Source organism: Euleptes europaea, chromosome 3, assembly GCF_029931775.1.
Source record: "Euleptes europaea isolate rEulEur1 chromosome 3, rEulEur1.hap1, whole genome shotgun sequence".
NCBI classification, from domain to species: domain Eukaryota; kingdom Metazoa; phylum Chordata; class Lepidosauria; order Squamata; family Sphaerodactylidae; genus Euleptes; species Euleptes europaea.
The window spans coordinates 193293-333304 of record NC_079314.1 but is presented as its reverse complement, the minus strand read 5'-3'; the positions used below and the strand labels follow the sequence as shown (position 1 = coordinate 333304).

The 140012-nt window shown below is 50.4% G+C and overlaps 7 protein-coding genes across 7 annotated transcripts in view; 5 read left to right on the top strand and 2 right to left on the bottom strand.

Annotated features, from left to right (window-relative positions):
• CADM4 (cell adhesion molecule 4) overlaps positions 1 to 3582 on the top strand; it is a 28881-nt gene extending 25299 nt beyond the window's left edge. Inside the window, exons 8-9 of the mRNA XM_056847686.1 lie at positions 223 to 351; positions 3471 to 3582. Coding sequence (XP_056703664.1) covers positions 223 to 351; positions 3471 to 3580 — 239 coding nt within the window. The 3' untranslated portion in view covers positions 3581 to 3582. The remainder of the gene's footprint in view (positions 1 to 222; positions 352 to 3470) is intronic.
• Positions 3583 to 20398: 16816 nt separating this feature from the next.
• On the bottom strand, positions 20399 to 43546 carry LOC130475800 (carcinoembryonic antigen-related cell adhesion molecule 20-like). Its single transcript, XM_056847665.1, has 8 exons — positions 43516 to 43546; positions 38700 to 38906; positions 37452 to 37579; positions 26931 to 27132; positions 25584 to 25726; positions 23817 to 23982; positions 22259 to 22394; positions 20399 to 20506 (listed from the first exon to the last, which is right to left on the bottom strand). The coding sequence occupies exons 1-8, from the start codon at positions 43544 to 43546 to the stop codon at positions 20413 to 20415; spliced, it is 1107 nt and encodes a 368-aa protein (XP_056703643.1). The 3' UTR covers positions 20399 to 20412.
• Positions 43547 to 45854: 2308 nt separating this feature from the next.
• On the top strand, positions 45855 to 71526 carry ZNF428 (zinc finger protein 428). The gene is made up of 6 exons (XM_056847664.1): positions 45855 to 45881; positions 61966 to 62051; positions 64285 to 64405; positions 65343 to 65577; positions 69083 to 69178; positions 70870 to 71526. The coding sequence occupies exons 1-6, from the start codon at positions 45855 to 45857 to the stop codon at positions 71433 to 71435; spliced, it is 1131 nt and encodes a 376-aa protein (XP_056703642.1). The 3' UTR covers positions 71436 to 71526.
• A 4264-nt stretch (positions 71527 to 75790) lies between these two features.
• On the top strand, positions 75791 to 77495 carry LOC130474551 (zinc finger protein 576-like). The gene is made up of 2 exons (XM_056846217.1): positions 75791 to 76013; positions 76895 to 77495. The coding sequence occupies exons 1-2, from the start codon at positions 75791 to 75793 to the stop codon at positions 77410 to 77412; spliced, it is 741 nt and encodes a 246-aa protein (XP_056702195.1). The 3' UTR covers positions 77413 to 77495.
• A 9656-nt stretch (positions 77496 to 87151) lies between these two features.
• Positions 87152 to 89773, bottom strand: LOC130475798 (interferon-inducible GTPase 5-like). The gene is made up of 2 exons (XM_056847663.1): positions 89081 to 89773; positions 87152 to 88319 (listed from the first exon to the last, which is right to left on the bottom strand). Exons 1-2 carry the CDS (start codon positions 89770 to 89772, stop codon positions 87152 to 87154), a joined length of 1860 nt encoding a protein of 619 aa, XP_056703641.1. The 5' UTR covers position 89773.
• A 7861-nt stretch (positions 89774 to 97634) lies between these two features.
• Positions 97635 to 100850, top strand: LOC130474550 (interferon-inducible GTPase 5-like). Its single transcript, XM_056846216.1, has 2 exons — positions 97635 to 98257; positions 99638 to 100850. The coding sequence occupies exons 1-2, from the start codon at positions 97665 to 97667 to the stop codon at positions 100839 to 100841; spliced, it is 1797 nt and encodes a 598-aa protein (XP_056702194.1). The 5' UTR covers positions 97635 to 97664; the 3' UTR covers positions 100842 to 100850.
• A 3696-nt stretch (positions 100851 to 104546) lies between these two features.
• Positions 104547 to 126408, top strand: LOC130475794 (urokinase plasminogen activator surface receptor-like). The gene is made up of 7 exons (XM_056847657.1): positions 104547 to 104565; positions 111610 to 111729; positions 120083 to 120217; positions 122281 to 122421; positions 123336 to 123479; positions 124918 to 125055; positions 126206 to 126408. The coding sequence occupies exons 1-7, from the start codon at positions 104547 to 104549 to the stop codon at positions 126406 to 126408; spliced, it is 900 nt and encodes a 299-aa protein (XP_056703635.1).
• The last annotated feature ends 13604 nt before the right edge of the window (positions 126409 to 140012 follow it).

The following is a 140012-nucleotide window of genomic DNA, read 5'->3' as shown; positions in this document are numbered from 1 at the left end:
TCCAAGATGCCACAGGCTCTAAAAGCTTGTGGGGGCCTGACTTAGGGTCTCAGGCCACCCTCTGCTGTGTGGTAGTGGCTGCTAGCTAAAGCAGTCGATCACCCACCCCACTGGCCAGGAACGAGAGGCCGAACACTCTTTTGCCTTGCCCCTCGCAAAGAGGGCAGCTGATGGAATGGGCTCCTCTTCCCCCAGCCCTTAACCTTTTCCTGTCTTCTGCAGACCCTGGGGCTATTGTAGAAGCCCAGACTTCAGTGCCCTACGCCATCGTCGGGGGCATCTTGGCACTCCTCGTCTTCCTGGTCATCTGCGTCCTTATAGTCATGGTCTGGTGTTCTATCCGGCAGAAAGGTTAGCATAATTGTATTGATTTACTTCATTTATACCTTGCCTTTCTCCCCAATGGAGACAGAAAGCAGCTTACATTTTTTCCTCCTCCTCTCCATTTTATGCTCACAGCAACCCTGTGAGGTAGGTTGGGCTGAGAGTGTGTGACTGGCCCAAGGTCATCCAGCAAAGCTTCCATGGCAGAGTGGGGATTCGAACCTGGGTCTCCCAGATCCTACACCATGCTGGTAGATCCAGTAACCAGCAGGATGCAGATAGGGAGGGGGAAACCTAGAATAAGAAAAGGGTGGTAGATCCTGGTTATAAATAGGAAATAGGAGTGCCCGTTGACTGTGGGACTGTGGTCTCCCACCACCAATCATGAAAACCTGCCATACGGACACAGAATTCTTGTAGCTCCTCAAGAGCCTGTCTTTCTTTTTCTTTCTTTTTCTTTCTTTTTCTCCCTTTTGTTCTTTTTCCTTTTTTACCGTGCCTGCTTGTAGTCTTTAGGATCAGGGCAGGGAAGCTGGCAATGATAAAACCTCAGTGGAGGTATTTGAGGCAGAGCTTCTTTGGGGGAAGGACAGAAGCCTTATTTTCAATCCACATCTTTGGGAAAAGATGGAGGGAGAGAGGGAGATGCCTCTCCCCATCTTCTCTCTTCTTCCATTTGGAGAGGGCAAACATGATGTTTTCTCGGGTGGGAAAATGTTTTGGGTGGTTGTTCCTCCCCCGCCCCCCGCCCCAGTGATCCAGGGGCACCACTGTGTCCTAGCTGTACCTCGGTTGTGGAGACACAGGTCATTTATTCATGGATACTTGGACTCACTTTCGCCCCCCTATCTGACTCAGTTGCTCCTTGGAGTAATTTTCCGTCCCTTAGAGATGGCCTCGCTGCCAGCCCTCACAAACCTCGGGTCTTCCCATTCCTCTGTTAACCCGACTCTCCTTCCCTATCCCCTGACCTCAGGCTGGCTCAAAACTCTGTGCAGAAGGCAAAGCTTGGGCCACAGGAAGGTTGCTTTCTCTCACAGCCAATCACAAAGCAGCGGGGATTCAAACGCTTCCTGCTTCCTCGGGGCTCTTTCTGAGCAAAAGAAAGCCTTTTTGAAACCGAGGCTTGGATTTCTCTCCCCACCCTTTCTTTTAGATTGCTCCGTTTTTTGTTTTTTATTCTTAAAATGCTTTTTTATCCGGCAATTGGGCTTTGGGGTGGGGAATCTCTCACAGTGAGCACTGCAAAGTAAGCAAATTACAAAGCAGCATTTAAAGGGGCCGGACTTGATTTGAGCTTGGAGAGAGCTTGGTGCAGAGATTCCCAACTGGAAAGTGGGTCTAGCCAGCGGCGAACCTCAGGCAAAACTCCATGCATAAATGATCACAGCTGGTCACACCACAGTGCAAAATCAGATTTGCTCTGCCTTCCTAAACTCCTCTTACTTTGACTTTATTGGTATGTTTTCTTTATTGGTATGTTGGCAGTAACGGTGGGGAGTTATTTGTGCTCCTGCATGCATCTACGGAGCAATAGTCAACCTTTCCTGTGGCATATATTGAAGACTGCTTAATGTGGAAGTTACTTTTTAAACCCCCCCACCCGTACTGCATGCCATCAGGGTGCTTAAAGGGTGGATTTCTTTTCCCAGCCTTCCCGATGCACCTGCTGTAAGATGAAGCCAGGGATCCTGATCTTTGTCTGTGATGATGAACCAGCCGGTGTTTAATTTTTCTGGATTTGTGGTCCATGGAGCACAAGGGGGGGGAGGAAGGGTCATCCTATGTTTATTTATGGGTCTAGGATAAAATCCAAGGACTCCAGAACTGTTGGATGTAACGTATCAGCAAAAGTCTTTGTCAGATTTGATGGGTGGGAAACGGCTTCTGTCCCTTTCCCCCACTTCAGTCCTCTGCTTTTCCTTCCTTGTCCCCACCCTCCCATCCATCAATGAGGCCACTGAGTGGACTGAGCCAATTCCCCCCTTCTTACCAAACACTAGGACTCAAGGTCACCTGATGACATTGATTGACAGTTGATTCAGGAAAGACGATAGAAAGTACTTCTCCACACAACATGCAATTTAATTTGTGACGCTCACTTAGGGCAAAGATGTAGAAGGGAGCATTGATTGCACTTGTAAATGATAAGTCAACCCGCTACTGTTAGCCTTAATAGCTCAGTAGAGCCTTCATGTACATAGGTGGTGTACCACTGAGTACTAATTTAGACTTGGGATCTTCCCAGAGGCTACTGCTGGCCACTGTGGGGAATAGGATAGGCCTAGATGAATCTGGAGTCTGATCCAGTATGGTTCTTCTTATGTCATTCCCCTCTGTCATATCAAGGGCTATAAGGCCAGGTTTAGTTTTACCCAACTGCTTGGCATGCAGAGGGTCCCAGTTTCAACACCCACCATCTCCAGTTAAAAGGATCAGGTAGTAGGTGATGTGAAAGACCTCTCTCTCCCTGACACTTTGGAAGGCTGCTGCCAATCTAAGTAGACAGTACTGGCCTTGATGGACCAGTACTCTGATACAGCATAAGGCTGTGTGTTCTCCCTATAATAATGCTGGCCTCCTTTATTGGAAGGATTACAGCTAGGTAACATTTGTAAAGAATTTTGAGCATGGGAAGCGCTGTAAGAACATCAGAAAAGCCGTGCTGGATCAGACCAAGGTCCATCAAGTCCAGCAGTCTGTTCCCACAGTGGCCAACCAGGTGCCTCTAGGAAGCCCACAGACAAGACAACTGCAGCAGCGGCATCCTGCCTGTGTTCCACAGTACCTAAATATAATAGGGATGCTCCTCTGATACTCCTCTGATAACCATGCATAATTTTATAGACCTCTATCATGTCTCCCCTCAGCCGCCTTCTTTCCAAGCTAAACATCCCTAAGCGTCCTAACCGCTCCCCATAGGACAGTTGCTCCAGTCCCTTAATCACTCTGGTTGCTCTTCTCTGCACCTTCTCAAGCTCTGTAATATCCTTTTTTAGGTGTGGCGACCAGAACTGTTGACAGTATTCCAAGTGTGGTCTCACCACAGATTTGTACAGGGGCTGTATATAATAAGGGCTATATAAATGCTGATTGATATTATACTCACTCTTCTTCTTCTTCTTCTTCTTCTTCTTCAAAAACAGGCTCCTACCTGACCCACGAGGCAAGTGGTTTAGACGAGCACGGAGAAGCCCGTGAGGCGTTCCTCAATGGCGGAGATGGCCATAAGCGCAAGGAGGAATTCTTCATCTAAGCCGGGGAATGAGGGCGGGGGGGGGGGGGGGCAAGGGGGGTGTGGGGTTAGGGTTGCCAGGGACAGAAGGTTGGGGGGAGCAGCCAAAAAGGGGGATCTGGAAGCCAGAGGAAATCTGGGGAAGCGGCCTCTCTTGCCAGAGGATTTAGGGTTGGATTTAAAAAGAAATGGGGAGGGGGGGAAGAAACAAACAAACAAAATGCTTAAAAAAATTTATTGTGTAAAAAACACACACACACACGCTGCCACCACTTTTTCCGGTTTTATTTTTGAAACCGAGGACTTTAGCCCCACCCCCCAGCCATGAAGCTCCGCCTCCTTCTGCCATTGGCTGTCCCATCCGCTCTGACCAGGAAGTGACATCGCTTAATTCTGGGGAGAGGTGTGTGTGGCTCTGCCTTCCATAACAGAGAGCGTTTTTTGTGGGGGGAGAGACCCCCGGCACCCCCTTTTCCCCCAGGGAAGCAGACCTGTGTGGGGGGAGGGGCCCCTGTTCCTATGTAAATAGCTCAGAAGTGAATCCTGTGGACGGCAGGGAGATGGGAGGGGGTGCCGGGGGGGACCAGGGCTGCCAAGATTTTGAGCGGGGGTGGCAAGGGGGGGCATCATAACATGGACCCAGCCTCTGAGGGGGGGGGCTGTAGTTCATTAACTGTTTTTTTTTCCCCTCCAGATATTAGCACTGAGTTTCGAAATATCTTTTTGGGGGGGCTGGAGGTGAGGGGGGGTTATTAACATATTTGCTCTGGGGCACCTTCGGTAGCCCTGGGGGAGAACTTCTCTACCCTGGGGGAGAGCCTGATGTGTGAGTTAGGACCCTCAGGCCTATTTCCACGTGGAGGAGGGCAGCGGGGTCCGGGCGTTTGGAGAGCCCAGCGCCTGCAGGGGGAGCGCGGGCAGCTGGGGCAGGTCCTAAATTCTCTTTGGGGCCTCCAGCTTTGGGTTGTTCCCTTTGGCCACACACTTTCCCCTTTGAGGCCGGGCCCACGGTGGCCTTAAGAAGCAGGTTGGACTCCTTTTTTCCTTCAAAGCCATGATAGTTTAGGGAGGGGAGGGGAGGGGAGGGGGAGAGGAAAGGGGGGGTGTTCTCTGTCTGTCTCTGTCATCCTTGTTGTGTGACGTGCTCAGCCGGGGGGGGGCAGGGGATGGGACCCCAGAGGTGTATCGCGCGAAGGCCGCCTTATACCGGGCGAGACCTTCATTCCCTTTAAGCTCAGCATCATCTTCTTCTGGCAGCGCCCTTCCAAGATCCTGGGCTTGCAAAGGTCTTCCCGCAACACTTGCTATCAGAGACCCCTTGGGTGGAAATGCCGGGGATCAAAGCTGGGACCCCCTGCATGCAGCTCATCCGCCATGCCACTGAGCCACAGCCCCACCCCAAAGCGTTGGTGATGCACCGTGTCAGATGGCGAAAGGTGTTGCCGCCTGGATCTACGGGCCCAGCTTCGGTGGGGGGTGGGGGGGAGAGAGAAAGATTTTTTTAAAATTGCATTTAACAGCAATGGCATATGCAGGTTTATGGTGGCCGGTTTAAACCCCTCCCCCTTGGCCTGTAGTGTGGGTGGCAGCTCACAAGACCCTCTTGTCCCCAGACCCCATATGAAGTCCCCAGTGTAGCTCATGAGTCTCTCCCCTCCACCCTCTCTGCTCACTCTCCTCAAAAGCAGCTGGAACTGCAGTTCTGCAAAAAGAAGAGTGGGGAAATCAGCAATAGGCCCCTTCCCCCTCCTCCCTTGGTATCCATCTCGATCCCATTCTGATGATTTTGTCCACCCTCCAGACTCAACTCTGTATCGGTGTGGAAGGGACCACTTTTAGAAACAAGCTGCTCCAGCCACCCCAGAGGTGGCTGCAATTGACCGCTGGGGCGACAATACATGGGACGTCTATCGTTGGGGAGTAGGGTTGCCAACTGCCAGGTAGCAGCAGGAGATCTCCTGCTAATTCAATTGATCTCCAGCTGGTAGAGATCAGTTCACCTGGAGAAAAATGGCCGCTGTGGCAATTGGCCTCTATGGCATTGAAGTCTCTCCCCTCCCCAAACCCCGCCCTCTTCAGGCTCCGCCCCCAAAATCTCCCACTGGTTGAGAAGAGGGGCCTGGCAACCCTATTGGGGAAGTGCCCCTGTGGAGCTAGCTTTCTCCACCACTGGTCTAGAGGCAGTGGCTTAGCCCAGCCCCGGGCAGGGCCACGTTGTTACCGTGCTTTGCCACAAAAGGGGTTTGCCACAACCGGTCACCCTCCCCACCCCCCTTCTGGTGATTCCCCCCCCATTCTTTCCACCCTCTGTGATTTTTCTCATTTGTGCCAGTAGATGCCCACCCCCATGCCAGCCCACCCCTCCATGCCCTTCTCCCCTGAAATTCTCCCACCCTCTTTCCCTCTTGTCTTTTTGTCTGGGGGAGGGGGGGAAGAAGAAACTGGCGTGTGATTCTGTGTCTGTCTCTGGCTCGCAGTTTTTATTTTATATTGTTTGTGTCTTGGAAGGGGAGATTTAAAAAAAAAAGAATGGAAAAATATAATAATTAATATATAACTGGGGGTCGGGAGTGCGCGGGGGCTTGTTCCTCTGCAGCCCAAGACTGTTTCCCCCGTGCCCAAAAGTTAATATATATGTAAATATCTATGTCTGCCTTTTAACCACCTTTGATACTTCAATAAATCCCCCTGATTAATTCTTTTAACACCAGTGGTTGTGGGAATCCTTGTTCATGCGTGTGTGTTGGACCACAAGAGCAGGGTCCAGCACCAGGATTTGGGGGGCTACTTTCAGGGGGGCGGGAGGGTCACCTGGCCCTTGAAGACGGAAATTCTGTCACACCACCTCCAGCTTCTGCAGGGTGAGAACGGCATGACGGCATCGGAGCGGACTCTGGACAAATACCCAGCCTTGTATGGAAAAGCAAACCATCCAGCTCTTTATAATATTTTGCCTTTCACAACTACCCTGCAAGGCGGTGGCAAAACTGGGTGAAAGCAAATATGGGAACCAGACAGGTGCAGATTGCCAGCAAAGCACGATGGAGAACGGAGTTACAGCCTCACACGTGAGTTTGATCAAAACAGTGAATCCATTTTCAGCATTGGAGGTACATTGGTGCTGTTCCCATTTCGTGGACAGACAGCTGAGGCTGGGAAAGAGTGACGTGCCCTAAGGCCATATCGCAGAAGCTTTCAAAGGCTGGATTTGAATCCGTTTCCTAGAGCTTGGGGCAGGATGCTTCCCCCACCCCCCATTTTATCCTCATAACAATTCTGTGTGGTTAAGATGGACCCACGATCATTCAGGTATTATACTTGGTAGGGATTGGTACACAGAAAGAAGAAGAAGAGTTGGTTTTTATATGCCAGCTTTCTCTACGTTTTATGGAGAATCAAACCAGTTTACAATCTCCTTCCCTTCCTCTCCCCACAAAAGAAACCTTGTGAGGTAGGTGGGGCTGAGAGAGTTCAGCGAGAACTGTGACTAGCCCAGGGTCACCCAGCTGGCTTCATGTGTAGGAGTGGGGAATCAACCCTGTTCTCTAGATTAGAGTCCGCCACTCTTAATCACTTACTCCATGCTGGTCTCCTACATCCTTGTCCAACGTACACCAAATTGACTCTTGTACTAGCCGTCCACGCAGTTCCTAAAGTTACCCTCCAAATTGCTCCAAACGGATCACATCTCTGCCCACACTAATTCTTCCTGAACTGTCTTGCCCCTTACTCAGATGCCTAACTGTCCTCCTGCTTTCCCCACCACCCCATCCTCTGCAGAGTCTGTTTTCAGCCAGGGTCCCATTAAAAAACACATGAAGCCCCCATTTCAGTTGTAGGCAGAACTGACATACCACTGGCTGTACATTTGTTCATCCTTCCCTTCCATTTCTTTCTCTGTCTCTTTCTCGTTTTTATTACTCCATAGAGCTTCTCGACACCTCCCCCATCTGTCTTTCTGTATGAAACTCTCTTCTTGCAGAAAACATTTCAACAGGGAGCTACTGGAAAAAAATATTTTTAAACAATCGCAGGAGTGGGAAGAATTTAATGTTCAACAAAATGTCACAAATTCGGGCTTTGCTGCTTAAAAAAATATTCCCATAGTCCACACAGCTGGAGCTGTGATCCTGGGAAAAATAACAGAACTGGTATCTCTGGTCTTGGATCAGATTTGGCTGGGTTGGATTCTGTGGGTTTGTTACACTGACAGCAAAGGCTTTTCTCCAGCGCTTCTACTGCAGCAAGACCTCTTCTGCAAAATCCAGTGTTATCTGGATTGCCCCATAAACTTTGTTCTCCCTTCCCCCCTTCAGAAGCAGGCCAACGCACCCATCGAGTTGAGTGTTCTTTGTTGTGGTTTGCACACATCACTCCAGTTGTCTTTGGGATTCTAGTTCAAGATACCCGTGGACCCTTCGAGCTGGAAATCCTGTATTTGATATCATGGTTTGGAACGAAGACTGCATTCTAAAGGGTAGTGGAAGAGTATTGAACCCATATTCATTCATTCTGTTCCAAGCAATTTGTTTTTCTGAGCAAAGAAACAGTATGCAAATAGGGTTGCCAGCTCTGGGTTGGGTAATTCCTGGAGGTTAGGGGGTGGAGCCTAGGGAGGGCAGAGTTTGAGGATGGGAGGGACCTCAGCGGAGTAGAATGCCAGAGAGTCCACCCTCCAAAGCAGCCATTTTCTCCAGAGGAAGTGATCCCTGTATTCTGGTGATCAGTTTAATTCCGGGAGATCATCAGACTCCACTTTGAGGTTGGCAACCCTATATCCAAACCATTTCCATTGGAAATGTATCTTCCCTGTTTCGAACCTCAGTTGTTACCTTGCTCTAGAACAGTGATGGCGAACCTTTTAGAGACCGAGTGCCCAAACTGCAACCAAAAACCCACTTATTTATCGCCGAGTGCCAATGCGGCAATATAACCTGAATACCACCCCCAGAGGGGGCCCAGAGGGAGAGGCTAGGGTTGCCAAGTTCCTCTTCGCCATGAGTGGGAGGTTTTTGGGGTGGTGCCTGAGGAGGGCGGGGTTTGGGGAAGGACTTCAGTGCCATAGAGTCCAATTGCCAAAGTGGCAATTTTTTCCAGGGGAACTGATCTCTATTGGTTGGAGATCACTTGTAATAGCAGGAGATCTCCAGCTAGTACCTGGAGATTGGCAACCAGTTCCTTAGTGTTTTCTCTCTACATATCCAGACAAATGGAAAGGTGTTTGAAGGATGGCTTGTGGGCACTTCAAAGGTGGAATAGGACTGCACACCCCTCCGCCCGCACAGACCCAGAGGGCGCTGGAGAAGCCGCTGGAGGGAAAGAAGGAAGGAAGGAAAGAAGGGAAGGGAGAAGGAAAGGGAAGGAAGGGAGGGAGAGAAAGAAAGAAAAAGAGAGAGAAAGGGAGAAGGAAATGGAGCAAGGGAGAGAAAGAAAAGTAGGGAAAGAAAAGGACAGAGGGAGACAAAAAGAAAGAGGCCATTTATGCATGGGAGGTTTTGCCTTGGATTTGCCACTCAGTGGGGCGTGGCAGTGGCGGCAGGCTTGTGAGAGGCGAGCAGGGTAGGGCAGAGGACGCCTCCTTCGCACCCACCGGCCATCCACGCCCCTCCACCCGCACAGAGGGCGCCGGAGAAGCTGCCGGCCATGCCGAGTGTGGGCGCTCGGCTTCTGTTCCCCGCTCTCCCACCCACCTGGCCGGCCACGCATGCTCCAGTGGCAGCAATGGCGGCAGCTTCTGTGGGAGAGTCCGGGGGCCACCGCCAATGATGTCGGAGGTTCCCCACCCCTGGGCTACAGCCTCCCCCATCCGGGGCAGGGCAGAGCCGGAAAGGCCAGCGGCTTGGAGGAACCGCGCGTGCCGGCAGAGAGGGCTACGAGTGCCGGAAGTGGCACCCGTGCCATAGGTTCGCCAACACGGCTCTAGAACTTGCCCAAACTTCTTTTCACTCTGTCCCGGTTACATAGGGTCCCTGCTAGCTGGTATTGTGCCATCTGGATCACAGCCATATATCCATTTAAACTACCCCCACCCTGATCTGGATCAAGATGGCCGTGTGTATTCTCTATTTGTGGCACACATACCAGGATGGGGTCCTTTCGCTACTTTCCCTTTCCTGATTGCATCCATGAAGCCTGGTGTTCTCAGTTCTGGATCCTGTACCTAATCCCTTTCAGCCTGGAAACTCCCAATCTTGACTCCCCTGATGGGCAGTTCTACATGGGAGCCCATTTTTGACTAATCAAGTTGTTACCTAGAATGGTGATCATGCCCCCAAGAGCCTATTTTAGCCTGGTGCCTGGCCATTCTCGAACATACCAGTAGGCCTGTGTTCTACCATATCAGACCAACCATCCCAATCGCACAGTTTCCACAACCCACACAGTAGCAGAAAACTAGAGGAAGGGCCCATCTGCCCTGTAAAATTTGATTAGTCATTTTGTCCGCAGTTTATCAGCTGGTGCCGTCTCAACCTGCCCATTCCGAATCAGGCCCGCGGGTCCATCTGTCGCTGAATCCTGAGTATGATGGCAACTGGCAGATCAAAGATAGATAGTGCCTGCTCGTTGGGGCAGCAAGCTCATCTAGGAACCAAATTGCTCCTAACGAGCCTCATTCCGCTCATTAAGTGGTGAGTGTCATCCTAGCCTTCAGGTCCCGGGCTTCATTGGGCACCTAATATGATCAGTCGCCTCTTCGTGGCCCCAACCGTTGTCAGGGCATTAAGAGGACAGCAAGTTGAATGCAGAGGCGGATGTGAAAAGAGGGATCCTGAGAAGGTGGCCGTGGTGGGAAAAGGCTTGATTTCTGAAAAGAGCAACGGGTACGGGGCTCACCACTTAGAGGAGCAAAAGGGGGAATGCATGAATGTCACTGGTGTAGAGGGAGAAGAAGAAGAGTTGTTTTTTATATGCCATTTTCTCTACCTTTTAAGGAGTCTCAAACTAGTTTACAATCTCCTTCCCTTCCTCTCCCCACAACAGACACCCTGTGAGGTAGGTGAGGCTGAGGGAGTTCACAGAGAACTGTGACTAGCCCAAGGTCACCCAGCAGGCTTCATGTGGAGGAATGGGGAAACCAACCCAGTTCACCAGATTGGAGTCCGCCGCTCATGTGGAAAGGTGGGGAACTAAGCCCGGTTCTCCAAATTAGAGTCTGCTGCTCTTAACCAGTACACCACACTGGCTCACAGAGCTGAACAACCAAGTCATGAACCATAGAAAAACGAAGGGAAGTGTCTCATTGGAAGAGCAGCCAAGGTGGATGGATATAAGGACATCTGTGGCTCCCTTTTCTAGTATGTAGTAGGCTCCAGGTTTTGAATGTTGATTGGTTAGTGGGGTGTGTGTTTTTTTAAAAGTAGACAGTGTATGACAGTGTAGACAGGAGAGCCATCGTGGTGTAGTGGTTAAGAGCTGTGGTTTGGAGCGGTGAAGTCTGATCTGGAGAACCGGGTTTGATTCCCCACTCCTCCACATGAGTGGTGAAGGCTAATCTAGTGAACTGGATTTGTTTCCCCATTCCTACACATGAAGCCAGCTGGGTGATCTTGGGCTAGTCACACTCTCCCAGCCTCACCTACCTCACGGGGTATCTGTTGTGGGGTGCAAGCTCTAGCCCTGCGCTCCATCCCTCAAACAGAATTCAGCAGACGGCAAATCCACGAAAGCAGTTTTATTGGGTAGAATCGACAGGTTACAGAAGCTATATTCAGAAGGATTCTAGTAAGGTTCAGAGGCAAGATACACAGCATATATGGAAGAGCGAAAGTAGATAACGGGTTGCCTAGGCAACCCCCCTCCAAGACAGGAAGGAGTACTTGGCAATTCCCACACTACGGACTCCTTGAAGTCTAAACACGGGGCATGGCCCGACCTTGCGCAGAATCACACAACAGCACCTGCAAGCAGCACAATCGCATACCATCCTCATGACCTGCTCCTGACATGGGGAGGGGAAGGGGATTGTAAGCCGGTTTGATTCTTCCTTAAGTGGTAGCGAAAGTCGCCATATAAAAACCAACTTCTTCTTCTCCTTCCTTCCTTCCTTCCTTCCTTCCTTCCTTCCTTCCTTCCTTCCTTCCTTCCTTCCTTCCTTCCTTCCTTCTTTCTTCCTCCTCCTCGGAACTTACACTCTAAACACCGACCCAAGAGAGGCAGAATTAACAAGACAAGGAGCAGGTGGTATTTTTTATGTATCTTTGGCTTTGGTTTTGGTTGGGGGGAGATAAGGTGTTTGGCCAAAGCTATTGTGGAAGAAGCAGCTTCAGAGCTGGGCTTTGAAAGAAGAGTGGAGGGACTTCCGTACCATAGAGGCTGTCTTCCAAAGTGGCCATTTTCTCCAGTTGGGTACTGCAAGTGTAAGGGGGTAACGAGGGAGGACTCATTTAGCAGAATGGGAATTCAGGCAGCTGATGCTGGTAGAGGTTAATGTTACTGGCAAGGATGGGGAATTCTGGCTATTCTCTCCTCCTTTGGGGCGCAGGGGTTAGGTCACCATTACACTGGAACACACCATCAATCTGTATAACTCCTTTTATTCTCTTTATCTGCTGTAAAGCTGAGACAGGTGGGATTGTCACCAGCGCAACTCCCTGTTGAGTTTGCATTACATCTGAGGTGGCTTCGAGGGTTGTTTCCTTGACATTGGGAAGGCCCGTTCTGATGGATTGGGAGTCCCTGCTGGATTGATGATTTCCAGGCTCAAAGGAGTTGTTTTGGTTTCAGGTTTGCTAGACAAGGTGTTTTAGGGTTGCCAGGTCTCAGGTGGTGGCTGAAGATCTCCCGGAATTAGAACTGGTCTCCAGGTTACAGAGATCAGCTCCCCTGGAGGAAATGGCTGCTTTGGAAAGTGGACTCTGTGACATTATACCCCACTGAGGCCCCTCCCTTCCCCAAACCCAGCCCTCCCCTGGCTCCACCCCCCAAATCTCCAGGAATTTCCTCAGAGCAGGCAATCCCAAATGAACCCTGACTAAGGTTGCCGACTCTGGATTGGGAAATACCCTGAGGTTTGGGGGGTGGCACCTGGGGAGGGTGGGGTTTGGAGAGGAGAGGGACCTCAGTGGGGTGAAATTCCAAAGAGTTCACCCCTCAAAACAGCCATTTCCTCGAGGGGAACCATGTTGTCTGGAGATCAACTATAAAGCTATGACATCTCCAGGCGCCACCTGGAGGATGGCAACCCTAGCCTTGATCTGGATGGCCCAGGCTAGCTCAATTTCAATAGATCTTGGAAGCAAAGCAGGGTTGGCCCTGGTTAGTACTTGGATGGGAGACAACCAGGGAAGTCCAAGGTTGGTACACAGAGGTAGGAAAAGGGAAACCACCTTTGTTCTTCTCTCGCCTTGAAAACCCTACCCCGGGGTTGCCATAAGTTGGCTATGACTTGGCAGCACTTTCCACCACCACCAGACAAAGTGCAGATGAAAGATAAGGCAGAAGAGTTGCATAAAGATAGGAGACAGGCCTTTTATGCATGGCTGTTTCCCTTGCCGTCACCCTTCCGACAACTTTGGGTCTTTGTTTTGAATATGCCTGCTGTTTCTGACTGTCAGAGGTTGCCCCACACTCTCCCCCTGTATTTTGCCTGCGTTTTCAAATTCGTGATAAAACAGGTCTCTGAAAACACGGTCAAAATGCACAGAAATGAGCGGGGAGAGCAAGGCGACCTCTGACAGTCAGAAACTGCCATGCATAATCAAAACAAAGACTCGGGAGGGGTGACGGCGAAGGAAACGGCCACGCATAAAAGGACAGCTTCTGTTAGGCCAGAGCATTTCCTCCTCCAATCCGGTTCTCAGGCCCCCTCCCTTTCAACAGGAACCCAAACCAATTGTCCCCAGGTGGGGGAACGGAAGCGCCACCTGGTGGCCAAGGGGGCAGAGGTGCACTTTTTTTGCCCTGAGTGTGTGTGTGTGTGGGGGGGGGTTGAAACTAGGTCCAGCTGCTGGGGGTGTCGCTTCATCTGGGAGTGGAGAACAGCGCCTGGTGCTGAGAACTGAGACGGCTGACAAACCACCTGCATTTTCAATCTGGCCTCAGTACCATTTACGGTCGCCTAGATCTGGGTTGGGAAATTCCTGGAGATTTTGGGGGTGGAGTCTGAGGAGGGTGGGGTATATAATGGGGAGGGGAGGGACATCAGTGGGGTATATAATGCCACAGAGTCCATCTCCCACAGCAGCCGTTTTCTCCAGTTGTAATAGCAGGAGATCTCCAGCCACCACCTGGAGGTTGGCACCCCTAGTACCATTAGAAACCTGCTCTCTGCCAGCCATTCTTCAGTTTATTGGTGGGGGGCAGAGGACCCCCCATATTTGAGACTACATGTGGTTATTCTTTGGGAGCGTGCATATTTTATTATTAACGAAGAACCTGCAGCCCATGCTCTTTAAATTACGCAGAGCAGTTTCTGCCATCTCATCTTGTGTTGCTCCCAAGAGTAGGCCTTTGAGCCTTGCTATCAATCTCCCCCACCCCCCAACACACACACATACACACCTCTAGTTAGCTGAACTAATGCCCCTGGGGAGAGCGGGAGGGGGGAAGGAGAGAAGGAATTGGGCTGTATTGAATTTCAGAAAGGAAAGCTGTTCTTAAACATGCAAATACATCAGAGGAGAAAGCTGCCTGCTGAATTTCTGCCTAAGCCTATGAGCCTGGCTGGAGGGAGAGGGGTCAGCTGGGAACTCTAGCTGGAGGGCGCAAGTCCTTTCCAGTTTCTGCTGCATCTGAAGTGCTCTTCCTGCCCACCAAGCGCTTCCCTAGACTGCAGCCTAGATCTGCTCACGTGGGTAAGGGTGAGGCACTTAGCAGGAGCTCTGCTCAAAGACACACAGTTTCATGGCGGCTATCAAATTTTGGCAGCTCATAAGACCGCGCTGCTCGCATTATACCCCACATTAATTTTTAGTGCTCTCTCTGCAAACAGCTCCCCAACGAGGACTGTGGGTGGAGAAAGGAGGGTGCCCCCTCAGTAGTTCTAAGGGGGCTCCCACTGGCCCAGGCTCATCGTTTCTGGAAGGCGGAGGGCCGAGAAGCGAGCGCAGGTGTCTCTCCCCCCCCCCCCCGCTTTACTGGGTGGCTCGGGAGATGGGGGTGGTGCCCAGTGGATTGGAATCAGCATTGCGTAACTTTGGAAAGGGGCTAGGAGAACCTGGCCGTCGGAGGCAACAGATAAAACTTGGGCATCTTTTGGACTATCCCAGGAGAGTCAATGATTATCTATGGGTGTGTAAAGCATTGGTCCATCTAGCTCAGTATCACTTCCTCTGGCTGGTGACAGCTCTCTAGAGTCTTGGGTAAAGAAATGTCTTTCTCTTAACACTACTGTAACTGGAGCTGTCTGTGATTGAATCAAGGACGTTTTGCTTGCAAGGTAAGTGCCCTACTGCACCCAACAGGGTGCCCATGTTTTTCCGGGCACCCCACCTGCTTCTTCTGCAAGGCAAAGAGCCAGGACTTGCTTCCTTCCTTGCCTTCTGCAAGGCAAAGAGCCAGGACTTGACTGGAGTCAAAGGCATTGATGCGGGGAGGCATCACCTTTGGAAATGAGGGACCTCCCCTCCCCCGTTCGTAAACAGCTGTGCTAAGCCCCACAGACCCCCTTATAGTTGCATTCACTCCATTGAGTAAACCCTACTTTGAAGCTCTGTGCCGAACTGTGCTTTGGAGATGGGGACCCATTCACACTGACATCTGAAACAAATGGCTGTTCCTTTTTGACACTTCGAGCGAGCGGGTTTTTGCATTGGAGAAAACCAACGGATTAGACCCTGGGAGAGCTGCTAATCTGGCTGACAAAAAAGTAAAGGGGAATTCTGTGTCAGCCGGGACAAGGTTGCAAGCCCTCCTATCGCACCAACTCAGCAGAAACATTCAATACCCTCGGGAAAATGCCAACCACCCTGCACAAGGCCTTGCACAAATTTGTCGTGGTTGACTGGAGAAGGAGCAGTGGCAGGAACAGAAGTAGCAACACTAAGCACGGCCTTTTCCGTAGCAACAAGAACAGGAATTGCTCTCTCTGTGTGATGTGTCACGTGCCGTTGGTGTTAACTGAATGACCTTGGGAGTCTTTCTAAGTTTTCCATTCATTGCAGAGGGCATTCTTTTGTGGATGCAAGCAAGGCATCCTGGTACACAAAACAGCCTTTGCAATGGCACGGGACTTCTGTTCGTTTGGCCAGCCCTGATGTGAATCTGAGCCAGTGTGGTGTTGTGGTTAAGAGTGGTGGACTCTGATCTGGAGAACTGGGTTCAATTCCCTGCTCCTCCACATGAAGCTTGCTGGGTGACCTTGGGCCAGTCACAGTTCCCTCAGAACTGTCTCAGCCCACACAAAGGCAGGCAATGGCAAACCACCTCTGAACTTCTCTTGCCTTGAAAACCTTACGGGGTGGCCATGAGTCACCTGTCACTTGATGGCACACACACACACACAGGTGCCATTTATGCATAGCTGTCTCCTCATGGCCACCCCACTGACTACCTCAGGGCTTTTCTTTGATTATGCTCGCATTTTTCCGACCATCAAAGGTTGCCTCGCTCTCCCCGTGCATTTCTGTGTGTTTTCTGGACGCTGGCTAAACACAAATCCAGACAACGTGGGCAAAATGCACGGGGAGAGCAAGGTGAGCTCTGACAGTTGGAAAACTGCAAGCATAATCAAAGCAAAGCCCCGAAATAGTCAGCAGGGTGACCGTGAGGAAACGGCCATGCATAAATGGCACTAATGTGAATCCAGGCCTAAAAGGGGTGATTGTTCTGCTGGGGCAGCAAAAAAAATGTATCCCGCCCCCCAGCAGCAGTGCCATCCTGGCTAGGAAGGGCATCGTTGCAACCACAAAACATCAATGTTAACAGCAAAACCACAACTGCCACGTGCCAAAGCCGCAGGACAGCGGCTGCTAAGTAGTTTGCAACAACGAAGGGCCAGTAAGGGTAGCAGCAACCCACTGCAAGCGCCCACAGAACGATTATATGAGGTGCTGTGGAACTCAGGCAGGGTAATGCCGCTGCAGCCATCTTGCTTGTGGGCTTCCTAGAGGCACCTGGTTGGCCTCTCTGTGAACAGACTGCTGGACTTGATGGGTCTCCTGGGTCTGACGCAGCAAGGCTTCTCTTAAGTTTTTGTGTTCTAACTGCCTCCGGTCCTATAGCCGCTGCCCTGCCCAATTGGAGGAGGCAGGGCGTGGAGGCAGAGGCACGGCTCCTGAAGGTACGTTGAGAGCAGGAATGATGAGTTTTTATGAGGAGCTTAATTTCCTGGAGAGGCCTTTTACGGCTCCAGTTTCGGAGGAAATGGGGAGCACGCCTGCGTGCCTGTCGCAGGCTTGGGTTACTTTATAGCCCCCTTGGGTCCCTTGGAGAACAGCTGGTGATAAAAAAGAAAGAAATGTGCTCCAAACAGCCACCGTTGCAGGATTTTTGTTTTTTTTATTTTGATGAAAAGGAAGTGCCGGACGGAGGAAACATTTAAGCTCCAGTGCCGCAGAGACGGGCATGACGTACGCCCGCTCCTCCTGACGTCCCTTCCCCCACCAGCACACGCTGGCGTGCAACTAATGGTAAAGCAGAACTAGAATTCGAACCACATCCTTAGTTGCTGGCCTCGGAGTGAGCGCAGGGCTGTAGCAGGAGGGCTCTGAGGTACGGTGCAGGGCTGCAACGGGGACGAGGCCCGAGGAAGGTGCTCCGGACGAAAGGCAAGCGAGCTGGAGCAGGCTGCGCTTGTTTCGAAGCAGGGCATATGGATCCTGATGGTGGGAGAGTCCCCACTCCCCCTCGCCAGCCTGGCCACCCTCTGGAGAAACAAGCAGCTACTTCATCATTGACACCCCCGGCAGCTTTCCACACTAAGTTGGTGGCTTCGGGTCACGCCAGGATGAAATTCGGAGGCACAGGATAGTCCGAAGATGCCAGCATGAGCATGGTCGTGGAAGGAGATGAGGGAGAAGTTGCAAAGCCCGGGCAGAAAATTACTTTTGAATTCAGTACTTGGTACAGTTGGGGTGGCACAACAACCACTGCAGAACCCCAGGCTAAGATGCCCTCTGGCCCTCCCCCTCCAGAAAAACACACACGTGGTGCTTGGCTAGAACTAGTATATTGCTGGTATCCTTCTCCCCCCCCCCCCGGTGGCACATTGCTCACTTTCCAGAGTGGTTTAGGCCCCCAGAATATTGTATCTTTGGTTCCCTCACCACCACCACCCAGAAGCCCTGCACACGTAAGGTTTCCAGCTCTGGGTTGGGAAATCCCTGGAAATTTTGGGGGTGAAGCCTGAGGAGGGCAGGGTTTGGGGAGGGGAGGGACTTCAATGGGGTGTATAATGCCACAGAGTCCACCTTCCAAAGGGGCCATTTTCTCCAGATGATGTCTGTCGCCTGGAGATCAGTTGTAATCCCAGGAGATCTCCAGCCACCACCTGCTCCTTGGAGAGTTTCAAAGAAACCCTCCCCCCTGAGTAAAACAGGATGTTCCCCCACTGAAAAGAGGAAATTTTGGAGTGCTTTAACAATTTCCCTCTCACGCCAGCCAAATAAAAATACAGTAAGAATGCATTCCAGTGTGAAGATTTTACTTTTTTGGTAAAGCTCTCCTGAAGAGCTCGCTCTCCTTGAGTTTTTGGTTCTTTGCTGCAACGGTGCGTAAGTAAACACTAAAAATGTCGCACTGATCTGAACAGGAAAAGGTTAATACTTGTGAGGACAGGTCCCATCAAAAGGAAGTTCCGTGTGCAGAAAATATATTTTTCACCCTTGCAAAGTGAAGCTGCTAACTGCAGGCAAATAGCATCTAATCCCCCCCAATCTCACCCCCCCTCTTCCCATCATTGACCCTGAGAGCTCAGTGTTCTCTTTTAACCAAATTGCATGCACACTTGAAAAGAAGCAGTCACACTTCTGTATTGGTGACACTGTCATCCCAGAGTTTCAGAAGAACCTGGATCTTGAAAGTGATGCAAAGAGACAGAGAGAAAAAAATCTGTTCCACCCTAAGGGGGAAAGCAGAAAAAAGGAAAACAGGTTGTCAATATCGTCACAACAAGATGCTGTTCGTTCATTACAGGTTTTTACTCCATCCTTCCACGAAGGAACCAAGGGCAGGCATACACAGCTCGTCCTAATCCCCCACTGCACACACACACACCATCTCATCACAACAACCCCGAGGAAGGCTATACTAAGAGATGGAGATGGGCCCAAGGTCACCTGTGACCGCTATGTTGGCACAGCTGGCCCTCTGACTTTTGGGCCACTTTCAGCCTGACACCCAAAGAGTCAATCTCAACACATTTGGGCAGAGAACAAGACCAGACGTTGGCTGTAGACACAGGAAGGTCAGCTAGTTCACCTGCGGTTTGCTATAACCACACCATCTAACTGGAGAATTTCAAATGCGAGCAGGAAGTGGGGGCTACTCTCTAGCCTCCCCTGTCTCTATGGTATTATCCCTAATTTCTTCAGCAGTTCTTTATTAATAACCTTGTGATGTTCCTGGGATTTGCTGGGTCCAGACTTAATACTTCAACCAGAGGTGTACAGGTTGAGTTGAAAAAGTAGGGGAGGTATCCCAAGGAAATATTTAACCTGCACTTGGGATGGAGTAGACAAGGTACGCCACGGGCATCCCCCCCCCCTTGGGATTCGCCACCTGCATTCATCTTTGGGTTACTCCATCACAAAAGAAGAGCAGGCTTTGAGTACTTTTAATAACTGCACAGAAGAGGGAATTTTGGCCAGTGTAGCTCTCTGCAGGATTCAGACTGCCCTGGGATAAGATAACATGAAGCAGGAACCTCAGGTGACAGACCTGGGTGTACCATTAAGGACAGCAGGTGGAAAGAGGGGGGCTGATGTGCCCCCCACCCCACCTCAGGGCACAGTCTATTCTGCGCAAGACCTATTAAAATGAATGGAAGCTAGAGGCGGGTGCAACTGACTTTTACTTTGTTTAGAGCCGAATCGGCTGCATGAGCAGTAGCATCAGTGTCACACTAAGATTAAAACTAAAAGAAAGGGGGGAAATGTATCTATCTAGCTAGCTATATGGATAAACAATAGAGAATTAAGAATTTCTAATCTTAATGGACTGGGGAAAAACTTGGCAACTGCCAATGTAATATTAAAATCCACCTCTGCTACAAGAAACCTCAAATTATCCAATTCACATGTAGAGTCCCAGATAAAAGGTTTTATCCTGCTTCACTGAGCAGGTCACAGCTGAGCAGAGAATGTTGAAGGGTGCCTATTTGATCAGAACCACACAGATCCCCCCCCCCACTCGCTCAGCACAAGGACGGCCCTCGGCTTGGGCCGCACAGCCCACACCAGGAAGGGGATCAGATCAAGGCCCATCAAGTCCAGCAGTCTGTCCACACAGTGGCCAACCAGGTGCCTCTAGGAAGCCCACAAGCAAGACAACTGCAGCAGCATTATCCCGCCTGTGTTCCACAGCACCTAATATAATGGGGCATGCTCCTCTGATACTAGAGAGAATGGGTATGCATCATGACTAGTAGCCATGAATAGCCCTCTCCTCTATGAACATGTCCACTCCCCTATTAAAGCCTTCCAAGTCTGCTGCCATCACCACATCCTGGGGCAAGGAGTTCCACAATTTAACTATGCGTTGTGTAAAGAACTACTTCCCTTTATCAGTTTTGAATCTCTCCCCCTCCAGCTTCAGCAGATGTTCTAGTATTATGGGGGAGGGAGAAAAGCTTCTCCCTGTCCACTCTCTCTCTCCATACCATGCATAACCTTATAGACCTCTATCATGTCTCCTCTTAGCCGCCTTCTTTCCAAGCTAAACAGACCAAAGTGTTTCAACCTACCTGTGGACCCTGATTACATCACCAGAGGGTGGGTATCCCCTACCACCGCCGAAGGCACAGATTCCACGCTGCCTTTGTAGATGGGTGTACGCTGGCTAAAATCTTCCCTGTAGGAGACGTCGAATGGAGAGAGAGATGCATTAATGCCACACCAACAATACACAGATTTTGACTTTTCTCCAAAAGGTGATTTGTACATTCGTGGTTCATCACTTCAGTGGCTCAGCTGGATGTGTGAAGTGTCTCTTCTGAGAAAGAATCGTGTTTGAGAATACAATGCTGCCTTGGCACAGGAGATTCATCGGCCGTCCCTGCTTCACATGTCGTGTATCCAGCTGCTGGAAAGTGAATGTGTGAACTGAGCTCCACGGAGCTAATTAAGCCCCAAGGCCCAAGTCAGGCCTTGAACAAACAATAACTGGCTCACAGCTGGCATCGAGGAGAGAAAAATGCCTCATCTATCTCTCCCATTAAAAACAAACTCCTCTGCAGATTTTCATAGAATCATAGAGTTGGAAGGGACCTCCAGGGTCATTTAGTCCAATCCCCTGCACAATGCAGGAAATTCACAACTGCCTCCCCCCACACACTTCCAGTGACCCCCTACTCCATGCCCAGAGGAAGGCATAATACCTCCAGGATCCCTGGCCAAGCTGGCCTGGAGGAAAATTCCTTCCTTGCCCCAAAGCGGTAATCGGCATTACCCTGGGCATTTAACAAAAGGCCACGAGAGCCAAACACTTCCCGCCCTCCCTCTCACAATCTGCCTACATTCACAGTATCAGCCTTGCTGTCAGATGGCCATCTAGCCTCTGCTTTATAAATCTCCAGGGAAGGAGCACTTGCCACCTCCCGAGGAAGCCTGTTCCACTGAGGAATTGCTTTTAACTGTTAGAAAATTCTTCCTAATGTTTAGCCGGAAACACTTTTACTTTAAACCCACTGGTTCTGGTCCGACCTTCTGGGGCACAGAAGACAACTCTGCACCATCCTTTATATGACAGCCCTTCAAGCACTTGAAGATGGGCTAGCATACCACCTCTGTCGTCTCCTCTCCATGCTAAACACACCCAGCTCCCTCAGCCTTTCCTCATAGGTCTTGGTCTCCAGACCCCTTACCATCCTTTCCTTTATCCCTTAGAAGCTCCTTGATCCATTGATCTTGAGCAGCGTAATAACCCCTCACCATCGTCGTTGCCCTCCTCTGGACACATTCCAGCTTGTCTATAGCTTTTTTAAATTGTGGTGCCCAAAACTGAACACAGAACTCTAGGTGAGGTCTAACCCGAGAGGAGTAAAGCGATGCCGTCAGTTCGTGTGATCTGGACTCTGGATTTTGATTGTAGGGTTGAAATGAAATCCAACAGGCCACCCAGTTCAAGCCCAACTCTCCAAGTGGAAACAGAAAAGACGGACAGGGGGGAAAATGGCCCTGGAAAAGCCCCCCCCCCCACCAAGGGAAGTGAGAAGAGAGCGCCTGCCCAGCTAGGCAGGTTCATCTGTAGCCATGTAGGGCAAGGTCATGTGTCCTTCATGGGGTGTGGTGAGGGTGGCGGTGTATCATGTACCTGCTCTCTGTGAGGGCTGTCCCTCATTTTGGGCCACGGTGGCCCCACTGTGCGTGTGGGTGGCCCCCTAGGGTACCAGGACTTTCCCCAGTAGCCTTTAGTGGCCAATCCTCTCCTACAGAACACCAACCAGGGCTGGATCCAGCAGCTCCGTTCTGCCTGTGGGAGGTGCTTTCCTCTGATGAGAAGCACCTTTCCCATGAAGAAAGCACCTCTGCCAACAGAAACAGGGAGTTGTGGGCTCCAACCCGCTGCTTCGAAGGCCCACAGGGATCACAGCAATGTACTTACAGGGCTGCTTTCTTCTTGGCGGCTGCCCGATGGCGGGGGATCAGGATGGCAAACACCAGCACCACCAGGAGCAGCAGCATGGCCGGCACAGCCACCGCCAGGGCCAGCACCGGGGTGCTCTGCGTCAGCACGGACTCTGCAAGGAAGACGCCAGGAATGAAAGAGGCGGGAGACGGTCAGCGGGGCAAAGCCCAGCCTGCAAACTCCATTCCCTCCAGCAGAGGGCAGCAGGGGCCCCCCCATGCGCAGGCCACCCGGTACCTCCCCCCCCCCCCCCACTGGACCCAGAAGGGTCATCCTTAATCTAACTTTTTTTCTGCAAGGGTCGTGATTTGGGAGAAAGACGACTGTGGAAACAGGGCTTGAGAGGTTTGTGGACCAGGATAGGAATGATTCATTCTCTCTAAAAGCTGTGGAACTCAGAGGGCTCAACCCAACCAAGGGGAAACCCTAGAACCTGGGAAAGTCTTAGCTATGTGTTTTATTTTCTTCCCTTCAAGTTGTCTGCTGTGGATTTCTCCGTGTAGTTAAAAATGAACCATTGAGTTAGAAGAAGTCGGGGTTTTTGTTGCTAAGCGTACAATAGTTTCTGTTCTTTTTTAATGTTCACTGTGACAAGTGAGAATATTAGGCAGAAAGTTCTCGTAGGTTATCCGGGCTGTGTAACCGTGGTCTTGGTATTTTCTTTCCTGGAAAGAAAAGACCAAGACGAGAACCAATGAACTCTGACTGTGAAAGCCTTCGACAATATTAGGCAGAAAACTAGAGTGAGATTTATGCTTGTTTTGCGCTCCTCTGTTTGCAGTGGGAAGTCTGCCTCAGCAGTAGGGTGGCAGGAAGAGCAGAAAAAGGAAAAAGGACGAATTCCTCATTTCACTTTGCCTGATAATCTGGTTTTAATTATTAAATGAAAACCACCTTGCTGGAACTTGTCTGCGTGAAAGACTGTACGACTCTTGAGCATGTGCAGAATGCCTTTCACTCATTGGCTCCTGTCCCACATCAATTGGAGATGGGAGGCAGTAATTGGCATAAAAGCTCAATTAACATTAAGCACAGAGTTGATTTCTGTGCTGCTTTTATTTATTTTTTTCAGTCTGGTAAGTAGCCCAGCTTTTCAAAGCATGTGATTGTGACTACATACAGATACCTGGTACATGCCTAGTTACTACTAGTACTACAACTATTTGATTTGACACCAGGCCCTGCCTCATGACATCATCAGGCCCTACCCAATTAGTAGGGTTGCCAACCTCCAGGTACTAGCTGGAGATCTCCTGCTATTACAACTGATCTCCAGGAGACAGAGATCAGTTCCCCTGCAGAAAATGGCAGCTTTGGCCATTGGACTGTATGGCATTGAGGTCCCTTCCCAAACCCCACCCTCCTCATGCTCCGCCCCAAAAAACTCCTGCCAGTGGCGAAGAGGGACCTGGAAACCCTAGTGGGTGGGCACCCTAGTACCCACAGGAACCACATGGGGAACCCCTGGCCTAAGTTTTGACACCTCCCCCCCCCAACACATGGCATGCCAAGCAGAGGCCAGGAGGGTACTCACCAAGCGTGAATGCACGCTCACTGCCCTCTACAAATAGCTGCACTGACTTTCTTTTGGTCAGCTGGGGCAAGCTGGGATGCTGGGCTTGGCAGGTGTAGGTCCCTGCGTGCTCCCGGTTCACCTTGGGGAGAGTCAAGGAATTTGACACCACAACCCAGTCGTCCCCCTGCGGGAGGAAAGATCCATTAGAGCCGAGCATGAGATCCAGGCATGAGGGGATCCTGTTCCGATGTTGGGACTTGGGAGGTGGGGGACCGGCTAGCTGGGACAGTGCCAGTTCAAGGCGACACAACCAAAAACCCAGCTCCCAATAACTTCTGATGACTTCAGGCCTTCGTTTTGATTATGCATGCTGTTTCTGACCATCAGAGGTCGCCTCGCTCCCCCCCCCTCGCATTTCCCCGCGTTTCGCTCGTGTTTTCAGGGACCTGTTTTATCTCAAATGTGAAAACATGGGCAAAACGCTGGGAAACACAGAAGAGCGAGGCAACCTCTGACGGTCGGAAACAGTGAAGGAAACAGCCATGCATAAAAGACAGGGGTCTCCTGCTCTCAAGGAGCAGTTTGAGGGGGTTAATTTAGAGATCCAGTGGGAGAGGAAAGGCAAAGAACTCCTGTCCTGCAGACAGAAATGCCTTCTGTTAATGGAGATTTACCTCAAATTCCAAACCACTGGCTGGAATGTGAGGAGCCAGGGACATTTATTTACTGCTTACGAGCACCTGGAAAGAATTTAACTTTAATTTTTTTCCTTTTCTCCATGGAGAGTTTTTTTTAAATAAAATAAACGAATCAAAGCAGGCTGGAAATTCAGAGCAGTGGTTGAGACCCTAACCCTAAAGAAGCAGGCCTCAGCAGGTCTTTCTGGGCCCACAGTACTGGCTGAGGGGCTCAGAGAACCGTTAAGATGGTGTAATGTGGATGTTCTGCTGAGAGGAGAAGCCTTTTGGTCTGAGTTTGCATGAACCTGGAAATCCTTCCCTCAGTCCTTGCTGATACAGAACAGCCTCACCCTTATGAACTCTCACCTCCCGCTATATTGTGTTAGCCGTGTACCCCATGGCCCCTGCAGGTGGGGCTGTGTTTGATGAGGCAAACATGGAATTCTCTACAGCATCTGTGTTCAATTCTTCCCACCACCCCAGCTGATTCTCAGTTATAAATGCTACGTTTCCCCTTTCGATCATTTTTATTCTGTAGTTTTCTCAGCCAGGCTCTGAGTCTTGAGGTAAACTCATGTGGGAGTCTTGAAGTAAACCCATGTGGGGATAGGGAAGGGGAAGACAAGAAGATGACCCAGGGCTTTATTTATTTTTTTAAGTGTCAGGGAACAGGATTGCCAACCTCCAGGTGGAAACTGGAGTTCTCCTGGAATTTTACCTTATATCTAGACTAGAGAGGTTACTTCCCCTGGAGGAAAAGGCATCTTTGGAGGGCAGACTCTATAATATACCATAGAGTCTAGGAGAAATTGAAGTCCTAGAGCAACATCACATCCCTACTAAGCTTGTTCCCTTCCCTAAACTCCACCTTCTCTAGAGCCACTGCCCCAAACCTCCAGGAATTTCCCAAACCAGAACTGGCAACCATATCAGGGAAACAGTGGCAGGACACAGACAGTTGAATGAACAAGATGGGATTTTGAAGGACTATTCCCCCCCACCCCACCCGCACACATTTGAAAATTCTACTTCTGTTCCAAAACACCAGATAAATGAATATTCAGCACAGGCCTTGCTTAGGAGCAAAAATCTCTTTGGGTCTCACCTTCCGGCTCCACTCATAAATCGGGTCCTTTGAGGCGTCGGATGAACAGAGAAGCTCCAGGTTGGCCCCCTCGACCACTGTGACGCTCTCCCCAATGGTCCCACACCAAGTGTTGGAACGAGTCAGGAAGACGTTGTGGAGATCTGTGAGAGGGAAAAGCATTCAGGCCATTCTCAGATTCTTGATGCTGATATTCTGTTGCTGTCTGAGTAACCCAAAGTCAGGTCAATACTGTAAACGTATATAATGGTTTCATACCAGCCTCACTATCATGGCTTCCCTCCTGCTCCACCAGTAATGAATTCTGGGAAGTGATGTTTGCTTAGGGAACTAAATGTACTCTGTTAAGACATCCTGAGCCTCAAACTCAAAACTACAATTCCCGTGGATTCCTTGCAAAAAGGAAATTATTAAATCAGGTGTAGTGGTTAAGAGTGCTGCTCTAGGATCTGGGAGACCCAAGATCAAATCCCCACTCAGCCATGAGGTTCACTGAGTGGTGCTGGCAAGTCCCATTCTCTGAATCTAGCCTACCTCAGAGGGTCACTTTGAGAATAACAATGGAGGATGGAGAATGATATATGCCGCCCTGAATGCCTTGGAGGAAGGGCAGGATGAAAATGTACAAAATAAATAAATTTAAATCTGTAGTGCAGATATGCTTCCAATCACCTTGCCTTCCCCTCTCCACAACAGACACCCTGTGAGGTAAGTGGGACTGAGAGAGCTCTAAGAGAGCTGTGACTAGCCCAAGGTGGCCCAGCTGGCTTCAAGTGTAGGAGTGGGGAAACCAACCCGGTTCACCAGACTGGCATCCACCGTTCATGTGAGGAGTGGGGAATCAAACCCTGTCCTCCAGATTAAAGTCCACTGCTCCAAACCACCGCTCTTAACCACTACACCACACTGGTACAGTTGCCAGCTCCAGGTTGGGAAATACCTGGAGATTTTGGGAGTGGAGCCTAAGGAGGGCGAGGTTTGGGACTTCGATGCCATAGACACTCTCTAGCAATCACGATGTGGTCTAGCCATTGCTGCCGATGGTTTTCATAGAGTTTTGACAGAGACTGCAAGAGTATTCACGTCGAGCATCGCACGCCTTCCCCCCCCCCCCCCATCTGGCTCTCTTTTGCCAGCTGACCCTCAGCTGGCCGACGCGCAGCCTGGTGGATTGGAGGGCTTTTGCCTGTCCTCACTGGGCAATTGGCAAGCCCTAGATCACTGGGATAGGTTTTCTCTCTATTAAGGCAAGAGCAGTGATGTCACAAGCTCCTAGTCCTCAGTCTGTTCTTTACCACTTCTCTATTGCTCGCCAGTAGCTGGCAGGAAGAAAACCCTCACACGTACATTCCACTTGCAGGTCCTGTGCTTCGGAGACGGAAGCGTTGCCAGTGGCGTTGGAGCTGGCACAGCGGTAGGGCCCGGTGTGCCAAGACTGCAGGTTGCTGATGCTCAGGAGGAGGCGCCCGTCTTCGTGGCTCACTGTGACGTCGTAAAACCAGCAGCGCAACCCGCTCATGGCATCCAGAGTGACCCACGTGTGTAGCCACTGCAAAGGGGGAGGAAGAAGACCTCACTTATTGTCACTACCCCATGCAGGATACCCCGTGGCTAGGGCTGCCATCTCTGGGTTGGAAAATCCCTGGAGATTCCTGGGGATGGTGGGGTTTGGGAAGGGGAGGGGTATGTTTCCCTGGACTCCGCCCTCCAAAGCAGCCATTTTCTCCAGGGAAATTGATCTCTGACATCTGGAGATCAAGTGGAATTCCAGAAGAACTCCAGGCCCCACCTGGAGGTTGGCAACCCTACCTGTGGCCTTCTTATACTACTGACTGAAAACAACATCAGAAGCAAGAATCTCAGCACAGCCTTGCTCGTAGGAGTCCAGCCAGAGCATCACAGGCTCGAGTAGGCTTCAGGGCTGTTCTGCGACTGTTAATACGCATTTGAGTGAAGCCCTGGCAATTACCGCTAGCCCAGAACTGTCTCGGGGGTCTTTCCTTTACGACTCCAGAAAAGGTTCAAATAGCAATTAAGTGGCTCGAAATAACTTCTGCATAGGCGTTGATACTCGGGGAGGAAGTGGGATGTGCCACAGTAAGGATCCTTTAATTGGCACAGGTGTTCTGGTGCAGATTTCTGTACTGCGCCGGTCATAATATTCCAGCGCCACAATGCCCCAGGGGGGCACAAACGCCTGCTCGTTACTGCCCTTCAAAGGCTCTGGTTCTCCATTCTGCCGCCCGGTGCTCCTAAGTGGCCACTGGGAGGCGCTGAGTGATACTTTAGCCCGGACTGATTCCCATAAACCCCTCGATCTATTTATGTCCTTCATTATAAAGAGCTTCCTGTCTTGAGATCATTGGTCCACTTTGTCCCGCAATGTCTGCTCTGATGGAGCACAACTCACTAAAGCCTCAGGCAAGGGTGTCGAACTCATTTGGTATGAGGGCCGGATATGAAATATATGTCACTTGGTCGGGCCGGGCCATGTGTACCATAAAATTTAATGTCTGGTACTGGAGATACAAACTTTATAGAAGACACAGGTAAAGCCAATTAATTATATTGTTTTTTACTTAAAATACAAACATGCTTAAAATAATAACACTTTTACAGAATTTTCTGTTATTTATCAGTCTTTAATAATTGACACCTCGAGACTGGGGGAGGTGGTTGCCAAGATTATAGCTAGGGTTGCCAAATCCAGGTTGCGAAATACCTGGAGATTTTGGGGGCGGAGCCGGAGGAGGGCAAAGTTTGCGGAGGGGAGGGACTTCGATGCCAATTGCCAAAGGTGGCCATTTTCTCCAGATGAACTGATCTCTATCGGCTGGAGATCAGTTGTAATAGCAGGAAATCTCCAGCCACCACCTGGAGGTTGGCAACCCTACCCACAGTGGGCTTGCCAGCCCAGATTTGGAGTGGGGTTGGCTGCCCTGGCTGGCGCACAGGCCTGACAACAGCCCTCAAGGGTGTGAGGGTCTCTGTCTATGTGTCTCTGCTTCCCATCACCTGCTTTGTTATCAGTGAACTCGTAAAAGCAGTTCACACCTTCTGGTCTCAGGCGCCAGGCCTGATTGCCCCAAGTATCTTCCCCCCCCTGTTCTTCCTGTCAGTACTCCCTCAGGCCGATGCGGCCTTGGAAGTGTGATAGCTTCACCAGACTTCCTGGGACTCGTCTGATGTTTTGTATTATGCCAAGCTTGTAACTTCCCATAACAATAAGTGTGAACCCCAGTGCCCCAGTGCCCTGGAGTCAATATATTCTGTAAACCCGAATAGCCCCTCACTTGCGACTTTCTACCTGTGCCTGTCTCATCTCCTGATGTCTTCAATAAATCCTTTGTTTCTTTACCACCGTCTGAACATTTGATTTGGAGAAGCAAACTCAGAGAGAGGGGATCTCTCACATTAAGTTGCAAGTCCTTGCCTCTCGGACTGCTGCTGTACCTTTTGGGACAGAATGCAAGGCGACGAGGAAAACACCCCTACTACCCCTGTGGCACCGAAGGAACCGGTGGTGCCGGAGAAACCGGACCCCAAGGAGGAGGGTGCCAAGCCAAAGAAACCTAGGGATCCCATCCCCGACCAAGGCCGGGACGGACGTCCCCAAGGACTTTTCAACAATTGGCTGGACTCCCCCAAGGGTTGGTCTCTCTCTCGAACCGCGGCGAAGGATCGCCGATTAGCCTTCCCCAGCACGGGGCTCGAAGGGGACCCGGCACGCAAGGAGGCCCTGATGGAGGAAGAACGCAAGCAGTGGCAGGTGGATCGCCAAGCTATGCAGGAGCAGATGGAGACCATGCAGCGTGTGATGGGTGAGATGGCAGCGGCCCTTGACGCACTGAAAGTGCAACCGCCCGCCGGCAATCTCCCGGACGGGGCACCGGCAGCCCCTCCCGCACCTCCTAGCCTCCCGTCCCGTCGGGACCTGAAAGTCACGTATGACGGTTCAGGGGACCAGTTGACCTTTTTCATGGTCCAAGTGGACATTTTTATGCGAGAACAAGGCCGAACCTTCACTTCCGAGGAGTCCCGGGTGCAGTACGTGGCTTCCTTACTGCAAGGGGAGGCGGCCGCCTGGATGGTGTTGCAGTATGAACTCCGCTCGCCGGTGCTGCGAACCCTGGACGAGTTTATGGTAGCACTCCGAAACCGCTTTGAGGACCCGACTCTGGGTGAGCGGGCTAAAGCCTCCCTGATGCAACTGCGCCAAGGGACCAAGTCGGTGGCGCAGTATGCAAGTGAGTTCCAGTCACTGGCCAGCCGAATCCTGGACTGGAGTGAGGCCACTTTGGTACAGTGTTTCAGGGAGGGCCTCAACCCGGACCTCCAACATTGGGCCTTTATGCAAGGGAACCCCCCGGATGTGGAAGGTTGGGTTCGCCACGCTGCCGACATCGAGAATCGCAAACAACTTCTGACCTTGTCCAAACAACGCATTGGACGAGACCCGAGACCCCGGAGCGACCGGGGCCGAGACTTCCGACTGGGGGGCAGCGGGGGCCCCTCGGCCGCTGAACGCCGCAAGCGTTTTGAGACCGGTGTCTGCCTGACCTGCGGAGGTAAGGGACACTTTGCGTCGCAATGCCCCTCTCGTTCGGGCCGTCCCAACCCCCCACGCCAAGCCCCGACCGAACTACAGAAGGCGGCTGCCGAGGACCAGCCCCGCCGCAGGAGCGGACCACCGGGCCGACGTTCCGGCGCACCCTCCGCTCTCCATGCGCGCCCCCAGGACGGGGTCTCCACTTCTACTGGCCCAACGGGGTCCCGGATTACAAGTACTACTTTTGATTCGGACGGGTCCCCGACCGCCACCACTCCTTCCCCCTCTTCCAGCGAGGAGGAGGAGTGGGAACAGCCGGCAAAAAACGCCGTCGGTCTGCTGTAGAGGGGGCTCCGCAGCAGACCGCCCCTGTTGTTGTGCAAGGAGCTCCACCGATGGTAAGCGCCCAAGAGGACAATGTATATGTGCGTGTTCACCTTTCCCTACCAAAAGGGGGTCCCAGTTTAGAATTCCCCGCTTTGGTTGACTCGGGGTGTGCCCGCACCATGATTAGTGAGGACACTGCCAAGAAACTGGGAGTCCGGCGCAAGCGGCTTCCGGGACCCCTCCGCTTTTCCCAAATGGACGGGAGTGATTTTAAACGGGGCCCGGTGACCCACAGAACTGCAGCCGTGATTATGTCCGTGGGGGAGCATTGGGAACGCTTGTATTTTACCATCGCCCCTATAGTAACCCCTGTGGTGTTAGGGATGAACTGGCTACGGGGACACAACCCATCCATCGACTGGGTTGAACGGGTGCTATCGTTTCCCGAAAACCCCTGTAGGTTACATGACAAGGAACGGGTTGTCCGGTCTCCGGCCGCCGCTGCGGTAGGGTTCCCCCCCCCCAGCCACCGTTCCTCCTCAACTGCCCACTGTATACTCGCAGTTTGCGGACGTCTTTGATGTTAGGGAATGTGACGAACTACCCCCCCACAGAGAGACGGACTGCGCCATCGAAATTGTGGGGGAAGGCAAACTGTCTAAAGGGAAGATCTACCCCATGAGCCCTAGTGAAAAGGCGGTGTTACGGGACTATCTGGATGCCAACTTGGCGAGGGGTTTCATACTCCCTTCCAAGGCTCCTTATTCGGCCCCAGCCTTCTTTGTGAAGAAAAAGACGGGAGATTTAAGACTGTGCATTGACTTTCGTAGGCTAAATGCCGTCACCCAGTCTAACGCTTACCCTCTCCCTCTTATTCCCGACCTTCTAGCACAATTAAAGGAGGGCCGAATCTTCACCAAACTGGACTTAGTGGAAGCATACCACCGCATTCGCATTAAAGAAGGAGACGAGTCCAAAACAGCCTTTTCCAGCTGTTTTGGAATGTTTGAGTACCTAGTCATGCCTTTCGGACTTTCGGGGGCTCCCAGTGTGTTTATGCAATTAATTAATGAGGTTTTACATGATTTGCTGTTTCGGGGGGTGGTGGTATTTCTCGATGACATCCTTATTTACTCTGAAACCATGGAAGAACATGTGCGTCTAGTGCGAGAAGTGCTCCAGCGGCTGCGGGAGCACAAACTGTATGCTAAGGTATCCAAATGTGAATTCCACCAACCTTCCATTACATTTCTTGGGTACGTGATTTCCCACCAAGGGTTAGAAATGGACCCCGCAAAGGTCCAGGCGGTGCGGGATTGGGAACCACCCACTACCCGCCGCCAGCTTCAGCAGTTTTTGGGATTCGCTAACTTTTACCGAAACTTCATTCCCAACTTTGCCCAAGTTGCACTTCCTCTCACTGCCCTGTTGCGTACCAAGGACAAGGGGGCTAGCGCCGCGCTTCCCTCAGCCCGTTTGCAATGGTCCCCCCAGTGCCAGCAAGCTTTTGAACGTTTAAAGCTGCTTTTTTCATCCGAACCCGTTTTGGCTCACCCGGATTGCACCAAGCCTTTTGTGGTGCAAGTGGATGCCTCGGATGTGGCCATGGGCGGGGCCCTATTGCAGAGGGATGAAGGGGGGCGGTTGAGGCCATGCGCCTACTTCTCCAAGAAGTTTTCCCAGTCCGAAATCAACTGGGCTATTTGGGAGAAGGAGGCGGCGGCGGTCAAACATGCCCTCACCATATGGAGGCACTTTTTAGAAGGTGCCGAACTGCCGTTTGAAGTGTGTACCGATCACAAGAATCTCGAGGCTCTCAAGGGAGCTAGAAAGCTCAACGCCAAACAAATTCGGTGGGCCCAATTCTTCGCAAAATTCCGGTTCACCCTCAAGCATGTCCCTGGCAAAGAAAATGCCCTAGCCGACGCTTTGTCACGACTTCCCCAGTATCGCAACGATTTCGGTCGCCCAGTCGACTCCCTGTTCACTCCCGAGCAGCGAGGGGAGGTTCCTAGCTTAGCCGTCACTACCCGGTCCCAAGCCCAACAACCAGAGACCCCCCCTACGCTCAAAGGTATCCCGGAAGCCTTCCAACAGCGGCTCCGGGACGCCTCCTTACAGGAGGAGGAGCACCATCTCCTCCCCACTGGCTTGGAACGAACCAACACCTGGTGGGTGCAAGGGGGAAAACTGTATGTCCCATCCTCCCTTCGTAAAGAGGTATTGGGACTTGTACATGGTGCCAGGTTGGCGGGTCATTTTGGTTTCATAAAAACTCTTCACCTGGTACGGAGGCAGTTCTGGTGGCCCGGTATGAGATCCGATGTAGAGCTGTATGTGCGCAGCTGCCCCACTTGCGCCACAGCTAAAAGACGGATGGGAAAACCCCCAGGGCTTCTCAAACCGCTTGAGAACCCCTCCCGTCCCTGGGAAGTCATCGCCATGGACTTTATCACCGACCTACCTCCAAGTCGGGGAAAGACGGTTCTCTGGGTAATCACGGACCTCTTTTCCAAACAGGTCCATTTCGTTCCATGTGCAGGTCTTCCTTCAGCCCAGGGCTTGGCTAAACTGTTCGTCACACACGTCCTCAGGCTACACTCGATCCCGAGGAAGGTCCTCTCCGACCGGGGGGTCCAGTTTGTTGCCAAATTTTGGCGAGCCTTCCTAAAGCTAATGGGGGTGGAGGAACAGGGCCTTTCTTCCGCCTATCACCCCCAGACGGATGGTCAAACTGAACGAGTAAACGCGGTGGTAGAATGTTATTTGCGTTGCTATGTAAATTTCCACCAGGACGACTGGGTCGACCTGCTGCCATTTGCCGAATATGCGTACAACAATGCGCCTCATTCCTCTACCGGCTTTAGTCCCTTCCAAGTAATATACGGGACGGAATTCGGTCCTTTCGGTTCCGCTCCCGTCACGCCAGATCTCCAGTCCACCCCTGATCTTCAGGAGTGGATTCAGGTAGTCAAATCTACCTGGCCATGGCTGCTCAAGAATCTTGAGAGGGCAAAAAGCAAGTACAAGGAACAGGCAGACAAACACCGGTCTCCGGGATGGGAACTTAAGGTGGGGGAGCAAGTCTATCTGTCCACTAAAAACCTCCGCTCTCTTCGTCCCTGCAAAAAACTGAGCGACCGTTATGTGGGACCTTTCCCCATTACCAGAGTAATCAACGAGGTTACCGTGGAACTGGAACTCCCAAAGACCCTCAAGGGGGTCCATCCAGTCTTTCATATAAGCCTCCTCAAACCTTATGTGCCAGCTCCCCAGTTCCACCCCCCTCCCGCACACGAGATTCCTACCGTAGTAGGGGGGGATACCCATTTGGAAATATCCAAGGTTTTAGATTCCAAATGGAAGAAAGGGAAACTGTTTTACTTTGTTCGTTGGAAAAACCTTGGGTCCGCTCACGACGAGTGGGTGGCCGCACCCCACATGGCGGCCCCTCGCTTGATCCGAGAATTCCACCTCGCTTATCCCGATAAGCCTCGCCCTCTCGAGGACCCTGGAGGGGGCCTTAAGGGGGGCAGAATGTGAGGGTCTCTGTCTATGTGTCTCTGCTTCCCATCACCTGCTTTGTTATCAGTGAACTCGTAAAAGCAGTTCACACCTTCTGGTCTCAGGCGCCAGGCCTGATTGCCCCAAGTATCTTCCCCCCCGCTGTTCTTCCTGTCAGTACTCCCTCAGGCCGATGCGGCCTTGGAAGTGTGATAGCTTCACCAGACTTCCTGGGACTCGTCTGATGTTTTGTATTATGCCAAGCTTGTAACTTCCCATAACAATAAGTGTGAACCCCAGTGCCCCAGTGCCCTGGAGTCAATATATTCTGTAAACCCGAATAGCCCCTCACTTGCAACTTTCTACCTGTGCCTGTCTCATCTCCTGATGTCTTCAATAAATCCTTTGTTTCTTTACCACCGTCTGAACATTTGATTTGGAGAAGCAAACTCAGAGAGAGGGGATCTCTCACAAAGGGGCCGGATCCAGCCTCTGGGTCTTATGTTTGACAACCATGGACTAAGGAGCTCTTCTTTAAGCTAGCAAATCCCAACATGGTACCCAGGTGTTTCCTGTCACCTCTTGGGAATAAAATTCAAAAGGTCTTGAAGGGAATTGAGAAACACAAAACAGAGAGCTTCAGGACATGCCCTACAAGTGGGTGGATTAGCAAAGCTCTAGGGTTCCCAACTCTGGGTTGTGAAATTCCTGGAGATTTTGCTGGGCAGAGGGGGAGGGACCTCAGAGGGAGGGGGAGGGACCTCAGTGGGGCACGATGCCAGAGAGCCCCACCCTCCAAAGCAGCCATTTTCTCCAGGGGAACTGATCTCTGTAGTCTGGAGATGAGCTGTAATTCTGGGAGACCTCCAGGCCCCATTCGGAGGTTGGCAACCCTACAAAGCACTGAGCATTTCCCTGTCAGGTGCGTGCTGCTCAGTTTGGCTCTGGTTTGGGAACACAGTCTTCTTTGCATCTGACGCTTAGAAACATTTTTTTCTGTGGCCAAGCAGGGAGCATAGAAAGTGGAACCAAATGGCCTCTCTGTTTCCCCAAAGCAAAGAGCTGATCTCGGCTTCCCTCCCGCCATACTGGGGGGTGTTTAGACGGGCACTGGAGACGTCTGCAAGAAGCGCTCGTTCAGAAATGGTTTGGCTTTGAACGGCACTGGAAAGCCAGTGGTGTGTAGTGGTGTCCGATTAGTATCTCGAAGACCCAGGTTTGAATCCCCACTCATGCCATGGAAGCCTGCTGGTTGATCTTGGGCCAGTCACGCTTTCTCAACCTAATCTACCTCACAGGATTGTTGTGAGGATGAAAAGGAGGCGAGGAGAATGATGTAAGATGTTCTGGGCCCCCATTGGGGAGAAAGGTGGGATATAAGTGAATTAAATTTTAAAATCAATGTTTTGTGGAACCTAACATGTTGTTTTGTTTTGAAAATTTTATTGGTTTTTATAATATAAATTTTCCATGTTAACAAACAACAATAAAAGTAATATAAAAAACTAAATCATAAGTAATGTTGTTATTGGAACCTAACATGTTGTGATTGGCCCTGCCTGCGTAGCAGTCGCTTTGCGGTCGGCTCTACACCACAGCGGCTGTTTTATGGTGGCGCCCCTCACTCAAAATACAGGATCAAGGGTGTTGGTGAGCACCGCTTTCAGCAGAAATGCCAGAAACTGGGCTTGGAGCATTCCAAACGCAAAGAGTGTCCTGGACAACCAACCTGGACAAACAATCCTGCTTCCAGGCTCCTTCCAGACCATACCCAGAATGGTCTTCCACCCGCCCCCCTTCCCCATTCATCAATAGGGTTGCCAGCTCTGGGTTGGTAAATACCTGGAGAGTTTGGGGGTGAAGCCTGAGGAGGATGGAATTTGGAGAGGGGAGGGACTTCAATGGGGTATAATGCCAGAGAGACCACCTTCGAAAGCAGCCATTTTCTCCAGGTGAACTGATCTCTGTCGCCTAGAGATCAGTTGTAATCCCAGAAGATCTCCAGCTACCACATGGAGGCTGGCAACCGTATCCATCACCCTCTTCCATCCTTACCAGCAAGACCTTCCTTCCTCAATTCAAAAAGCCCTGATTTAGCTTCCCAGAGCCACCTTACTTCCCCAAAAGAGCATATCAGTGCTACATAGGGTTGCCAACCTCCAGGTAGTACAAAAAGTAGAATAGTGCTGTAACACTCCTTGCCCAACTTCCAGGTAGCAGATCTCCTGCTATTACAACTGATCTCCAGCCAATAGAGATCAGTTCACCTGGAGAAAATGGCCACTTTGGCAATTGGACTCTATGGCATTGAAGTCCCTCCCCTCCCCAAACCCCGCCCTCCTCAGGCTCTGCTCCCCAAACCTCCCGCCGGGGGTGAAGAAGGACATGGCAAGCCCTTGTGCTACAAATCTGCTCAACTGTCATAGCACCCAACCAAGGGACTCTGGGAACTGTAGTCCTGTGAGCCGTGTAGAATCTTTAGCAAAGGCTTCTCAGCAGCCTCACAAAAAAATACAACTCCCCACATTTTGTGAGGGAAGCCACTGAGGGTTGCCAACTTCCAGGAAAGCTCCGGGAATCACAACTGAGCCTAGACTATGGAGATCAGTTCTCCTGGAGGAAATGGCTGCTTTTGAGAGTTGATTCTGTGCCACTGCACCCACCTGAGGTCCCTCCCTTTCCCAAACCCCACCCTTCCCAGGATCGACCCCCAACTCTCCAGTGATTTTCCCAACCCAGATTTGGCAACCATAATGAGCCCCTACAGCTGAGTTTGTTTCAAACCAATTTACATCTTCCTGTCCCGTCACATGACTCTCCTCTCCAACTCTGATGTCTCCTGTTACACTTGTCCATCCGTACAACGTATCTGTATCGAGTATATACACCCCTTCAAATGTCATGGCTTTGCCCAAAGATTTCTGGGAACTGAGGATGCCCTGATAATTCTCTGCTGGTGATTTGTATCCCACCCAATCCTTTTGCAGAACTACAGTTCCCAGGATCCGTTGGGAACCATTGTAAAAGTGTATAGGTCCCAGGGGTTCTATGTCTTGCCTGCCCAGTGGGGTGCTGCCACTCAATAAGCAGTAGGCAACACAAAAACCGCCCCGTGTTGAGCAAGCAGCCTTCCTCGAAACTTCATTTAAACTCTCTGGGGTTGCCAACTCCAGGTTGGGAAATTCCAGGGGATTTAGGGGTAGAGCCTGGGGGACGTCCACCCTCCAAAGCAGCCATTTTCTCCAGGGGAATCGAGCTTGGTAGCCTGGAGGTCTGTTGTGCTTCTGGGAGGTCTCCGGCCCCCTCCTGGAGGCCAGGTCCACAACAAAAATATAACAGACAGCTGTTAATAGAACAGTATGCAAAAAATACAGCTTTAGGCCAACGATTATTTGTACAATCTATATTATATGATTATTATATGCCCAAGCCAACAGACCGTTTTGCCCTGAAGTTGTGAGGTGGAGGAAAGTCCTTTTGCGACTGACCTTGCTGTATTTCTGGAAAAAGAACCCGCTGCCATCCTCGCCCTCGTCCTCCGCCAGGCACGCCATCGTCACGTTGCCGCCCTCAAGAAAAGGGCCGTCGTGGGGGCTGAAGTGGAGGAGAGGCGCCCCTAAAATGGTAAAAGGGGGGGGGGGTCAGCGAGAGAGGCCTCCTGCCCTCCGCTGCTTCCCTGCCCTGGACTGAATGGGTCCCGCCCCCCCCCACCGGAGCCCCCCCCCCCCCGCTGCTGTCCCCTGGCTGCTTCCCCTTGGGGGGGAGCCTCGCCTCTTTCTCCCCCGAGAACTCCTCCAGGCGGGGAGGGGCTTCTCTTCCGGGGTCCCGATCCTCCCTGCTGGGCGCCATGACCACGGGGGCCTCTTGTTCCGGAGCCCCAGGTCGGCCCCGAGACACGCCGAGGGAGTGTCTCTGCGCATGCACAGAGGGCGTCAAGTGCCCCCAGCGGGCCCCCCGGCCCTGGCGAGGGGCTGGCAGAGGCACTCGAGGCAGGCCTGAGGCCTGGAAGCCCCTGCGGGAGCGAGAAGGCGGCGGGCGGCCTGGGCAGGCGGCGGCTGCCCGTCAGGTCGGGCGCGGAGAAAGTTGTTGCCGGACTCGAACAGTTGGCCTCTGGAGCAGTCAGGCGGGGGGTGGTGGGGGGGGGCTGAGAGGGTCCGCCTGGGGTCCGCGAGGCACTCCGACCCCCCCCCCCCCGCCCGGGGTTTGAATCTCTGTCCCGCCGCAGGGAAGTTGGGTGGGGGTGGGGGGGGGTTTGGGGGGGGGGCGGGCAGAGTCTGCCCACCTAGCCCGCCTCACAGGGTTGCTATGGGGATAACATGGAGGGGAGGGGAGGGGGGGCCAGGAGGGTTAAACCAGCCGCTCGGGGCCGAGGCCACAAGTCACGGGCAGGGAAACAAACTACAATGCAACTCAACCCCCCCCCCCCGTAAAGCCTCCAGCAGCAGCAGCAGCCGCCGCCAGCGGAGGAGAAGAAGCCTCCTCCGGGACCTGACCTCTGTCGCCTGGAGGCTGGCCATCCCGGAGACCCCAGGCCCCCCCCCCGCCCGGGAGGCTGCCCCCCCGCCCGCCCGCCGCCCCCCCGGCCCTCCGCCCGAGGCGGGGCGAGGCTTTGGGCCCCGGGATGGGGGGGAAGCGGGTGGGGGGCAGGGGGCCGTCCGGCCAGAGGAGAAGCGGGGACCCCCGCCCGCCCCCCGCCCCCCCACGAAAGCCCCGCGGCGGCGGCGGCGGCGACTTACCGGCCGGGGCGGTGGGGAGCGGGAGGGCCGGGAGGGCCAGGGCGGCGGCGGCCAGCAGCCAAAGTCCCCGCGGGAGGGGCGCCATCGCCGGGCGGGACGGGACGGGGCGGCTGTGTCGGTCTCGGTGCCTCTCGTCCTCCGGGGCGAAAGTGTCCTCCTCCTCCTCCTCCTCCTCCTCCTCGCCCCGCTCCGCCTTCCCGCTTGACTCTTGCCGGGCAGGAAAAGCCAGCAGCGCAGCGTCACACCCGCACACGCCACAACCACACACACCCCCCCCCGCGCCCCGGGAGCCTCTCGCCCGCCACCTGCGCCCGACACACACACACACAGACAGAGAGAGACAGAGAGAGAGGCGAGGGTGGGGGGGTGTTTGGGGGGTCTTCTCACCAGCCCCTCCGCGCAGCGGGCCAGGCTTGGCAGACGCACACCTGGCACGCGGGTTCTCTCTCTCCCCCCCCCCGCTTCCCACGAACTTCCTGCAACTTCGCGCGCCCTTCCCAGCCGAGCCGGAGGGCAGGAGGGCGGCCCTCCAGCAGGGCTGGGCTGGGCTGGGCGGGCGGGCGGGCGGTGCCCGTGCCGTGCAATGAATGCCCAGTCGGAGCGCCTGGCTGCCTCTTGCACGGAAGGGGGGGGGGCAGAGCAACGCGCGTTTAGTTTTGTGCAACATGTGTCCACTGCCATAGATGCAAGTGAACTTGCAACAGCCCTGGCCGCTGAACAACAAGAGATTTCACAGCGCCCCGATCGGGTTGGCCCAGGCGAGCCCCATCTTGTCGGATCTCAGACATTGGAGGCAGGATGGGCCCTGGCCACTCCTGGGATGGGAGACCACCAAGGCCGCCCAGGGTCCACGCACACAGGCAGGCGATAACACACCTCCCTCTGATCCTCTTCTAAACCCAACCGGTCCGCTGTGATTGGACTGCAAAAAATAGTTCTCTGAAGAGAGCAGCTGCGGCTCAGTGGTAGAGGAATTGCAGTTGGCATGGGGTCTCTCCTTTGCACACAGAAGGTCTCCAGTCAATCCCCAGATTGAATCTGGTTGTAGGTGATTGGAAAGGCCTCTATTCCCCCCCCCCAAACCATGGAGAGCTGCAACCAGCCAGAGACTAGACAAGATTGACCAAAGGTGTGTCGTCTAAGGGACAGCCCTTCAGATACTCCAAGAGAGCAATCGTGCCCCCCTTCAACCTCCTCCAGACTAAACATTCCCAACTCCCTCAGCCTTTCCTCCTAGGGCTGGGATGTCCTGCAATTAGAGATCAGTTCACCTGGAGAAATGGCCCCTTTGGAAGGTGGACTCTATGGCACTAGACCCCATTGAAGTCCCTCCCCAAACCCTTCGCCCTCAGGCTCCACCCCCAAAATCTCCAGGAATTTCTCAACATGGCAACCCTAACCAGGCCTGGAGTTTTGCTCACCAGGTAGTAAGAGGGAAATGTTGGATGGGGTGGGGTGGGGTGGGGTGGGGTGGGTCTATAGAGCGACATTCCCTGTAAGACTCAGCAGTGAGATCTTATGATCAGTTTACTTGCAGGTAAGATCTGTTCTTCAAATGACCCACCTCTCCCTGACGTCCCTTTCACTTTTGCTTCTTTGTTTTGCTTCTCTGCAGATCTCAAAGGTTTGTTTAATTTGGTTTTTGTCCCACCCTTCCTCCAAAGACCTGATGATAGTATATGTTGTTCTCCCATCTTATTCTCACAACAACCTTGTGAAGTCGGTTCAACTGAGAAACAGTGACTGGCTTGAGCTCATTAATCCTGAGACTTGAGCCCACTAAGAGGTGCTGATTCGAAGGGGACAAAATGGTACCAAAACGAAACGACACTTGGACTGGACCACAAAGCAGAACGGCAGGCAGTGGGGGAAATCCTCAGATGTGTTGTACCAAACCAGAGGTTGGCAGGGAAAGGGTTTTCAAAAGATTCTGGGGTGACAGGAGGATCAGGTTTCCCCTTTGTACAGGAATTTCCACTAGACCTTTGTCCTAGACCCCTGGAGGGAAGTTGCCCTGTGTTACCCAACCTCCCCCTTAAGGAGGCACACCCCTTATGCAAGCAGGCTGGCAAGTTTATCTTGGCTTCCTTCCACTCTTTGCAACTATGGACAAAGTCTGCAGTGAAGCAGAAACAAAAGTAAAACCCATCCCAGCCTCCTCCACCAAAACAGAGAGTTGCCAGTTCCCTCCTCCCCCATCGCCACCCTGTACTTCTGATTTTTTTTACCATCTAGTGTGACAGGCAGAAATTAGTGGGTTATTTCTCAGAATAAACACTTTTCCTGTTGAATATCTGTCTGTCACGGAATATCTGTCTGTCACGGAGCAGCTGGCAGACTAGAAGTCCTGCCAAAGAAGAGAGGGGGGGGGAGCAGGGTTGTCAGCTCTGAGTTGGGAAATACCTGGGGATTTTGGGGGTGGAGCCTGAAGAGGGTGGGGTTTGGGGGGATGGAGTTCAATGGGGTATAATGCCATAGAGTCCACCTTCCAAAGCAGCCATTTTCTCCAGGTGAACTGATCTGATTGTTCTCGTATCTGAAGGGCTGTCACTTAGAGGAGGGCAGGGAGCTGTTCCTCTTGGCAGCAGAGGAGAGGACTCGCAATAATGGGTTTAAATTGCAGATGGAGAGGTACCAGCTGCATATTAGGGAAAGGTTTTTTACAGTAAGAGTTGTTCGACAGTGGAATCGGCTGCCCAGGGAGGTGGGTGAGGCTCCCCTTCACTGGCAGTCTTTAAGCAGAGGCTGGACAAGCACTTGTCATAAGAACATAAGAAAGGCCCTGCTGGATCAGACCCAGGAGGCCCATCAAGTCCAGCAGTCTGTTCACACAGTGGCCAACCAGGTGCCTCCAGGAAGCCCACAAGCAAGATGAGGGCAGCAGCAGCATCCTGCCTGTGTTCCACCGCACCCAAAATAATAGGCCTGCTCCTCTGATACTAGAGAGAACTGGTATGCGGCATGACTAGTATCCGTTCTAACTAGTAGCCATGGATAGCCCTCTCCTCCATGAATATGTCCACTCCCCTCTTAAAGCCCTCCAAGCTGGCAGCCATCACCCCATCCTGGGGCAGGGAGTTCCACAATTTAACTATGCGTTGTGTGAAAAAATATTTCCTTTATCTGTTTTGAATCTCTCCCCCTCCAGCTTTAGCAGATGACCCCGTGTTCTAGTATTATGGGAGACGGAGAAAAGCTTCTCCCTGTCCACTCTCTCCAAACCATGCATAATTGTCGGGGATGCTCTAGGGCTGATCCTGGATTGAGTGGGGGTGTGTGTGTGTGTGGATTAGATGGCCTGTATGTAGGGTTGCCACCCTCCAGGTGCTAGCTGGAAAACTCCTGCTATTGCAACTGATCTCTAGCTGACAGAGATCAGTTCACCTAGAGAAAAATGGCCACTTTGGCAATTGGACTCTATGGCATTGAAGTTCCTTCCCTCCCCAAACCCCACCCTCCTCAGGCTCTGCCCCAAAAACCTCCTGCCGGTGGCAAAGAGGGACCTGGAAATTCTACCTGTATGGCCATCCATCTCTATGCTTCTATGATCTCTGTAATCTGGAGATCAATTGTAATCCCAGGAGATCTCCAGCCACTACCTGGAGGAGGGCAACCCTAATGGTGAGGGACGCACTCTTTTTTTCATAATGAGCACAGCCAAGCCAAAACTGCATTCACAACAAGCAAAAATCAAACAGCACCAACCATTTCTAGGTCTAGTCTGGTGCAAACTCTCAGAGACTGGTGTGTGCCTTGATCTTTTAACACAAATTAGTGCCCTACCTTTCCTACACAAAGAATGTGTTCATTAAAGTCATGTGAGGCCATAGAGAGAGAAAGAAGTTTGATTTTCCTGGTTGCTCAACCTTTGTCTGTAGATTAGGACATCTCACAAACAGGGTTGCAGGGAGTGGAATAACACTAACCTTCTCGCAAGAGTGATGTGGTCATGACTGCTTTGAAGCCAATGGGTCAACTAGGCTATACCTAAAATAAAGCAACCATCCTCCTTTAACCCAGACTGGAGTGGGGAATGCAACTTTGCTGAGTTTGTTGGACATCTTGGTGACCCTCCATACAAAGCAGCCATGGTTTAGCTCTGGACCACCAGTCCAGGTTAGGAGCCGGAGGCGGTCATGATCCCAGGCAGAGGGTTGCCAGGCCTCCAGGTGGGGCTTGGAGATCCTCTGGAATTGCTGCTGCTCTCCAGATGACAGATCCCCTGGAGAAAATGGCCTCTTTGGAGGTTGGCCTCTAGGGCATTGTACCCTCCTGAGGTTTGTGCTGATCCCTCGCCCCAGTGTGTGTGTGTGTGGGGGAGAAGTTTCTTTTACCGGGGGTCAGGTTTTGACATAGGAATAGGACCCAAGGAAGGCAACCACATTCGAGAGTTGGGTTGTTGTCTGGTTGGCTTCTTTCTGTGTGAGTTTTGCCCTGTGTGGTTCTAGTGTCCCCATATCCTTTCCCATTTTCATAACTGTTCTCGTATTTACTTAACTGTCAGTAGTATTTGCTCAATAAACCTTTTCTTGTTCACTCTGTTCTCTGCGTTTAGGGATAGTTTGGTTTCTCCCAGATGCTCTGCTTTGCTCAAGGACTGTTTTCCTAACCACAGCATTCCTCTCTGGCTTGGAAGCTGGTGGGAGGCTGCCCCGTTGGACTGAGGGGTTTCCATGCCAACCTGTGCTATCTTGATATGACCTGTTACTCCATATAGTCTGCTGTCTGTCCCTTTTGCCCCATTCCTGCCTTTTGATCGTTGCAAGCTCTGTATACCTGTATGATCTCCATTAAAGTCAACTCTTCTTTGGATTACCTGTCTGCAAGTGTTGCTTGCGAGAGTGCATCGGGAACAAGTGCTTACAGTTCTTCACACCTCATTTTCGGCCATACAGCAGGGCTGACTAAAGAGGGAGTTGCCTGGGAGTAGGGAGGGTGCTCTGGGCCTTCTCTAGTAAAGCCCTACAACTAGAGTAGCGGACGTCAGTCAAGGCCCCTGCCTGCTCCAGGCCTGAAGGGGGCAAGAGGAGAGGAGGGGCTGTGTGGGGAAGGAGAGATCCCTCAAAGAGGTGTCCTGTCCATGGTAAAACCTGTACAGCTGTGCCCCTTTTTGGGACAGAAGCATTGCGCACTGATGGCTCCATCTGGCAGGTAGGTTCTACTGGGCTGAGGAGGCTCTGCCCTGTAGTATTTTTGCTTATGGAAGATTCTCGTCACTCATGCCTCTTGTTTCCAGAGGGGGAATTCCACAAGGCGGGGGGTGGGGGGGTGGCGGCCTCATGGAGGAAGTTCTGGTCTTTGTAGCTTCCCATTTCACCTCTGCCGAGTTCAAGTAAGTTCAGATTTTCAGACAGCACGGTATATTTTTGTGCCATCAGCTGGTCAGGGGGGGAAAAAATCAGCCAGCCTTCAGATAGAGGCATGATATGGATTGAAGGACAGCTACAGGGACCAGCCCACATGTTTTCAGCCCAAGTAACAGGAAACAGGACCACAGAACTGGATGGCAGCCATGTGGTTTTAAGATCAGGGCACGGAAATTTAAGGCGAGGTGCCTAAGCTACATCACGTTTCAGACTGGATATTGCTGCTTGCCCACACAGTCCAGGGAAAAGTGGTGGTGGTCTGGTGTGAAGCATATGCCAGGCCAATGGGCTGAGGGCAGCAATGGTTTCCATCATAGCCGGGGGTGCCAGATCTAGGTTGGGAAACCCCTGGAGATTTGGGGATGGAGCCTGGGGAGGACCTCGGTGGGCTTCTATTCCAATTTATTATAATCTATGTGTTTGACTGCTTACAGGCCCTACTGTGAACTACATGCTTCTGGGAGCGCCGTTCTGTGCATTCTGTGGATGTTTTAACTGACTGTGTCTGGGGCATATGTCTTTATAAGAGTTTTGACATGATTTTATTATAATTTTAATATATTTGTTGGTGTTGAAATTAATGCTGTGTAAGCCGCCCTGAGCCCGGCTTTGCTGGGGAGGACAGGATATGAGATTAATAAAATATATTATAATAAATATAAAATTAAATAAATATATAAAATGCCACAGAGCCCCACCCTCCAAGGCAGGCCATTTTCTCCAGGGGAAATTATCTCTGCAGTCTGGAATTGAGCTGTAATTCTGGGGGGTCCCCAGGTCCCACCTGGATGTTGGCAACCCTAATCATAGCTAGAGTTGCCAGGTCCCTCTCTGCCACTGGTGGGAGGTTTTTGGGGCGGAGCCTGAGGAGGGCGGTATTTGAGGAGGGGAGGGACTTCAATGCCATAGAGTCCAATTGCCAAAGCGGCCATTTTTCTCCAGGTGAACTGATTTCTATCGGCTGGAGATCAGTTGTAATAGCAGGACATCTCCAGCTAGTACCTGGAGGTTGGTAACCCTGATCATAGCTGGCCTCCCTTCCCTTCTTCTCCCCTTTCCTGCATTTCCTCTGTGCTTTAATAGGGGACCACCTGACTGCTTTCCCCAGGCTAGCTGCGGCCCTGTATAAACGATACACGAGCACCGCCGACTTGATTTTACCGTAGTTCAGAACTGTTAGTTTTAAATTAGAAATTCATTTTTTCTGTATATTCTTATTGTTGCTTTATGGTGTTTTCATGGAGGATAGCTGCTCTGAGCCGAGCTTCGGCCAGAATAGAGAGCAGGATATAAGTGCAAAAATTAATAAAATTAAATAAATTAAAACGTAACCACTTCCCTGGTGCAGAGGGCCACATGAAACCTCTAAAGAACGACTGGTACTACAGACAAACCCCTGAACCTTGAAGCCAGGCCACCAGCTCAGAAACAGCAGCCTTCCATTCTTTAATTTTTAAAAATATCACCAGTATTGGTGTGAGTCAGCCATTGTGTCCAAATTAGGGTTGCCAAACCTCCAGGTACTTTCAATAAAAAACAACAGCACGCAGCTCATATGCAATGTTAAAGTCTTTACTCTTGAGTAGACCACAATTCTTAACTCTTGAGTAGACCACAATTTTACATGTAATTAATTCATTACACTCCTTTGCATGAAACACTATACAATTGATGACTATGTACAAACAAGATTCAATACACACGTATAATCAAATCTCTCCAAACACAATATGAAATAACTACAAAACTTAATGCAGGAAAAATTTCTCGTATGGCTTAATTAAGGCGCATGGAGCCCCGTGCCCCCGCCAAGATGGTATGTTGAAAAGAGAAGACTTGGATAGAATCGGAGGAGTCCAACATCCAGACGCCACCTCTAGATTAGTGTGCGTTTCGCCAAAGAGACTGCATCATCAGTAAGCTGGTCTCCGTATATTTTCCCGGCAAATTGCCAACATACAATGCAGTTTTCACAGCGAATTGCCAGTATTCAACCACTTCAAAGGGTGAGAAGCACCTCTACAAAAAAAGAACGTTTTTTACTATAATATAAGTCCCTCTTAAATTATTATTATTAAAGGAGCATCAGAAAAGCAAATCACCATGCTTACCATAAGATTCAGACCACCAAAACCTCAATGGGTTCCCTTTCTTTGTCCTAAGGTTCAGTGGTCTCATTGCTATGGATCCAATTTAATGCTGTTGGTGGCAAACCACCATCAGCTGCAGTCACACACCTAATGCATGAGTCAGGTTATTTCATTTAAAGGAACAGCCATTCAGCATGCCAATAGTATCTTCATTATATTTTGATTAATTTGGAAAGTTATTGTTTACAAAATTATTATTTACAATCTTCTCAACGGGGATGAGGATACTCTTAAGGAGTTTTAAGGACATTCTTAAGGAGTTTAAAGAAATTTAAGGAAAACCAGAAGGAAGTTAAAGGAAAGTTAGAGAAAACATGACAAGTGTCAGGCCTGTATCTCAGTTGCTTTCGTTTCCTTGCTCACTGGTCAGACTCAACAGCTCAAGGGTTGTTATGCATACCAAACGGCCTTTGAAGCTGTGTGAACCACAGTGTGTGAACCACAGTACTGTTTGTGTTCTGTAATCTCTTACGTGTTTGCATGCTTTTATATTACCAAATTCAAGCCAGCAAAAGCCATTGCTGTCACCTTTTCTTCATGCTCTGTACTCCTATTTAGACCAAGTAAAACCAGCTTCTTTTGGACCTGACTGTCTCTGATGTGGTTTTTGGTTCTGATTTAGGCCAAGGGCTAAAATCTGTTCAGACCGGCGGGCACTAAAGTTTTAAAAAGGAAGACGTATGTCCTGACGACAGAACGGATGTGGTCTGCATTGCCAAATTACGAAAAAATGCATGTCATTTTCAGTAAGCATGGTGATTTGCTTTTCTGATGCTCCTTTAATAATAATAATTTAAGAGGGACTTATGTTATAGTAAAAAATGTTATTTTTTTGTAGAGGTGCTTCTCACCCTTTGAAGTGGTTGAATACTGGCAATTCGCTGTGAAAACTGCATTGTATGTTGGCAATTTGCCGGGAAATTATACGGAGATCAGCTTACTGATGATGCAGTCTCTGGCGAAATGCACACTAATCTAGAGGTGGCGTCTGGATGTTGGACTCCTCCGATTCTATCCAAGTCTTCTCTTTTCAACATACCATCTTGGCGGGGGCACGGGGCTCCACGCGCCTTAATTAAGCCATACGAGAAATTTTTCCTTCATTAAGTTTTGTAGTTATTTCATATTGTGTTTGGAGAGATTTGATTATAAGTGTGTATTGAATCTTGTTTGTACATAGTCATCAATTGTATATTATTTCATGCCAAGGAGTGTAATGAATTAATTACATGTAAAATTGTGGCCTACTCAAGAGTAAAGATAAGACTAATGTAAAAATTGTGGTCTACTCAAGAGTAAAGACTTTAACATTGCATATGAGTCTTGTGTTGTTGTTTCTTATTGAAAACTTCCAGGTACTAGCTGGAGATCTCCTGCTATTACAACTGATCTCCAGCTGATAGAGATCAGTTCACCTGGAGAAAATGGCTGCCTTGGCAATTGGACACTATGGCACTGAAGTCCCTCCCCAAACCCCGCCCTCTTTAGGCTCCGCCCCCCCCAAATCTCCAGTCATTTCCCAACCCAGAGCTGGCAACCCTAGTCCAAATAGAGAGCAGTCTGATTGGCCTATCAGTGGATCTAATAAGTGGAAGGTTGCTCTGTGTGCAACCAAATAATTGGTATGGCCACCATGCCCTTAGATTTAAGATGCTTGAAAACCTTATGAGACAGACTACAGTATACTGAGTCAGCCCCTTTGGTCTATCAAGGTCAGTATTGTTCACTGACTTGCAAGAGCTCATATCACGTGGCCGTCTTCACATCGCCTGCTTACCTGATCCTTTTAACTGGAGATTCTAGGGATTGAACCTGGGACCTTCTCCATCCAAAGCAGGTGCTAAGCATGGTGTAGTGGTTAAGAGCGGCAGACTGTAATCTGGAGAACCGGGTTCGATTCCCCACTCCTCCACATGAAGCCTGCTGGGTGACCTTGGGCCGGTCACAGTTCTCTCAGAAATCTCTCAGCCCCACCTTCCTCACAAGGCGTGGGAGAGGAAGGGACTGTAATTGTAAGCCACTTTGAGACTCCTTAAAGGTAGAGAAGAGTGGGGTATAAAAACCAACTCTTCTTCTCCTAGCACAGAGCCATGATGAGTGTGCCAAAGCATGCACAAAGCGTATTTGTCATACTGCTGAGAGTCCAGAGTTAACCATCAGGAGCTGAGGGGCAACAGGTTTCCAGCTCTGGTGGAGGAGGGGGAGCGATCTGGCATTTGAGGTCTTTGGGTAAAAGACAAATAATAGTTGACAATCTTTATCTCTGCCCACCAAGAGCAAGAGAGAAACTTACCGGTTAAGAAGTTCAGGTGGCTTTAGTGCCACCTAGATGTTTGCCCATCTATCTGATGATGGGGCAGCATAATTGGACACCCACCCACCATCCAAAGCAGGCAGCCCACCGGCTAACGCAATCCTTGTTCACAAACTGTTGGTCGCTGTGATGTCACAGAGCAGTGTGGGAGGGGCTAAAACAGCTTTCGTGACAAGCCGTTGGCTTGGAAATTTTGGCAACGTGTGCTGTGTTGTACACAGTTTTGAGTTGGTTCATGTATTGTCAAAGGGTGCAAGGATGCTTCAGGATGAAATGGGGATATGAACCTGCCTCAGTCACCCGAGGCCTTTATGTGTTAGTCTGGCAGCTGGTTTCTGTGTTTGGGGTAACGTGTAAATGGCCAGGTTACCAAATGGGGAGGGGGAATAATATACACCTTTTTTTTCAGAAATTACATTAAATAAATATCAGCATCTAACATCAGATCTGACACCTTTCAGATCTGACACCTTTAACCAAGGTTACAACAAAGCACACACTGGTAAATGATTTACGAGAATGAGAAACAAGCCTTCGGAGATGAGCGGGATGCCAGAATGAGCACAGAGTGAAACGTCTTCACTCGATGCATAGTTAAATTGTGGAACTCCCTTTCCCAGGAAGTGGTGATGGCTGCTAACTTGGAAAGCTTTAAGAGGGGAGTGGACATATTCATGGAGGAGATGCCTCCATCCATGTCTACTAGTCAAAATGGATACTAGTCATGATGCATACGTATTCTCTTCAGGATCAGAGGAGGAACACAGGCAGGATGCCGCAGTCGTCTTGTGGCTTCCTAGAGACACCTGGTTGGCCACTGTGTGAATGGACTCCTGAACTTGATGGACCTTGGTCTGATCCAGCAGGGCTTTTCTTATGTTCTAAACTTGGGTAAATTGTGCATATGTGCATAGAGGCTTTTTCACCTCTAATAAGTAACATGCATACATTTGGACAATGAATGCCTGGCATGTTATAGTAAATAGAGATTTGGACAGGGGAGACCCTGGGTTCGAATCCATGACCAGCTCGCCGAGTGACTGGAGCCAGTCTCTTCCTCTCGGCTTAACCTACCTCACCGGATTGTCATGAGGATCAAATGGGCATCACCTTGTGTATAAATGGCGGAACAGACTTGCCAACTGTTTCAGCGGCTCTGCTCCTGGGCCCCTTGAAGCTCTTTTCCATGGGGGGGGGGAAAGCTTCATCTCCTGAAAGTGCGGGAGCTGAGCCTGCAAAGTTCTCAGAGACTGTAGCGCAAACTCGGGGCAGGACAGCGAGTTGTATAACCTGGCACGGAAAAATGCATGTCAAACAGAACACGCTGCGAGCTCGCTGTGCGGATCTGGGTCAGTGGGAAGGCACAGCGTCTCTAAAGCGGCGTCGTGTTCCCCACCCTCGGGGCGAGCACCGTCAGCTCTTAACCCACCGCGCTGGAGATCAAGGAGCTTGGCTGGTTTGCAGGCAGTTGGAGCAAAGCGGGTGGAGACTCCCTGGAGGGGCACCGAAAACATGTACCAGCAAGAGCAGGCCTAGGGTAGTGGAGATGAAAAGGCAGCACGCACGGCTGAAAACGCTGGGCTCCACAGGAAGCGCAATGTCAGGTCCAAGCAAGCTGTGTGCATTCAGGCCTTCATCTAAGAGGAACATGTGCCAGGAGGCTTGACCTCTGACCTCCCTCCAAATCCCTGTTCAGCCAACTTGCAGGTTGGACAAGGCGCTCCGGCTGCCCCTGCTCTCTCTTCTTTTCTTCCCAGGAGGGCTCCATGTGTCTTTCACAGGCTGAAACTAATCTCTCTCTCTTTTTAAAGCATGTATTATTAACTTCAGTGTGGAACAGATGAAAGCGACTGACAGATATTTGACTGTTCATCTTGGCCGTTTCAAGTTCTGAGACCTTCTAGGAGGATATGGCAACGAGGCAAGCGACAGGGAAATAAAACCTCCATGTACAGAGGCAGTGTACCTCTAAGTACCAGATGCTGGGAATGCATGGGAGAGGGTGGACTGTCCTCACTTTGGGGGCATGCTTGGGCACTTCTAGAGGCATTGGGCTAGCTGTGGTGGAAAACTGGGACTTGATCAAATCCTGCAACACAGGCATTTCCTCAGTGTTCCCATATTGCAGACAGCAGGGGGCTACAAAAATGAAGATCACTGTCAGGCTGTTATCTCGGTTTAGATGTTTCCTTTCGTTCCTCTGCTGAACCGTCCAGACTTCAAGGACGGCTTCACATACCAAAGCCTGGGAACGCCACTCCTGGGAAATAATGCTCTGTTTATGCTTTGTAATCTCCCGCCGTTTCTCTGCCTTATATTTCCAAATAACGGGCAAGACAACTCATAGCTGTCATCTTGCCTTCAAAGCACTGTATTGTCTATTTGACCAGTAAAGCCATCTGCTTGGAATCTGATTGTCTCTGTGGTGATTTCTGGTTCGATGGGTCAAGAGCTTACATTATGACAGCTATCACTACTCTTCTTCATCGATTCTTTAGTCAGGCTGGAGCCCCGGAGGGTTCGCCTGCCACTCGGATGGGAGCTAGGAGGGCGCTCTCCGAGTGAACCGTGACTACTGCTTCTTGGAACCCTGGAGTCCTCATCTGAGGATCCTACCCTTCTACAGGACATAGTAGCTGAACTCTTTAGGACTAATTCAGAGGTTTGCCGCTTGAGTGGACTGGTCCAGACACAGTGGCAATCTCTGGTGAGGGTTCTCTGGATGTTAAAGTCGGAGGATACTAATGCTCGTTTAGACCTCCAGGATTTTGATCAGTTGCTGGATGATGCCCGGCTGGCAACTGAGGACTTACAAATACTAACCGATTTATTGGATAAGCTTATTGCCCGTGAGACTCTCTCATCCACGGCTCTAACGCGTCCTGTCGCCTTGGGGAAAGGTACCATGGCGGGAGCCGCACCGGCAGGTTTTTCTTTGGTACCCGATGCAGCTAGCTGTCAAGCTGAAGCCAAGAGGGTCGCTATCCAGACGGCCCTCCTCTTTGCGGATTGTACAAAGGATACCACGATAGCCACCTTGGTTCAACGTTTGGCCTCGATGTTCGGGGCTGATGCACCCGCGGTTGCGGTCCGAGTGCAACCATTGCTAGGTGGGGAACCCAACCCCCTACTCACACTCCTGGAAACGGAACTTTTACCGCACGTTACCGCAGCTGCAGCTCTGAGACTCGAAAGCGCAAAGGTTCTCGCGGATAAGGAAGCTGCTGAAGCGGCTAAGGCGGAAGCCGAGGCTCAAGCCGCAAGGGATAAAGAACTGCAGTTGGCTGCGGATCGGGCGCGGACAGGCGGCCGCCCCAAAGACTCCGGAAGGAGCGGTCCTCCGTTGGGTCTGTCTTATTCTCCGGTATTTGCCCCGTTGCGCACGACCCAACGCGCACGCCGCCTCGCGGAACGACGCCAAGACTCTGAGGAGTCTGAGGAAGAGGACTTGTATGGGGACAGTTCTCAATGGGCCACGAGTTTTAGGACAAGCAAACCTCATCGTACAGGTGGCCCAGGAGAGGACGTTCACCTGTTACGAGCTCAGAATCGAGAGCTATCTGGCCGTGTTGATCAACTCCAGGAGCTAATGGAACGTTTGCTTCAGGACAACAGGCAGTTACAGCAGGCCCTGACAACCCCGGCACAACCCGTTCCACAGGGAGCCGCAGTACCGCTTCCTACATCAGTACCGGTTCAGGGAGTGCCAGCCCAGCCACCCGCTAATGTGCCTGCGCAACCTCCGGCTCCCAGAGGTCCCGTTTTACCTGCACCCAGGGCACCCGTGCAACCGGGCCAACCTATGCCCGGTCCTTGGAAACAACTCAAGTTGAAAACTACTTACGATAGATCTCTCGAAACCCTACCCTGTTTCTTGCATCAGGTGGACAGCTATATGCGAGAACAAGGACAGTTCTTCCCTACAGAGGACAGCCGGGTTCGCTATGTGGCTTCCCTTTTGACAGGTAAAGCAGCCGACTGGATGGTCCTCCAGTTCAACACCCGATCCCGCTCTATCCGTTCCCTCAACAATTTCATGACTGCCTTACGGAGGAGGTTTGAGGACCCCTTTCTGGGGGAACGAGCCAAAGCGGAGCTTCTACAACTAAGACAGGGCTCTACTCCAGTTCGAGAGTTTGCCGATGAATTTCAAAGACTAGCAAGCAAAATTGTGGGCTGGCCCGAAGCCACCCTAATTCACCATTTCAGGGAAGCCTTACACCCTGACATTCTGAACTGGTCGTATATGCGGGGTGATCCCGACACCCTTGAGCATTGGATCCTATTAGCCGAAGAGGTGGAAAGCCGCCGGCGCTTTATTTCCCTTGTCTGCCAAAGAAACAAGGAGAAAAGCGTCCAAAAGCCCCAGCCCAAGGCACCGCCCCCCAATCCACGGAAACCCGCGCGTCCACCCCAGGACCGCGAAACCCCATTTCAAAGAGGTGCTTGCCTCACTTGTGGGGAACAGGGCCACTTTGCAGCAGTCTGCCCACATCGCCCTGAACCCTTTCGTCCCAGCATGACAGCCCGAGCTAGAGGACGACCTCAACGCAGAGGCACCGCGGCCACCCGCAGCGCAGCGCCGGGAAGACCCACACCCTCTGCACTTCACGTTGAGGATTCATCTATCCTTCCTACATCAAATGACCCCGCCGGGTCCCGGATTACAAATGCCCCATTGGGGGACAACCTTCCTTCTTTGGACGAAGAGAACCCATGGAATTCTCCAGCTTTAAACCTGGATTCCCCCCTTGATTTGTCAAAAAACGGCTCCGGTCTGTGGTGAGTGGAGCGTCTCCACAGACCTCTGCAGATTCTCCTGCTAAACCGAAAGCTCCCACTAAAGTAAAGGAAGTGGAAACCACCGTTTATGTGGACGCAGTTTTACAACACTATGAAGGTGGTCCCCAACTACCCGTTAAGGCACTCATTGACTCCAGTTGCGGTCGCACTCTCATCAATGAGGCCACATTCGCAGCACTCAAAGTCAAGTCCGAGGCTTTACCAGCCCCCGTCCAATTTGCCCAAATGGATGGAAGCCATTTCAAGGGGGGCCCAGTTGATCATCGCACCATAGGGGTGGCGATGGGAATTGGCTCCCACTGGGAGCAAATACTTTACCATAGCCCCTATCCGATTTGAAGTGGTCCTGGGAATTAACTGGATTAAAGGTCATAGTCCCAGTATAGACTGGGAGACGAACACGATCTCCTTTGCCAACCCCAAATGCGACCAGCACCGGCAGCAAGTTGCGGTGCTGTCTCCACCCGCTCCAGCATTAATCTCCGATGTCCCATCACTGCCGTCCCTACCTGATGTATACCAGGACTTTGCGGATGTCTTTAACATTAAAGAATGTGATGCCTTACCCCCCCCCCCACCGGGCCACTGACTGTGCAATTGAAGTGGTGAAAGACTGCACATTAACCAAGAGTAAGATCTACCCTATGAGCACTTCCGAGCGCACTGTACTACGGGACTTTTTGGACAAAAACCTTGCCAAAGGGTTCATTCGCCCATCGAATGCTCCCAACTCAGCCCCCGCGTTTTTCGTCCGAAAAAAGGAGGGCGACCTACGTCTCTGCATTGACTTCCGAAAACTCAATGCAGTTACTCAAGCCAACGCCTATCCTATTCCGCTCATTTCAGATATTTTGGGACAACTGCAAGAGGGACGTATATTCTCCAAATTGGACCTAGTGGAAGCCTACTACCGCGTCCGTATCCGCGAGGGGGACGAACCCCTCACTGCCTTCTCTAGCTGTTTTGGAATGTTTGAATTCCTTGTGATGCCCTTCGGGTTAAAAGGTGCCCCGGGGGTCTTCATGCAACTCATCAACGAAATCCTCCATGATTTACTGTACCGCGGAGTGGTAGTTTATTTGGATGACATTCTTATTTATTCAAAAACCATGGACGAGCACGTCACTTTAGTCCGAGAAGTTCTGCACCGTCTGCGCAATCACCAACTCTTTGCAAAACTAGCTAAATGCGAATTTCACCAGAGCAAAATAACCTTCTTGGGATATATAATCTCCCACCATGGCCTTAGCATGGACCCGGCCAAGGTCCAATCCGTACTCGATTGGACTCCTCCCTCCAACCGTAAGCAAGTACAACAGTTTCTGGGCTTTGCTAATTTCTACCGTGGATTTATTCCTAACTTTGCCCAAATAGCGCTGCCCATCACCGACCTTCTGAAAACCAAGGGTAAAGGAAGCTCTGCTACATTACCCTCCGCTAAGATACTGTGGACTGATCAATGCCAGACCGCCTTTGTAGCCCTCAAACGCCTCTTCACGTCGGAACCTGTGCTACGGCACCCAGACCCAAATCGAATGTTCATTGTGCAAGTCGATGCCTCCGACGTAGCTATGGGAGGGGCCCTACTCCAAAGAGGACCAGATGGTCTCCTTCACCCCTGCGCTTACTTTTCAAAGAAATTTGCGCACTCCCAATAGAACTGGCCCATTTGGGAGAAAGAAGCCTCAGCCGTTCACCATGCACTTACTCTATGGCGACAATTCCTGGAAGGGTCTAAGGTCCCCTTCGAAGTTTGGACCGATCACAAGAATCTAGCCGCCCTCACAGGAACCCATAAGTTATCCGCGAAACAACAGCGTTGGGCGGAATTCTTTGCTCAGTTTCGTTTTGTCCTGAAGCATGTCCCAGGAAAACAAAACATTCTCGCAGATGCTCTCTCCCGATTGCCTCAATATCCAACGAAACTCGATCGGCCAACAGACTCTTTATTTACGCCTGCGCAAAGAGAAGCCCTACCCGTACTGGCTGTACAAACTCGATCCCAGACGCTGCCCCAGCGAAAGCACGCAGTAGCCGGCGCGCAAGCTCCTCCAGCCTTACCGACCACCCAGCTGCCCCCACCACGGAAGCTCACGATGACCAGCGCTCCAGCTCCTCCAACCCAACCGGCCGCCCAGCCGCCTGCAATCTGCACACCGCCGCACGTAAGCGCTCCCCCCTCGTCATCCCCCACAACTACTCCTACTACCACCGTAAACAAGGGGGGGGGTTCCCGTCTCCGAATCTTTCTTAAATTCCCTTCGGGAACAATGCCTTATGGAACGCTCTGATCAAACCCTGCCTCCTGGTGTAATCGAACAAGGAGGCTCTTGGTACAAAGACTCGAAATTATATGTGCCCAAAGCGCTCCGAAAAGACGTCTTACACTTGGCTCATGGAGTGAAAACAGCTGGACACTTTGGGTTCCTAAAGACCCTTCACCTGTTGCGCAGACAATTTTGGTGGGGGGGAATGCGTTCTGACATTGACTCTTTTATTCGCAGCTGTCTAGTTTGCGCCACAGTCAAACAATCTCAAGGCAAGCCCCCAGGACTACTGCAACCACTTGAAATACCCAGCAAACCCTGGGAAGTGATTGCTATGGATTTTATGACGGATCTCCCTCTCAGCGGGGGAAAAACTGTGTTATGGGTTATCACTGACTTATTTTCTAAGCAAATACATTTGGTTCCATGTGCGGGGATCCCCTCCGCTCAGAAGTTGGCCCGCCTCTTCGTGTCACATGTCTTTAGACTACATTCGTTTCCGCGCAAGATAATCTGCGACCGCGGAAGTAGTTTCGTTGCTAAGTTTTGGAAAGCTTTTCTCAAATTGGTGGGGGTGGAGCAGGGGTTGTCTAGTGCATACCATCCCCAAACGGATGGTCAAACCGAACGTGTCAATGCTGTACTTGAATGTTATTTGTGCTGTTATGTCAATTACCACCAAGATGACTGGGTGGAACTGTTGCCTTTTGCAGAATATGCCTACAATAATGCTGTACATCAGTCCACAGGTTTCAGCCCGTTTTATGCGGTGTATGGACAGGACTTCGGTCCTATCACCCCAATAGAAGGATTGGAGGGGGAGGGGGATGCCGACATTGCCTCTTGGGCACACACCCTCCGTACAACATGGCCCTGGCTGGTTAGCAACCTAGACCGAGCCAAGCGCAAATACAAGGCGCAGGCTAACAAGCATCGTTCCCCCGGTGGGGACCTGCAAGTGGGTAACTTGGTATACCTTTCCACCAAAAACCTGCGCTCCACCCGTCCGTGCCATAAGCTCAATGCTAAATACATTGGCCCATTTCCCATCATCCGCATCATAAATCCTGTCACGGTGGAACTGTCTCTCCCCAAAACTCTGAGACCCCGTTTTCCATATCAGCCTTCTAAAGCCCCATGTTGCTTCCCCGCAATGGCACCCGGAGCCGCCTCCTGAACAGCCCATAATGGTGGGGGGGGGAAGAACATTTCGAAGTCTCCAAAATCCTGGATTCCCGCATACACCATGGGGTCTTGCAATACCTGATCCGCTGGAAACACTTCCCCCCTGCCTATGACGAATGGGTTCGCGCACGAGATGTCTCCGCCCCCAAACTCGTCAACGCCTTTCACAATACCTACCCAGACAAACCAGCCCCCTTGCCGGATGGGAGGGGGCCTTAAGGGGAGCAGGATGTCAGGCTGTTATCTCGGTTTAGATGTTTCCTTTCGTTCCTCTGCTGAACCGTCCAGACTTCAAGGACGGCTTCACATACCAAAGCCTGGGAACGCCACTCCTGGGAAATAATGCTCTGTTTATGCTTTGTAATCTCCCGCCGTTTCTCTGCCTTATATTTCCAAATAACGGGCAAGACAACTCATAGCTGTCATCTTATTCTCAATGCACTGTATTGCCTATTTGACCAGTAAAGCCATCTGCTTGGAATCTGATTGTCTCTGTGGTGATTTCTGGTTCGATGGGTCAAGAGCTTACATTCACCTGGGAAGTTTGCAACCCTGCCCTGTCTGGAATCATCTTTCCATAGCCACTTTGCGTTCCTTACTGCTGCCTACAGATTGGGCATGCATTAAAGGCACAGGAGAAGGTTGCCAGTGAGAAAGTTGGCAACCCTGAGTAGCAAAAGGCAGAAGGCTAGATTCAAGTCCTGCTGTCTGGTCAAGTTGCTGCCGCTCAGCCTGAAGGTTAGCCAACAAGCCTGGAGTTTAAAAAAAATGGTCCTGACCCTTTCATAGAGGGGCTTTAATGGGTTGTTATTTACCTCCTTGCCCTGAAAAACTTCATCTTCCAATTTCCGAACATGAAGCCCCCGTGAAAAGGGATGGGGATTTTTCTCCAGACTGCCTGTTGGCCACTCTTGTGTGATGGGTGAGTGTGACCATGACGGGAATACATTTTAAAATTAAAAATACAATTTAAAAGTGCTGCAGAAATGACAGAGTAGCCAGGGCAGGGCTTATCTGGGAGTCTCTGAGGAGATGGCCTTGGGGATACTTTGGTGGATGGAAAGTGCTGTCAAAGTTGCAGCTGACTGACAGGGACCCTTTAGGGTTTATCAAGGCAAGAGACGAACAGATGCGACCAACAGAGGTGGTTTGCCATTGCCTGCCTCCACATAGCAATCCTGGACTTCCTTGGTGGTCCCCCATCCAAGTACAAGTAGAGTATCCCATATCCGGACTGATCCAAAACTTGGACCCCTTGAGCCAGCATGCAGGCAGATCCGTGCTGCCTGCTTTCAATGTTTCCTCTCACCTAAAAAAATAAAATAGTGTACAATGCATTGTAGGTGGAGACTGAAAGCCGGCCATTAGTTAGTTAGTTTGTTGTTGCTCTCATTGAACAGCTGATTCAGGTATTCTGGTAAGATAGTTACTCCTTTGCTTTCTAAGGGTTCAATGTACACAACATTTTTAAAAATATTGTTTAAAATTACATTCAGGCTATGTGTGTAAAGTGCATATAAAAATAAATGAATTTGGTCCCTTCCACAAGATATTATGTATATGCAAAAATTCCAAAATATTCCAATATATGGAAAGATCTGTAATACGGACCACTTCTGGTCCCAAGCAGTCCGGAAAAGGGATGCTCAACCTTTACTAACCAGGGCTGATCCTTCTTAGCTCCGAGATCTGATAGATTGGGCTGGCTTGGGCTATCCAGGCCAGGGTGGGGATACTGGACTAATACAAAATGCCAACCATGGTTAGTGGCAAGAGGGGATCTGCGGGCAATGTTTAAAACTGGCAGCTTGGCCAGAGAGGGAGAGACCAATGCTTCCAAGGCACAAATGCAAGAGATAGTCTGAAATGTGTATGTGGGGTGGGGGCTGCCCTCCCTCAGCGGAAGCCCTGGATTTAGCTTAGCACCTTCTCACTTTGCATCTTGGTTAAATTTAAAGCATCTCTTGAGCCCAGAGGAAATCTCTTTTGAAAGTTGTGGAGAATTTAATAATGCTTCGTAGTAGTAGTAGTAGTAGAAGAAGAAGAGTTGGTTTCTATATGCTGACTTTCTCTACCTTTTAAGGAGAATCAGACCGGCTTACAATCTCCTGCCCTTCCTCTCCCCACAACAGGCACCTTGTGAGGTCGTGTGGGGCTGAGAGAGTTCAGAGAGGACTGTGACTAGCCCAAGGTCAAGCAGCTGGCTTCATGTGTAGGAGTGGGGAAACCAACCCGGTTCTCCAGATTAGAGTCCACCGCTCTAAACCACTACACCACACTAGTCTAGCATGGTTCCATTGTTCCACCACTTGCTTTTCACAAAGTTGATCTCAGAAATCTGGACTCGAGCTCTCCAGAAGTTGCTGAGAATACTTTAAAGCACTACATTTTTGGAAATGGGGTATCTGAAGAGGCCGCCTTCTCGCATACATTCCTTCTGGGAATTAAGATCCCAGGGAGAGGGTCCTCCTGACTGCCCCACCGATCAAAGAAGCTTGTCTGGTGGGCACGTGAGAGAGGAGGGCCTTTTCAGTGGCAGCCCCATGACGCAACCCCCCCCCCAGGGAGGGCCACCTGCCCCCCCGCTCGCTGATGATCTTTATGAGGCAGCCAGAGAGGGAGGGTTTCATTTAGGGCTGCATTTGATTAAAGCAGTCCTAAATTGGGATTTTAAATTTTGGTTTTATATACTTTATGTATTTTATTTATATTGTCAGCTACTTTGAGCTCCATAAGGAAGAAAGTAGGCTAATAGATGTTTTAAATAAATACATTTAGTGGGAAAGGGTGTGAACTAGAAATTGTGGATTCAAGTCTCTCCACCTTGAACTTGCTAAGGTGGTAGGGTTGCCAACAGGCCAGGCAATAAATGCCCTTTCCCAGGCTTAATGGGATGTTATTCACTAGGCAACGCTATTTGCCTTCGTGCCAAGAAAAGGCTCCACCTGCTCATTTCCACTCACTAAAAGCCTCCACTAAAGGGACAGGACGTTGTTCTCCTGGCTTGTTGGCAACCCTACAGGAGACTTGTGAACAAAACTTGCATCTGGCTGTTTTTAAACTTGCAAACAGAGGAACAAAGATCCCCCAATTTGGATCAAGGCTGCTGGGGGCGAGAGGTTCGCGTTCCCCGCCCCCCCCCCACTGTTTCTGGGATCTCAGAGTCTCTCAGAGAGCCAGGGTGGCCCATGGTGGTCCAGAGCGATGGACTCTCATCTGGAGAATCGGGTTTGATTCCTCAGTCCTCCACATGAGCGACAGACTCTCATCTGGCGAACTGGGTTGGTTTCCCCACTCCTCCACATGCAGCCTGCTGAGTGACCTTGGGCTAGTCACAGTTCTCTCTGAACTCTCTCAACCTCACCTACCTCACAAGGTGTCAGTAGTGGGGGGCAGGGGGCGGCAAGGAAGGCAATTGTGAGCTGCTTTGAGACTCCTTACGGTAGAGAAAAGCGGGATATAAAAACCAACTCTTCTTTTCTTCCAGGGGCTATTTGACCAGGGAGGGGGGAAATCTAGTGGTACCACAGGTGTGCCTGTACATTTTACCTCTGGGGAGACTGAAATCATAAAAATGGTGAAGGGTAGGAGAGGGACGGACTGAGCCTCCTTCACCTCACTATAACCCCCAGTTCCCTGATGGCTGTTTTAAAAAGTGAGAGACCCATTCAGTTAGATCAGAGTCCGGAGTCCGGAGTCGTGCGGTCCAGGCAGGCTCTTGACATGAGTTAGGCCCATTTCAGTTCAAGAGCATCTTTCGGTTTTGTTTCCCTGAGCTGTTCAAACTCCCCGCTCCCTGCCTCCCCCCCCCCCGCTCTGACCTTGAGTCGCAAGCAGGCAACTTCAGTATGATGGCTTGCTCACTCCCTGCTTCCCACCAGGCACTGTTATCTCCCAATTCCCAGGCCTGCTTGATCTTGCACCTGGGGTTGCTTTGTGCTTAAAGTCATGCTTTGTAGACTGGATGGTCATTAGCAGCTTTGAACCTGTGGATTGCTTATGCTGTACCTGCGGCTCCTGAATAAACGTTTACCTGCTTTAGACCTGCCTGTCTGAGCGAGTGACTTTTTGGGATTGCCGAGGTTGGCTGGAGAACCTCACAATCAGATCCTCCCTGACACCATCCCGTCCCCTAATCTACTCTGGGTCCTGACCTGGACGGCCCTGGCTAGCCTGATCTTGTCAGATCTCAGAAGCTGAGAGCACGATGGGCTCTGGTTCTTACTTGGATGGGAGACCACCAAGGAACTCCAGGGTCGCTATGCAGAGGAAGTCAATGGGAAACCACCTCTGTTAGTCTCTTGCCTTAAAAACCCTACTGGGTTTTTACCTACGGCACTTTAACACACACACAATCCACTCTGGCCTGCCTTGTAGGGCTGTTGTAAGGATTGGAGCGATTGTGTCTGCAAAACATTTTGAAGGCTTAAAAGACACTGTATACAGGCAAAAACAGCAGCAATAAGGTAGGCCAATATGCTAAATCCTCTGACCCCAGACCAGGGTGTGAGGCTCCCTGAAAATGACCTGCCCTGTGAGGTGGGCATTTTCTGGATAATTCTGTTAAGCACTCTGTTCAGCCAGGGCGGTCTTAATGCATGGGCATGCTGGGCAGTTGCTTGGGGCCCCCATGAGCATAGGGGGCCCATGCTAATCTATGTATGTTGTGACTTGCTGTCAATGAATGAATAAATACCATACTAAACTATAAATATTTGTTATTGGAAAATGCATATTTAGCATGTATGTTACTAAAAATTATGAACAATATTAACGTTAATTTGGGTTTGGATTAAGAATACTGAAGTATATGTAAGAATGGACTAGTTCCTTATGGAAGCACCAATAAATATATCTTGAATTTTATCAACCCTTTATCTTTTTATTCCTGTGAGTACCGTAGTTGTGTAGGTAAGGTGCCCCCCAGGGCCCTGCTTTGCCTGGGGGCCCGTAACGCTGTTAAGACGGCCCTGCGTTCAGCTGGCTTCCATTTTGCTGGGTGCCGCAGGTCACCTCTCAGCAGGCCACGAGGGGAGAAATTGCCGCTGCCCGTGAGGCCAGCCTTTCCTTGATGCTGCTTGGAAAAACCTCGGCGGTCCGGACTGCCTCTCCCAGGGAAAGCCGAGAGGAGGTCAGCCGGCACCCTTCGGCTACCGAGGATCCCACCTCTGCTCTTTGCAGCTCCAGTGCTCTTCGTTGCCAGGCCTGGTTCTAACATGCCTGCAAACGCGTTCCCAGGAAAACATCCTGGAACACCTGTCCGGCAGGTAGGTGCTCAGGTGCCCAGGATGCGGCCCAGAATCCGAGGAGGTGTCAGTCCCCGGCATCTGTCACTCAGGAGCTGTTTGGGCTGTGGGCGGTGAGCCTACTGAGCTCCTTCCCACCCCCCACCGCGAGAAGCCAGAATTTCCTCGCTTGTGATCCTGTGAAATGCTGCTTGAGCCCTGACTGGCTGGCTGGCTGGCCACAAATGCTGCAGATGTTCCCTTCGGCGGATTCAATCCCCTGCCTCTGCTGACCTGTGTGTTTGCAGGCTGTGGAGGGGCGCGGGGGGGGGAGAGATGTAAAACCCAAACTGACTTCATTGTAGCAATCAGGAGCCCCATGTGACCCCCCAGGAGAATGACGTCATCCTCATTCTGAACCCCCCCTCCCCTCCCCTCTCTTAAGGAGGCAATGGGAAATTCAGGCTTGGTTTTCACTCTGTTTCCGGGTGCCTTTTCCTTCTCACTGCCAGGCTTGCCATTCATCCCAGAGGGCTTTACTTCTGAGGAAGCTTTTTTTTTGAGCACACAAATGAAAGGGAAGCAGAGCCTCCTTCTCATCTGCATTTTAGGGATAGCCATACTAGTCTACCTTGCAGGGTTGTTGTAAAGATTACAAGATAATGCATATGAAGTGCTGTGAAGACCGAAGGCATTAGGATAGACTCTCCTGCTTGCCTTCCAGGCCTCCCTTTCCCCCCTTGTATAATTGGTGTTTACGAGGTGGGTGGCGGTGGTGGCCTGGCTGCTTGGTTATGGCAGCCTCTGCTACAGTAATTTGTGCACCATCTGTTTTAATAACCAGTTTAATAATGCGCTCTGCTCACGACCTGAGTTCGATCCCGACGGAAGTTGGTTTCAGGTAGCCGGCTCAAGGTTGACTCAGCCTCCCATCCTTCCGAGGTCGGTCGAATGAGGGTCAAATGTGTAACTCAGCTTGCTGGGGGTAAAGGGAAGATGACTGGGGAAGAAGGCACTGGCAAACCACCCCACAAACAAAGTCTGCCTTGGAAATGTCGGGATGTGACGTCACCCCATGGGTCAGGAATGACCCGGTGCTTGCACAGGGGACCTTTACTTTTAATGTTTGTATTTTATTCATAGATGTTTTAACTGGTATTTATACATATATTGTGATTTTATTGTTGTTCCCTGCCCTGAGCCTGGTCTTGGCTGGGGAGGGCACACTAGAAATAACTACAACAACGTGTCTGAGTGATCACTGAGACCAGAGCAGTGGCATCGTCTCTAGGATTCTGGGTTCCTTGGCTTCCCCTTACCTTTTCCTTGTTTGGTGTCAGCTAGGTGGGCAGCATGTGAGGGTCTTACCCTCATCTATCAGACTGCCCCCCAGCCCTCCCCCCACGTAGCTTAGGGTTCTATGTGAATAGCTGTCCCTTTTATAAAGCTTACTGTTTAATGGCTTGGGAGCAAGCTTTAATCACCACGGGTGCATAGTCATTTGCATAACTTAAATGGGACAAGTCATGGATCAGTGGCAGAGCATGTGTTTTGCATGCCAAAGAGGACACCTAGGACCATCTCCTAGAACTACACACAGGGATCTATGTTTAGAACTAAGCATCGCTTCCTGCACCCTTCAGGTTGTAATGATGGAGCAGTAGAGGGATGTAGCCCCCTCCCACAAAGCAAGTCCAAAGTGGATACCTGAAGATCCTCTTCCATAAGGTGCATTCAACCTGTTGTATCTTCAGCAAAGAGGGAGCGAGGGCGTTTTCTTCATGCCAGCACTATTGACTTTATGCAGCTGTATGGCCATTTGGCAGCACTGTAATCCCATGAGGCACACACTGATCCCTTTCAGGCCTGTGCCGGTCACTCGGTGATCTTTTCAGAGACTCAGGAATGAGCTAAGCCCAAAGACAAGCTGAGAGGTTGATGATTTGATCACACAAGTCTTCCACTTAGCTCTTAATCTTCCCAATATCCATTTACAAAAACTAATTCCTAGCTAAGCACAGAGGTGTCTCCAGCTGAGCCCCAAATAAGATGTACTCGTTCAGGTCTTTCGCTGAAAGGGCTGGGGAGGAAGACGCCGCTCTGATTCGCAACCCTGTATTTCCCGGGGTTGTGCTGTGTCCAGGGAGGGATGGGCATTTGAAGGCCCGCTTGGAGGGTCTCCCGCTAAGGAGCAGACCCTTCTGGAGAGGCCGGCCGGCCGGCCAACCAGGCGCGGACCTCTGCATACAGCTGGGCCCACCTGCTTCTGCCTCAGGCTGCCCCAGATGTCTGCTGCTTGCCACAGAGGGAATGGGGCCCACAAGCCACAAAGCAGGTACGTGCCAGTGCCGGATCTTGCCCCCTCTAGCCAGACCGTGCGTGACCGCCAGGCTCCAGTATGGCGGAATTGGTTGACGTTCTGGCTCGGGGGACCAGGGTTGCCATCTCTGGGCTGGAGCATTCCTGGAGGCTTGGGGGCAGAACGTGGGGAGGGAGCTCTGCAGGGAGGTGGTGCTATAGTGCCCCCCTTCCGAAGCGGCCGTTTGTCTCTTTCTGCAGCTCGTGTGTCGTCCTGGGAGAATCCAGTGCCAACCCCCACTTGCTGCGAAGCTCCCTGGGCGACCTCCAGCCAGTCCACTCTCGCCTACCTCGAAGGGTTGTTGTGATAAAAAGGGGAGGGGAGAACCAGCTCTTTGGAGGAGGGGGCCGTGTGCACGCGTTCGAGGAGGGGAGCAAAGGCCGGCTCCCCTGCTGCACAGAGACCACCCCCACCCCCTCCGGCCACGGGAGCGGCGGGGGGGTTCGGGCATCGCGCGGGAGGGAATCCGGCACCGCCAGCGAGCGGCCAGCAGAGGGAGCGCGAGGGTCTGAGCGGCCGGCCGGCCGCTCAGACCCTCGCGCTCCCTCTGCTGGCCGCTCGCTGGCGGTGCCGGATTCCCTCCCGCGCCGCACGTGCGCCCCCTGCGGGCCAGACGACCCCCTCCCTCCCTCCGCAAAGCCGCTCCTGGGCGACCCCCCCCACCCACGCACGCCTGCTCCGTGGGGGCTTCTCCACGGTTCTGACGCGGAGGGGAAGGGCTGCGGAGGAAACAGGAAAGCAAGGCTGCAGCCACGTGCATGTCGACCTAGGAGCGAGCCCTTTTCAAGTGAAACAGGAGTTTGCTTCTGAGTCCACGAGCATCGGCTCGGCCTGCGAAACCCACTCGCCGCCCGCCTGCCCGCCCCTCTTTCCCGCTCTCCCGCCCCCGTCCCGCAGGGTTTTCCTGGGCGCACGCGCAGAACCACCTGCCAGCAACCTGAAGCCCACTTTGCCATTACTTTTTTAATGAGCAGGCGCAGAACCACTCAGGACCCTCTGCCGAGACGCATGCGCAGAACGCCCGAAGTACCGAGCCGCCCGCCCATGCGCAGACCTGCCGACTGTTGTCTTCTCCCGGTCTTCAAGCGCACGCGCAAGAAATCAATACTGGCGAGAGAATCCCGCCTACTTCCTCCGTCTGCGCCTGCGCAGCTAGGGTCCTGTGGCTAGACGGGACCGGGCTGCCCCTCCCCAAATCCGGAGGAACCGGTGAGTGTTAGGCTGCGCAATGCATTGTGGGGGCAGCCTTTTTTAGCCTGCCCTCCCCCGGTCCTTGCACCCCCAACCAGTGGTCGCAGTGCATTGTGGGATCGGGTCCCCCCCCCCTTGTGGTTGAGACAGAGACCAGAACATGATGGGATTAACTCCCTCCAGTCTATACCGGTGGCGGTGCATTGTGGGCACTTGGGCTGCAGCCACGGTTTCCCCCAGAGCATTATGGGATTGGGCCATAGAATGTCAGCCCTAGAGCACTGTGGGACAAAGCCCCTCTCCCCCCCCCTCCAGAGAATAGGGAGTGGGGTTGGAGGCCAGCAGAGCTGGGCAAACCTGTTGACGGGTCCTGCCCCTGCCCCTTGCAGGCTGGGCTGTGGGCCTCCATGGGTCATGTCTGAAGTTCCTAAGCAGGTGGAAGTTGGGAGCTCTGAGGACATTGGCTTGGAGGAGGAGGAGGAGGAGGAGGAGAGGACCTCGACCAGTGAGCAAAGTGTAGCGGAGTGTCCTTTCCTCCTGCCAGTAGGCCCACAGGGTCAGAGAGGGGTCATAAGATCGTGGCAGGGTGCTGCCTTGCCTGATTTGAGCTTAGGTGGGAAACTTAACAAGGGAAGCGCCTCAAGTCCAGCAGTACCTGTTTAAGTGATGCATTTGTCCTCCCAAGTAGTTTTCTTGGCCAAGTTGCAAATCTGTGGGCGTGCAGAAGTGGAACGTAATTTGCCTCTTGCCTGTGAAAATAACGGGAGTCTGGTCTGGATGACAACATCTATAGTCCGCTGGGCATTTGTGTCACCGTTAGCTTTGACAGGGGCTGTGGTTGCTTCACCTGGGCACTAGGGGGAACCTGTGTTGCAGGGAAAGATACAGGTAACTTGATAAAAATGCCTCTTTTGTCCCAATCCTTATTCATCGTACTGTAGGGGTCAATTTGGTTTTCATGGTGGGGTTAATTCCACCCTTTTACGGGCTTTCTGACTATTGGCATCTGCCATTTTATGTAGTATGTCTGTATAGTTTATCAATAGATTTTCTCCCCCCAAGACCCATCTGTAAACAAAGCTAAGAAAAAAAGACCTACGTTACATCTGCCTTGATCCTCCCCTTCCTAACTGTAAGCTGCCATTTGTGGTAAAGAGATAAGGAAGCTCTTTTGCTCCATTATTTGTGTTGTGCTCTGTCCTAGAGCGTTTTTAAGGCAGCAGACTGTCTCAGTAGCCTCTGCTGTGCCTGCTGGAAGTCCCGGGCTCACTTCCTTCCAATGTCAGTTAAAGGATCTCTGGCTGCAGCAGTTGAGAGTGCTCTTTCCAGGGTTTGGGGCAGGGTTGTTGCCAGTCAGAGTAGGTAATACAGGGTTGCTGCCACTCAGAGTAGGTAATACTGATCTAAGTGGACAAAATGGTCTTGGTTGCTACCAGTCAGAGTAGGTCATACTGGGTTGCTGCCAGTCAGAGTAGGTAATACTGATCTAGGTGGACAAAATGGGCTTGGTTGCTGCCAGTCAGAGTAGGTAGTACTGGCTTGCTTCCAGTCAGAGAAGGTAATACTGATCTAGGTGGACAAAATGGTCTCGGTTGATAGAGGGCACAGCTCCATGTGGTCATATGGCATTAGTCGGGGTGTTGGGAAGTGTTGTCAAGTTGCAGCTGAATTTCGGTGACCCCGTGGGATTTTCAAGAGACATTCAGAGGTGGTTTGCCATTGCCTTCCTCTACATAGAAGCCCTGGACTTTCCTTGGTGGTCTTCCATCCAAGTACTAGCCAGAGCTGACCCTGCTGAGCTTCTGAAACCTGAGGAGATTAGACTAGCCTGGGGCCGTCCAGATCAGAGAGCTGCATTACTTACCCCATACTTAATACCATTCACTTTGAGGGTAATTGGAGTCCCACTTTGAGGGTAGTTGGAGTCCCACTCCCCTTGGTCCACCATGCTCTCTTCATGACAAAAAAAGTCTTTGTTCCATTTGTATCCATGGCATGTTTGGCATTATCTAATTTTTTTTATCTTTGGAGCAACAACCGGTAGCAACAACTAGATAAAAGGTAGTATTTTTTCACACAACGCATAGTTAAATTGTGGAACTCCCTGCCCCAGGATGTGGTGATGGCTGCCAACTTGGACGGCTTTAAGAGGGGAATGGACATGTTCATGGAGGAGAGGGCTATCCATGGCTACTAGTCAAAATGGATACTAGTCATGATGCATACCTATTATCTCCAGTATCAGAGGAGCATGCCTATTGTATTAGGTGTTGTGGAACACAAGCAGGATAATGCTGCTGCAGTCGTCTTGTTTGTGGGCTTCCTAGAGGCACCTGGTTGGCCACTGTGTGTGCCGGACTCAAGTGGGCCTTGGTCTGACTCAGCATGGCTTTTCTTACGTTCTTATGTTCTAACCATCTTTTGATGTAGGTTTGACTGAGAAAGGGTGAAACTTCACAGCTGAGCAGAGATTTTGAATTTTTTTTTGGGGGGGGGGAAGTTCTAACTAAATACAGTCTAAAAGCCTTACACACTGTGCCACATTGTCTAATCAATCAGAAATGCCACCTCTGTGCACAGTTGGGACAGCAAGAAGAAAGGGCCTCTGCAGTCGCCATCCCACAATGGTAGAACACCCTTCCTTGGAAGACTCAGAAAACTTGAGAGTGATTCAGGAGCTTTTGTGACACAGTTCTGGTATTCCTCAGTACTATATGAGGACAGAAAAAGTGCCACTCTGTACAGACTAAAGAGTGCTGAGAAGCTCCATTTAAACTTCCACCCTTCAATGGAAACTCAAGTTTCTAGTCCCATATGACTGTATGATAAAACTATGGTTTACTGTCTGGCCTCTTGGCCACCTGTAACCTGGGAATATGTGCGGTCTCTCTCAGAAGATGGTTGTGAGGCTGAATGGGTTAAGGGCACGTAACCTAGCCCTGACTTGTTATTTATTTAGACAGACACCCCATTTTATTGCAAGGTGGAGGTGGGCTGTTTCAATAAAGAACTGCACCGTTTTGATTCTCAAAGGTGCATGATCTAAAATTAAACCCTTGAAAAATTTAGGTGTACTCTCTGAATAAACATGTACATGAAATAATGTTGAAGGTCAGGAGAAGCATTAATTAAGAACTGAGAGCAGTTGGAAAGGTGTGTGTGTGTTGGGGGATAGACATAGGATATCCGTAGCACATTAATACAATTAGGTTTTGTTTTCTGAGTGTATCTATATGTGTAGTTTCAGAGGGCGGAGGCTGTGTTGGTCTGCAGTGGAAGCACTAGATTCTAATCCCCTAGCACATTAGGGGCAAGATTTTTGGAGTATAAGTTTTTGAGAATAAAAGCTTCCTTTGTCAGATAACATTCATCTGATGAAGGGATCTTTGACTCTTGAAAGGTTATACCCCCCCCAATCTTGTTGGACTCTAAGGTGTTTCTGTGTATATCCATGTATTCATGTACTAAGTAGTCTAGAAATGTCCAGGGTTGAGTTTTGCCAGTCATGCTCCGATTCTTCCAGGTGTCTCCACCATGCAAGAAGAGGATGAATCTGAAGCAACCTCTGTATCTTCTGGAGACAGCGCCCCCCCAACTCCATCTGCAAATGGCTATCCAGGTACCAGGTTGCCCCACTTGAGCGGGTCCAATCAAAATACCCCGCTACGTGTCCAACACAATTGTGTGACTGGAGACTGGAATGGTGGAGGCAAAGGTGAAGGGTCTCCCTTACTTCTGTTACCCTGTGGCTTAAATTAAACCTTAACCCTCAAGGCATGTTGCCTTTGATTTTGCAGGATAATTTCCAGTCCTCATGTCTTAAGGTGGTCTATGACAAAATGGATTTGCTGGGTTTCTCTCCACTCTCTTTGTTGGCTCAGGGTAAAGACCAGGCAATATGCCTTTTGAAGCAAAGGGTGAATGACATTGAAAGTCAGGCAGATCACCCTCCTTCCAGGCTCGGGAGATCACCGTCCGTCCTGTCACCTGAAAAATCTAGATACATAGTCTTCCCTGCAGCTTACCTTTCTCACTTAGAACTTATCAATCATAGGAAATCTTCCACCCTCGCCAGGTCTTGCCATCAGCGGTATTGGAAGGAAGATATAAGCAGGTCCCTGTGTTAGAAAGGCTTAGCTCTTGTGGGTCAGGGGATATTGAAACTTCAGAACACATTCTGATCCGCTTTTCTTTTTAACAGGAAGTCCACACAAGGTTTATTTCTCCTATGCTTAACAATTTCCCTGGCCAACCTAGCGTGTTTTTGGCCAAGATGCTCCTGTCAGATGAAAAACCACACTTTTCACTTCTGACCGCCAAATTTTGTGCTGCAGCTATCAAAATACGCCGTACCCTGTTAGGATGAGTTGAATTGCTCTACTATTTTAAAATATTAATGGGGTTATGTCTAGTGTGTGATGTTTATACAAACTCCATTTATATACTGTAATTTTTAGGTTTAAGTTATATGTTGTATTTTTCTAGCTGGTCATTTACCGTATTAATAACATCTGAAATTTGATCCAGGTACCAGGATTTGAACGAGTCTAGACAGAGGCAGATCTGACTATGCACTGGATAGCAAAACACTACTGATAAAGAGAAATTTTTCAAGTTGGATTCGGGGAGTTAAATTGAGTAAGGGCTCAGCCAATCACCTTTAAACAGCGTGATTAGTTCAGCTCTCCGGCCTTTATAAATGGTAGCAATCACGGGGAGAGCACCGTGGAACATAGTAGGCATGCATTTCCAATCCCAGGCGTTTGAAATTTATGGAGGAGGGCTTCCAGACTGGAGGGTTGTGTCTTCCAGGTAGGCAGCAGCCCCAAGACTCCCCAGTGGGATTTGTCCCCCTCCCCCAAATAAAGGAGTCTAGAGTAAATCAAACCCTAGAAGCAAAAATGTCCAAACTGAGGCTATTAGGGAAGAGTTGCTGGAAAAGACAATAATGCTAGGAAAAGAGGAAGACCCAACAGGCGATGGATGGACTCAATCAAGGAAGCCACGGCCCTAAGTCTACAAGACTTGAATAAGGCTGTTAGCAATAGGATGTTTTGGAGGTCATTAATTCAGAGGGTTGTTCTGAGTCGGAAGGAACTTGATGGCACTTAACAAAAACAAGGAATATTCCTTAGTATAATGTATTTCTCTTACTGAGCATGCAGTGTGTGGCATTTCTAAGCTGCAGCATACCGAGGAGTTGGTGGACAGCTTCCCCACGTCATTGCCTAAGCTGACCCACAGGGTCTGGTAGATGGGTTAGGGCTGTGTCTGCTTCACTGTGTTTTCCTTCTAACTCTCTCTCACTAGGCCCCCAAATGAAAGAGTTGCAAGGAGCTGTAGGGGAGCCGGTGGACGAAGGCGGCGAGGTCGGGCAAGATCGGCTGAGTTCTTCGCAGGCGCCCAGCCCCGAGTGGCATGAGTGCCCCGAATGTGGTCGTGGTTTTGGCACTTCCCGAGCCCTGAAGGTGCACCGCAGCTACCACGTGGGGCGCAAGCGGCCACACAGTGGCTCCTCCTCCTCCTCCAAGCCACCACCCCTGACCCTTTCCGGCAACCCTGAGAGCCGGGAAGGGCGAACGGCTCTGCCTCCTGGCCGGGGCGGAGCTTTCCACTACATCTGTGCTGAGTGCGGCCTGGGTTTTGCTTCTCCCGCCTCGCTGGAGGCGCATCGCTGCGAACACGGCTGGCGCCGCAGCCCTCCAGCCCCGCCTCGCAACAAGCTGCCCCCTTCCCCTGCCCCAAGGGAGGCCAATGGCGAGCACGATGCAGATGGGGCTGATGGACCATACCACTGCACCGAGTGCCCGGGGGAGTTTGGCCGGGTGTCAGAACTGCATGAGCACTACATGCGCCATGCGCGCGGAGAGCTGTAGATCACCCACCCTTCTTCTCTTCCATCTAACATATGGCACCTGCCAAGGATTGCTCTGGCTAGGACTCTTAAGAAGTGAATCAAAAACCCCAACCTCCCTTACTTTTTTTTAGTTCCTATTTAGGTTTTCTTCTCTATATTTTTAAAAAATTAAGTTTTGCCGGCGGGGAGGGAAACGGTGCGCTTCTCACTGCTCAGAACAATCCCTTTGTGTGTTCTGCCTCAGCTAAGTGGGTGCAGCAGCCGTGCACGTAGGGTTGCCAACCTCCAGTTACTAGCTGGAGATCTCCTGCTATTACAACTGATCTCCAACTGATAGAGATCACCTGGAGAAAATGGCCGCTTTGGCAATTGGATTCTATGGCATTGAAGTCGATCCCCTCCCCAAACCCTGCCCTCCTCAGTCTCCACCCCAAAAACCTCCCACTGGTGGTTTAGAGGGACCTGGCAACCCTACATGCAAGTCCCCTGGCTTACCCTTAGGTAAGAGGGGGTGCTGTCTCTACTCCCTGCACATAGGGGGAAAAATGAACCTCTAAATCTAGAGCATTGGAGTCTTTGGCATTATTGCCAAGGGGAAGCAGCCCCTGCACTGAGTCTCCCGTGGTGGGAGTTACTATCGCAATTGGCCTTGTAGTTCATTCTCACTATTGGAAGTGGGGGGGAGAGACTGAATGAAGGTCTGTTCCAAGGGCAAGGTCTGTTCCAAGGGCAGGGGAGGAGACTGGGGACGCTTGGCCAAAGCACAAGGCCCGGTTCTGCCCCCTCTTCCTTGTGCCCGCTGCCCTTTTACTCTTCGACTGCCCCTTCCCCACTTGGGTGCCCAGTCTGATCGTCACCCCGCTTGGTACCTGGGGTGGGGCCTCCATGCTGAATCAAAGCTGTGTTCTGTCTGTCTGTGTGTGCGTGTGTGTTTGCCTTTTTAAGGGAGCAGCTTTTAGAGACGGCATCCAATCAGTATAAATCATGAATATTCATGGTCTCCGTGATAGCTGGGAGATTTGTCTTAATAAAAGTGATTCTTTATGTGTGACTCCTCATTGTGCCAATTTTTCTGTATTCATGATGGGGGTAGGGCTTGCAGATGTCCATGCTTATGAAAGACTTAGGTTTATATGTGTAGTGCTGGTTCAGTGGAAGAGTCTGCTTTGCATGCAGAAGGTCCGAAGGTCAATCCCGGCATCTCCAGTTAAAAAGGACCAGGTAGTATGTGATGGGGAGGGAAGGCGGCATGATATAGCCCGATCTCATCAGATCTCGGAAGCTAAGCTGCATCAGTACTTGGAAGGGAGACCACCAAGGCAGACTCTGCAGAGGAAGGCAATGGCCAAACCCACCTCTGCTTCTCACTTGTCTGGAAAGCTGCTTGCTGGGGCTCACCATAAGTCAGCCATGACTTGAAGACACACACACGCACACACACACAAAAAAATAGGGTGATGTGAAAGACCACTTCCTGAGATACTGGAGAGTTGCTGCCAATCTGTAGAAAATACTGACCTTGCTGGACTAATGGTCTGATTCAATATAAAGGAGCTTCATGTGTGTCCACGTTGCTCTGTCCCAGTCCAAATTCTCTACTATAGCTTGGATCCTACATCGTGCACTTGATCAAACCTCAGGGGAAAGCTAACTCACTGGAAAGTTTCAGCTTACGCAGGGACATCTATATATGCTGGCATGCATTTGGCATATTAAGCAGCAGTTATTGTGCAATTAAGTGTAGGTATGCAAATCAGCAGTGCCATCCTGGCATAATTCCCAGGTGCCTCTTAATATAGAATGAATTATTCTCCCTACATTTGTGTGTGTGTGTGTGCTTTTTTATCTGGCTGGATCTGTTGAGCACACAGCTACAGCTCTGTTAGGTGGAGGTTTCTTTCCTTTGCCTTATATTCTTACAGAGTGTGACACAGGCACAGGCCCTGGTTCTTGGAAGTGTTTGGACTCTTAGGCTTTACGATGCTGTTAGTTTCAATTGCTTCCAGCCATAATAAATTTCCAGTTTATGGAGGGCTTTTGAGTTATGAACAATCTGTGCTATTTACCAATGGGGTTGGCACCCTACCTAGCAGCATTCTCTCCCCTTAGGTTGCCAACCTTTGGGTGGTGCCTGGAGATCTTCTGGAATAATAACAACTGATCTCTGGATTATAGAGATCAGTTCACCTGGAGAAAATGGCTGGTTTGGATGGTGGACTCTGCTGTTATACCCTGTTGAGGTCCCTCCCCAGGCTCCATCCCCAAGTCTCCAGGAATTTCTAGGGAGCGGTGGGAGATTTTGGGGTTGGAGCGAAAGGAGGGCTGAGTGGGGAGGGACTTCAATGCCATAGCATCCAATTGCCAAAGCAGCCATTTTCTCCAGGGGAACGGATATCTATCGGCTGGAGATCAGTTGTAATAGCAGATCCCCAGCCGCCACCTGGAGGTTGGCAACGCTAGGAATTTCCCATCCCAGAGTTGGGCACCCCATTTTCCTCCCATGCTATTTCAACCAAAGGAAGGGAGAATGTGGATCAGACCCTGGCAGAGCAAACACAGAGATGTCTTGCTTGTATATTAATTAGTTTTCCTTTTCTTCCTTAGGCTCTGACCTGTTTAGCTGCTGGAGCGTTAGGTAAATGCTGGATGGGTAAAGCTCCCCTCCAATAGCTTAGTGTGTACAGGAAGCTTATCTATTCCCAGAATTTCTCGATGCGCGGGACCCAAAGCTTCACCTGTTGGATTTCTGCCCTTGAGGCCCTTACTGCAAGCGGGGGAGGGTGTGAAATGGAACCCACGGCTGTTGTACGAGAGCGCATGCGCCGAGTCCGGCGGCCCAAGTATGCCGGCGCAGCCGGGGCAAAAGCCGCACCGCGCAGGCGCCTCGCGGTCTGCCAGACCGGCGGGCTGCGGCGGAGCCGGCCGCGCCAACGGCTCCCTGGCACGCATGCGCCGTCGTCCTGCGTGGAGGCGGGTGGTTATACGTTGCCAAAAAACAAACAAACGAACGAACCCCAAATTACAAAATTGGCCGGAGTCTCACGGGGGGGGGGCGGGGGGCGGCCCCCCCAGATAAAACCGAAGTCTTCCCGACCGTTTCAGAGAGGGTGGTGTCAATGGCAGCCGTCGGGTGGCAACTTGCCCGAAGCGGGTGTGATGCTATTTATTCAGGCACCAGCGTGGATGACCTCGCGGGAAACTGGGCAAAAGGGGGCCTGAGTGGAAAGGGAGGGGAAGGACCCCGGAAGCAGGGGGCACAAAACGCAAGAGCGGTGAGGGGAGCGGAGCGGCGCCTTTCAGGGGCTGGGAGGGGCGGGCGAGGGAGGGAGGGAGGGAGGCAGGGCGGGGGGGGGCTGTCCTTGGCTGCAAGCAAGCAAGGCCCCCCCCCGGGGAGACGCCCCCCCCAGGGTTGGCCCCAGAGAGGCGCCTGGTGGGCAGCGGCCTCCGCTCACAGTGAGAGCGCGTGGAGGAGCGGAGGGTGGGCCTGGGGGTAGTGACGATTCATTAGGGTTGCCAGCCTCCAGGTGCGGCCTGGAGTTCTCCCGGAATTACGACTGCTCTCCAGATGACATAGATCATTTCCCCTGGAGAATACGGCTGTTTCTGAGGGCAGACCCTTGGTTGCACCGTGTATTCCAGGCGAAATCCCTCTCCACATCCCCCCCTCCACAGGCACCACCCACCGATCTCCAGCAAATTCCCAGGCTGTAGCCAGCAGCCAGACATGCTGCGATGGGCTGCAGGATGTTCATGCCAGAGAGGGGAAGTGTGGCCTTCCTTTCAGGGCGCAATGAGAAAAGAGCCCCCCTATACCTTCTACTAGGTCAGACCATTGGTCTGTCAAAGTCTGTGTTTTTCCCCCTGCCTAGCGGTGGCTCTCTAGCAGAGACCTTTCCCATCACCTACTGACTGGCCATTTCAATTGGAGATGCTGTGGGTTGAATCTCGGGCCTTCTGTGTGCAGAGTGTGTGTTCAGCCACTGAGCCACCCACCTATCCCAGAGGGGAAGGATAAACTGGGAAGCATTTTCTTAATGGGGAATCCTTTGGATGTAGAAGGGGGGCTATTATTGGAAGAAAGTGCCTTGCTGATTTCTCCTGATTATTGGCCTCTGCTAATTTTGCTTTGCAAAGTTGGTTCTATAAGTTCCTAGCCACCTTGTTGTACATTGAATAGCCTGCTTGCTCACATAAGTGCATGGGTGCACTAAAAGAGGAAAACGTTCCAGTTTACAGAGGCGTACCAGCCTGTAGTTCAATTGCTATTTGGTATGTAGAAGTGGGGGCTGTGATGGGAGGCTCAGGAAAATTCATATACTGTACCTGGGCCTGCTTTTGCTCACTATCCTCCTTGGCTTCATTTCTGTAGAAGTAATGGCTGAACCTGCTACAATTGACAAGCCACCATTGGCTGAACATCTTCATACAAAGGTGCCAAGCCACGATGGACCAAGTGATCTACCAACCCGGGAGCAGCTGCCAACTTATAAGCTAGAACCTGTCTGCATAGAGGAAGAGGAAAGCCCAACAGCAGTGTTGCCAGTCTGCCCGAGCAAACGTAGCAAGGGCAAAGAATCCTCCAGCAGTAGCACAGTCTGTGAGTACTGTGATCTGTCAATGATGCTAAGAAGTTTCCTTTTGAGTTATCACTCTGATATAGGTACATACAAAATAATAGCACCAGAACTCATGCTGTTTTTCCTTTATGTCTCCTTCTGCCAGTATTTCGAAATGAGAGGAAGGATAGTTGTATAGTTTCACAGGATATTGATGTATTTGCACCATAGACCCAATTGAGCAGGTTCCTGAAAACCCTTGTTTTCACTTTTTAGCAAACGTCAGTTTTTTTCATGATTTCACAGCAAAAATGGCAACCAATTTTTTTCATTATTGTACAGGAAAAAAGTCAGCCAGCTGTCTAATTTGATTCTTAGCTACAGTGAATAGAAGTTGCCTTGCCAGTAGCTTTGATTTCTCCTACTGTGCCTTCCTCATGCTACACAACACTTGATAGTGCACACGTGGGCACATCCCACTAACCCACTGCTCATTCTTTCTCCTCTCCTGTTGGGTTTGTGCACAACAGCTTTGTGCACAACAGCGTGCATGCTCTGTCCCTAGGAAGGAAAGTGCGAGCTCCTCAATGGCTGTTGGACTCTGTCCCTTCCATTAACCATTCTCTTTTTCCTTTGGCTTTGGAGGCTACAAGTGCTAAGTGGAAAAGCTTTTTGTTCAGCAGCAAATAAAAGCAGAGAGGTCCCCAGCCAATTCTTCCTATACTTGTGTGTATGGCTGACTTAAAAGTAGCCAGTTATCTGAAGTTTGTGAGACTTGCATGTGTCCAGCTGAGATGCCAATGACCAGGAAAGCAAACCATTTCACTGTGCTCTAGCCACCCCTTTCCAGGGGAGATTCTGCAGATAAGACTGCAGGTTCTATCAGGCTTGTTTGACTCTCTGTCTCTCTCCCCGTCTCCAGACAGCTTGGGTGCAAACCAGTGCTTTCACTGCCTGATCACATTCCCAGATGAGAAGTTCAAGGAACGGCACATGAAGAGAGAACACCCAGAGGACTTCGTTCAGGCCAACTTGCGTGATGCTCTCTTTGTCTGCTTTATTTGCAACAAGGGCTTCGAGAGTTCACGTGCGCTCATCTGCCACCAGCGTGGCCACGCGCCCACCCCGCCCTCTGACTGCACGGACTGCTTACGCCCTACATTTGACTGCCCTGACTGTGGCCGGCGCTTTGGCCAATTGGCCAACTACCAGCGTCACCGCCTGGGCCATGCTGCTGGCCACAGCCTGCCACACCAGTGCCCAGACTGTGGCAAGAGCTTCCGTCAGCTTTCGAACCTGCGTCGGCACCAAGCCTTCCACCAGCAGACACAGGAGTTGCTCCCCTCCCATCCCTATTCCTGCATGGAGTGCGGGGAGAGCTTTAATCAAGAGGCAGGGCTTCACGAACACTACATCCGCCACGCCCGGGGGGAGCTCTAGCAAGATGTGTGGATATGTGCCTCAGTTTCCTGGGTCTGGATGGAGGCATGAAGACAATCTGCATTGCTGCTTGAAGAGCAAAACTGGAGGGAGACAAGGAACAGCACAGAAAGGGGCCTTTCCCGATAGGAAGGGGGAGGTGCCCCAAGTTCCAGGAAGTGCCAGAACTGGTTGTGCCTCAGTGATGAAGAATGGCTGGTTCAGGGGAATATGTCATAAGAACATAAGAAAAGCTCTGCAGGATCAGACCAAGGCCCATCAAGTCCAGCAGTCTGCTCACACAGTGGCCAACCAGGTGCCTCTAGGAAGCCCCCAAACAAGACGACTGCAGCAGCACCATGTCAAAGAAGCATTTTCCCCAGTAGGAAATGCTGCCTCTCTAGCCTGAGCACAAATTGGAGAATGGGTGATAGTAAGTGTGAGAACTGTCTTTCCTATCTTCTAGGAGGAGCAGACCTCATTCCATCCATCTGTGGTTGTTTGGCCAAGAGGCTAGGAAGCACTCTACCTGGCTTCCTCCTTCTGACATACTTCGTTTTGGACGGTCATCTGCTGTGAATGCCACACCTTTTGCAACAAGGTTGCTTGGGAGTCTGTGGTTTGCAGAGCATCTCCTTCTCCATCTAGGTGGAAAAAGAGAGGCCTTGGCGTGCAGGCGCAGAGGAGGGCAAGGGCTTTGTGTCTGTCTTGCGTCCTGATTGTCCCGGGCACAAATGGAGTTTGATATAGGGAGTGAAATTCTACTGAGAGTCTTCATGGCTGTAGAGGAGAAAACACGAAACCATGGCAGCAGTAGGGCCTAGTGATATCACAAGAACTGGAGGGAGCCCAAATAGGACTTTCTAGGTCAGGTTTGGGTTTCTCTGTATTTCTCCCTGGCCCTCCCTAAGGCTAACTGAAATGGAGTAAGTTTTGCAGGAAAGTAGAAAGCTTTCGCTTTGCTTGGATGCAGTGTCCTGGTTGTAGAATCTTGAATCTCTCAGGATTTAGGACATTAGCTTAGAGTCCTGATTATCATTTTCTGAAGCATGGTCACTATAGACACATTCCTCGTCAAGGCCTGGGTTTTTTGAACCAGTGCCTTCAAAGTCTGGTTATCACTAATACTGAATCCTGTGCTTTATGTGAAACCATGTAGCAAAACGTCCCTTTCTTCCTTTTCACATGGTTGGGAAGAAAGCATCTCTTGCCAACTGGTTTCTTTTTCTTGCCTGTGACAGGCTGATAAAGAATTGTCTGGAATTGTGCTCAGTTCAGGCTGAGACCAGGTCTTTTCTGCTCCTAATGTTTGATTGCTTCCAGCATCTTATTCAGAATGTTTGCTGATAATGTGTCTCTCGTCTTTCTATCTGATCCAGATGGCTCTCCCTCTTAGGCCCTTGGTACTGTATGGGAGCCACCCTGTTTCAGCTGGTTGTCAGTGAGTGATACAGACAGCAAACACCCATTCTTGTCTCTAGAATCTTCAAGGTGAAGCAGGGTGGATTTCATTTAAATCAAATCGATTTAAATCACTAGTCAGTAAGACTAGATTTTCACAATTTAAATGGTCAGTAAGACAATATTTAAATCATGGTTTTCTACATAAACAGCACTTCTCATGGTGTTGTTTCATTTGAGCCACCAGGTCTTGCATTTCTTTGTTGCAGTGTTTGCATTTTGTACACATGCCTGCCTTAATAATAGGTAGAGGAACTTCATTAAAATATTCCCAAACTAGATCTCTTTTACAGCCTGCTGTCATTATAAGTTTTCTCCTACAGCAGGGGTGGGGAACCTTTTTCCTGCCAAGGGCCATTTGAATATTTATAACACCATTCAGGGGCCATACCAGGCGTAGATCTCCCGCAGGGGGGCGGGGGAGGCTAGGGTTGCCAGGTCTCCAGCCACCACCTGTAAGCACGCACCAGCTTAAAAAAGGTCCTAGGAGAGGCTATGCAGAAAAGTAAGGGGAGGGAAGGAAGGAAAGGAAGGAAGGGAAGGGGAGAGAAAGAAAAAGAGAGAGAAAGAAAGAGAAGCCTTCCCGGTTCCCCCCCCCCTCACACACACACACAGGCACGCACCTGCTTGCAGAAGGTCCCAGGTTCCCCCCCCTCCCCCGCGCGCATGCACACTCATGCACTGCTTGCAGAAGGTCCCAGGTTCCTTCCCGGTCTCCTCCTCCCCCGCACACACACAAAGGCACCCACCCGCTTGCAGAAGGTCCCAGGCTCCTTCCTGCATGAACCCGGCCACACACATAGGGGCCCACTAAGCTGGCGGCGTGGCCAGCATGCAGGATGGTGAGGCCCCGGAGGTCCGAGTCTCAACACCCCCCCCCCACTCAGCGTTAGGCCACAGTGCGGGGGTGCGCCCGAGCAGGGGGAGGGCTGAACAGGGGCCCCAAGCCGGCAGCGCGGCTGACGAGGCCCCAGTGGCACGAAAGCTCGTGGCACGGAGGTGTGGCTGGGGGATTACCACGCCCCACAGACAAAGGCAAGGTGGGAAGGGGAAGAAGGTTTGGGGCCGGCATGCGCTCCTGCCTCTCAGCAAAATCCAAAGTGCCAAGAGGAGGCTCCGGCTAGCAACAGCTAGCTCAGTGGAGCTGGCCTTGGCAGGTGGACCAGGGGCCGGAGGTTCCCCACCCCTGTCCTACAGGGAGAAAATAATGTGATAAACCTCAGGCTATACACACAAAGATCCCAAGACTTGTGGAGAATTCTGTTCAAAATGTTTCTCCATCATTTTTACTGCTTGCCTTTCCCTCCTCACACTTAGCTCCTTGTGGAGATCTATTCTACTCCAAACAATCTTCTATTCATTGAACTTGAAACCTAGCACTTAAGAGGTAAGGGGGTTGATTCTGTGTACACAGATTTGCAAAGGAGCAATGGATTAAATCCCCCCCTCAATTCTATGTTTATTTTATTTTTGCTGTGAAGAAGAGGCATATTATCTGTGCAGACACAAATTCTCAGTTTTGAGAACTGCAAAACCAAGCATTTGTGATAATATCTTCTAGATAGAAACATTGCCCAAAATAATCATACAGAAACCTCTGGAAGAGGTTGACATTGTGAATGGATTAATGGAATTTATTTACCTGAACATTGCATGAATATACAGCCTCTTGCTACATAATTAAAAACTAATCCTTATTTCATGATGAATAACTTTTGGACTATAATGTATCTTAAATAGAAAACTTTCGTTAAATAGATTTTTCCTCAAAAAGCATTTTATCAAAAACATTCGATTTAAATTTTAAAAATCCAATATCAATTTAAAAATTTGATTTTTTTATTTTAAAAAAATAATTGATTTTTATCCACCCAGAAGTGAAGAACAATCCATATAACCACTAATAGTTTCTAAATTGACCCTGAGTCTGTCTGCCTTAAGAGTCCCTCCAAATCATATGCTGTGTGTCAATGATGAACTACAATTAAAAAAAATCTTCCTTGGTTTCTGGTCCTCATAGATGCAGAAATTGGTTTGAAAATGGCCATCACACTTGCCATTTTCACTTGGGGAGGCAGATTCTGTTCAGAATTGCCTCATGTCATGCATTGGTGGAGGGTTAGCGCTTTCAAGATGATCGTTCCACCGGTCGAGTGTGACCACCAGGTGTCCTCAGGGATCCATCTTTATAGAACTGGTGTGTGAATCACCCTGGGACTGTGTCATGCAGATTTATTGGATCCTCTATAGAATGTGAAGTATTTGCAGAACTGGTGCTGTAGTCCACATGTCCAAGTTCCTTTTTGCACTGTCAGACAACCCATAATGGCAAGCTTGCTGGGAACTGTAGTTTTTGTGAGGGGGTTATTCAGCACTATGACCAATCTGCGTGTTTCGAAGTTTGTTGGGCTGAACAAAGATGACTAAGCTGACCTGTGTGTAAAGCTGGTACAGCCTCTGTGACCGTGCGGGTGTTTTACGTATCTGGGAAAGAAAATAGTGGTTAAGAAATTAATTCTGTAAATCAAGATTTCTTTCCTGCCTTAGTGTGAACATATACATGGGGTGTTTTGCAGCTGCCCCAAGAGGCAGTGACTGAATGGCCTCATCACCCACCAAGCTTCATGGCTGTGCAAGAAATGGAACCTGAGTGTCTTGGAGCTAAATACCTGGAACGTCTGACCCATTTAACACAGTACTGCCTACTCCGGCTCACCTCACAAAAGAGGCCTTTCCCAGCTTTGAGATCCTCTTTAGTTGGGTATGCCAGAGATCGGCACAGAAGGCCTTCTGCATGCAAACCGCATGCCAGGGGTCCCCAACATGGTGCCTATGGGCCCCCTGGCACCCACCAATACCTTTTCTTTTGCCTGCCAAGTGTTTTTTCAAAGTGTAAGGCCAGGTAAGGCTACTGCCCAGCAGGGCGTCTGATTAGTACTGGGGATCTGATTGGCTGTGCAGATTAAAATAACATTGTTTCAGCGCAAGCTGCCACCGTGGGCGTTTTGTGTTGTTCGCTCCTTTTATCTGGTGCATTTTAAAAAACGACTCTTCACATCCCCTGCATTTGGGCTTCCTGTGTGCGACTCTTCTCACTGCATTGGCTGGCTCTGCCTCCCATAGCAACTATTTTGTGGTTGCGTCCGCCACCCTGCATCAGAACTCCCAAGGGGCCCACCACTTCTAAAAGGTTGGGGACCCCTGCTGTATGCTCAACCCCCATCCTCCCTCGCAGTACACTGGATCGTGTTGCCTGGTCTACACCTGCCCAACTAAGCCTTCCTCCTCCGAGATGGCCTGTAAACCTTCCAGGTATTGGCCAACAAAAAGCCTGCCTCTTTTTCTTGCTACCTTACCTGCATCGGTGCACATTGAACAGCAACAGTGGAAGAGCCTTGCTAAGCGAGGGTGGGGCTCAGTGGTTAGAGCAGTGATAATCAGGAGCCACTTGTGGCTTTTCTCAGCGCTGCTGCCCAATGTGCCACCTGCCCCATGTTTCAGGAGAATGGGCAAGGCTCTTGCCTGGTAGGGCCTGTGGGTTGGCAGAGGATTCTCACCTTGAAACAGCCGCTGCCGGAAGAATGGGTAAGCTGTGAGCTTCCGTGAGGGGCAGGCCTCTCTCCGAGCATGGATGTCAGCGCGACTCTTTTGGTTGATGGAAATTACGACTGTGGTTTACTCCACAAGCTGTGGAGAGTCTCATTGTTTTCTTGTGTTGGAGTAGGATCTGGGAGAACCTGGCTCGAACCTCCACTATGCCGTGGAAGATTGCTGGGTGACTGAGTCAGTCGCTCTCAGCCTAACCTACCTCACAGGGTGGTTGTTGAAAGAAGAAAGTGGAAGAGAGATGTGCACTATGTTGGGTCTTCATTGGGGATAAAAGTGGGCTCTGTGCCGCAGAGTGTTAAGCTGCAGTACTGCACTCAAAAGCTCTGCTCACGACCTGAGTTCGATCCTGACGGAAGTTGGTTTCAGGTAGCCGGCTCAAGGTTGACTCAGCCTTCCATCCTTCCGAGGTCGGTCAAATGAGTACCCAGCTTGCTGGGGAAGAAGGCATTGGCAAACCACCCCGCAAACAAAGTCTGCCTAGAAAACGTCAGGATGTGACGTCTCCCCATGGGTCAGGAATGACCTGGTGCTTGCACAGGGGGCCTTTACCTTTATAAGTAAAAATACCATTGGCAGCTTAAAACCAATTTTTGTTGTTTTGTTCAAGGGCTATACAAATACTCCAGAGGTGAAGGGGTGCACCGGAAAGTGTAGGTTCTTGGTCGGTTTAATAACAGTGAAAAACAGCATGTGTGAGAGTAATGGGGGGGGGGCGGAGTGGGCCATTTGACCAGCAGGTGTCAGCAACATTCTCATAACCCTGTTCCACAGTGGGTGTTCCAGCCGAGAGAAAACGTTTTCTCTGTGTGAAAACATAACGGCTTTGAAATATATGTTTGCCTGGATTCACTATCTCAGACGAGACACATGTCACAGGAAATGTTAATCTGGAAGTACGCATATCCTGTTTAGGCTTTGGTGATCTTATTTTTATTTTTCTGGAACATGAAGGTTGTCAAAATATGATCGTGAGCATTGGAAGAAATAAAGGTCCAGTATTTCACCATGAAACGATAAAAGGTGGTTGTATATCTGTGCAAGAAAATGAGTTTTGGATTTGTGTGACCGGGAGGAACAAGAGAGGGAAGACATAAGCTTTAAAGGGGGAGGGGGTTAGACAGTCTCACAGAGGAGAGGTCCACCAATGGCTGCTATCCACGGTGACTGAAGGGAGCCTCCGTCTATATAGGCAGCAAATCTCTGAATACCAGTGCCGGGAGGCTGTGGCCTCGGGGCAGAACAGCTCAGTTTGAGTCAAGTAGCACCTTAGAGACCAACAAGATTTTTTGAGTCAAAGCTCCCTTCATCAGACGTCTGAAACAGGATTCTGGATTAGATGAACCAGTGGGTTGATCCAGCCAGCTCTACTTACGTTCTTATGCATCTGGTTGCACTCTGTAAAATTATTTTTGTGGCCCTGAGAGTCAACAGAGCTATGGCTTTATTCCAGCGTGGTGTAGTGGTTAAGAGTGGTGGTTTGGAGCGGTGGAGTCTGATCTGGAAAGCTGGGTTTGATTCCCCTCTCCTCCACATGAGCGGCGGAGGCTAATCTGGTGAACTGGATTTGTTTCCCCACTCCTACACACGAAACCAGCTGGGTGACCTTGGGCTTGTCACATTCTCTCAGCTTCACCTACCTCACAGGGTGTCTGTTGTGGGGAAGGGAAGGTGATTGTAAGCCGGTTTGAGTCTCCCTTAAGTGGTAGAGAAAGTCAGCATATAAAAACCAACTCTTCTTCTTGAAGCTTAAATTCTAAATGTTAGTCCAGAATTTGCTGTAGTGAGATATAAGAATGTTAGGCTTGGCCTAATGGGGTCAGAAAAAGGGTCCCACGTTCTGCTTCTCATAGCTAGCCAGGCAGGTGCAGTTGGGAACAGAAAGCGAGGACCACTGTTGTTGGCACACAGATCTGGTATTAAGTGTGCAGTGTCTTTAAGTATGGAGGTTCCATTCAGGAAGCATGATCAACAGCCACTGGGAAAAATACTGCTCTGTCTTTAGTCATGTAAGATTGCAGATTTTATTCCAGCATATGTTCACTCCATCAGATGTCATGGGTCTTCACTAGGCAGACGTTTATATATGAGGTTCTGAATTACTCCCTTCCATACTGTAGCATGTTTTTGTAAACAGGTGATAAATATCAGCAGTCTGAATAAATTCCCTTATTTTAGGTGCCCCTCTATTAATGTGGGTTTCTTTCTTGTAAGGGCACCACATTTCTCTATAGGACTAGAAATTAGAACATAAACTTGCTACAGTTTACAGCAGCTAGTTCTCAGGTGGAAAAAAGAGAAGAGTCAAATCACCCCATCAAGGTATATATCAAGTTTATGTAATATTTGCAGATCTAAAGACTAAAGTACGTTTGGTGGCAACAATAAAATAAACACAGCGTATTTGCCAGGATGAGATTCTCCCCCCCCCCCACACACAATCAGCGTTCCCCACTGTTTTACATGGCTCCTTGCTGCTTATAAAACTGATAACTCTGATGTTGCACAGACCGCAATCCTGGTGTGGAGTCGTTTCCTACCTGCAGAAAAATGCTCTGTTGATACCTGCATCTGTGCTACAGACGGGACTCCTCAATCAGCAGCTGTTGTGCGGCCTGTTTCTAAGCAAGCAATCTGTAGCAGGGAAAACAAAAAGGGCATGCTGGCGGCAGCTGCTGTGAGCGTTAATTGTAATTAACGAACAAGCCAGAGCCAATGAAGAATTCTCTCTTGCATCCCCAAACAACATCAGTTTTGGATTTGCTCTCTTCTTTAGGGATGCGTTGAAGAACTTGAGGACTATAAAGGTTTTGTTCCCAGTGCTGATGGAGGGGCCCGTTCGGGTGTGTCCCAATGCCAGGGCTTGAACCACAGAGAAGAGGGAGAGCAACTCCACATCTGTATTACAATCCTGCCATTCAAATAGTGGCTTTCAGTTTGGTACTTACATCCATCTTTTTTTACATAGATCGACGGCCTGGGCTTTCTGTTCCAGTGGGCTTCTTACATTTGAACAATGTCGCAGGGTTCATGCACAAAGACTCGACATGAACAGTCTCGGGGACAAACTCACTGAGTGGTGGTTATCCCCTGCTAGCCTTGCAAGCCCAACAGAAATAATACAGATTCCCACATCAAATCTCAGGCTGCGCCTGTTAGCAAGCACAACAGAAGAGGATGCTCATCCTAGCTTCATTTCCTGTGGCAGAATATTTGTGCAAACCCTTCTGTGCGAGTTATGAGGGTCTGTTTTCCTGCCAGTCCTGTTAACTGATGGCAGGGGAAATACAGCGTGGTTGCACTCTGACTCTCTACGTCCACAGGGAAACTTTGCTGACTTAGTTCCACTCGCTCCTCCAAGTGTCAGAATTGTCTCTTGAGATAGCATGTACTTTCTGTAAAGTAAGTGTGCATTTTTTCTCTCTTCAAAGGTCAAGGCCCAAAGAACCACACAGCTAGTTTTGTGTATACCAGGAGAATTTGGACATCTGTGGTTTCAACAGCCACCTACCATGCTGCAAAGAAAACTTTATTTTTTGAACTACAGCAAGTTTCAAAAGGAGATGATACAAGTGAGCATTCTGTCTCTCCCCTTAGTCAAACAGTTAAGCCCAAGTGTGGGTCCTTCCTGGAAATAACGCTTTGTCTCCCAGCGAACAGTCACTTGCAAGAAAACTCTTATGCCTGTGATTACCTCTTTGCATTGTTTTGTTTCAGTGAACAAGCAAGATTATTGAAAAAAAGAAAAGAATGGCTACACAATGAGCAAGCCACAGCTATGCAAAACATTCATGAGCTGGACAGGAGGAAATAAAAACGGAATTCCCGCACCGTTTTCTCAGGTTAGGGTTAGGACATCCAGAATTTCTATCTACCAGAGTGGTATTGCCGGTAAGAGCTGAACAAAATGCCTCCCCTCCATTGTGCGCCTCATTTAAAACAAAACTATAAGATGAGGTTGCTCTTGTGGCGGATGGTGCATGCGCCGTGAGGGTTGTACCTGCCAGAGGCATTCAGATCCACAACCCACATGGCATCCGTCCCAAGAACAACCCCATCTTGTGGTTTTGATTTTGTTTTAAATGATGTGTACCCATCCTCAGATAATAGCAAGCAAAGCTCCCTTCTTAAGCACACTGAAGCCAGTGTTCCGTGGGAAGGGGGAATGTTTTGTATGGGAGGAACATTCACGAGAGCCCCCACCCGCAGTCTGAAGTGGTACGGTCCAGATACAGGTTGAGCTCTTCAGTAAAGCCCTCGGCCTCTCGTTCTACATCCAGGTTCTCTTCTGCCATCACTTCCTGCGCCTTTGAGAACCCACACACCCCTCTAGCATACACACAAGTACGCTTGGCCTTCAAGATCCCATTTTAGTACAGACTGGTTGGATCCCCTGGATCTATTTTATTAGCTGAGGAGCTTTGCTCCAGCAGAAGTAAATTGCCCTTGAAGGAAGACACCCTTCCAAGCATCTGGCTTTGGGATGTCTCCTTCCGCTGGAGGAAAACTACTTCCACTAATGGATCGTATCTGTGAGATCCAACCCACTGTACGGCATTGTTCTCAGAACCCTTAATATTGTAACATTTAGGTTTTTTCAGGAATAATTCTACTCCAGTTACCAAATGTAATTAAGGCAGAGGGGGAGGTGATATGTTGCTATTACTTACCCCCCCCCCGCAAAAAAATTCCTCTATTCTTCTACAAGTGCCATGCAAAGCACCCGCTCTGCATCCTCTGACAATTCCACCACGACTTGCTTCAACACCCCATAAGTGGACTCGAAGGAGATCTCACGTTCCAGGTTGGTCCCCCGGCCCAAGTACGGCACATAGCTCCACGCCCAGCTGGACAGAGAGGCCGGCTTGGTGATAAGACTCAGCATGTATTTGGAGTCCAGTGGCTTAGCAAAGGAACTTCGGATCTGTGCCTGAAGCAGCTGGTGCGCTTTGCCGGTGACCCGCGCAGTGCGCTCCAAGGACTCTTCGTCCAGGCCGAGGTCTATGCAGAAGCTGGTGATGGTGGTCATGAGGTTCTCGGCCACATCTGGGTTTGGCTTTTCCACGCAGTACAGGCAGTTCTGCAGGGCCTTCATCCACACGTCCTTCATCAGCACTTTGGACTTCCGCCTTACCAGTCGGGACAGGACGGTCGGGATGGTTCTCTTCAGAGCTCTCCTCTTCAGGTCAGGAGCATTATGGCTGAGGGCTTCCTGGAGGAGGGGCAGATCGTAGGCTTCGTGCATGAGGCTGGAGACCAGGAAGACCTGCGGGGAGAGGATGCCATCCTTCTTCAGGGCCTCTATGCAGTTCTTCCGCACCTTTTCCTGCAGCTCTTCTTTAGGGATGGGCTGGCTCCCGGGTCGGGTCTCCATGTCCACGTCTATCTTGCTTCTTATGAAGAAAGCGTCCTTCCCGGCTGCGGCGATGGCCCTGGCCAAGCAGCTGTGGGCATGCTTATAGCGCTCAGAGGCCACCAGGAGAAAGAAGTCGTAGTGGCTGAGGTCCAGGTGGCTCACATCCTCCTCCATCACTCCAACTCCTGGCAGATCCCAGAGGTACAGGTAGGGGACCAATGGAAGCGGGTAGGCTGTGGCTTTCGTCGTTGTCCCGGTCACCCCGGTGGGGGCAGCACCCGGCTCTCCAGCGGCCACTCCTCTCAGAGCATTGACCAGCGAGGACTTCCCGCAGCCGACTTCTCCTATTACGGCAACATCCAGACGGATCTGCGAGGGCTCTCCCAAGGCAGAGCAGATCACGCCTGGGACTTCAGCCAAGCTGCCACTCTGGCAGATGTTATACAGCTCCTTGGTCTTCTTCTGGCTCACTACTTTCAAGTCTTCCAGGTCCCCGTCATAGCTTCTAGGAAGAGAAAATCAAGAAGGGGATTACAAAAAGCTGCTGTGTCTTCCGGCCTTAGCCCAGGGCCAGAAACAAATAAAGTCTGGCACTGGGTAAAAAGCATTCCAAACTCAGGGTGCCACTACTGAGAAGTCCCTACCTTGTTCAACCACCCACCTTGCCTCTAATGAAGGGGAACCCGAGCAAGGGCCTCTGATGAAGATCTTAATTCTCAAACAGGTTTATACACATGAAATTTGGGAGAGGGTGTGTGTGACTCAATGGAAGAGCCTCTGCATGACATGCAGAAGGTCCCAGGTTCAATCCCTGGCATCTCCAGTTAAAAGGACAAGGGAGTAGGTGGTATGACATACCTCTGCCTGAGAGCCTGAAAAGCAGCTGCCAGTCTGAACAGACAATACTGACCTTGATGGACCAAGGGTCTGATTAAGACTAAGGCAACTTCATCTGTTCATTTGTTAGGAAGGGGCTGTGGCTCATTGGCAGAGCATCTACTTGGCATACAGAAGGTCCCAGGTTCAATCCCCAGTATCTCCAGTGAAAGGGACCAGGCAGTAGGTGATGTACAAGACCTTTTCCTGAGACCCTGGAGAGCCACCACCAGTCTTAGACAATACTGGCATTGATGGACCAAGGGTCTGATTTAAGATAAGGCAGCTTCATGTGTGCCTGTCCAAGTTAGCTTTGGTAGTTTGGGTGCAAAGCTTATCAATACCCCAGAAGCCTTGGTTATCACCAAGGTCCCCACCTTCCTTCCTCACCTCTTCAAGCTGAGCACCTCCCCTTCCAAGCTATCCTCAAAGCAGGTGAACTCGTATTTCTCCGTCTCTAGCCCCGACACCAGGAACACCCTCTTGGTGTCCATCCCGTTCTTGGCCAACGTCTCCCTCAGCTCCTTCCGGATCACCCTCAGTTGCTGGCAGGGGTTGAATTTGAAGCGGAGCCGCCTCTCGGCCGTGTGCAGATCCAAATCCACTTTGGTGCGGGCCAGGAGGAACATCTTCCCCTTCTGCTTGAGGGCCTTGAGGATCTGCAGGTGGGTATCTGCCAAGTTTCCGGCCACCACCACCACGAAGCAGCTGTACTTGCTCAGGTCGCCCAAGCGCTTGAGATATGCGGCCGGTTTCTCGGATACCTCGAAGCCGGGGAGGTCACAAAGGGTGAGGTTGGGGTAGGTCGGGTGAACGTGCATCACTAGCTGTTTGGTGGGCTCCGGAGTCTCCTGGAAGTAGGCCCACGGGTCACTCACCCGGCGAGGTTTGTCCAACAGAGCCTGAATCAGCGTGCTCACCCCTGCTCCGCGCGCCCCCAGGATGCCAACTTTTATCTTGAGGGCGTTAATGCAATCCACCAGCGCCTGGATTTGGGAGGCGGCGGCGCTGGCGTTCTGGGCCTCATACTGGGCCTTCAGGTTTCTCAGCTGCGATTCGTCCAGGCAGGAGGAACTGGCCATGATGGAACTGCAAGGTGAGGGAAGAAAGAGGTATTACGCAGCCCCTGGAGTGCGTGTGTGTAAGTTCTCAACATGTTAAGTGAGGCTCCCTAGGGAGGCCCAGGCAGTTGTTTATCAAGCCCTCTCTTGCTTCTGCATTCATTCATTCATTTTATACCCCACCCTCGGTCCCAGGCCAAAGCTGGGCTCATGGAGGCTCACAACATATAATCAATATAATAAAATATAATATATAAAATTATATATAAATAATATATATAAAATAACATAATCTTCCCGCATCATAGAAATTCTTCTTGCAGTGTCAGAGAGGAAGTCACAATTCAAAGGCTGAACCTGTTTGATTCCTGCCTGTTGCTTTTCTAAAAGAAACAGAATGTGGCAACTCTCCTCCTCTGCAGCCAGGATCAGTGGGTTCTTTCGTTTAAAAATCTGAAAGGAAAGCTAAGCCAAATCTTCAGTTTTAATAACTGTAAAGCCCTGCCTCTACTTGATCCAGTTCCACTTCAGGAAACTGCATGCAAGAGAGCCTTGACTTCTACTCCTTCAGGCCAACCCAGTGCGGTGTAGAAAATACAACGATAGACTAGGACCCTGGGCGACCTGGTTTCCAATCCCCACTTCTACCAAGAAAGCTTGCTAGGTGATCTTGTGCCCGTCATAAACAAACTCTCAGCCTGGCCCACCTCACAGGGTTGTTGTGAGAAAATGGAGGCGGGGAGAACAATGTTCTAAGCCGCTATAGTCCCACGTGGGAGAAAAGTGGGATAGAAATAAATGCAAATGCAACCCTTTCCCAAGGGATCAACACGGTCTTGCTGCATTCCCCTAAAGCAGGGGTATCAAATATACGGCCCGCGGGCCAGATCCGGTCCCTTGAGGGCTGTTTTCTGGCCTGCGAGCCAGCCGAGGCAGCAGCCCCCCCACCGCTGCCTGCTGGCTCTGGCCTCCATGTGGAGGCTGGAGCAGACAAGAAGAGTAGATCTGAAGAGCCAGGGAGTTCAGAATGGAGTGGAGGGGCAGAGACCAGCTCTTACCAGTCACTTGAGGAGCTGTGCTTAATTCGGAGTCGGAATCACTCACCCATTTTTGGTGGGAAAAGGCAGGAGCGCAGCCGCCCCCCCCCCCCGCCCCGGGAGCAACAAGGCAAAAAGAACAGCAGCTGTTTTTTATATGCCAACTTTCTCTACCTTTTAAAAAGGAGAATCAAACCGGCTTACAATCTCCTTCCCTTCCCCTCCCTGCAACAGACACCTTGTGAGATAGGTGAGGCTGAGAGAGTTCAGAACTGTGACTAGCTCAAGGTCACCTAGCACGCTTCATGTGTAGGAATGGGGAAACCAACCCGGTTTGCCAGATTAGAGACCACCTCTCCAAACTACCGCTCTTAAACCACTACACCACGCAGCAGTGGGAAGAGGGTTGGAGGAGGCTCTTACAGACAGAAAAGTAAAAGACTCAGGTTTGGGCTTGCACACACTTGTGGCTAGCGGAATGGAGCGGGGAGCTGGTGATGCTAGAAGAGGCTGGTGAGGTCAAGCGGCAAAAGAGATGCCCTGCAGCGTTCTGCTTTTCCACTCCAAAAGCGTCTTGGTCTGCCCTCTTCACTGTTCTCTCCCCTGCAGTGAGCCTGGCATTTCTTTTGTCCTCCAAGGAAGTGCCGGAGAGGAGCAGGAGACTGACTCATTCAGCTTGCCGGCAGCCAGGATCCCGTTTGTTGCCTCCATCACCTCGCCCTACTCCCCCCCCTCTCTTTTGGGCTTCACTGCAAATCAAATTGACTAGGAAGGTGTTTCAGTAAAGGGCAGCGAGATGCGCCCTTCTATGTCTCCTCCTCCTCTTTTGGTCTCCGGCATAAGCACAAGGACACAAAAAGGTCTTTTATGCATGGGAGTTTTACCTGGGGTTGAAGGCTCTCTTGACCTACACTTTTCTGTTCCAAATCCAAAAAATGCTCTGCATGTTGTTGTTTGCCCTGGAGAAAGTCCTGGGGCTTCCAGAGTACTGCAGAATAACCAGCAGAAATCCGGAAGCGTCTGAGTCCCTGCCCCTTGAAAACGCTGCTTTGTAATTGGCTGTAGTGCTTACTATGAGAAAAATGTCACCTCCAGCTCCCCTCTCCCACACTATGGCTTATGCATGGAAATGGGGATGATATGGCCTGGGCTGATCTCAGGGGAGATCAAAGGATTGGGAAGACCCAGACATTGTGCGGACTGGGCGCGAGGTCTTCTCTAAGGGACAGAAAACTCATGCATAACCCCAACGAAAAACCCAGTTGGACCAGCAGAGGAAGTAAGTCAAAGTGCCCAATGCATAAAAGGCCCCAAAGTCCCTTTCCCCATTGCTACTAGCTGCAGAAGAAGGAGGGTTATGCAAAACCAAACAAAAGTGAGGCTTCTCTCCGAGGGTGTGGCATTGGGGTTTTGTTTGCAACGACTTCATTTGGGTTTGCCTTCGTTTCACTCGAAAGAGCCACGACAACCTTTGCTCCCAGTTATGTGGGAAACAAAACGCCAGTGCGAGGAGGGCTGGGGAGGCGAGAGAACCGTATGGGCCAGCCGGCTTTAGACTGGGGAGGGGGGGGCAGCCTTCACTGTATGAAGAGGGGTAGAAATGCTGTCGCTTAAGTAAACACTGGGTGGCATGGCATTCAGGCACGTGTACAAGCATCTTGTCATGTGCACGTGCCACGTCTTTGTTTCTTGGCAATGGGGAAAGGGTTCCGAACAGGTAGCGATAGGAAATGTTATACAGCAGCCAGCAAAACAAACTACAGGTCAAGTATCCTTTATCCAGACTGCTTGGGACCAGAAGTGGTCCGTATTTCGGATCTTTCCATATTTTGGAATATTTACATATATGTAATGAGATATCTTGGGGATGGGACCCAAGCCTAAACACAAAATTCATTTGTGTCTTATATACACTTTAGGCACATAGCCTGGATGTCATTTCCAGCCATATTTTTAATGCCGTTGGGTACAGTGGGCCACCAGAAAGGCCCGTGAGTGATGCCCGCAAGGTGGCTGTCAGGTCCGTCCGGATCCTGGCTGTGCGGATGAGGCCTGCTCAGCCGGTAAAGAAGGGTCCCAGGCTGTGTGGGGCCGCAAAAGGCAAAAGGGGGGGGGTCCTACACGGGGGGGGGGAGGGAGGGGGGTGGTGGGGGATTTTAATACCAGAGCTTTCCAAGGCTGTCCTGGTGTTTGTTTGTTCCTTTCATTCATGTTATTGATTGCTGTGCCCCGCGGGCCCGACCAAGCGACCCGTGCGGCCCTCGGAACAAAGGGGTCCGAGGCCCGGCAGCGCTCCCGCTCCCCCGCCCTTCCCGGAAACCCACGCCTAGGCTTTGGAGGGCCGCCCCTGCGCTCGGGCGCCGGAGCCCGCCCGGCGCTGCAAGGGGCCCCTCGGCCCGGAGCGGGGTGGGGGTGGGGGGTCGCCTTAGAGGAGGAAGGAACCCCCCCCCAGTAAATGTAGCCTACCGAGGCTTCGACCCCAGCCCCTCTCTCCGGAACGGTGTCCTGCCTCCTGCCCCCCGTCCCGCCCGCCCCCCCCCCGCCAGAGATCCCCCCAAACCCAGGCCCATCAGGAGGCCCCCCGCCCCCCCCTCTCGCCCGGGTCGCACCTTCTGGCTCCGGCAGGCGCGGGGGGGGAGGGGCGGACTCGGGCGCTCCTCGCCTGGGGCCCCCGCCAGCCGCGGCCGGAGGAGTCGGAAACCGACGGGGGGGGGAGGGCGGGAGGCTCCTCCCTCTTCCGCCGCCGCCGCCGCCGCCGCGCCCCGCCCTCTGACGTCTCCTGTCACGCGGCGGGGGGGGAGGAGGAGGGAGAGGAGGAGGCGGGGGGGCTGCGGCCGGCCGGCAGCTGCGGAGCGGGTAAAGGGGGGGGTGAGGGGGGGGATGCTGAGGGGCACCAACTGCCGCCGCCCCCCCCCGGGCCCTGGCATGGGGCCGTTTCCCTTTTTGTGTCCCCAAGGGTGAAAAGGCCTGTTGGGGGGCGGGGGTTCGGGGGGGGGGCGGCAGTTTCTGCCTCGTGTGGGAGCGTCGGGTGAGGGGTTGCCAACCTCCAGGCCCTAGCAGGAGATCGGATCTCCAGCCCATAGAGATCCGTTCGCCTGGAGAAAATGGCCGCTTGGGCCATTGGACTCTATGGAAGTCCCTCCCCTCCTCAGGCTCCGCCCCCAAAAAACCTCCCGCCGGGGGCGAAGAGGGACCTGGCGACCCTACGGAGGGCCTCCCTCGGAAGCCCAGTGCAGCCAGAGCGGGGGGAGGGGGGGGAGGGGGGCTGCCGGGGCTTGCGTGGGGCCAGGGAGCTCAGCGGGGGGGGCAGTGCCGCAGAGTCCCCCCCCCCAAAAAAGACCGCGTCCATTTTCCCCAGGGGAACCTGGCCCCTGGGGCCCGGTGGGATTTTGCAGGAGGTCGGCAGTCCTGAACTAGAAGGGGGGGGGGGAGACAGCGGGTGGGCGGCCACGTTGAGGGCCGAGCTGGGGCCCGGTGGGATGCTAGGAGATAAGCCCCCCCCCGGGTGGGGGGAACAGCCGCTCTGCAGGGCCCCAACGGAAACGGAGGCAGTGGCATGCTTGGGGGGCTGTCAACTGGTGCCCCCCCACCCCCCGCACCCCGTATGGTCTCCCCCGACTGATGCACCCGTTTCTGTCTCTAGTCACAGAAGGAAGGGAGGGGGAGCGGGCCTGCGTTTGGCTGGGCTTTGGTCAGCAGGGCAGGGGGTGTGTGGGGTGTGTGTGTGTATTTAAAGCATGTCTGCCACCCACCCCCACACCCCCACACACCCCCCCCCGCTCGCATCGTGGCGCCAGTCTGGATTAGGGTTCTCCACGGCAGTTTGGATCACAGAGGGAAGCAGCTCCGCCGCCTGCAGAGGCACAAGGATGTACCAGGCCTCCACCACAAGCCAAGGATAAGGGTTGATTGGGTGATGCTCTTAGTCTCAGGGACGAATGAGGAACTTTTGGGGGAGGCCTTTTTTGCGTGGCCGTTTCCCTCGCGGTCACCCCTCGGACTTCGTCGTTTGGCTTTTGCGTGCCGTTTGCAACCGTGAGAGGTCTCCTCACTCCCCCCCCCCGCATTTCCCTACATTTTGCCCGCTCACGCCAGGGGAGAGCGAGGCGACCGCTAGACTGTCAGAAACGGCACCCAAAATCCAAACGACGACCCAAAGTCGTCCGAGGGGTGACCGCGAGGGAAACGGCCACGCGAAAAAGGCCTCCGAGTTCCCAGCTGGTTATATCATCATGAGTTTTGGCTGTTATTAGAGTTGTGTTGGTGGTAGGAAGGGCCCTGACCTTTCTGCTGAGGCAGATAAATCGGCCTCCGGGAGGAAGACGGTGTTCATTACCATTCCTCAAGAAGGCCCCTCGTAACACAGAAATCCCGATTACCTAAAGTTTTTCCTGTTTGCCTAGCCGTTAGCTGAACAATTTAATCTCCAGAAAGCTCTTGTACCTGTCATTCGGCGGCAGCCAATTTTGCTGAATTATGGGTGCCTGTTTTGCTGATTTGTTATGTCAATCTTTTAAAATTATGCCTTCTTAGTATTCGTTTAATAGGACACGGTGACATTAATCCAGGTCTGGGACTCCACACTTAGGAGCAAGATGTTGCTAATAAGTCCTCTGCATCTCCTTTTTGTTCTTTCTTTATTCAGTCAAAACCTGGATCTTGGATGCTGAAATAAATGATAGGTTTTGCATAATTGGCTCACTTGGGCTGGATTAGAAGGTTCTTGCCGCCCGCTAGCCGAACAGGAAACATCTCTCAGAAGTGTGCTTATGTAAGGGTTAGGTGATGGGAAAGTGGCATTGAAGGAGAACAGCAGGTGGAAACTGGTTGAGCTGCCTTGTTAAGAAGCACGTCACTAGTAGCAGGTGGCCAAATTAGACAGGAGTCCGGTGACACCTTAAGGACTAACTAAATTCATTCCAGCATAAAAAAAATGTGCTGGAATAAATGTATTTAGTCTTTACAGTGCCTCTAGACTCCTCCTGAATTTCACTGCTACAGACTGAAGTACAGGCTGCTTGTCTGGAATTTAAGCTTTAAAACAGCGCTCAACAAATCCTAGACACCAGGCTGCCATGGTGGCTAGAAATTTAATTGTAGCACCTAAAATTTTCAGCAGACATTTATTATAGTAAATGCCTCTTTTTGATTCTGAGTAGAAATACAAAGCTTATTTGGGTGAGGGATAGAGGTCAGCTTTTCTGTGTGTATGATGACAAACAGTTTGTTGTCAAGTCGCAGTCGACTTATGGCGACATCTCAATACAAGAGAGGTTCAGTAGGTGGAAACTGGTCGAGCTGCCTTTTTAAAAAGCACCGACCTCTGCATAGCAGCCCTAGATTTCCTTGGTGACCCTCCCATCTGAGTACTAACCAGGGCCCACCTTGCTTAGCTTCAGAGATGTGACAAGGTTGGGCTGGCAGGAGTCATCCAGGTCAGGGGGCCCTACATATTTATTTATACACTGCAACACTTGTTATAGCTTTTTTAAAAATGACAAGAAACTATGAAGAGTTTAGAATTAGGTTTTGTGGTAGCAATAATTACAACACGTGGTTATTAAAATATACATTTTATTTATTTATTTACAATCTTTATAGTCCGTCTTTCTCACTTGGACTCAAGGCAGATTACACAGAGTGAGTTGATATAATTGAGAGGTGGGACATTCAGTTAACAATTCAATACAATCAGGGTTGTAGAATCAACCAGAAGCAAAGCGTAAGTTTTGACATGACATGTTAAATGATGCACAATTCTGTAGTACGATCCTAGTTTCAGCAAGCTATACACAGTAGTATACTAAAGGCTAAAATATAAACCTGGCTCCTAAATTTTTGGGGTATCTTGTAAATCCAAAGAAAAATGGTCAAGGCCTCTTTTAAAAGGCTAATAGAAGAAGAAGAGTTGGTTTTTATACCCCAATTTTCTCTACCTTTAAGGAGTCTCAAACCGGTTTACAATCACCTTCCTTTCCTCTCCCCACAACGGACACCTTGTGAGATAGGTGAGGATGAGAGAGTTCAGAGAGAACTGTGACTAGCCCAAGGTCACCCAGCAGGCTTCATGTGGAGGAGTGGGGAATCAAACCCGATTCTTCAGATTAGAATCGGTCACTCTTAACCGCTACACCACGCTGGTCACTGAGTGATTTATTTTAAGCCTGTGCCTCCATTAACAACACAGGCTTTCCTTACCCTTTTTATTGCGTTCTTTGATTAGAGAGCCAGCATGGTGTAGTGGCTAAGAGTGGTGGTTTGGAGTGGTGGAGTCTGATCTGGAGAATCGGGTTTGAGTCCTCATTACTCCATGTGAGTGGCGGAGGCTAATCTGGAGAACCCCACTCCTACACATTAAGCCAGCTGGGTGACCTTGAGCTAGTCACACTCTCTCAGCCCCACCTACCTCACGGTGTTTGTTGTGGGGAAGGGAAGGGAAGGTGATTGTAAGCCGGTTTGATTCTTCCTTAAATGGTAGAAAAAGTCGGCATTTAGAAACCATCTCTTCTGATGATGATGATGACGACGACGATGATGATGACGACCACCACCACCACCAGAAGAGTCATGGTGCAAACAAACAGTGGAGTGATTTGAGCTGATAGCGCTTTGTTTGCACTGGATGGAGGGCGCATATGTGTCTCATCTTCAGTAGCGAGCAGAGACATTGGTAGAAAGCGTTCCTGCGACATGTTCTCGGCTGGAGGCCAGCTAGTTCCATTTTGGCAACCTGAATGTATGACAGAAAATAGGCTTAAAATGTAACCTGGCAAAGCTTGTTGTGTTTGACGCTGGCCTCTGGGCAAAAACTCCATGTTTTCCCTTTCTTTATATTTCCACAGCATCTTTTGGGGAAACCCTTTTCCTGTGTCCAGAATGCCTCTCAAGACCCCTCAGAGCTCCACTCCGGGTTCCCCCGAGCAGGGGGACGTGTCTGTGGTCCTCGTGGGCAAGCCGGGCGTGGGCAAGTCGGCCCTTCTTAATGCCGTGCGAGGGATGGCAGAAGGGGATGTTGGAGCTGCGCCGGTGGAGGCCCCAGCTAAATCGGGGTGTCCCATCATGTACCCTGATCCATCCCACCCTAACTTACTGATATGGGAGTTGGAATTGGTGGGAGAAGGACAAGCAGAGCGGTGGCTGGGTGAGGCAGACATGTTTGTCATGGTGACGGACGGCAAGTTTGACGAGGTCCACGCTCGCCTTGCCGGGGAGGTCCGAGCGGCTGGCAAGAAGGTCTATTTTTCCCGTACCAAGGCTGACTTGGAGGTGCATACCCTCAAGAGGCTGATGGGGGAACACTATGACCGGTCCGAGGTACTCAAGGCCCTGCGGGGAGTCTGCGCGGAGTCGCTGGGGGCCCACAGCCTTGGAGAGCCCTTTGTGTTCCTGATCTCTGCATTTGAGCCCTATGCGCTGGACTGCCCCCAACTGCGAGAAGCGTTGCTGAAAGATGTACGAGTATATGAGAGGTCAGTAAAACGGCTTGCTTGCCACGGAAATCTCTGGCAGGCCTTTGTGGTGCCTGCTTTTGAGAAAACAGGATGGGACTGTGATCAGGGATAAAGAGACCCGGGTTTGTATTTACTTTCACCATGGTGCTAATTACAAGGGGTAGGGGAATAGGATTGGATCAGCAGAACCACATGCAAGAGTTAAACTTCTCCTTTCTTCCTGCACAGCTTTGGTCTGAGTAAGGGACCTCCAAGGGCTGACCTTAGGATTGACCTTAGGATTCCTGGAGATTGGCGGTAGAGCCTTGGGAGGGTGGTGTTTGGGGAGGGGAGGGTGTCATTATAGAGTCCACCCCCCAAAAAAAGCTATCATTTTCTTCCAGGGGGACTGATCTCTGTTGTCAGGAGATCAGGTGTAATTTCTGGAGATCTCCTGGCTGCACCTTGAGGTTGGCAACCCTAGCAGATCTTCATGTTTTAAAATTGCTGGGATGATCCACTCCTGAATATCCCTGCAGCTTCTACATTTTGAGCCTGGGATGGGTAAAAGTGCCTCCTCCCTAGGTAAACAGCATCTATTGCGAAGGAGCAACCCACTTGGGCCAATCAGGATCAACAGCATTTTTTACATAGTTATTATGACAACGTCAGCTGAAAAGAATCACTTCTGGAGATCCCTCAGAACTGTCTTTCCGTAACAGCCTAGTTTGCTGAATCACCCAAGTCCACTTTTCTGAAGCCACTGGGTGAGCTCCTGTGATTTCCTTCCACCAAGTCTTTTGCCAAGACACAAAGGCATCCTTCAATAAAGAAAGACTTTTCTCCAATAAAAGAAGCCTTTCTCCATCAGGAAAATCAGTCTCCATTGGAGGAAGTCTTTCTCTCTTGAAGGAAAACCTAGCAGAAGTATCCAACCCTCTGTACTAATGTCACACTAACTCAGTTATGTCACTTTAGTACTTAATGTAGCCAGTGATGTGAGGTGGAAAATTGCTATATTTTCCCATGGAAAAATTTCTATCTCACATATGTAAATACAGTCTGTTTATCTGAACGCATTAAGTCTATTAAAGTCAGTATTGTCTACTCAGACTGAAAGTGGCTCTCCAGGGTCTCGGGCTGAGGTCTTGCACATCACGGGTGGCACCTATGACATCATCTATGACCTGGTTCTTTTAGCTGGAGATGCTGAGGAATGAACCTGGGACCTTCTGCATGCCAAGCAGATGCTCTGCTACTGAGCCACGGCCCCTTTATAGTTGTCAGGGCTGTTGTCATGTTAGATGGCTAAATGTGGGCTATGAAGCATGGACAAACCCCAGTGCTTCTGATTGTAGCCATGTGATATCCATCCTGGCTTACAGTCCACACCTTGAGTTCCCCTCTTTCTTTCCACAGGATCCTGAAACCTGCTCGCATAGGTTTTGAACTGATCACCGAGAAGGAGATTGCAGAGATCCAGGAGGCCTACGAGCTGGGAGGCCTTTCTGAGGTGGTGACACGAATCCAGTGCAGCCTGGAGACTATCTGGAATGCCCAGCTCGATATTGCCATCACCGGGGAATCTGGTGCTGGCAAGTCCACATTTGTCAATGCCTTGAGGGGCTTGAGTGATGAGGACGAGGAAGCGGCTGCGACAGGTGTGACCGAGACCACAGCCCAACCCACGCCCTACTCCTACCCCAGTTACCCCAATGTCATCCTGTGGGACCTCCCAGGCATCGGCACGCCCAACTTCCAAGCGGATCACTACTTGGAAGCCGTGGAGTTCTCTCGCTATGATTTCTTCATCATCCTGGCCTCTGAGAGATTTAAGGAGAACCACATCCTTTTGGCTCAAGCCATTGTGGGAGCGGGCAAGAGGTTCTACTTTGTGCGCACCAAGGTGGACAACGATCTGGAGGCCATGGCGAGGAGGAAGAACCCACCCACTGAAGAGGCTGTGTTGGAGGAGATCCGGAACGACTGCCACGAGAAGCTAGCCAAGGCTGGGCTTGGAGACACCAAGGTTTTCCTGCTCAGTAGCTTTGAGATCAACAAGTTTGACTTCCACACCTTTGAGGAAACTTTGGAGCAGGAACTGCCGAGCCACAAACGCCACGCTTTCCTGTTGTCCCTGCCCAACGTCTCCTTGGCGATCATAGAGAAGAAGAGACAGCTCCTTCACCAGGAGGTTTGGAAGGTCGCCTTGGTATCCTGCTTGGTGGCTGCTGTTCCTTTGCCGGGCTTGGCCTTCACCTGCGACGTCTCCATCTTGTTGAGGAAGCTCTCCACCTACCGCCAGGACTTTGGTTTAGACGCGGCCTCCTTGACGCGGCTAGCGGAGCGCTCCAGAAAACCCCTGGAGGTTTTGCGGACCGAAGTGCACAGCACTCTAGGCCGCACTATCAACAGGGATGTGGTGGTCAAGCTGTTAGGGAAGGCCACTGGGGCAGGCTTGATGGTGGCTGATTTCCTTCTCCACCGTATCCCGGTTTATGGAGCCCTGGCTGCTGGGGGTATTTCCTTCCACTCTACCTACTCCATGTTGAGCCAGTGCTTGGAAGAGCTTGCCAGTGACTCCCAGAGGGTCCTCCTGAAAGCCTTTGACAGTGAAGTCTGAAGCAGCTAGAGAAAGATGGCCCTCCTCAGGACCCTTCGCAGCTGTTCCCCAGCCTAGTTTAATCTCAGCTGACCTCTGTGTCACTGCTTCAGGAATCCACGAGGAATCCATACCCTAGCATGGCTATAGTTTGTTACTGGAATGAGTTAAACCCATCATCAAGAATAGTGGGGGCAGCAGCTTTCTACATGCAATTTCCTTTCGAGTAAATGAACTGGAAGGTCCCATAATTCCCTGTAATGTGGTGACAGTGAGGGGTGGGGGCAAGAAGAACCAGATCCTCTGACTAAAGTTCCCCTGCCTGCAGAAGATACTCGCTTGCTTTGGGCAGCCAGATATTTGGCTGTTTATGAGCCCTTTGCAAACCATCTGCTTGAGTCCAAAGGGCTCTGTGGCTTCTTAGAACACACAGGACAGTTCAAGATATTGCAGGGAGGCTTGTGGCCTTTTATGAATTCTCAGTTTCCTCGCATCTAACTTCCTGTTTCTTTGTGGGGGTTTTTTAACCAGTTATGCACACGTTTTGCTCCCTCTGAGGGTTGATTCAACATCACACAGCTTTAAATGAAGTGTTTCTCCCTGTAGTTTAAATCAGCAGCTCTTTGTGCTTCATAAAAGCTGGTGTTATATCAAATTGACCACTAGAGGGAGCAAAACATGTGCATAACTAACCCCCTTCCCCCAAAGAAACAAGAAGTTAGACGTGAGGAAACTGTGAAAGCATAAAAGGCCTGTGTGTGTTTTATTCTATTTATTTATTCAAATGTGTCATAACTTGAGGCAGAGGCCCAAGAGACTGGTGTTGATATTAGGGCAGTGATCCGAGCCTCTCCACAATGCCCCTTGCACCCTTCCTCTTCTCCCACTCCTTCCCTTCTGCTGTGCTCAGCCTGACATTATTTTGGGGAAGGGAGCTAGCTGCAGAATCCGCTTTACTGTTCTTTCCCTTTTGTGGAGACTACAGCAGCTGCCAGGGAGAGGGAAACGCCTAACAGCCAGTCCACTGTCTCCCTAGTTTGCCTGGATAACAAGCTGGCTTGGTGGGCGTTGGGTCAGTGGGAGTTGGGTCAGCACAGCTCCATATGCAGGCCCCGATATCTCTGGCTCAAGGATCCCAGGGAGCAAGGCTAGGAAGGATCTCTCTCTGACTGAGACTGTGCAAAAGCGATGGTGCCTGGCTCTGCGGACCTACAATCCATTTCCCCAGTATTTCAGCTGTTGTTTGGTAGTGCTCATTGGTGATTCTGGGCTGGTTTGGGCCTGCAACCTGTCAGTTCCAACCCACTGCTTTAGGCTGGCTAAGCGCAAATGTACAAAGAAGAGGAGAACATGATTTTAAAAAACCCTACCCCCAGGGCAAATTAGTATTTGCTGGAATGGTAAAGCCCTGCATGATTCCTCCGTCCAGCTGCATCCTGAACTATGAAAGAAGAAAGCGGTCTTCACTCCTGACTGTTAGATTCAAATCCAATAGCATCTTAGAGACCAACAAGTTTTTTGGGGGTTATAAAGCTTTCACGAGTCAAAGCTCAGGGTGCTCCTGTTGGTCCTTAAGGTGCTACACTGGGCTCAAAGCTGGGCTGTTCCCAGCAGAGACGGACACGAGGCCCCACCCCTGTGGAACTCCTGGCAGTGTGCTTCTCCCTGCAATACTTTAGGATACCACCAGAGGGCAGTATCTTGCATTTATTTGATGGGGAAAACAGGGCAGTGAGTCTGAGCAGAGCTGCAGACGTTGCAGCCCTGGTGGTTGGAGGGCCCAAGTGAAACAGAGGGGGGAGGAAAGTGTGAGCACGTGCAAAAATGCAGGCCAAGGAAATGACCCCGATCACTCATAAGGATGCATTCCTCCCCTCCATCGTTCCCTCCTGTGGTGTAATCCTGCCTTTGTTAATAAAGAGACTTGTTACGGAGAAGCCCTCCGGTTGAATTCACAAGGATCTGTGCTATCTCTCCTCTGTGCTATCTCTCCTCGGTTACAGGGCAGGGTAGGAGCTGTGGGGCAAAAGGGAAGGTGTGGGAGAAAAGAGGGCGTGGAGGCAAAGGGAAGCAGAATGAGAGAATTTAGGTGATACCCTGCCTGCCCTGAAGAGCATGTGTAGTCTCATTTCAGTGGTGGAAGAGGTTTCCAGGAGAAAACCTACTCAAAATATTTGGGACCAAAGAAGTCTTTTTTATACCTTAAATTGGGGCCTTTTTTGCCAGTGGATGGGAAACTGAAATTTGAGGTACCTGAGTTACATCAAAGGGGGATAATAATGGAGCAAGAGATGAAGTTATCCTGCTGATTAAGGACTTGGTTAAGTTACTGGGCATGTTTGCCTGGTGAAGGGTATCCCAAGTGTCTCCAGAATCTCAGGCAGAGCTCTTTCACATCACTTCATACCTGATCCTTTTAACTGGAGATGCTGTGGATTGTATGTAGGACCTTTGCATGCCAAGCAGATGCTCTGTGTGGTGAAGGATATCCCCAAGAGGAGTGGAGGGCTGTGTTCTTGAAGGCACAAACACACACAAAGCTGAATCAGACCATTGGTCCATCAAGAAGAAGAAGAACTGGTTTTTATATGTCGACTTTCTCTACCACTTAAGAAAGAATCAAACTGGCTTACAATCACCTTCCCTTCCCCTCCCCACAACAGACACCCTGTGAGGTAGGTGGGGGTGAGTGTTCTCCAAGAGAGCTGTGCCTAGCCCAAGGTCACCCAGCTGGCTTCACGTGTGGGAGTGGGGAAACCAACCCAGTTCACACCAGATTAGCATCCCGCTGCTCATGTGGAGAATCAAACCCTGTCCTCCAGATCCACCGCTCCAAACCACCACTCTTGACCACTACACCATGCTGGCTCTCGTTACAATTGTCTACTTAGATGGGCAGCAGCTCTCCAGAGTCTCGGACAGAGCTGTTTCACATCACTGTACCTGATCCTTTTAACTGGAGGTGCTGGGGATTGAGCCTGGTACCTTCTGCATTCCAAGCAGATGCTCTGCCACTGAGCCAGAGCCCCTCCCCTCTTGTGTGGCAGATACCAGTCCTTCATTTTGGTCTGGGCGTGGGGGCTCCTAGAGAGCCAGAGAATTCGCTTCTGACTGGGGCGTGACGGTTTTCCCAAGGGAACTTGGCTGTCTCACCAGGAGTTGTACTTGATTGAGTGCAGTCTGATCACGATTCACTGGTTTGATACAGGATGGGTCTCTCTATCTCTTGCTGCATGGAATCCCAGGGATCAAGAGATCCAGGAGGGATCTTGGCGTAACACACTGGGTTCAGAGTTGGCAGTGGGTTTGGGAGGGTCTCCGCCTGGTGACAGAACTGAAGGAATGGGGAAGGGAGAAGCCAAGATTCGTGGGATTTGCTGTCAACTCCAGGAGAAGGTCTAGACTCAGATGGTAGCAAGTTGGGACAGGATTTCCAAAAAGGGCTCCATAATACCAGTTGTGACTGTAGCACACCCCCAAATTGTTTAAACTTTAATCCCACTTGAAGGAGGGGGGTTGGATCGGGGGGGGGCAGAGTATTCTTGGCTAGTTAATGACAGTACGCAGTTATAAAAAGGGAAAGGTTTTAGAAGATTTCCCCAAGATTTACCACCTGGCCTTGCTGACTGAGCTTGCAACCATTAGCTCGAGTGTGCTGCAGTGGAAGTAAAAATGAACCAGAGTGGAGACACATTAGAATGGTGAGGGTCACCTAGGATATGTGGGATGCGCTGTGACTGCAAAGGTAAGTGACATCGAAACTAGAGCTACCTGGTCTGGATCAACCCATGCCAATGGCAGAGAAAAGATCCTAAGAAATCAATTTCTCTGGAAACCCCCATGTTTAAGTTCTAGTTGCACATGCTTATTTAAAAGGTAAAGGTAGTCCCCTGTGCAAGCACCAGGTCATTCCTGACTCATGGGGTTACGTCACATCCCGATGTTTCCAAGGCAGACTTTGTTTGCAGGGTGGTTTGCCAGTGCCTTCCCCAGTCATCTTCCCTTTACCCCCAGCAAGCTGGGTTACGCATTTTACCGACCTCGGAAGGATGGAAGGCTCAGTCAACCTTCAGTTGGCTACTTGAACACGACGACCATTGGGATCGAACTCAGGTCGTGAGCAGAGCTTCAACTGCAGTATTGCCGCTTACCACTCTGAGCCATGGGGCTCTTGGTACATGCTTATCTAGGGGACTATAAATGTGCTTGGGAGAGGTAACCTCCTGAGATTCTGCCTTTGCTGTCACCTGTGTTCATACAATAAAGCTTCGGAAATTATTTTAGTGTCTTTCTTCGACCGCCCGACCTCTTAAAACAGAGGCGATCCTGGTTGCGACCCATGAATGCTGATCATTTGAGGTGGGTGGGGAAGGGTGTGAGGTTTATTACATTTGAAGCAGGTAAAAAGGATGCCAGAAAGAAGAACTGCATCAAACCCGAAGCCTACAAATACATGAAGAAATACAGAAGTTGAGACAGAACCAGTGAACGGAAGAGTCGTTATCTCACCAATGGTTTTCTGGGGAGAAAAGGAAGCCACAATTAACCCCTGGATGGGATTGCTGCAAAACATTTGCCTTGAATTTGGTCAGAGTGTTAGACTGACGGCTCTGGGATTTTTCCTGGGGAACTTTGCCAAGAAGAGTTTGTTTGACTTTCTGCAGCAACAGTCCCAACAGGTGAGTGTCCTGGCAGGGGCACCGACTCCCTGCTCAGCCGTTTTTATCCATTGCGTATTAATTTAAATCGTTTAAGTGGACGGGTGCTGGCTGAATGCTAACTATTTGCCACGGTTGGCTCAGTAGGAAATGGGAACGTGACTTATTAGGGGGAGAGAATTAGAAGGCAAATTGGGTATCTGAAACATTAAAAAAAAAAAAAAAGCATTGTCCCAAGCTTGACATCCTTCGCAATTTCTTGTCCTGAAGGAATCAGAAGTGGTATATGCATTTCTGGGGTCAGCTCCCTGAGAGGTCCTTCTTCCTGAAGCAAGCCAAGTCTGTATATCAAAGCTATTATGAGGACTGAGGCGTCTCTTGCGCTCCTGACATTCGGCATTGTTGTGGGTAAGTTTTAGATGTATCTGTGACAGTGTGTGTAAATGCTGCGCACGGGCCCTTTGGAAGATTTCTTGTGAAGCCCTCCACATTTCTCTGAGGCTTCTGTGGGTGGTGTTCTTGGCAAACTATTTACTCAGACAAGTTTACTATTGTGCCAATTTCTAGTATGCAAAAGTTTGCACCATAAACCATTTGTTGGTACCATAAACCATTTGATCGTCCCCTGGTTAAATTTATGTACAGTCAATTTTATTTAAGAAGTGAATTGAACCGGAATTGTCCCACAGATTTTAATGGCACTTAAAACACAGCTAAATGGGCAGCCCTAACCTAAGACCTCCCAAACTCAATGTACCGTTGGGATATGCTGGCACAGGGCTCACCATCCTATGGCCTTTGGAGATGGGGCGTAGGATGGCACGCTTAGTTGAACTGAAGTGGAGGAGGTCTGAGTTTAATTACAGTGCCATCCTAAGCAGAATTACACCCTTCTAAAAACACGGGTGTGGGAAGGTGTAACCCTGCTTAGGATGGGTTTGGGGGAGAAGGACTATATCCATCTGGGGTACGCCTCGTACCTGGTGCCCATCTTTCAGACCATAGGTGACTGACCATCCATGAGCCGCATGGATGGTCTCCGTAGGCCGGGAGCCCCCAACCTTTTGAACCTCTGGGCCCCTTTGGCATTCTGATGCAGGGTGGTGGGCGCAGCCACGAAATGGCTTCTACAAAATGGCTGCCGAAGGGCACAGAGCCAGCCACAAAATGGCTGCCACCGCTTACTTTAGTCACGCAGTGGTGATAGAGTTGCCGGGTCCCCCCTCACCACTGGTGGGAGGTTTTTGGGGCGGAGCCTGAGGAGGGCGGGGTTTGAGGAGGGGAGGGACTTCAATGCCATAGAGTCCAATTGCCAAAGCGGCCATTTTCTCCAGGGGAACTGACCTCTGCCGCCTGGAGATCAGTTGTAATAGCAGGAGCTAGTGCCTGGAGGTTGTGAAAACAGCAGCACGAAGGCTCACAATAATGTAAATATTGTATGAATTACTAATGAAAATAATTGTTGAAGAGCTTGGCAATATAATTTTTGACAATATAATTAGGAACAAAAAAGAAAAAGCATTGCTTCATGCATATAATCAATTCAACACAAAGTAAGTACACCCAAAGCAAAATACATGTACACGGGCGAATTGCCCTCAAATGAGAAAAATGTTCCACTAACAAGTGGTAAAGAGTCTCTGTGGTGTACTTGATATATCAAGAAGAAGGTGATGAAGGAAGCCGAGAAGCCGAGACGACACCTCCGGTTTGGTATTCGTTTCGCATGTGCTTCTTCAGTCGGATGTTGCCATCATGTGAAAACTCTCTAGGCAAAATAAAGGCTTATATAACATAAAATCCATTGCTAAATATTTTCTGATATCTAGAAAACAGAATGTTCTTACCATATGTCTTACAATTGACCCAGGGGGTTCATAGACCACAGGTTCTCATGTCCTTCAGCGAGGTAACAGATCATGAGATAATGTCAGGGTATGACTTTTAAAGTAGCAGCTCATTACATACAGGTGAATTGAATACATGGCATTCTGAGGGTCTTAAAGCTACACATTACAAAAAGCAGGATAAATCAAAGTCACTGTTATGTCCAGTAGGGGTCAGTGTTTTAAAGAGAAAAATGAGTTTCATTTCTTGCCTGTGCAAAATCTGGGCTACATTTTGATGATGAAAAGATTTGGGTCTATATTTCCATAATGCAAAGAAGAGCATGTCATTCTCTGAGTGTCTCTTTTTCAGAAAATGCTCTGTTAATGGCGCTTCGAGATTCCTCGCACGTAAGCGCGCTTGTGCTCGCCAATTCTAAGTTTTAATTGGCGTGTGGTTGAGCCAATATAAATTAAGGAACACGGGCACGTGACCGCATAGACCACATTGTATGATGCACAGTTACTAAAATGTCTTAATTTATATTTAAATTTAAATGCTGTAGAGCTGACTTCCTTAACTTGTAGGCTTAACGGGCAAAAGGTACAGGAGCCACACTTAAAATGGCCGAAAGTAACTTCCTGTTGTACCGGAGTAGCACTTGTTTGTATTAATTGGTCTCTTAGGGAGTTTGTTTTTCTCAAGCCAAAGAGCGGAAATTCTTGGCAACCTGGAACGGTGTGCAGAATGTGCCAATGCTTGTTGATTATCCTTTTGATATCATTAGTAAGATGATTAAATTCTAGGGATGAAACGATCCTAGTGGTACTGCTCTTTGTTTGCTCCGACAGAAATAGTGACTCTCTAGTTTTTAGTTCTGCTTTAGTATAGGCTGCATTTAAGACCTGGTCATTGTAACCCCTATTTCTCAGTTGGGCACATAATGCAGATGTGGTTTGTATGTAATCCTGATGAAAAGTAGAATTGCGTTTGAGCCTTAAAATTGGCTGAAAGGTAAGTTTCTACGCAAATGAAGAGGGTGGTGTGATTCAAAATGTAACCCTGCGCCACAATCTGTAGCTTTTTTAAATGGTTTGACTGCAATCTGACCCGTCTGGGTCCTAAAGACCGTGATGTCAAGGAAGTCGATAGATTGTGGGTCAGAACATCCAGAAAATTTAAGATGACTGTCCAAAGAGTTGATCCACCTGTTCAATTCGGAAAAGGTGTTGACAGAATCCAGGACAAAAAATAAATCATCAATAAATCTAAAATAAAATAAGACATGTGATTGAAAGAACGTATTGCAAAAAAGAAACTTACTTTCAAAATCAGCCATATATAAGTTGGCTATGGCAGGGGTGCACACGGAGCCCATAGCCACGCCTTGTTTTTGTAGAAAAAATTGGTCCCGATAGCGAAAAAAATTGTTCTCAAATAATATATCAATAAGTGAAAGAATAAAATGAGTGGGAGGGTGCGGATTGTTTCTGGAATCTAAGTTGTCCTGGATGATGTTCCTTGCGGCATCTAATGGGATGTTGGTATACAAAGCCGCAACATCCAATGTTGTAAAAACTGCTTGTTCAGGGATCTTCTGCTTCTCTATTTTCCAAATAAAATCACCGGTGTCCTTAATATAGGAAGGCGTGAGGATGCTAAGAGGCTGCAAAAATGAGTCAACGTATTTAGAAACGGGTTCAAGCAGACTACTGCAAGCTGAAATAATGGGTCTACCTGGGGGGTTGTTCAGTGATTTATGGATTTTAGGTAAAGAGTAAAAATGAGGCACTTTAGGAAATTGTACCAATAGAAAATCCATAGTGGATTTATCTATGTAATTTAAAGACAAACCTTCATATAATACAGTTTGTATAATTTTAGTTATTTTATTAGAAGGGTCCTTAGATATTTTATTATAGTATTGGCCGTCATTAAGTTGTCTGAGATTTTCAGACTCATATTTTTCTGTGTCCATAATAACCACCGCACAGCCCTTGTCAGCTTCGTGGATAGTAATGTGGGGATCATTAGCTAAAGACTGTAATAAGCCTTGGTCAGTTTGTGATAAATTGGATTGTTGAAGATTTCTCCACGCCTTCCTTTTTTCCAATTTTGCCACGTCTCTAAGGACTACAGCGGAGAAGGTATTAATGAAATGGCTGGAATTTTTAGGAAGAAAAGAAGATTTAGGTCTAAAGTTTCTTATGGCAGAAGTCTGGCCCTGGAAAAATTCTTTTAATTTAATGGTACGGAAAAATTTAAATAAATCTACACGGGTTTGAAATGCTGAATAGCGCGGGGTAGGGACGAAACCAAGACCTAAATTCAAGACACGTAGTTCATCTGACGTTAGGGCTCTGGATGAAATATTTAATACTAAGTTTGTTGGTACTGTTGTTGGCGCCTTGGGCGTCTTGGTGGCCTCGGGTCGTAGGAAAAATCCCGTCTCCCGGATCGAAGATGGTAAGAGGAACCAAAAGAGCCCCCACTGGAGATGCTAGAGTTACCTCCTTCCGAGGAGGAGGCTTCTGTGTCGGCAGCCCTAGCTCCGCCCTTACTTCTAAAACTTCTAGTTCGTTGTCCCTGCCCGTGCCAAAAATAGATTCTATTGTTGGAATAATCATCACGGTCCCTTTGAAATTTGCGACTTTTATAGCCCTCAATATCTGCTGCATATTTTTCCAAATCCTGTTCTAATTGATTTAATTGCTAACCAGATGGCCCTCACACATACGCCTCCTCGGAGAGGGTAGATTTAAACTCCATTTTGAACTGTTCTGCTTCTTCCTTAGACGTTTCCGCTTCTTTAAGAGAGCGTTCTATTATTAACATCATTAAGTCAACTGAACATTTATTTAAAATGGAAACCCATTTATCATTGAATTCCTTATCCAATTTGTATAATGCAGGAGGTTTCTGCATACGTAAACCTCTCGGTATAATCTCATTTTCAATGTATTGAGACAGAGTTATAGCATGCGATTCTGCCCTGACATTTCGTTTCAATGCATTCCAAACTTTAGACATATCTTTAGTCAGTACTTTGCCTTGGTTAGATTTTTTAGGTAATTTTTTAAAAATGCGCTCCTTATCTGAATTAGAGTAGCTAAACATAGTAAATTTCTGAGCCATGGTCTTCAACAATTATTTTCATTAGTAATTCATACAATATTTACATTATTGTGAGCCTTCGTACTGCTGTTTTCACAACCTCGTTATTTTCAGCATAGGTACTGTGTTTGTTGAGATTATCTAAACCTAAAAATTAAAAGTCATACCCTGACATTATCTCATGATCTGTTACCTCACTGAAGGACATGAGAACCTGTGGTCTATGAACCCCCTGGGTCAATTGTAAGACATATGGTAAGAACATTCTGTTTTCTAGATATCAGAAAATATTTAGCAATGGATTTTATGTTATATAAGCCTTTATTTTGCCTAGAGAGTTTTCACATGATGGCAACATCCGACTGAAGAAGCACATGCGAAACGAATACCAAACCGGAGGTGTCGTCTCGGCTTCTCGGCTTCCTTCATCACCTTCTTCTTGATATATCAAGTACACCACAGAGACTCTTTACCACTTGTTAGTGGAACATTTTTCTCATTTGAGGGCAATTCGCCCGTGTACATGTATTTTGCTTTGGGTGTACTTACTTTGTGTTGAATTGATTATATGCATGAAGCAATGCTTTTTCTTTTTTGTTCCTAATTATATTGTCAAAAATTATATTGCCAAGCTCTTCAACAATTATTTTCATTAGTAATTCATACAATATTTACATTATTGTGAGCCTTCGTGCTGCTGTTTTCACAACCTCGTTATTTTCAGCATAGGTACTGTGTTTGTTGAGAGTGCCTGGAGGTTGGCAACCCTAAGTGATGATCTTTGCACAATGGTGGCGGCGGCTGCAAAGCAATTCTTTAAAAAAATATGCACAGCCAATCAGATCTCCACGGGCCAATCAGAAGCCTTGCTGGGCAGAAGCACCACCCACTTTCGGGCACACTTGGTGGGTGCCAGGGAAAGTGTTGCTGGGCGCCATGGTGCCTCTGGGCCCCACGGTGGAGACTCCTGCCCTCGACGTAGACTTCTCCTAGGCCTGCCTCCCTCCCTGCACTGCTCTGACATCGGGGCCCCTCGGCCAGGGGCAGCCCGGGCCTCTTCTGCCTGCCTTGGCAGCCCAGCCGGTCAGTGCCAGGGGCTTCCCGGGCCAAAGGCAGGGCTTCCTGGCCCCTCTGCAGCAGAGGATCCCTTGGGGCAGGGAGCTGACGCTTGCCGGGGTCTCTTTCTCCAGCCGGCGGCCTGAAGTGCCACAAATGCTTGACCAGGGGAGGCCGCTGCTCGGAGGAGGAAGTGGAAGTGTGCCGGCCCGGCCAAGACTCCTGCTCCGTGGAGATCAAGTGGTACACCGGATGTAAGGGATGCCGCACGGTGGCGTGGGCGGGCCTTGGCATGGCGTGGCGTGGCCAGGTGGTTTCTCAGCCGGGTCCCTTTTCCAGCACTCTGGCACAAGATGCCCAGTGATCAAACCCTGGGGAGAAAGTAGGGTTGCCAACGCCAGATGGGGAAAAACCTGGAGTTTTGGGGGGTGGAGCCTGAGGAAGGTGGAGTTTGGGGAGGGGAGGGACTTCAATGGGATATAAGGCCAGGTGAACTGATCTCTGTCACCTGGAGATCAGTTGTAATAGCGGGAGATCTCCAGCCACCACCTGGAGGTGGGCAACCCTAGGAGAAAGGGGTGACAGGCAGAACACCGGATGGTCCGAACTCACAATTTGGTGGGGGGCATGAGATTCCCGGCATGTGGGGTGCTGGAAACACAGCCCTTGGTGAGACAGACCTTAGTCTGAGGGTTGTCGAACCCCAGGTGTGGCCCGAAAGTCTCCTGGAATTACAGCAGATCTCCAGACCACAGCCCTGGAGAAAATGGCTGCTTTGGAGGGTGGCCGTGAGGAGGCCCTTTCCCTTCCTGAACCCCAAGCTCTCCTGAAGGCTCCTCCGTCCCCAAGAATTTTCCAACCCAGAGTTGGCAGCCCTACATCTAATCCAGCAAAGCCTTTCCTGTGTCATTTCTGCCCTTGTTGCTCTGGAAATGCCTGATTCAGACCTCATTTTTAAAACTTCCATTGCTCGTGCAAACCTCCTTCTTCCACATGTGCGGCAGCTTCTCTCTCTCCCCCCCCCCCGCCCCCAGCCAAGTAGCAGCTATTTTGATTGAGGTGAACAGAATTTTTAAAGAACAGCCTCTCCTCGCAGCTTACGTGAAGACCGAGTCAATTTAGCTTGGCAGGGTTATGGCAGAGCTCTGGGTTCTCATGCATTCAAGTCTGTCAATTAATTACTTACCTATATAAAAGGAACATGCTTGGTGGCCAGTGTCATTTTAGAGAGTGTGGCCTGGATTGTATGTTCATTGCAGGATTTTATTATACTGTGTAGTGCAAAAGAGTGAAATTAAAGCCAGGCAAATACTCCCTAAAGCAGCATCGATTTTCCCCAACAAAGCATGATTTTGGAATCCCTTCCTTGCCGGCCAGGTACACAGTTTCCAGAATTCTTTCTCCTTTGTTACTTACCTTCCAGTTAAGGTTGCCAGCTCCAGGTTGAGAAATACCTGGAGATTTTTGGGGCGGAGCCCAAGAAGGGTGGGGTTTGGGGAGGGACTTCAGTGGGGTATAATGCCATAGAATCCACCTTCCAAAGCGCCCGTTTTCTCCAGGTGAACTGATTTCTATCAGCTGGAGATCAGTTTTAATAGCATGAGATCTCCAGCTAGTACCTGGAGGTTTTTTTGGAAGTATAGTACTAATCACAAACAAAAAGATACAATAATACTCAAGCAAACTATGCAAACATATATTGTAAAAGACGTGTAACATCTACAAACAAGTGAAAACAACTTTAAATATATATACAAGTGAGATCAAAGTAGAAAGTCTTTTTTTCTTTTTTCAAGGTAAGTGAATGTCTTATCTTAAGGTTGTTTTCAACACGAGGAAAGCTGGAAGAGGATGGAACAGTAACGCGGTCTGGATGCTCTTCAAGCGTTTTCACTGCAAAACTGCAGCTTCATCAGCTGAAGTCTTCATAAATATTGTATAATTATTCTTTGTAGATGCAATAGTAGCAATCTGATACAGAAATAGGTATTCAGTCTTGCTGCGCCAAAAGGCTGCTCAAAATGGCTATAGCAGTGAAAACGCTTGAAGAGCATCCGGACCGTGTTACTATTCCATCCTCATCCAGCTTTCCTCGTGTTGAAAACAACCTTAAGATAAGACATTCACTTACCTTGAAAAAAGAAAAAAAGACTTTCTACTTTGATCTCACTTGTATATATATTTATAGTTGTTTTCACTTGTTTGTAGATGTTACACGTCTTTTACAATATATGTTTGTGTAGGGGCTGGGGGTGCAGGGTCCTGGGGCCTTCTCTCCTCTGTCGCCCGCACTGGCTGAGCCCAAGGAGCCTCCTCGGCCTCAGACCAGTCAGAGGGAGAGTCCGAGTCACCCTCTCCCCCTGACGTAGCCAGAGTCCCGCCGCTCTCAGCCTGCCGCAGGCACTCTGACCGCTCTCCTCCTCGGCCTCCGCTCCAATGGCCTTTATAAAGGCCAGGCTCTGCCCTTTCCTCCCCCCCGGCTCCGCCCCCTTGAGTCCTAATGAGGGCTCTGGGCTCCTCCCCCTTGGGAGTCTGCCTGTCCCCTGCAGCCCCGCCTCCCGGCCAGGGCCGCACTGCTCCGCCCCGCCCCCTCCCAGCCGGTTTCTCGGGGGCGGGGAAACAATCGCCGGAGCCGGGCGGCGTGAGAACGCTGCTCCCTCGCCCGGGCTGCGCCCGCCCGCTTGTCAGCTGGGCCGCGGGGAGGCCCGCGGCCGGGGGGGCGGCCGGGCGACCGAGTCCCTCGCGGCTGCCTGCCAGGTGGACGCCGGCTCCCGCCCCTCGGCCCCTCTCTCCCTCTCTGAGGGGCCCGCCGTCTTTCCCTGCCCCTCCAGCCCCTCTGCTCCCGTCCTCCTCCCCGGCTGCTCCGTCTCCTGCTGCAGCGTCTGTGGGGGAGAAAAGAGAAGCAGGTAAGGTTTCGGCCCCTTGATTCCCCTTGGTTCCCTCCCTGGGTCTCCCTTTTCCTTGTGTACCCCTGGGACTGATAGGGTCCTGTAGTCCCAGGCGGGCTGCCCCTGGGCCCGTCTCGGGACACACCCCTCCCCTGAGAGTGTTCGTCGGGTCCGTCGCCTCGTGGTCAAAGACTCGCGACATATAATCGGCCAGGAGGTGCTTCTTTCCCGGGTTGTGCTGAATAGTGAATTGGAACGGCAGCAATGAGATATACCACTGGAGTACCCTAGCGTTGTGGTTTTTCATCGTCGCCATCCATTGCAAAGGCGCATGGTCAGTTACCAGCACGAAGGGGTTGTGGGTAAGATAAAATTGAAGAGCCCCCACAGCCCATTTGACGGCTAGGGCCTCTTTTTCCACTGTGGCATACCGTTTTTCCGCCCCTTGCAACTTTCGACTCAAGTACAAGAGGGGATGGTCTTGGCCGTTATGTTCCTGTAGCAACACTGCCCCGAGTCCTACATCCGAGGCGTCCGTATGTACCTTGAACGGCCTATCAAAGTCGGGGCTTTTAAGAACCGGCCGTCGGGATAAAGCCCGTTTCAAATCCTCAAACGCGGTTATCCGGGCCTTGGTCCACCGGAGCTGGTTTGGCTCGTGCTTTGAGAGGCAATCCGTCAGGGGAGCGGCTCGACTTGCAAAGTGCGGGATGAACCGGCTGTAAAAACCGACGATCCCCAAGAACCGCCGGAGCTGTTTTTTAGTCCTTGGGCATGGAGCGGCTTCTAAGGTTGTTACTTTGTCGGGCACAGGCCGGAGTTGGCCATTCCCCACTAGGTAACCCAAGTACCGCAGCTCCTTGAAGCCTATGTGACTTTTGGCGGGATTGGCTTTGAGTCCCGCAGCATGGAGCGCCCGTAAGACGGCCTCTAAGTGCTGGAGATGTGAGTCCCAGTCAGGACTGAAGATAACTATATCGTCGATATAGGACAACGTATAACTTCGGCAATGGGCTAATACCGTATCCACCATACGCTGGAAGGTGGCCGCTGCCCCATGGAGCCCGAACGGCATCACTCGGAATTGGTATAGACCGGAGGGGCTGGCGAACGCCGTTTTTTCCCTATCCTCTGCTCGCATGGGTATCTGCCAGTACCCCTTTGTTAGATCTAGAGCTGTAATGAACTTGGCGTGTCCTAGTTGTTCCACCAGTATGTCGGTGCGAGGCATGGGATAGGCGTCAAACTCGGCCAGTTTGTTTACTTCCCGGTAATCAACACAAAACCGTACGGACCCATCCGGTTTGGGGACCAAGACGATCGGACTTCTCCATGCGCTCCGCGATGGTTCTATGATACCCATGCTGAGCATCTTGGAGATCTCGTTTTCCACGACTTCCCATAACTTTCGGGGTACGGGCCGCCACGGGGTTCGAGCCACTTTCCCCTCCGGGGTCCGGATGGTGTGTTCAACCCAATTTATCCGACCGGGGTCCTTGTCAAATACTGGAGGACATCGCCGGAGGAGGCTCTGTACCTGGATTTTCTGCTCGGGTGACAAGGTGTCCCCAATACGGGGTCTGCGGGTTGTGTTGGCCGCGTCAGCCCACGGTACTTCGCCTTCCAACAACTCCAGGGGTTCTGCCCCAAGATGACATGTGTTCTCTGGGGCCCTCCGTTCGACCCACTCTTTCAAGTCATTTATGTGGATCTGTTTTTTCTGCCGCCCTCGAGACCCACACCGTACTTCGTAAGTGCAGGGGCCTAGTACTTGGGTCACTTCAAAGGGGCCTCGCCAGGGATCTCCCTCACTCGCCCCGAAAATGCGGGCCTTTACGAGTACTTTACTTCCCACCGCAATTGTTCGTTCACGGGCCTTCCTATCGTAGTAGGCTTTTTGGTCCTCCTGGGCTTGTAGGAGGTTACGGGCGGCGACTTCCCTAGCCAGGGTCAGTCGCATCTTTAGTTGCTGGACATATTCGGAAGGCTCGCTCCCCTCTCCCGTACTGGACTCACCCTTCCATTCTGTCTCTACTAGACCCATTATCCCCCTGGGCCGTCTACCGTACAGTAGTTCGAAGGGGGCATACCCCGTAGATGCCTGCGGGGTCTCTCGCACTGCGAACAGAATGGGGTCGACCATCAGGTCCCACTGGTTCGGGCGCTCGCTAGCAACTTTTCGTAGAATGGTCTTCAGGGTTTGGTTGAATCGCTCGACCAGCCCATCGGTCTGTGGGTGGGCCACAGACGTGAAGATTTGCTGTACCCCTAGCGTCTGGCACAACTGTCTCGTGACGGTGCCCGTAAAGGCGGTCCCCCGGTCCGATATCAATTCCCTGGGTAATCCCACCCGTGCAAATAATTGTACTAACACCCTACATACCCCAGCTGCTTGCATATTCCGGAGGGGAATTGCTTCGGGGAACCGGGTGGCATAATCCACGATTACTAGGATGAACCTGTTGCCCCGGGGGGTCCGGGGAAGGGGTCCTACAAAATCCATTGCTACCCTATCGAACGGGGTAGTGATCAGGGGCAAAGGGTGTAGTGGAGCTCTTGGGGGTGCCCTATGGGTATACCATTGACACTCGGGACAGGAACGGCAAAAGGACTTCACGTCCCGCGAAATGGCGGGCCAAAAGAACTTTTCTTGGAGCCTTATTAATGTGTTCTTTACTCCTTGGTGCCCCGACCAAGAATGATCATGACTTAACTTCAGTAACCTATCTTGGTAATCTTTGGGTATGAGGAGTTGATACCGCTCTCCTTCGGTGTCCCTCACCACCCTATACCACAAACCCTGCTTCTGCACTATCTGGGGCCACCGACGTGCTCTCCGCTCATCTAGAACCCGTCCCTCTTTTACAGCGACCATACCTCTCATAGCCTCCAAGGAGGGGTCCTGTTGCTGTAGTCTACCGAACTCGGGGTTTCCTGTCCAGGTCGCGTGCGGATCTTCCCCGTCTGCCCCTGAGCGGTCTCTTAGGGGCTGTGCCGAGGTTCCCGGTATCGCGCCGTCTTCTTCCCCCAAGTGAGTTTCATTTGGAGTCGTCGGTAAGAGTCGCCGCATCATCTCTTGGAAACACGGAGCGTCCCGCCCGATTAAGGCTTGGTAGGGCAGCTGTTGTACCCGCGCCATAAGGATCTCGAAATCCTGCCGTTCCCACTGAACCCGCACTTTCACCACTGGTAGTTGCTCCACGTGTTGATGAAAACAGGCAACGGATGCTATGCGCTCAACAGGCACATCTGGAGGTAACAATGAGGTGAGGATCATGGAAATGGAAGATCCGCTATCAACTAGGGCTTGGACGGGAGTGTGATCCAGTTGTAACGTGACCAGTAGCGGATCAGGGCGTTTACCCCAGGCGTCGGCCTGCATGGTCTGCTCCCAGCCGAGGTCACACTCCATCAGCGGGCACTCGCGACGGAAATGACCCCATTGGCCACATGTAAAGCAGGGCCCTTTGCTGGTGGGCTCGGGGTTGTTTCCTTCTTTCTTCGGGCCCGTTCGAGGCCCCTCTATCGGGGCATTTCCTGGGCTGGAGCTGCCCTGTGGTAGAGGTCCCCGGAATCGGGGGCCCCCGCCGGGCGCTAACCGCGGGAGGAGGCGAGCCCGTCCTCCCCGGGTTACCATACCGCTTGGTGCTCGATACTCCCCTTTATGAGGCTCGCCCCTCGTGTCCAGTGCACAAACGTTATCCAGTAGTGTCATTGCTTCCTCCAACGTCTTGGGTTTGTTGCAGATCAGCCATTCCTGGGCCCGATGGGGCACCACTCGTACCAGTTGCTCCAAGACCACGCGTTCTACCACCGCGTGACTATTCAGAACTTCCGGTTGCAACCACCGATCAGCCATGTCTTTTAAGGCCGTCACAAAGGCCCTGGGTGGTTCCCCCTTCTTCCAGGCCATCTGCCGAAACCTCTGGCGATAGGTTTCCTCAGATATTGCGTATCTAGCCAAAACAGCCGCCTTTAACTTCCCATAATCAGCACTATCGGCTTTGGGGAGGGATCTCAAGGCAATTTGAGCTGGTCCGGTCAAATGGGGCCCGATAATGAACGACCAGCGATCCTTGGGCCAACCCGAGGCTTCGGCTGTGCGTTCAAAGGCCTCTAGGTAGCCGTCTATATCATCATCGGGGCCTAATTTTGAGAGGGGGATAGGAGGCACCCGTGGGTTGCTGCCCCCTGATCCATCCCCCAGCCCCCCTCTAGCACTTTCCAACGTTTTACACACGTCTCGTACTAAACTGGCTTGAGCTTCTTGGTGCTGTAGCGACATTTCTCGTACTAACCGGTGTTGAGCGTCTTGTTGTTGTTGCCACATTTCCTTCATCATCCTTCCCTGCTGTTCCAGCATCCACTGGCTAAATTGGCTGAAATCCATCGCAGGAGGCGTGGTCTTTTCGGCCGGTTCCATGGATGTCGTTGGGCAGGCGGGGAGTGTCAATACGGGTGGCCGTATGAGAGGCCGGCTTGGCCGCCACCCCGCGGCAGCTGGGATTCGAGGAGGGGGTCGCTTGGCCCCTCCCCCTATGCCCACATTCTCCACCACTGTAGGGGCTGGGGGTGCAGGGTCCTGGGGCCTTCTCTCCTCTGTCGCCCGCACTGGCTGAGCCCAAGGAGCCTCCTCGGCCTCAGACCAGTCAGAGGGAGAGTCCGAGTCACCCTCTCCCCCTGACGTAGCCAGAGTCCCGCCGCTCTCAGCCTGCCGCAGGCACTCTGACCGCTCTCCTCCTCGGCCTCCGCTCCAATGGCCTTTATAAAGGCCAGGCTCTGCCCTTTCCTCCCCCCCGGCTCCGCCCCCTTGAGTCCTAATGAGGGCTCTGGGCTCCTCCCCCTTGGGAGTCTGCCTCTCCCCTGCAGCCCCGCCTCCCGGCCAGGGCCGCACTGCTCCGCCCGCGCCCCCTCCCAGCCGGTTTCTCGGGGGCGGGGAAACAATCGCCGGAGCCGGGCGGCGTGAGAACGCTGCTCCCTCGCCCGGGCCGCGCCCACCCGCTTGTCAGCTGGGCCGCGGGGAGGCCCGCGGCCGGGGGGGCGGCCGGGCGACCGAGTCCCTCGCGGCTGCCTGCCAGGTGGACGCCGGCTCCCGCCCCTCGGCCCCTCTCTCCCTCTCTGAGGGGCCCGCCGTCTTTCCCTGCCCCTCCAGCCCCTCTGCTCCCGTCCTCCTCCCCGGCTGCTCCGTCTCCTGCTGCAGCGTCTGTGGGGGAGAAAAGAGAAGCAGGTAAGGTTTCGGCCCCTTGATTCCCCTTGGTTCCCTCCCTGGGTCTCCCTTTTCCTTGTGTACCCCTGGGACTGATAGGGTCCTGTAGTCCCAGGCGGGCTGCCCCTGGGCCCGTCTCGGGACAGTTTGCATAGTTTGCTTGAGTATTATTGTATCTTTTTGTTTGAGCTTAGTACTATACTTCCATAATTATCCCTGTAGTACTTGTGCATATTTTCTCCAGACAGTACCTGGAGGTTGGCAATGGCAACCCTACATCCAGTGGCTAAGCTGTTTCTGACCCACACTGAAGCAGATGGAACGAGAGCGCTAGCTAGTAGCCACCAGCTGTCAAAGGCTAAAGCAAGTAGCTTTAGCTAGCAGGTGATGCAAAACTTAACAAAAAGTCTTGGGTAGAGTACGCGCTTGCTTATCTAAAGGGGATGCTAGCAGTCCCCTTTTCACTGTTATCAAATGCTTCCTTCCCCTAATTGCTCTGACTTCTCTTTGTAGTGGATGCAGACACAGTGAAACAGGGTTGCGGTAGTTCAAACTACTGCCGTCGCTATCCTGGAGGGTATAAAGGTTTCTTGTTCCGGAGGATGCACTGTTGCTCCACAGATCTCTGCGTACCTGCAGAACATCATGGTATGTAAGGAGAAAGCAGCAGGTGAGAACATAGACAGCAAAGGGGCAAGACCACAGAGGCAAGACAGATCTGAACTCTGCCTATACGCTCATGGGGTGTGAAGTGACTGTAAGACTGTGTAGGAAAGAAATCTTGGGGGTCATGCTAGGTTAGCTCCCCCATAACCACAAATCTAAGTCCAGTCTGTGCTAAAGGCAGAGGGGGCCAGCAAATTTAATCATTTGGGAAAGGACTAAAACATCAGAATGACATCATATGCTGAGTCAATCCCTTACATGATAATGAAAGAAATCTTAGGCGCCGTCACTTTTATTTATTTATTTATTGTAATAATAAAGCTAGCGTGGTGTAGTGGTTAAGAATGTGTGTGTGTTAAGTGCCCTCAAGTTGCTTCCGACTCATGGTGACCCTATGAATGAAAGTCCTCCAAAATGTCCTATCTTTGACAGCCTTGCTCAGATCTTGCAAATTGAAGGCTGTGGCTTCCTTTATTAAGTCAATCCATCTCTTGTTGGGTCTTCCTCTTTTCCTGCTGCCCTCAACTTTTCCTAGCATGACTGTCTTTTCCAGTGACTCTTGCCGTCTCATGACGACAATGGTGGACTCTAATCTGGAGAACCAGGTTTACTTCCCCACTCCTCCACATAAGAGGTGGACTCTAATCTGGCAAACTGGTTTGGTTTCCCCACTCCTCCACATGAAGTCTGCTGGGTGACCTTGGACTAGTCACAGTTCTCTCTGAACTCTCTCAGCCCCACCTACCTCACAAGGTGTCTGTTGTGGGGAGAAAAAGGGAAGGTGATTGTGAGCAGCTGTAAGCAGCTTTTTGGTAGAGAAAAACGGGGTATAAAAACCAACTCTTCTTCTTGTTAAAACATTTATTAGCCACCTTTCTTTCTTATGGAGCTTAAGGCAGCTTACAATATGAATAAAATAGATTATATAACAATACACAAAACCAAAATTTAAAATCACAGTTTAGGACTGCTTTAATCAAATGCAGTCATAAATAAAACAGTCTTCAGCTGCCTCCTGAAGGTTGGAAGTGAGGGGGTCAAGCACGCCTCCCTGGGAAGGTTGTTCCACAATCGTGGGGCTGCCACTGAAAAGGCCCTCTTTCATGTTCCCACCAAAGAATCTTTTTTGGTCAATGGGACAGTCAGGAAGGCCTCTCTCTGTGATTTTAATTCCCAGGCAGGAACATATGGGAGAAGACGGTCCTTCACATACTCTGGTCCCAAGCCATGTAGGTCAAAACCAACACCTTGTTGGGGTTGAGAGTACCCCAAAAATGTGAACCATGAGGCAACTTGAAGCGTCCGCCTCAGGCAATGGTCTCTGAGAGATACATGACAATGGGGTCAAGTTCACAAGATTTTCCTCCCGTCAGGGAAGACTCCTTCTGCCAGAAGAAAGTACCTCTGGGATCTGCTGGATCCAACCCTGAGTGTTTAGCTTAGTGATTTCCAACCTCCTTCTGTGGCACAAACACTACTGGAATGAAGGGTTAGGGTTAGCCCAAGACCAGAGAAATGGCGAGTGTGGATTTTCCACCTCAGACACAAAAATGTCTTGGATTCAGTCAAACTGCCAAAAAAGAGTTGTCAAGGTAAACAGAGAGAGAGTGAGAGCCAAAATGTTTCTTTCCTCACGTTACTTTGCTTATATCCTGCCTTTCTGGGGACCCAGTGTGGCTCACAACACCATTCTCCTCTCCTCCATTTTATCCTCACAGCAACCCTGTGAGGTAGGTTAGGCTGAGTGTGTGTGACTGGCCTAAGGTCACCTGGTGAACTTCCATGGCTGAGTGGAGATTTGAACCTGGGTCTCCCAAATCCTAGTCTGATAATCTCACCATTACACCACACTGCCTTATATTACCAGAGAGGTGTTTTTTTTCAAGCTCACAAAGATGGGAGCTTCTATTTCCAAAAAAATAGAGTTAGGCAAAAACCTGCAAAAAGATTAGTTAGGGGTTCAAAATTAGCAACTATAGTCTCAGTAATGTAATCTGATGATCTCCTTCTCTCTCTCCTGCCCCTTCCCCCATGTTTCTCTGTAGCCAGCACTGAAGGGTCAAAAAACGGTGTGGAGTGTCAGAGTTGTATCGGGAGTGCAGCCGAATGTGGCCCGAATGCTCCCTCGCAGCCATGCTTTGGGACAATGGACACATGTGTGCAAATATCTCAGCACTTCCTGCCAGGTACTACAGAAGTGGATATTAATTTTATCGAGTGAGATGATTCAGCAGTCCACACACAGCTGTGGTGTCGAAGGGAGATGTCAGTCATGACAAGTGATGGCTCAGGTACCAGCCAATAGGTGCTGGTAAAAGGACCGCAGCCACAGCCCAGGAACCGTTCACAATAGCACTTTTTGCAATCCAGATAAGTATCAGCAACATCAAAACTGGGAATCTTGAGCTTCTATAGATTAGTTCATTAGTAGATCCATTTCTCTTCTGACCAACCTTCTTTCAGGCACCCAAATAGAAGAGTAATTACAAAACATTACCTGGACATCAAATTAGACATTTCATTATACATTCTACAATATTACAACAATTTAAATATCCTCTCACTGGGTTTTGAATCTCTGATCCAGTCTAGTTTAAGTTTTGCACAAAAGGGTGGTAACATGTATTTATAACTGCAGATTTACCTCTGTAGTTGCAAAACTTCGGCACAATCGCCGTTTGCGATCCCACGAGACAGTGAAGTAAGAATTCAAGAATTACAGTGCTAAACCCCTCCCAAAACTCTGGAGATGCTGTAGTACTGGTATATATTTAATAAAGTAACAAATACAGTTTTCTAGTGAAATGAAGCATCTGTTGGAAGAGGACTTAGGCCTTTTATGCAGGGCTGTTTCCTCACAGTCACCCCGCCGACTACTTCAGGGCTTTGCTTTTGATTATGCTTGCATTTTCTGATCGTCAGAGGTCGCCTTGCTCTCCCCACACGTTTCCGCGGGTTTCCCCTGCGTTTTCTGGATTTGTGTTTAGCCGATATTGGGGGTGCATGTGGCCCCGTGCAATCTTTTTTGCTGTATATATTAGAACAGAGCATAGGACCATTGGCCAGGGTTGTAAACATCAGCAACGGTACCTCTTTTCAGGTGAAGGATTAGAACCCATCATCAAGGGGTGTGGAGCCGATTCCCTTCATGACTTGCAAGTGGCCTACCAGACCGGGAGCCATTTTGCTTTCGTTGATCAAAAAGTCTGCCGTGGCTCCAACTGTAACAATGGGACTTTCCAAGGTAATGCTGATAATAACGGTGTTTCAAAACTGATAATAACGGTGTGCCTACAGCAGGGGTGGGGAACCTTTTTTCAGCCAAGGGCCATTTGGATATTTATAACATCATTTGTGGGCCATACAAAATTATCAACTTAAAAATTCGCCAACTAAGCCCCAAGCAGGCAGCTGCCCCAGATGACCCCCCCCCGGCATGGGCAAGCAGGCAGGAGTCCAACCGGTGGTGCACTCGCCCACCTGGTGGCACAGGATGGTCTATTGCACCTGCCAGGCATAGCCGTCCAGCCGCACGCTGGAGTTGCTCCTGCTTTGCATGGCTGGGGCCGGATTCTTCAGCCGGCTCCTGCTACCTCTGCCTGCAGGGGTGAAATTAGGACACACTGGCTAAAAACTCACCCCATTCTGGCCTTCCTCCTTTAACCTCTCCATTGTCACCAATTCTGCCCCAGCCCTCTTGTAGTACAGAGGGAATACATTTCTCCATGGCCCAGGTGGGAAAGGGTTAGCAGTTTCTTGGGCGGTCCTAGCAGCTCCATAGCGAACGACTCTTCTGCAAGGGGGGGAAAAGGTTCCTTTTCTCGGCAAAACAAACTCACATCCGCCTTGAATAGAGGCTTTTCCTGTCAGCGGGAGGGGGCAGATCACCAGTCTTAGATCCTTCTGAGCTAGAGATCTGCCAGAACCCACGAAGGGCCAGACCAAATGATTTCGCGGGCCTTATACAGCCCCCGGGCCTGACGTTCCCCACCCCTGGCCTACAGAACCTGTCCAGACTAGCTGTTTGTGGGAGCAAACCCTGAAGCTAGTGAATTAGGGCAATTTAGGGCACAATCCACCAGGAATTTTCTCTGGGCATTGAGATTGAATGGGAGGGGTATGAGAGACCCAAAGCGGAGACTGGGTTGCAACATCAACCCATCTATAGCAAATTGGTGATACTCTCACTGGGTCTGAAAACTTTGTGTTAAAGGGTCACTCGAGTACGATCAGAGAAACAACCCCCCTCAGCAATAACAACCTGCACTCTTCTCTATTCTTGCAGTGGAATGAGTTGAAAGTGAGTTGAACTAATGTGGCCGGCAGGAATGTTTTTGATTGGATCATATTTTCTAAATATTGCCCCATCCACCCACCACCCTCCCAAAGGGGTGTAATCAGCATTGCTGTAGTTGGTGTGCCCAATTTAATATTTTCCTTTGCATCTTGGTTTTTAAATTTCAGCACTGAAGTGCAATTTTGGGATCCCGGCGAAGGCAGGACACTCATTGAGAGTTCAAACCCACTTTTTGCAGCTTAGGAGAAAACCCAGAGGTCCCATCCCTGCTGGCCCTTGGCTGTTCTTCCACTGCTCCCGCTTCCTCCTGCTCTTGCCATTAGGAATCACAGTATCTCCTTGAGCCTCAAGACTCCTGCAGAGTCTCTGTCTTTCCCCTCCACAGACATCCCTGCTGGAGATCCCAACGGCTTGCAGTGCTATACCTGCCGGGATGCAGGGCTAGGGGAGTGTGCCCGGAACAAACTGCAGCCCTTGGACTGTACAGGGGTCATGGATCGATGTGTGCATGTCATGAACCGAGGTAAGGAGGGGATTTGAGGCAGGCAGGGAGGCTGCTTGGTAGGGTGAGTGGAAGGCAGGGCTCTTCTCCCTCAGAGAGTTGTGCAGAAGGGGGGAATTTTGCAATGATCAGCCAAGTTGCGGATGTTGAAATTCACTTTCCACACAACTATTGAACAACTACGGTGAACGCAGAAATGTGTTCTTCAGAGAACTATCAGTGAGCTATGTGAAATAAATTTGGTAACTAAACATTCCCAGTGAGCCCAAGGTAGCCATCCACAGAGGAGGCTGCCCGCTGAGCCTCTGCATGAGTTTCTCCAGGTTTTACGGTTTTCAATCAGTCTCTGTGCTAGCAATATTATCACAAACTTGATTAGCTGTGAAGCACTACGATGTCATTTCAGTGGCTGTGGGATCCTTAATCATCCGGATCACACAGCCAACAAAAAGACGACCCCTCCCCCCCAAAGAAGACGCCAAAGTAAATACCCAATATGGTTGGTAGACAGGAACAAACCTGAGTCAAGTATTGCATGAAAGCTAAGGGTGAGGTGGGATCTTTCAGAGATCATTTGGGCTCCTTGAAACTCACTTCTGGTTTTGTGTTGGAAATGAAATTGTCAGCTGATGGCCAGCTCTGCTCTCTTTTTATAGGGAAGCCCCCATCTAAGGACAGTGAAGCATCTTGGAGCTGTTCCATTTCACAAACTCCGTCTTTCTGGAAAGGAAATTCCCCAGTAGTTGGTTCACAGCGCCCTCTAGTGCCGCTGTGTAAAACGTGCTACAGATTTCAGGGGCCTTTTATGCGTGGCTGTTTCCCTCGCCGTCACCCCTGCGACGACTTCAGTTTTTGATTTGATTTTGCATGGCCGCTTCCGACTGTCAGAGGTCGCCTTGCTCTCCCCCAGCATTTCCCTGTGTTTTGCCCGCGTTTTCAGGGACCCGTTTTATCACAAATTTGAACACACGGACAATATGCGCAGAAACGCAGGGGGAGAGCGAGGTGACCTCTGACGGCCAGATATGGCATGCATAATCAACCCAAAGACCTGAATTCGTTGGAGGGGTGACACGAGGGAAACAGCCATGCATAAAAGGCCAGGATGTTGTGTTTTGGATGCTCCCCTCCCCCCACACCCATCTTTAAGATTCTCTTTAACCTTTTCCAGAGAACCGAAGTATAACCATCCAGAAGGGCTGTGGCACGGAGACCATGTGCAGCGGTTACTATTCCCTGCTGACCTGGACAGAATCCTTTGCAGAATGTTGCAAGACTTCTTTCTGCAACCGAGCAGGGGGCCCTTCAGCGCCAGAGAGGCTTCTGGGAATGGTGGCTCTTGCCTTGGCATTGGCATTGATGGCTTGGAAATAGCTGGATGAGGCTGGATGAGCCCTCCACGAAATATCTGCGGCTGGTGATCTACAGTGTGTTTTAAATAGGATCTGGACATTTCTGGAATCTGCAGTTGGAATAGCTGAATTGGTGGTGGTGTTTGACTTAAAGATCTCTCTCTCTCTCTCTCTCTGCTCTCAAACTGGTTGCACTAAAACATGCCCACGCATGCGGTGAATGAGTAAGGTGCATGGAAGTTCTCTGCAAAACAACACCAAACAAACCCTGTTCTTTCTGCAAATACTTCCTCTCCAGCAGGGGGCAATTCTGACTACTTGAAGTCTATTATCTATTATATACAATGAAATTGGGGGTGGTAACTTTGGCTACTTATGCAAAATGACCACAATGCAGAGACCTTGAACTGGGAGACATTGAAAGTGCCACAAAATCCAACAGCTCAAAATGGCATATTTTTTCTTCATTTTGGCTCTAGAACAGAGCAGTGGGGTTTCCAACTGCCAGATGGGGCCTGGCTGAGTTGCCAACCTCCTGGTGGCGGCTGGAGATCTCCTGTTATTACAACTGATCTCTAGGTGACAAAGATCAGTTCACCTGGAGAAAATGGCCTCTTTGAAAGGTGGACTCTGTGTAGGGCTGCCAGGTCCCCCCTCTCCTCCTGTGGGAGACTTTTGGGTCGCGCATCCGCGCTGACGCATGTGTGTGTCACTTCCGGTTTACAATTGGAAGTGCCGCCTCGCGAGGGGCCGTATACCACTCAAACTCCCAGTTTGAGTGGTAAAGGGCCGCTTGCGATGTGGCACTTCCGGGTGTAAACGCATTGCAAGGGGCCTTTTACCACTCAAGCCCTGCCTTCCTCAGGCTCCATCCCAAAAGCCTCCCGCCAGTTGCAAAGAGGGACCTGGCAACCCTACCTTAAAAGGTAGAGAAAAAAGGGGTATAAAAACCAACCCTTCTTCTTCTAAGCCTGGGTTGATACATCTATATGCTCTTCTAATAGCAGTAGTTTCTAAAAGGGTTTCTTATCCCATGCTAGATAACCATTGAAGTTAATGTTCCACTCAGGAGTTCATGAGTCCCCAATCCCTTCCCAGCCTTGATGCCTAAGAATTTGATTCATAGTCAGCGAGGCTGAGCAGCGGCCAAACGGCATGTTTAATAAGAAGGGCCAGGCAAGTAATTATGGTAATAGTGAGGCACCGTGACTTCTGAGTAAGTGGGCGGGTCCTCTTGCACCTGAGAAGATGCAGAAAGGATTGTCAGAGCCCCACAGCTGGAGCGCTCACAAGTAAACTAGGAGACAAGCAGGCAGCCAAGCTTTAGTGCTTCTTGAGGCCAAACTGCTAGGGCAGCAAGAATGCAAAGGGGCTCCTTCGGACTAGAGAACTGATTCACTGCACAGTCTAAGGTAAGAGCCCTGAATATATAGGCCACTCCTAACCTGGTGTGGTGTAGTGGTTAGATTATCAGACTAAGATCTGGGAAGACTCGGGTTCCAATCCCCACTCTGGAATGGAAGCTTTCTGGGTGATCTTGAGCCAGTCTCAGCCTAACCTATCTGACCGGGCTTTTGTGAGGACAAAAGATAGAGGAGAGGAGATGGACATAAGCTACTTTGGGAACCCCTTGGGGAGAATGGCGGGCAATAAAAATAGTACATAAACTACCACAGCGGGCAACGAAGTACCCTCAATGAGGACACAATAACCATTTGCAAGACTGTCTTTTCTGGTTGTCAGGTTCCTTCTGCCCTCTGCTTTTTTGTTAAACCAAGCACCTTAGAACATAGCCTGCAATCTTCTCCAACGTTTAGGGCAGGGGTGGGGAATGTCAGGCCCGTGGGGGGGGCACATTTAAGGCCCACGAAATCATTTGGTCTGGCCCTTCGTGGGTCCTGGCAGATCTCTAGCTCAGAAGGATCTAAGACTGGCGATCCGCCCCCTCCCGCGGACAGGAATAGCCTCTATTCAAGGCAGATGTGAGTTTGTTTTTCTGAGAAAAGGAATCTCCCCCCACCGCCTTGCAGAAGAGTTGTTAGCTATGGAGCTGCTAGGACCACCCAAGAAACCTTTCCCACCCGGCCCCTCTGTACTCCAAGAGGGCTGGGGGCAGAAGTGGCAACAATGGAGGGGTTAAAGGGGGCAGGGCCAGAATGTGCAGGGCAGGGAGCGAGTTCTTAGCCAGTGGGTCCTCATTTCATTCCTGCAGGCGGAGGTAGCAGGAGCCGGCTGTAGAATCCGGCCCCGACCATGTGGAGCAGGAGCGTATGGCTGGACGGCTATGCCGGCTGGTGCAACAGACCATCCTGTGCCACCAGGTGGGCGAGTGCGCCTCCGGTTGAATGCCTGTCTGCTTGCCCACACCCCCCGGGGGGGGGTCATCTGGGCAGCTGCCTGCTTGGGGCTTGGTCGGCTAATTTTTAAGTTGATAATTTTGTATGGCCCGCAAATGATGTTTTAAACATCCAAATGGCCCTTGGCAGAAAAAAGGTTCCCCACCCCTGGTTTAGGGGGTCCTTAGCAGACATCCAGCCATTCATCTTCTTTAATAAACTTCAACCAGTTGGGACTAATTCTCTGTAGCCTCCTGAGCGATCACTACAGCGGTGGATTCTGTAAGATCTTTTATTTACTGCTGAGTTTGGATGCTTTAAGGAGAGCACTTTGGGTTGAAGCCGCTGAGAAAATAAAGAGCTTATTCAACCTACTGCTGCATCTTGTAAGGGTGAACACTTAGTTGAAGTTTACCATAATATCCTCCAAGCACACTTGGAGAGGTTGGGGGCTAATTGGCTCTCCTAGAGATTCCATACGCAATAAGGAAGGAATGACTACAATTAAGGGGCAGTTACTGTATTAAGGGAAAGGCCTGTGCTTTGCATGCTGAAGGCCCCGGCTTCAACCCCTGGCATCTCCAGTTGAAAGGACCAGGCGGTAGGTGACATGAAAGTTCTCTAACCTGAGATCCTGGAGAGTCCACTCTGGTCAGAGTAAGCAGTACTGACCTTACCCTTGCTAGACCAATAGTTCTGGCTCAAGAGAAGGCAGCTCATTTACTGTAATGCACTCGATGTGGCATTGTTTTGGAGGTGTGCGGAAGCTGCTTTTGGTGCAGAATTTGGCTGCCAAGATGGAGAGAAGCTGGACTCCTATTCCTCTTCTCCTTATAGAACTTCTAATAAACCTTTGAGCAATCCCAGGTTTGGGAAGGACACAGCTGGAAAACCACTGCTTAAAAAAACAGCAGCAGCAGTAAAAAACTAGATTTCTAACTCTCCAGATCCAGGAGAGTCTACTGTTGAACCTCTACCTGCAACATGACGCCCACTTTAACTGCTTCTGTCCCTGTGAATTAATTGACCATCTCTTTTTTTCTGTCTCTGTTCACCTTCTCTTTCTTTCTTTCTTTCTTTCTTTCTTTCTTTCTTTCTTTCTTTCTTTCTTTCTTTCTTTCTTTCTTTCTTTCTTTCTTTCTTTCTTTCTTTCTTTCTTTCTTTCTTTCTTTCTTTCTTTCTTAGATGGTTAAAGCATCACGCGGTTTCTATGCTACACAGACTAATCCAGTTGTGGGTTGCAATATATCATCTGAAAAACCAATGTTCTAAAGTTCACAGTGAGGGAAAATAAAACTGTCTGTGGAAATCTTACAAGATGTGTATTTTGCAGGCCCAGCTCCACAGCCGAAAATACACACAGGGGTTAGGAACTGTAATTGGCAGAATCCAAAGATGATTCAGCACAGAAACAGGCCAGCAGGTGGTGTGAAATCTCTAGAAATGAACAAGAGATTAATCTTTCTGTGGTTGAGAGTGGAACTAGTGTAGCTCCATCCTCTTTCCAAGTAAGACGGCCACCACTGAGGTTTTCCCCCCGCTTATTTTTCCGCTCCACCCTTCTGAGATGAGCGAGAGGCAGATTGTACAGTAGGGGAGAACAAAAATTGATGCGAAAAGCCCTTTCCATGCTCAAAGAGGTTTTCTGGGGCACTGAGAATAAGTCTTGTTTTTCCAGTGTATTAGACACAAACCGCATTCAACTTCAGAGGAAGAGTCATTCCAGGTTGCTGCTTCAGATGCGAGTGGGAAGGAAACAAATGCTTTGCTCAAATGTGGGTGCATTGTTGGAGTTGTTGGCCAGGAGGGAGGGATGGCTCATCTCAGTGAAACTTGGCAGGGCCAAGAAGAGTAGGAGGTTTTCCAGAAGCTGTGCTATCCCATTACTGAGGAAGGTAGCAATTAGTCATCGGGGAGAAATGGAGTCTGCTTCTATGGAAGTGCTACCAGGCCTGGATTCTGCCATTACAGATATAATATTTGCTTAGGGTTGTCTGCTCTGGGTTGGGAAATCCTTGGAGATTTTGGGGTGGAGCCTGGGAAGGATGTGGTTTGGGGAGGGGAGGGACCTCAGTGGGATATAATGCCATAGAGTCCACCCTCCAAAACAGCCATTTTCTCCAGGGGAACTGATCTCTGTCATCTGAAGATCAGTTGTAATTCCAGGAGATCTCCAGGCCCCACCTGGAGGTTGACAACCACATCTATGTCAGAAAAAAGTAACAGGGAGAGAGACACATTACTTTTGAATACCAGTTGCTGAGGGGAGGGGCAATGGGGGAGACTTTGGAGACCACATTCTGCTTGTAAGCTTTCTTGGAGCTTCTGGCTGGACCCAGTAAGAAAAATAGGATTGTGGATTAGATGGACCATTGCATTTCTCTGATTCAACAGGGCTTTTTCTGTGCTGGAGGGGAGCTTGATGTTGCTACCCTGGGGTCCTCACAGCAATGGTGCACATATGGTTACCATATAGAGTCAGGATGCAGGATGATCTTGACAGGCTGGGAAACTGGGCTAAAACTAATAAAATGCACATCAACAAAGATAAATGTAAAGTTCTGCATTTAGATAGGAAAAATCAAATGCATAATTATAGGATGGAGGAGACTTGCCTTAGCAGTAGGGTGTGCAAAAAGGATCTTGGGGTCTTAGTAGACCAAACACTGAACATGAGTCAGCAGTGTGATGCAGTAGCTAAAAAGGCCAATGCGATCTTGGGCTGTATCAACAGAAGTATAGTGTCCCAATCACGTGAAGTGATGGTATCGCTTCACTCTGCTCTGGTTAGACCTCACCTAGAGTATTGTGTTCAGTTTTGGGCACTGCAATTTAAGAAGGATGTAGACAGGCTGGAATGTGTTCAAAGGAAGGCAACAAAGATGGTTGAGGGGTCTGGAGACCAAGTCCTATGAGGAAAGGTTGAAGGAGCTGGGTATGTGTAGCCTGGAGAGGAGAAGACTGAGGGGTCACATGATAACCATCTTCAAGTTCTTGAAGGGCTGTCATATAGAGGAGGGTGCTGAGTTGTTTTCTGTTGCCCCAGAAGGTCGGACCAGAACCAACGGGTTGAAATAAAATCAAAAGAGTTTCCGGCTAAACATTAAAAAGAAGTTTCTGACAGAGCGGTTCCTCAGTGGAACAGGCTTCCTCGGGAGGTGGTAAGCTCTCCTTCCCTGGAGGTTTCTAAACAGAGGGTAGATGGCCAGATGTCAGCAAGGTCTTTCTCTGTGCCCAGCACACACTCTCCACTGCAGAAGGGGCCATGGCAGCGGGTCACAGAACAGGTGAGCAGTGTGGGCACCAAGGCTTCGTAGAAAGTGGTGTTGTGGCAGAGCTGGTGACTGGCACACCCGGTCTGGATTCTGGGACTGCAGATATATTCTGTGCTGGAAGAGAGGGCTGGTAAGGGAGAAAAAATGCCAATTCCATGTGGAGATACACCACACGGTATATCTCCACATGGTGTATCTCAAAAGCTTATAACCCAAAAAACTTGTTGGTCTCTAAGGCGCTACTGGACTCAGATCTAGCTGCCTCTCTGGTGATCGCCATTATCTAGCTGCCAAGCTGGTGATCACCCAGGATGTGGTGATGGCTGACAACTTGGAAGGCTTTAAGAGGGGAGTGGACATGTTCATGGAGGATAGGGCTATCTGTGGCTACTAGCCAAAATGAATACCAGTCATGATGCCTACCTATTCCCTCTAGTAGCAGAGGAGTATGCCTATTATATTAGGTGTTGTGGAACACAGGCAAGATAATGCTGCTGCAGTTGTCTTGTTTGTGGGCTTCCTAAAGGCACCTGGTTGGCCACTGTGTGAACAGACTGCTGGACTTGATGGGCCTGGGTCTGATCTTACGTTCTTATTAGGCTGACCATATTTCCTTTAGACAAAAACGGGACATTGGGATGGCAAAAACGAGACAGGGATTATGTAATATTCTGTAATCATGAAAAAGCAAGATGATAAAAAAAAAGTTTTATTACCCAAACATATTGAGCTTAGCTAATTAAGTCCGATCAGCTCTGGGGGGGGGGGGGGAGCGCTGCCGGTGATTGCGTGCTGTCAGCTCCCTGCGATATGGCTTCCACTGGAACGGGGGCACTGGGAATGGTGGATTCCCTCTTATTCACTGGAGGGTTGACCTGGCCTCTGCTCCTTGATTGCCAGCTCGCGGGATGACAGAGCGCTCCTCTCCTGGCGGCTCTAGGCTTGCCACTTGCTCTGGAGAGGCGGGGGCACGCATTGACTGGGGCTGCCATGACCAGTCCGGGGTACTAACAGTCCATATTGTAACACTGGATAAAATCAAATTGAGAAGCTTAAAAATAATACTGTTATTTTATACTACATACAACATTTCACTATATTTTAGTTGTTTTAGCTAATCACTATATTTCTCAAACCAAGAGCTTAAATGAAAATATTTTTTATGCTCCTGGGGCCATGTTTTCTCAATATGTCCCAACTATACAGCAATAGGAACACGAGTACATGGATGCCATATTCAGAAAATAATGTGCAATAGGAAAATATAGGAAATATCCACTCTAGTAAATCAAAGAAAATAAAAGTATTTAATTGTAATAATTTTATATAATTTTACAGCAACATAATAAATATTAATGCACTGCTGATATCATACTGCCCTTGTACAAATATATGGTGAGACCACACTTGGAATCCTGTGTACAGTTCTAGTCACCACACCTAAGAAAGGATATTGCAGAGCTTGAGAAAGTGCAGAAAAGAGCAACCAAAATGATTAAGGGACTAGAACAACTGTCCTATGGGGAGCGGTTAGGACGCTTAGGGCTGTTTGGCTTGGAAAGAAGGCAGTTAAGGGGGAGACAGGATAGAGTTCTATAAAATTATGCATGGTACAGGGAGAGTGGACAGGGAGAAGCTTTTCTCCCTCTCTCATAATACTAGGACGTGGGGTCATCTGCTGAAGCTGGAGGGTGAGAGATTCAAAACTGATAAAAGGAAGTATTTCTTCACACAATGCACAGTTAAATTGTGGAACTCCCTGCCCCAGGATGTGGTGATGGCTGCCAACTTGGAAGGCTTTAAGAGGGGAGTGGACATGTTCATGGAGGAGAGGGGTATTCATGGCTATTAGTTAAAATGGATACTGTTCAATATGCATCCCTATTCTATCCAGGATCAGAGGAGCATGCCTATTATCTTAGGTGCCATGGAACACAGGCAGGAGAATGCTGCTGCATCATCTTGTTTGTGGGTTTCCTAGAGGCACCCAGTTGGCCACTGTGTGAACAGACTGCTGGACTTGATGGGCCTGGGTCTGATCCAGCAGGGCTTTTCTAATGTTCTTCTTATGTGCGATAAGGAATTTGAAGCAGAACATGGAACATGATCAACTGTATATTCTGAATGTTCAAGTAACAGCAGAATTAGGCACCTTAATGTGGAAAACCATAACTAAAACTGCTGGTGTAGCCAAGGCATTTTGTGACCCACGTATTCCACCACTGGGGCTGTCAATCCAGTCCCAGAATACTTCTGCTAATCCCAGGGGCTGTCATTCCACTCGGGGGGGGCTGTCATTCCAGTCCCAGAACACTTGTGCTAGTCCTGGGGGCTGTCATTCCATCTTGGGGGATGTCATTCCAGTCCCAGAACACTTCTGCTCATCCCAGGGGCTGTCATTCCACTCTGGGGGCTGTCATTCTGGTCCCAGAACGCTTGTGCTAGTCCTGGGGGCTGTCATTCCAGTCCCAGAGTAGTGTATTTGGGTTTAAGGACCTTACTGGAAAATCCATTCCACATTTTCCTTGCAACTCTTTTTGTGCTGTAATGTATTTCAATGGAGCTCATGCAAGCCAATTGGCAATCCAGGCTCCCATTATCTTCAATGGGCTGTGCAGCCTCTCCCATTGTTTCTAATGGGCTAGCCTGTCATTCGTTTTAGCGCATCCCGGCTTCACCTCCTTGCTTTCACCCACTCTCAGAAATGTTGTGGTAAACGGGGTTCGTGGGGGGAGAGAGAGACCCGAGATCGTTATTTCAAGAAAACAGTTTATTTGCAGCTGCTGACTCAGAGGCCCTAATGGGCAGAAATCTCTGAGCCCCCATTGTACTGAGGGAGAGATATTTATCCAAATTCAAGATATGACAACCCATCAACATTCAGGGTAGGCTGATAGCACTACAGACATCGAGGCGGCGCCGTACAGTTCAGTTCTATCCAGTTTCTCCTATCATTGTTTATAGTTCACTCTGACTCTCCATGACTCTTAACCCACTTCCTTAGCACACAGACATACAGGGATATTCTGCCCAGCAACAAGCTATTCCCTGGCTGCCCTAATACATTTTACAGAAAGGAAAAGAGATTATTACCAATTGCTAAATCAGTGGATCTTCCATAGTCAGGGGAAGTCTACCTTGCTGTCTCAGAAACTAGCCGCGATGATCCCGAGGTGGCCAAAGGGGAGGGGAAGACCAGCCTTGTGCATTTTGGGGCATGCGGCTTCAGAGGCTCGCAACAGCACAGTGGGTGGGGACGTGTTGATTGACGGGCCACGTTTTGCTTCCACCCATAACTGGAAAGTTGTGCCTTTTCCTTCCGAGTGTAAAATAAAGCTGCTTGGTGAGGGCGAGGCAACAAAACGGGCTTGGTTTATTCAAAACGGGACAAAATAGACATTTTAATTAAAAAGACGGGATGGCCAGGAAATGTGACAAAAACGGGGCTGTCCCATTCAAAACAGTACGTAGGGTCAGCCTCGTTCTTCTTTGCTAGCCAGGCTTCCGGGCCTGTCACGGTCTGTTCTGCACAATCCCTTTTAAAGCCCTGTGTGGCCTGGAGCCCACCCACGCAATGGCTGGCCCCTTCCTGTGTCCACCCACCACGTGCCATTGGTGATGGGCCTTCCCCATTAACTCTTCGCATCAGAGAAGGGCTAGAAAGCACTGCAGTTCCCCAGGCTATGGGATGCCTTATATTTGTGGAATTTTCCGTACAGACTATAAAACTTTTTAAAATTCCTGTTTGCTTCTAGTGGGTTGTGTGTGTTAAAGTTTCATTTTTGTTTCAATTGCCTGGAATTGTTCTGCTCCCCAATAAGTATCTTGTAAACTCTTTTGCGAGCTGCACTGAGATGTCAGGGGCAGCAGCTGTGATAAGCCTTTAAAGAAAAAAAGAAAAGCAGATGGCTGCCAGGCGGATACAGTCAAGAGGTTTTCCCATTGTGGAGGAGAAAGGACAGGAGGGGGTGATCTTCAGGCGACAGAGACCAGCTCACCTGGAGAAAATGGCCGGTTTGGAAGGTGGACTGTATGGCATTAATACCCCACTGAAGTCCCTTCCCCCCCCCCCGGTCCACCCCCAAAATCTCCAGGTATTTCCCAACCTGGAGCTGGCAACCCTAATAATCCAGTAATCAGGGCCAGCTTTATAATAAGGTGACTGGTGGTGGGGTCACCTCAGACTGCAGATTTGGGGCAGGAGGATGGCAACTTTCCTCCCACCTGCGGCCCAACTGCTACCCCTGACTTGGAGCTGAAGAAGGTCGCCCTCCTTCCTACGGTTCCCTTCCTGGCCTCTTTAGAGGCCCTGGCACGAGCTGCCCTAGCCCAGCACCCAAATTCTCACACGGTTCCTTCTTCTGGACAGAATTTTGCCGCCATTTCTGGTGGCCTGCCCGTTGTCAGGGCAACCGAAAGGTGGCTCAATGCTTGTGAGAGGAAGGGGTCTAAGGGTTCAGGAGGCCCCGAATAGTACACAGGGCTCACCACACAGTTTTCTTAAGTGGTCAGGGGTGGTAATACGATAAGCCAGGTTATCCCTTCTCACCAGGGATGCCGGCAGCCTCCAGGTGGGACCTGGGGACCCCCCGGAATTACAGCTCATCTCCAGACTACAGAGATCGGTTCCCCTGGAGGAAATGGGTGCTTTGGAGGGGGGACTGGATCTGACAACCCTACACCCCCCCCATCCCCTGCCGGTGGCCCGGGGGGGACCTGGCTACCCTACTTTACTCCTCTTTACTCTGCTCTGGTTAGACCTCACCTAGAGTACTGTGTTCAGTTTTGGGCACCACAATTTAAGAAGGATGTAGACAAGCTGGAAGGTGTCCAGAGGAGGGCAACAAAGATGGTGAGGGGTCTGGAGACCAAGTCCTATGAGGAAAGGTTGAAGGAGCTGGGTATGGTTTAGCCTGGAGAGGAGAAGACTGAGAGGGGATATGATCACCGTCTTCAAGTACTTGAAGGGCTGTCATAGAGAGGAGGGTGCTGAGTTGTTTTCTGTTGCTCCAGGTCGGACCAGAACCAACGGGTTGAAATTAAACCAAAAGAGTTTCCGTCTAGACATTAGGAAGAATTTTCTAACAGTTAGAGCGGTTCTGCAGAAGAACAGGCTTCCTCGGGAGGTGGTAAGAGCTCCTTCCCTGGAGGTTTTTAAGAGGAGGGTAGATGGCCATCTGTCAGCAATGCTGATTCTGTGACCTTAGGCAGATGATGAGAGCGAGGGCATCTTGGCCATCTTCTGGTCACTAGGTGTGTGGGGGGGAGGTAGTTGTGAATTTCCTGCATTTTGCAGGGGGTTGGACTTGATGACCCTGGTGGTCCCTTCCAACTCTATGATTCTATGATACTTCTGACGGAGGAAAGGGCATCATGCTTTGGCCAGCGTGGTGTAGTGGTTAAGAGCAGTGGTTTGGAGTGGTGGACTCTGATCTGGAGAACCGGGTTCAGTTCCCCTCTCCTCCACATGAATGGCAGAGGCTAATCTGGTGAACTGGATTTGTTTCCCCACTCCTACACATGAAACCAGCTGGGTGACCTTGGGCTAGTCACACTCTCTCAGCCCCACCTACATCACAGGGTATCTTTTGTGGGGAGGGGAAGGGAAGGTGATTGTAAGATGGTTTGATTCCTCCTTAAGGAGGAAAGTCAGTTGAGAAAGTCAGCATATAAAAACCAACTCCCCCTCCTCTTCCTCTCCTTCTCCCTGGTATCACCATTACTTCAGCCAGTTAAACACCTTTGAGCCAACACTGACACAAATCTGTAGAATAAAGTAAAATGACACCAAAAGACTGATATATCAAGGTATCGCTGTTAAGGCAAACATTATTTGCCTTTAATAGCTTTTGGGGAGGGGAACAGCCGGGCCAGCGTTTGCAGAGAGGGTTAGCATCTGTGGTTTGCTTCTAAGGGGAGAGCTCCCAGGGGAGAAACCATCCAGAAAAGTTCTTGCTCAGTTTCCAGGAACTTCAGGGGAGGATTGAGAAGCAGCCTTTCTGTCAGACTCTGATGTCCATCCCTACCTTCCCACAAACAGACACGCTCAGACAGATGATCCTAAGCAAGCTAATAGACAGGCCCCACTCTGAAAAAGCAAATCCACTTTGCCTCGATTGCTGCCCTAATGTCAGACTCTGATGTCCATCCCTAGCTTCCCACAAACAGACACTTTCAGACAGGTGATGATCCTAAGCAAGCCAATTTAATGGGAGAAAAAGGACAGAGTTTCAGAAGTTGGCTGCAGCTCACGCAAGTAAGGGCGGCAATAGAGGCAAAGTGGATTTGCTTACAATAAAAAGGATTCAAAGCGAAAGCAACTTTACTCTGGGAACCTGCTGGTTCCTATGGCTACGACCAGATAACAGTTCACACGGCTTCCCAGTCTCTCACGGCTTGAAAGTCATACCATAAACAGAATTCAGTATGAGATCACAGCCTTGACCAGCCTTGACCTTGCTAGCAACCGGCCTTGAGAGGAGGTCCGCCGCAGGTGTGCAGCAGTGAAAGTTCCACTGGCTCACACCGGCTACTCTAAAGCAGTAAGGCCTGACACTTTCCCTGCAGGTTGTGCCCCAGGTTTGTTTGCTTAAAATGTTATTTATAGATCACTTTCCCATAAAGCAGTTACTAGAAACAAAGTCATGAAACAACTGCTAAAGTGATTGATGGTAAGTAGCCAGAAAAGCAACAGCAGAAACTGAATGGCCGAAGTCACTGCCTACTGGAAAAGAAACGCTTGATGATTTTTCCGGAACCTTCACAAAGAGAGATTTCCTCACCTGTCCAAGTAAACAGTTCCAGAGCATTGTCATAAAGGGTCCTGCTCACACCTACCTCAGTCCTTATCTACCACAGGATGGAACCAGGGGCAATTCTTGGGGGATTGATAACAGTTTACATGTGGACTCATAGAGGGAAAGGATGCCTTTTAGGTATGTTAAAAGAGAAAGAACATCTGTTTGCCTATCCCTCTAGGGACTTTCTGCCTCTGGTGCCATTACATTTGGGGTCCAAGCCCCTGTATTATGGGTTGCTAAGTGGTCTAGCTGTCAGGGAGTTGAATACATATCTAAATGCACTGTACGTTTTTATCCCAGCTTTCCTCTAAGGAGTACAGGGCTTTATATATAGGGTTGCCAGATCCAGGTTGGGAAATACCTGGAACCTTTGGGGGTGGAGCCTGGGGAGGGCGGAACTTGGAGAGGGGAGGTACTTCAAAGGAGTTTAATGCCATAGAGTCCACCTTCCAAAGTGGCCATTTTCTCCAGGTGAACTGATCTCTGTTGCCTTGAGATCAGTTGTAATCCCAGAAGATTTCCAGCCATCACCTGGATGTTGGCGAACCTATTTATACGTGGTTCTCCCATCCCCGTTTTATCCTAACAACAACCCTGTGAGGTAGGTTAGGCTAAGAGAGTGCCGCTGACCTAAGATTGACCGATGAGCTTCATGGTACAGGAGGGATTTGAACCTGGGTCTCCCAGCTCCCTATTTGGATGCTTCAGCCACAACTAGGTATCAATTGATTGGATTCTGGGAACACCACCTGATTGTCAAGAGTCATGCCAAGAATTAGGCTTTTTGCCTAGAGTCGTGCTTAGTTCTGTTCAAGTGTATCCATTGGTTGTGCTATTCAAGTGTATCTATTAGTTTGTCTGTTCAAGTGTATCTATCATGCTCTCAAGAGTCATGCTATTCTGGCAGGCTCTTGACATGAGTTTGGCCCATTTCTGTTCACATGTTACCCTTTGGTCTTGGTTGCTCTGAACTGTTCAAGCTGTTCTCCCTCCTTTCCTCCCTCCCTGCCCTGCCCTTGAGTCCCTCGCAGGCAACATCAGTATTATGGCTTACTCACTCCCTGCTTCCTACCAGGCACTGTTATCTTGTAATTCCCAGGTTGCTTGGCTTTGCACCTGGGATGACTCCATGCTTAAAGTTATGCTTTGTAGTTCGGTTCGCCATTAGCAGCTTTGAACTTGTGGATTGCTCATGCTGTATCTGCGGCTCCTGAA

What these genes read in the sequence shown, in the direction of transcription:
- ZNF428 (XM_056847664.1), top strand. Translation starts at nt 45,855, where the DNA reads ATGGAGCCCCGTGCCCCCGCCAAGATG. An exon ending in CCCGTGCCCCCGCCAAGATG is followed by an intron (nt 45,882 to 61,965) that starts GTATGTTGAAAA and finishes TGCTCTTTGCAG; the next exon opens with CTCCAGTGCTCTTCGTTGCC. An exon ending in CCCCAAATCCGGAGGAACCG is followed by an intron (nt 65,578 to 69,082) that starts GTGAGTGTTAGG and finishes CGATTCTTCCAG; the next exon opens with GTGTCTCCACCATGCAAGAA.
- LOC130474551 (XM_056846217.1), top strand. Translation starts at nt 75,791, where the DNA reads ATGGCTGAACCTGCTACAATTGACAAGCCACCATTGGCTGAACATCTT. An exon ending in CTCCAGCAGTAGCACAGTCT is followed by an intron (nt 76,014 to 76,894) that starts GTGAGTACTGTG and finishes CCCCGTCTCCAG; the next exon opens with ACAGCTTGGGTGCAAACCAG.
- LOC130475798 (XM_056847663.1), bottom strand. Translation starts at nt 89,772, where the DNA reads ATGGCCAGTTCCTCCTGCCTGGACGAATCGCAGCTGAGAAACCTGAAG. An exon ending in GAGGTGCTCAGCTTGAAGAG is followed by an intron (nt 88,320 to 89,080) that starts GTGAGGAAGGAA and finishes TTCTCTTCCTAG; the next exon opens with AAGCTATGACGGGGACCTGG.
- LOC130475800 (XM_056847665.1), bottom strand. Translation starts at nt 43,546, where the DNA reads ATGCACTCTCGCAAGCAACACTTGCAGACAG. An exon ending in TTTTCCAGAAATACAGCAAG is followed by an intron (nt 27,133 to 37,451) that starts GTCAGTCGCAAA and finishes CCCCCTTTGCAG; the next exon opens with TGGCTACACACGTGGGTCAC. An exon ending in ACAGGACCTGCAAGTGGAAT is followed by an intron (nt 25,727 to 26,930) that starts GTACGTGTGAGG and finishes TCCCTCTCACAG; the next exon opens with ATCTCCACAACGTCTTCCTG.
- LOC130474550 (XM_056846216.1), top strand. Translation starts at nt 97,665, where the DNA reads ATGCCTCTCAAGACCCCTCAGAGCTCCACTCCGGGTTCCCCCGAGCAG. An exon ending in GATGTACGAGTATATGAGAG is followed by an intron (nt 98,258 to 99,637) that starts GTCAGTAAAACG and finishes TTCTTTCCACAG; the next exon opens with GATCCTGAAACCTGCTCGCA.
- LOC130475794 (XM_056847657.1), top strand. An exon ending in CGTACCTGCAGAACATCATG is followed by an intron (nt 120,218 to 122,280) that starts GTATGTAAGGAG and finishes GTTTCTCTGTAG; the next exon opens with CCAGCACTGAAGGGTCAAAA. An exon ending in TGTGCATGTCATGAACCGAG is followed by an intron (nt 125,056 to 126,205) that starts GTAAGGAGGGGA and finishes AACCTTTTCCAG; the next exon opens with AGAACCGAAGTATAACCATC.